Here is a 121,896-nt window from a genome sequence, read left to right as displayed (position 1 = left end):
AAAAAGATGGTTTTGACGAAAGAGGACGAAAATAATTTCAAATCCGCAACAGTTTGCCACTTTTGCAATAAAAATCTCAAAGACGACAAAGTAAGCGATCACTGTCATTTTACTGGAAAATATCGAGGAGCGGCTCACGACGATTGCAATAAAAAATTTCAAGTTCCAAAATTCATCCCGGTCGTTTTTCATAATTTGTCTGGTTACGACACTCATTTGTTTATCAAAAAATTAGGTGGAAAACTCACTTGTATACCCAACAATGAAGAAAAATATATCAGCTTCTCGAAAAAAATCAAAGTGGGAGAGTACATTGGAAAAGATGGAAAACCAAAATACAAAAAAATTGAATTGAGGTTCATCGACAGCTTTAAATTCCTTTCCTCCAGTTTGGATACTTTGTCTAAAAATTTAAAGCCAGAGCAGTTTAAAAGCCTTGCATTACATTTTGAAGGTGAAAAATTTAATTTGCTTTGTAAAAAAGGCGTGTACCCTTACGATTGGGTGGACGGATTCGATAAATTTCAAGAAACGCAATTACCACCAAAAAAAGCGTTTTTCTCAAAACTTAGACACGAGGGAATAAGCGACGAAGAATACTTGCATGCGCAAAAGGTTTGGAGCACGTTTCAATGCAAAACGTTCAGAGATTATCACGATTTGTACAACGTGTCGGATGTGTTGATACTGGCAGATGTCTTTGAAACTTTTAGAGACACTTGCATGAAACATTACGGTCTTGATCCTTCTTGGTATTACACCTCCCCTGGTTTGGCTTGGGATGCAATGTTAAAACTAACTGAAGTTGTAATAGAGCTTCTGATCAATATTGATATGCTCAACATGATTCGAAAAGGAATACGCGGTGGAATCTGCATGATCTCCAATCGACATGGAACTGCTAACAACAAATACATGAGTGATGATTATAAAACTTCAGAACCTTCGAAGTTTCTTCAATATTTAGACGCCAATAATCTTTATGGATATGCTATGAGCAAACCTCTTCCAGTTAGAGGATTTAGATGGATGACTGAGGATGAACTTTTAAATAGGAAATCCATGCCTTGCATTCTCGAAGTCGATTTAGATTATCCTGAAAGTCTTCACGATTTACACAATGATTACCCTTTAGCTCCTGAAAGAATGCTCGTTGGAAAAGTGGAAAAGTTAGTTCCCAATTTAAACAACAAAGAAAAATATGTCATTCACCATTGAAACCTAAAACTCTATGAACGAATGGGGTTGATCACTACTAAAAATCATCGAGGTATCACCTTTGAAGAAGAACCTTTCATGAAAAAGTACATTGATCTCAACACCGATAAGAGAAAAGAAGCTACAAGCGAATCTGATAAAGAATTTTTCAAACTCATGAACAACTCTGTCTTTGGGAAAACCATGGAGAATATTCTAAAACGCGTTGATGTTAGACTCATTACCACGAGAAAAGAAGCTATAAAATTATCTAAAAAAATTAAATATAAACGAAATACCATTTTTGATGAAAACTTAATCGCGGTTCACATGGAAAAGACATTTGTTTTTTACGACAAACCTGTTTTCTTGGGAATGAGCATCCTAGACATCAGCAAAACCCTCATGTATGAACATCACTACGACTACATGAAACCTAAATACGGGGATAAGCTGAAATTACTCATGACTGATACTGACTCGCTCTTTTATGAAATAGAAACGGAAGACTTTTACAAAGACTTTGCCGATGACGTTGAAAGCAAGTTTGACACGAGCGACTTTCCTAAAGATCATCCTGCCATTCAAAACTTTGCATTTGACGTTGGGTTTAAAAATAAAAAGGTTATCGGTAAGTTTAAGGATGAAACAGGTGGTAAGCAAATTAAAGAGTTTGTTGGGCTTCGTCCTAAGCTCTACTCTTATGAGGTCTTTAATGAAAAAAAAGAACACAAAAAATGCAAAGGAATTCAGAAATGTGTAGTTGAAAAGCACATCACTCATCAAGATTATAAAAACTGCTTAATGACTAAAGAAGAACAGCTCAGAAAAATGAACGTCTTCCGATCACTAAGCCACTACCAAAATGTACTTTTTTTCTCAGATCATATTGGCTCACTTTGGGATTTGTTGTACATATTATTCTAAGACAATCCTGAAAATTTAAGACCTATTGGATAAAGAGCAATTTTGGGAAATAGTTTTAAAGTTTTTAAGTATTCTCTTGTTTTCAATGAATTATTCATTTTTATGGCATTTTTAATATTTATTATACTTCAGTACAAACTTTGATACAAATATTCATTCCATTAGAATATTTGAATATTATGGAATGAATATTCACCACATAATCTTAAACACTGAGATAGAAACAGAGGGCTGAGGGGCAAGAGTCCCCCCCCCCTCCTTAAAACTTTATTTTTTTATTTAAATTTTGTTTCTGGCTGCCTTAGCCCCCGCTTATTTCTGAAATTACTGCGTTCAACATGTTTTTTTGCACAGGGGTGATTTCAAAGTTAAGTTTAAGAGAGGTTTGCTATTTTTAAAAAAATTATTCTTGACAGTAGTCAAGTCAAGGATGCCCTCTGACTTTGGTATGTGATCTAAATTAAATTGAAAAAAAAAACATTTTCTCATGAAAAAGGTATAAAGTAATCAGTTTTAGATAAATTACATTTATTTTCTGCTCTGCTTTGGTTTTTAGTTAGAATAAAATTATGTCTCTTTACTTGACCATAAACTATCTTTGATGCCTCTGATACTAGCTTCACGGACCTTTCCACTGACTGTGAATTGTTGGGTAAATCTGTAAGAATAGGTTTTTTAGAAGTCTGCAAAGCGTTCTCTAATTCAAATGATGGAATTAGGATAGAAGTTGGAGGTTCAACCTCAATTAAAGAAACATCAACTAAACTACTCCATGTATAAGCGTTAAAGTTAATAGGCATAATTAATTTTGCTTTGATTTTTGGTTTGACTTCAGGACTTACTTCTCTTAATTGCCTTATGTGCAAAACTTGCTTAATAGCTTGAGCCCTTATATCTTTTTCATCATCTTGCAACATAGAATATAAAAAGTTTTCTTGAAGACAGCAATAAGAGTTTCCTTGAAGATTTTGAAAAACAATTTGCTGTATATTATCTGCCTGATTTTTAACAAGCTCTATTGTCTTATGAAGAAGTCTAGGAGCATCTTTATAAAGTCCAGACCTTTTATGGGCAAACCACATGGGGCAATATACTTGGACTATATACTTTGTAATTGTACACAACTCATCTGTAGGATTCTTCGATCTTGCATAAACCATCATTATTCTTAAAGATAGAGTTAACCATCTGGCATGGTAAACAGGTCCTGGTTTTTTTATTGAATATTTTGGAGATATAAAGCCTTTAGATATTCCAATACAGTACTCGTAAAGTTTACGTTGATCTGTACTAAGATCAGATAAAATATTAGAGTTTACATAGGAATCAATCTCTGAATGAATTGGAACAAAATCAATTATTGGTAAATCATGCAAATCACTTGCAGAAGCTTTTTGACCAATAGGGCCCTTATATTTCTTTGGATCGTTAGTTTTACCATCTACTTCAGCTATGACATGGCGAAGTGGTAACTCATTTTGGTGAAGTACACATCCTATTAAATGGAATCCATTTAATAGGATGTGTACTTCACCAAAATGAGTTACCACTTCGCCATGTCATAGCTGAAGTAGATGGTAAAACTAACGATCCAAAGAAATATAAGGGCCCTATTGGTCAAAAAGCTTCTGCAAGTGATTTGCATGATTTACCAATAATTGATTTTGTTCCAATTCATTCAGAGATTGATTCCTATGTAAACTCTAATATTTTATCTGATCTTAGTACAGATCAACGTAAACTTTACGAGTACTGTATTGAAATATCTAAAGGCTTTATATCTCCAAAATATTCAATAAAAAAACCAGGACCTGTTTACCATGCCAGATGGTTAACTCTAGCTTTAAACTTTATTAAATGGATTCGTCGGTTTAAAAGCTTTTCTAATGTCACAACTAAGCCATTATCTGCACCAGTATTAGCAGAAGTATTATCAAGAACAATGGCTTCCAAACTACTAATGCTGTTGTATTTTTTGAGTATTTTTAGAGTCTCAGTTGCCATTGTAATTCCTGTTCCATTTTTTATTTCAATATGAGTTAAATATTTCTTAGAAAAAGGTCCACTTTCTGCAGTAAAAGTTAAGTGATGTTCATCTTTTACTGTTCTTTTAATAATAGGTTCTGCATATTGATCATATCCTAATATATGTGCTAATGTATTTTTGTCTTTTTTACTATCTACTCCAATGACTTTTAAATGAAAAACTTCTGAACTATGTTTTTCACTAATCATGGTTGAAACACGCTTTTTAGTATCAAATATCTTTTTTTCAGTGATAATTTGTGATCTGTCATTTTGAGTTATAATTTGATAGTCTATCAAGGTAGCAGTTGCTATGGCAGATGTTGCAGCGTCACTAACTTCGAACCTGATAGCAGCTTTGGCAATGTTAGTTAAATCTGTGTAATTTTTTTTACACAGTGTTTTTGCAAAAAACTCATGGTTTTGATTTTTATAATCATCATTATTATCTATTTCTACATCATAAGTTTCACTGATACAATCATTATCTGAATGAAGTGCCATGTCACTTGTTAAATAAATTTTCTCCTTACTTTTTTTTCTTGCGATCTTGGCTGTCTCTTTCTTATCAATTTGGCCTATCTGCCAAGTTCCAAAGGGCCCTCGCTTAACTTTTTGATCCTTTAAATACTCTCGTTCTAGAACTGGAACCTTAAGTTAAAAAAAAAAATTTTATAGCTTAGAGAAAGTATTTAAATAATAAAAAGCATAAAAAATAATTATACAAAAAAAAAAGTCACCTGTTTGCTTTCTTCACAGAGACATACATAGTGCTTGTTAGTGCAACCCTTGCATCGAACATTTCTAAAGGGTAATATGTATAATAAAATATAATGCCATAATTTGAGAAGAAATAAAAAAACTTTACAGCTGTAAAATTTGTTGACAGTTTAGTCACAAATTTGTGTGAACAAACATATTGTTTAATATTGTGGTTTTTTGAAAATGTAACTTCAAACCTGTCATCGCAATTTAAAAGAGGAAGTTCACATCTGCATGTTGATATGTCAAACAACTTTAAAAGGTTATTTTCCAACCAACGAACACTGTTTTTATGTTTTGAAGCTTTAGATCGTTCAGCTGCAATTACTTTTTGAAATGTTCTTTGTAACTTATTTCTTAGAGGTTTTTCCTTCATAAGTGGAAGATTTGGATTCACTTTTTTCCAAATTTTTAAAATTTCTTCACTTACTTTTAAAACTATGGCAGGAGAATCAATTTTTTTAGTTGTAATCATTTCTTTTTCGACCTTATAAGCATATTGAATAGTCTGTTTATATGTTGGAAGGTCACTAACAGGTAGTTCGTTTGGTTGCCCAGCATATCTTTCACTTTCATGTCTAGTTATAATATTATGCGTTCTTTTTCTTGTTGGTTTCCCAGATCCACATTTTGCATTCATTTTTTAATATTTAAATTCAGTCTGAAAAAGATTTTTTATATACTTGTTGTGTAAGATAATATAATATGATAATACCATAAATACAAAAGCAAAATATATGGCTAATATAAATACTTTATCCGTATTAGATTTTAATTATTATTTTATATTATAAAACATCGCAAAAAGTATCCTTTTCCAAACACATTTAAAAATGGCAAACTTGTTGTTATTATACAAATTTAAGACGCGAAAATAACATTTTAAGCGAGGTTCTGTCCTATTTCGCAATACTTAAATGGAACCATGAAAATGTAATTGGTTTTATTTTTCCCAAAATAATGACTAAGTTTTAAAATTTTTTAAATTGCAAATAATTTTATTGAATATAAATAGTACATTTCCCAAAGTGAGCCGAGTGTTGACTTTAACTTGGTAGTGGCTTACCGATCACGTCATCACGATATTTTCACTGAAGAAATCAACAAAGTCGCACTCAGCGCTAACGATGACAAAAGAGTCATTTTGGAAGATGGAATACACACGTTGGCTTATGGTCACTACAAATTAAAAAAGGTAAGTGATAAAGAAGAGTAACAAAAATGAAGGATTTAAAAAATAACAAAATAAAAAAAATGAGAAACAAAAAAATAAATGTGGAGGGAATTGTTTTACCAAACGAGGCTTTATCCACTATTCAGTTGATGGAAGCAGCAAAAAAACTAAAAATAAAAAACTTTCGAGGAGTTTTTGTCAGAGACGCGTTGCCAAAAAAGCCTAGAAAAAAAGAATGTGGAATTGTCAACACGGGGGATTCAAGCACAGATGGGTTTCAATGGGTGTGTTGGTTCAAAGACGGAGACAAAAAATACAGCTTTGACTCTTACGCTCAGCCACCTCTCGTCGAGCTCGTTGACTATTTGAAAAGTCCTGTCTTTTACAACAGTGAAAGGGTTCAATTTGGAAACACGTCTTATTGTGAACACTTGTGTCTTTACGTCTTGAAAAAATGCGAAGAGGGAGACAGCTTTCAAGACGTTGTCAACACCCTTTGGTGAATCGAATTTCACTTGTGAAGTTCCATGAATCCGAAGGATTTAAAAAAAATTTTTCCCCATTAAAAAATGATTGACAAATTCAACAGAAGCGAATTCAGTGTTTATTTTGAAAATCTTGCATCAGACTCAACCAGCAACGTTTATATTAAAACGGACGGATCGAGCACCATCACTGCAGATTTGGATTACAACTCTCATAAAATCATCAACCTGGGTGAACCCACCAACGCACACGATGCCGCTACTAAAAATTACGTAGACAATCACGTGACAGGTGGTACTGGAACTGTAGTGGGAACTGCAGATTTGGATTTGAACTTTCACAAGGCGATCAATTTGAACGAACCGACTAATCTTCATGACGCCGCCACAAAAAATTACGTCGACGTCAGCTCGAGTCTGTGTGTTAAAACGGACGGATCCAGCACGATCACTGGAATCATCGACATGAACTCTCACAAGTTGATCAACGTTTCCGACCCCTCCGCTTTAAAAGACGCAGCGACAAAAGGGTATGTAGACACCAAAGTCGCTTACAACAATATTTCATACACCGACATTAACATGACGTCGCACAAATTAACCAATTTAGCTGAGCCTACATCAGCTTCAGATTCGGCCACTAAAAATTACGTAGACACGCATGCGTCAGGTGGAACGACTGTGGGAAATGCAGATTTGGATTTGAACTCTCACAAAGTGATCAACGTGACTGATCCAACCAACGCGCAAGATGGAGCGACAAAAAATTACGTGGACTTGTTGTTGCAAAAATCGAGTTTGACCAGTGTCATTCCAGGATCCAGTTTTACCAGTTTAGGGTTTAAGTCTCAGACGGTTGCGGCGCTAACCACTTCTCCTGTGTTTGCGTTTTCTGGAAAATCCGGAGTGCTGAGAAGATTGTGGCTGGCTTTATACAGCTCCTCTGGCACAAATATTCCTGGTCAAGTTTTTATTCGAATCTTTACTGACGGAGAAATCAATGTGGGGAATTATGTAGAAACAACGGAAGGAATTGGAGTGGATCAAACAGGACTTGCTACCGATTTGCTTTTTTCACCATTGGGAGGAGCTTTTTACGCCAATTCTTTGCAGGGGTGCAACATGTTTAACACCACTTCCTTGGGAGGTTATTTCACATTGGACATGCCTTTCAGAAACGACGTCTCCATTCAACTCGTCAACAGAAATGCTACTGCCATCACGTATTGGATTCAACCGTTCATTTCCACACTTGCTTCCATTCCTGCAACCATCCCTCTTTTCAAGCTGTACTGCAGAACGTTTCGATATTTGGACACCACTTACGGCAGCGAATACGTTTTGCTGAACACCAACGGAAAAGGAAATGGTGTGTCGTTGAAATACATCAGGATGCACATCATTAGCGCCTCTGGAAACTGGTGGGAGTCTAGAGTTAGAATGTACGATGGAAATCTGCCTCCCGGAAACGGAACCGTTCTCACTCCTTGGACATCTTACAACACCAACAATTACACGTATTTTCCAGGATATGACGGTGACAGCACATGCATCTTCTCCTCTTCAGGACTGGAAGATTTTTACTTATCCTCATGGAACGGATCAAATGTGACTTCCTTCAACAACAAATCGACTGGACTGTTGTATCAATCCACTTCATCCATCGGCTCTACATCCACCATCTCCTTTTACAGAAATTTTGGAGAAGCAGATTCTATGCCCACTGTCGCAGCTGGTAGAAGACTCGTTGTCACGCTCAACTCTGGTGATGCTCAAGTCGGTCAATCTGGAAGATTTTACCTTCTTCTAGGACAAGCCTATTATTATGCCTAATGCACAGATGAAAGAAAATTTTGAAAATGACTTAAATAAAATTCTTGACATAAATAAAAAGATGGAGAGGAAGTATGTGATTGAATTTGATACCATGGGTCGTGCGCATCTGTTTGATGAAGAAAAAGAAATTCATGCGGCTGGATGCGAATTTACTGCACATGACGAGTGGGGAAGAAAGTATACGATTCGATTTGATGAAATGGGCCAAGCACATGTATACAACTCAATAAGCGAAATTTTTGCCAATTATCTTGTTTCATAAGTTTTTAATTCTCCCGCGAAAAGAATTAAAAAACACGACGGCATCTTGCATTCCTTAAGTATGGAAAAGTATCAATGAGCTAGAAACCGATATGGCATTTTTTCTATAGAAAATGGAAATGAGCCAGAACCCGCTTTTTATAGTAGTAATAATAATAATAATAATAATAATAATAATAATAATAATAATAATAATAATATTATTATTATTATTATTATTATTATTATTATTATTATTATTATTATTATTATTATTATTATTATATTATTATTATTATTATTAATATTATTATTATTATTATTAATATTATTATTATTATTATTAATATTATTATTATTATTATTAATATTATTATTATTATTATTATTATTATTATTATTATTATTATTATTATTATTATTATTATTATTATTATTATTATTATTATTATTATTATTATTATTATTATTATTATTATATTATTATTATTATTAATATTATTATTATTATTATTATTATTATTATTATTATTATTATTATTATTATTATTATTATTATTATTATTATTATTATTATTATTATTATTATTATTATTATTATTATTATTATTATTATTATTATTATTATTATTATTATTATTATTATTATTATTATTATTATTATTATTATTACTATAATTATACAAACTAAATAATTTGTTTGGCTTATACAACATTACTTCGGGTTTCACGCAAATGCGATCATCAGATGTTATAAACCGTAAAAAAACCCGAACTTTTCTAAGCCACCAAATATTTTTTAGTTATCACAAAAGTTCAAAAATATCTACACAAGATCTTTTTAATGTATTTCATATACTTTGCCCAATTTAAATATTGCACCATACTCACCACAATTACCTCTCAAGATTTCAATATCACATTAATGATCTTTTTTCACGCCATCATATTTTAAACACCTAAAATGTTTGACGTCATTGAAAAATACGAAAATCTTTTTCTGCAGATTTTTTTATTAAGGTTTTAAAAACTGTTGAAAAACAAAATTTTTAATTCTATTCATTTTTAAACATTTTTATGCTACTTTACTTTTCTACTATTCCATATTATCTATTACTTGACTGACTTTTTAAGGTGATTAAAAGAAAGACCGCAATAAAGATGTTGCAACCGAATTTTTATAAAATCAACCGAAAGAAGTTTACAAATCGATTTCTTGTCGATCCTCCCTAGCAGCAAATGGTCTGTTTCTTTCAGAATAGCTCGTTCTACACGTTTTACGCTTTTATCATGAAATTTGATCCCATTATTTGATTAAGTCCTCATATTTGACGAAGACTTGAACTGATTGACGGCCATTGTTCAATAACATAAAAAAATCCAATACCAATTTAAAATCAAATAACAACAGAGTTAATCTTAATGCAAGAGAGTTTATTTACTTTAAACCTTTGAAAGTGAAAATTCAACAACTAAAACACGCTCACACCGATCGCAGATCTGAGATTGGTTCGTCGCAGATATCGTTTGGTAAATTTTCATTCTACAAAACCAATTCAAATTTTTTACTGATTTGATGCTGGTTTTCGTTCTATTTTTCATGATTTTTATGGTTTGCTGTTGCAGGATTCAGTCTTTTTAATTAAGCGTTGAGGTTAAAGCTTCAATTTTTAAAATACTTAACGTGCTGGATTAAACAAGTTCAAGAAAAACTGTGGAAACAAAAACTGGTTTTGTCCATCAACCAGCTGTTCTAATAAAGATCGAAGAAAAGAATATTTTCAGTAAGGAAAATGGAACGTCGGTACGTCGTCAGTATTTGTTTTACTTGTGTCACTTGTTCTTTAACAATTTCAGTTTCATAGTTATAAAAACTGATAAAAAAAAAAGCAGAATGAAGCGAGAGTTCTTAACCAACAACAAATTTTCTAACTGAATATCAGAACTTAAACATGAGAAATTGAATACCTGAAACTTACTATCAAAAAACTGTTTCAGAGAAAGCTTCATTAGATTTATTTAAGCTTCAATTAAACTTATTAAAGATTATGAAATGTTACTCAACTCATCTGATTGGGTAATAGCATTCTCAAAAATGCTATCAGCAAAGGATTTAAAACCAGAATAAATGATCCTAAGTTGCATATTTAAAATGTTTAGTGTAAATGTTTCAGTAAACAATTGATGAACCATTAAGTTCCATCAACAAACATAAAAAAGCAAGTTATAAAAATTTTCATAAGCGCTAAATTATTTTCGCAATAGCAAAACATTGAACGAAGTTATTTAGCGTATGGCTATAGCTGAAAGGAGGGTGCATTTAAATCTGGCAGCGAAGTTTTTTACTAAAAGCAAATAGGTTTCAAATTAATGACATTAAAGACAACAAGAACTGCCTGCTATAACAAAGACCTAAAAACTGTTTTAAACGTTTGTCAGTTTTATTAAACAACCCATAGAAGAATGAGCCAAGTATTGCTGAATGTAAATCACTTTGTGGAGGCTCTTTCAACAATTGCATTTCAAAACAATTCAATGAAGTCAATTGAAGAACAGGTTAATCAAATGGGGCGTAAGTCCATTTTTTTTGCGAAAATTCAGTTTTTCTTACTTTTGAATTTCATAGTGCAAATGGCAAAAGTATAACTTTGTTAACATGTAAACCCCTGGAAGAAGGTCGCAAAAGATTGAAAATTAGCAAAACAGAAGAGATAAAGCAACAGAGATATTAATCACTGAAAAAAAACCTATTACAGCTTGCAGGTAGAACAACAAAACGTGTAAAGCAAGGCAAGCTTTGCATCCTGGGAACTGTAGGTGAGCTCAGTTGGTATTACACTAGCCCTTTTTTTAATAGATCAGGATCATAACTATTGTTAGCAATTAGTTTCAACCAATCAATAATTTTAACTTGGACTGTTAAACATGGAACAATATTTCTTTAAAAATGAATGTCTGAAAATTGAAACATGTGGATACTTAATTTATTAATAATTTATTCAATAGTAAACTTTACTAGTTAACATGATTTTCACACAGTAGGAGAGGAAAAAGTGCTAAATAATGTAAAATTGCGAAGAAACTTGAAAACTTCATAGAAATCAAGACAATATAAATATTTTCTTAATCACTTTCTTAATAATTAAAAAATTTAAACAATGTTTGATGTTGAATTTGGAAACTTGATAACAGAAAACACAAAAAAAGTTGATTAGAAATATGTTTGATATGAAACTAAAGGTAAAAGTTTATACTGAATATTGTCTGCAAAAAATAAAAGCAAAATTGTTCTACTCTCTTATGAAAGAGAAAAATGAAAATGTCATTAAAGTGTGCTTTCACCTGCAACAAACCCAACCGATTCCTAAATTAAACGTTGGTGAAGTGTTTAATGCTTGACGAATTCGGCACTACAACTTAACATTTTTTTGAAATGATCAAACATTTTTTGATGCTTGTTCATCAAAAAACAAAAACTTTATTGTTTTGTGTTTTTTAAAAAATCTTATGGAAACCAGTGTTGAGCTCAATGCTGTCAAACATTTTTTCCAATCACGTATCACTGTTTATTACCTACCGATCAAGAATTTAGACGTATAACCATTCTTTCTCCTTTGGATTATTGCAGAATTTTTTTGCAGAGCTTTAAGCAGTACAAAAACTAGGAGAAGCTTCGTTTCTTAATGACAACCAAAAAAGTGGCTGAACAGATTCCAAAATAAAAAACCCCTTTCTAATGACAGTTTAGAAAATTACAACTGACTCTCAAGGAAAGATTGAAGTACAAAGTGCACGTTCTGTAGAGCATGACTTTAATAAAGCAGGCATAAAAAGTGAATGGCTTTCTTTGAGGTAGCAGTTAATGCGAAGGACTTCTATGCCAGTGCCCTTGACAGTGTTGAGAGAATAATGCAGAATGATGTTGATGAGTTTAAAGAAAAGGAACCGTTTGTTTAAATTTAACAAAATCTACTCGGCTTTTTTTTTTATTTTCGCTATCAAAGAATGTTCTACATTTCTGTTTTTAAATGATGTTTTTACATTTATGTACTAAAAAAAACATTAACATCAAAACAATTCAAATGAACTTCCGTCTCAAACGTCAAAGGTTCATACATTAATAGCGTCTCTACCGAACTGGAGGTAGGGGGGTATCGGTAAGTTAATTACGATGTTAAGTAGAGTCGCTCGATTCAATTAATTTGTTTATATCATAGACACCGTTAATTGCATAAAAACTCATTAACCAAATCTAATTAATGTAATTTAGCATTTTAGAATAAAAAGAGGTAAAAGAATCTGCAGCTTGGTTTGAACCGGTGACGCTGAAAACCACGATTGAAACTTCTCTTAACATTTTGTAACATTTTGAAAAATATTTGCGTCACCCAGTCTGCATTAAACGCATTTTGACTAGTGATCGACCGGAACAGAGTTTTGGCCGGAACCGGAACCAAACCGGTTATAGATTTTAAATATTCCTAACCGAAACCGGAACCGAAAAAAAATCCAAACCGGAACAGGAGCAGAAACCGCAACCGAAAATAACTAATATATTTTAAAAAAGTTAGTTCTAATTTAATTAAAAATTAATGTAGTAAAAATAACTAAATATTTACATTTTTTTAAAGTTTTTCCGAAACCCAAGGCATAGAGAAGCAATTGGACAATTCAAAAAAATCCTTAAATACTTAAACGACTTTTAGGATTGTCAAATGCACATTAATTATTTTCCCCTGTTCGAAATTGCGCAATAATTTTTACAATGTGCGAAAAAGATTGAATTTTTTTCATTGTCGTCGGACTTTGAGCTGCAGGAGCCAATTTATCTTTAGAAGGTTCAAAATTATCCAAGTTGTGAAAATATTAGGAGTGTTCTAGAAATTTAAGTTATCATTTTTATAAGTCTATCCAAATCCACTTAAGTCGCATCCATTAAATCATCGAAACCCAAATGTTGTCACAAATAAGTTTTTCTACAAAATGTGTCGTTTTTAAAAAACCTCTCACATTTTAAACTGTTGTAAATAAAGTTAAAAAAATGAAAGAAAACATGTGTAATACGACAACCTTTGTCCCATTTTCAAAATACGCCTTTAAATTATGCTCCTAAGTGCGTATTGGACTTCAAAACTGTCCTTTAACTTATTGCTTTGTTAATCATTCTTCAAAGTAATTCCACAAGTCCTAATTTAAGCAGATCTCAATCATGCAGGCAGTGCTGCATTATTCAGAATTGCTTAAGTTTCTTTTAAAAGTTTGGCTTTTGGATAGATAGATTATTAGCATCTTTTTTGTTCTTAAAGTGCAGTGTCCCCGTAATCAAATCACTTTAAGTCAAATTAAAAAATTTATTGGTGGATATGAACAAATGTATTTTATAAAAAGGAAGTTTACTGGGATGGCAGTTTTGTTTCAGTGACTAAGGAGGTGTCGGAAATATCTGATATCAAACGGCTTAATTCACTTTTATAACTCCTCTTTATACTCGTTTATAAGCCGTGAAAATAGTTTGCTGACAAATTTAAGAACGTTTTACTGAAAACTATCCAATGACGGACTTCTTTTTCGTAGGACGGCTTTGAAAGACGAAGTTGTCATGGAGAACGAGTTCGACGATATAATGGGTAATAAAATATTTCTTATATTCACTATTTGAGACAGATTTTCGATTTTCAATTTAAACCTTCTCTCTTAGTTGAAAAATTTCCACAAGATGTATTTACAACGCTTGCTGATTTGCTGACATATGATTGGAAAAACTTTGCTCGATGTCTTTCGGTTGATGACTTAGCTTTAGAAAATGTAAAAGAAGAATTTGAAACGACAAGAGAACAAACTTTGCAAATACTGAACCAATGGCGTAAGGACAATCCATCAAAAAAATGGCGAGATGTGAAAAGAGGATTACTTTTTTGCAAGCGTAAAGATTTGATCAGTGAATGCGAACGAAGTAGGTATTTTGAGCTTCATAGTTTTAGTGCCGCTTTCGCATGCCGAAGTTCTCCGGCTGCCCATGAATATTTATTAGAGGTAAGAAAAACAAAACACAAAATTTACAAAAAAGTTTAAAACACTGCAGACCGTTAAAAATATTTTTTACCTAAAACGAACATTTTTAAAAAGAACAAACTTTTCTTTATTTATTTATATTATTTATGTCACAAATCTTTCAGGCCTTTTCTCAGCAAAAAAATTTAGCAATTTTGCGGATTAAATTCACACTTGAATTAAGTTCAAAAAAAGGTTCATTTATAGCATTATTATATTTAATTATTTAGTTTACAATATTAATAATTTACAAATATGAAATAAAAACTAAATGTGACAGGACTCCAAAGTTCACTGTCTCAATTGTTTTGCAGCCAACCTACATTGCCCGTTTTTAACCTCCCACCCTTCCCCTAAGGGTGCTACTACATAAACTTCTAACGTAAAATTTTTTTTTTTTAAACGTTAGGAGTTTATGCAGTAACACCCTTTAAATGTTTTCAAATACTTTTTTTGGAATACTGATTTCAATTTCGAAAGAATTATAGCTTTTTGCAAGATTCTCAAATTGAATTTCAAAAAATTCCTCTGGGAATACTTTACATGTAAAATGATTTTTCTAGAAAAAACTGTAATTGTTTTAAATAGCGTTTACAACTGGAATGGCTTGAAAATTAAACTTATAGACAAATTGTTTCATCATAATAATAGCAAGCGTATTAAAAATTACATTAAGTAGTTTGTGCTAATATTTTAAAATAGAAATCGCAGGTTTAATCCTCTTTTTAAGTCTTGGATAAAATTTATTATGTTTTAGCAATCAAAAAACTTTCTAAACGTTCCTCAAAAACGTCACCGTGTTGTTAAAAACGGAAAGTTTTTGTATTTTAGAGTTAATATCCCGACATTCCGTTTTCGGTATCCTACCGCCGACAAAAGCCTTCTTTTCACGTGACGATGAACTGAAACAAATTCATGACTGCGTGTGCCAAACAAACAATACGGTTAAATCAATCACGGTTTTAACTGGAATGTCTGGAATAGGAAAAACTCAGCTCGCTAGAAAGTATGCAGCAATTCACAACGACTATTTTGAAAGAGCTGTGTGGGTCGATGCAGCATTTGACAAAATACAAGTTTCAATGACTAATCTCTGTCACCAACTAGGGTTAAGCGTAAAAGATTCTCAAGGCGATCCGTTCGATATTGAAATAGTTTGTAGAAAAATACATCAGTATTTTGAAAGAGAAAAAACGCTTTATATCTTCGACAACGTCGACGATGAGAGTGTGAAGAATTTTGAAAGATACGTATCAAATAAAAAAAATTCATTTACTTTGGTAACATCGCAATGGAAATCATGGTCTACCGATGTTAATCAAGTGCAAATTCATTCTTTCTCGCCTCAAGATGCGTTACTTTTCGCAAAAAGAAACATTAAACAAATATTAACAAACGACGACGAAAAACTAAAAGAAATAACCAAAGTGCTTCAATATCATCCACTCGCCATTAATCAAGCTATTCTCTATGTAAACAATAACAGCGTTTCTTTGCAGGAATATTTAGATCTTTTTCGATCATTTCCGATTGAAATGCTCGAGGAAAGTATCCCAACCGAAGCGCAAACAAAGTCTGTAATAAAGTCAATTAACTTAGTATTAAATAAAATAGAAACATCGAATGAAAGGTCACTAGAACTGTTAAACCATTTATCGTATTGCGATGGTCAATACATTACAAAAAAGTTTATTCACGATATTTCAAAACACCTAAAAATAAACGAAGAGCTTTTGATAAATAGAGCAATAAGATTATTAGTCAGTTTTTCGTTGCTTGATCGTTTCGACGATGACAATGACAAATTCACGATGCACGAAATGACACAGCTAGCGTGTAAATGTTATCAAAAACGCAAAGAAAAAACAAAAATATGCAACGAAAACATCGTCGATTTTCTAAATATACAGTTCAAAGAGGTAAAGGCACACGTTGAGTATGGGAAACACTTCTATAACCATTTCATCCACATGTTTCGTATTAGTAAACAAAAAATGTGTGAAGTGTTCCATCAACAGAGTTGGAAAATCCAAAAATTCTTATCAAACAAAGGTTTGTTTCAAGAAGCAATAAATATCCTCAATGCCATTCAAAACTATAACACGAAATATTACGGAGATGAAAAGAAAATAACTTTAGATACAAAAAGTAATAAAGCAAACTGTTTGAGCCGAATGGGAAAATATAATAGAGCTTTAGAAATTTATTATCATGTTGATAAAATACAAACGGACATTTTAGGTATCAATCATCAATCAACATTGCGTACAAAATATAGTATAGCAAACTGTTTGAGTCGAATGGGAAAATATTATGAAGCTTTAGAAATTTATTATCATGTTGATAAAATACAAACGGACTTTATAGGTATCAATCATCAATCAACATTGCGTACAAAAAATAGTATTGCAAACTGTTTGAGTCGAATGGGAAAATATTATGAAGCTTTAGAAATTTATTATCAAGTTGATAAAATACGAACGGATATTTTAGGTATCAATCATCCATCAACATTGGATACAAAAAATAATATAGCAATCTGTTTAAGTCGAATAGGAAAATATAATGAAGTTTTAGAAATTCATTATCAAGTTTATAAAATACGAACGGATATTTTAGGTATCAATCATCCATCAACATTAAATACAAAAAATAATATAGCAAACTGTTTGTATGGAATGGGAAAATATAATGAAGCTTTAGAAAATTATTATCAAGTTGATAAAATACAAACGGATATTTTAGGTATCAATCATCCATCAACATTGCGTACAAAAAATAATATAGCAAAGTGTTTGAGTGATATGGGAAAATATAATGAAGCTTTAGAAATTTATAATCAAGTTGATAAAAAACGAACGGATATTTTAGGTATCAATCATCCATCAACATTGGCTACAAAGAATAATACAGCAACCTGTTTGAGTCGAATGGGAAAATATAACGAAGCTTTAGAAATTTATTATCAAGTTGATAAAATACGAATGGTTATTTTAGGTATCAATCATCCATCAACATTGGATACAAAAAATAATATAGCAAACTGTTTGAGTGATATGGGAAAATATAATGAAGCTTTAGAAATATATTATCATGTTGATAAAATACGAACGGATATTTTAGGTGTCGATCATCCATTAACATTGGATACAAAAAATAATATAGCAACCTGTTTGAGTCGAATGGGAAAATATAACGAAGCTTTAGAAATTTATTATCAAGTTGATAAAATACGAATGGCTATTTTAGGTATCAATCATCCATCAACATTGGATACAAAAAATAATATAGCAAACTGTTTGAGTGATATGGGAAAATATAATGAAGCTTTAGAAATATATTATCATGTTGATAAAATACGAACGGATATTTTAGGTGTCGATCATCCATCAACATTAAATACAAAAAATAATAAAGCAAACTGTTTGTATGGAATGGGAAAGTTTAATGAAGCTTTAGAAATTTATTATCAAGTTGATAAAATAGGAACGGATATTTCAGGTATCAATCATCCATCAACATTGGCTACAAAAAATAATATAGCAAACTGTTTGCATGGAATGGGAAAGTATAATGAAGCTTTAGAAATTTATTATCAAGTTGATAAAATACGAACGGATATTTTAGGTATCAATTATCCATCAACATTGGATACAAAAAATAATATAGCAACCTGTTTGAGTGGAATGGGAAAATATAATGAAGCTTTAGAAATTTATTATCAAGTTGATAAAATACGAACGGACATTTTAGGTATCAATCATCCATCAACATTGGCTACAAAAAATAATATAGCAATATGTTTGAGTCGAATGGGAAAATATAATGAAGCTGTAGAAATTTATTATCAAGTTGATAAAATACGAACGGATATTTTAGGTATCAATCATCCATCAACATTAAACACAAAAAATAATATAGCTACCTGTTTAAGTCGAATGGGAAAATATAATGAAGCTTTAGAAATATGGTATCATGTTGATAAAATACGAATGGCTGTTTTAGGTATCAATCATCCATCAACATTAAATACAAAAAATAATATTGCAACTTGTTTGAGTCGAATGGGAAAATATAATGAAGCTTTAGAAAATTATTATCAAGTTGATAAAATACGAACGGATATTTTAGGTATCAATCATCCATCAACATTAAATACAAAAAATAATATAGCTACCTGTTTAAGTCGAATGGGAAAATATAATGAAGCTGTAGAAATTTATTATCAAGTTGATAAAATAGGAACGGATATTTCAGGTATCAATCATCCATCAACATTGGCTACAAAAAATAATATAGCAAACTGTTTGTATGGAATGGGAAAGTATAATGAAGCTTTAGAAAATTATTATCAAGTTGATAAAATACGAACGGATGTTTTAGGAATCAATCATCCATCAACATTGGCTACAAAAAATAATATAGCAATATGTTTGAGTCGAATGGGAAAATATAATGAAGCTGTAGAAATTTATTATCAAGTTGATAAAATACGAACGGATATTTTAGGTATCAATCATCCATCAACATTAAACACAAAAAATAATATTGCTACTTGTTTGAGTCGAATGGGAAAATATAATGAAGCTTTAGAAAATTATTATCAAGTTGATAAAATACGAACGGATATTTTAGGTATCAATCATCCATCAACATTAAATACAAAAAATAATATTGCAACTTGTTTGAGTCGAATGGGAAAATATAATGAAGCTGTAGAAATTTATTATCAAGTTGATAAAATACGAACGGATATTTTAGGTATCAATCATCCATCAACATTAAACACAAAAAATAATTTAGCAACCTGCTTGAAACGGAGAGAAGAAATGGAATATTTATGTTTTTAGATGATCGTTTTCCTAAATGCCAATTAATTAAATTTTTTTAGAAATTTGTATGTAAATAGATTTATATGATTTTTGTATCTTTTTTTTTTATCGGAAGTTTTTTATCCAATGTACGATAAAAAAATTTGAAGATGATGGATGCTGTTAATATGAAAAAAAAAGACTTAGTATTAAGTTTATTAATGAAGTTTTTTAGTGAAGTCAAAACGGTGTTAAGTTAATAATAATAAATTTTTGACAGCCTGAGAATAAGAAAATTAAAGTTGAAGCGTGAAGTTTCAGGTGAATACCCTTGGGACAAAATTAATTGGGCAAAACTAATTGCTCTTTTGTTACAGAGAGAAATGCGTTCAAAAAAGTACACGCCACGTAAAAATCAAATCAGATTATTATCATTTTACAAAACATTCAAACATATCCACATTCGTACACACAAAATCATTCGAAACCCAATACCCTTTGCGACAGCCTTTTAACTAGAAAATGAGAAAAAAATATATTCGAAAAAAAAAAGATAGTCACACAAATGTATCAATCGGGTCGCAAGTTTCGCTTTAATAAAGAAAATTTCATATGAATCAGAAAGGTAATACATTACATATTATATAAAGACTTCCTCAAAAAATATTCCACAAAAACACAGGCGCTTATCTTAAATTCAAACTTAAAGGAAAAAATTTAAATTATAAATTAAATGAAAATAAAAAGCAGAGTATAAAATGTAAGTGACTAAAATAAATACAAAATTTTAAGGAAGAAATTTGGAAAAGAAATTTAAAGACAAAATATAAAAAAGATATAAAAAGAAAAAACTTTTTAAAAGTTAAATAATTAACATAAAGAAATATTATAATGTACAGAACAGTAGAAAAGCTTAATAGATCTAACATTGAAAAATACTTCAAAACTTCAAGTTGAAACCTTCAAGAAGTATTAATAAATTTAAATTAGAAATTTAAGTTAAAAATTTATATTAGAAATTAAAATCAGAAACTAAAATTAGAAATTTAAATTAGAAATTTATATTAGAAATTTAAATTAGAAATTAAAAACAGAAACTAAAATTAGAAATTTAAATTAGAAATTTATATTAGAAATTTAAATTAGAAATTTAAATTAGAAATTTAAATTAGAAATTTAAATTAGAAATTTAAATTAGAAATTTAAATTAGAAATTTAAATTAGAAATTTAAATTAGAAATTTAAATTAGAAATTTAAATTAGAAATTTAAATTAGAAATTTAAATTAGAAATTTAAATTAGAAATTTAAATTAAAAATTTAAATTAAAAATTTAAATTAGAAATTTAAATTAGAAATTTAAATTAGAAATTTAAATTAGAAATTTAAATTAGAAATTTAAATTAGAAATTTAAATTAGAAATTTAAATTAGAAATTTAAATTAGAAATTTAAATTAGAAATTTAAATTAGAAATTTAAATTAGAGATTTAAATTAGAAATTTAAATTAGAAATTCGAATAATAATAAAGTTTATACTTAGAAGTAACAGGATGTTTGAATTTGAAACTTAATTTTTTTATTTTAATGAGAAATTTCTGTCTGAAACCAGATGGTTAAAGTTTAAATTTAAACTGTCAATTTAATTTAGACGTGAAGATTTAAAAAACTGAAAGAAAAAGCTTAAATTAGAAAGTTGTATTAGAATTTTAAGTTAGAAACTTTAATTAGAATCTTATTATAGAAATTGAATAAGAAAATCGAACTTAAAACATCAATTAAAACTTTTAATTAGAAATTTTCATAAGAAGATTAAGGTAAAGTTTTGAATTATATGTATTTTTATATAAATAAGTTAGATAACCAGAAACTTATATAAGAAATGATTGTAGAAACTCAATCTAGAAAGTTACACTAGAAATAATAATTAGAAAGCTATAATAGAAAACTAAATTAGAAATAATAATGTGAGATTTGAGAATCAGAAAGTTAAATTTGAATCTTAAGTTCAAAATTTAAATTAGTAAATTTAACTACAAATAAAATTAGAAATTCAATTTAAAAATTTAAACTTGAAATGTCAATTCGGTATTAATATTAGTAACTTAAATACAAATATTTAACTAGAAATTTACATCAAAAAGTTAAAATATGAGTTTAAATTATAAGTTTAAATTAGAACATCAAATTTAACATTTAAGTAATAAATTTAGAATAAAAATGTTAATTCTTAGTTAAATGATTGAATCAGCTCATGCTGAAAGGGGATTAGACAACAATGCATAGTTGTAAGAAAACTAAATAAAACTTTGCATTCTCTTCATTTTTCACCAAAAAGATGGAATTTTTTGTATATGAATTCTTTACTACCCCAGTTACTATAAAACATACTTGATTTACAATGCTTTCATATAAAAAAAACCATTAAAGTTGCTTGACTTATCCCCTTTTAGCATAAATTGAATAAATAGACAGATAAATGTCTTTTAAAAACAATGTTATTTACTAAGAACACCAAGAAATCAATATTTACATATACTCTTATTTATAAATAACTAATTTCATAAATATATACTATTATCAAATAAATCACTTTAGTATGAGATAAGCAATACGAGCAATGACAACTTAGTCATCCTTTTCAACTTCAACTACTTCGGTTGTTGGCCACATAAATTTCAGCATAAAAGTCTTCAAACTCCACTGAAATATAGGGTTGTAGTTTTTTTATGTCTGCCATTTTTTCAATCTTTATTGATACTTTTCCTGCAGGGTAAGCTTCTTTACTTGGAAAACGTAAGTTTGGGAAACCCGTTGCTCTAAAAGAAAAGCTGTGACTCATTATAGAATCAATGAAAGGTCGGCCAATAACCTTAGAAGGAAATTTTAGATCATATGGGCAGTGCATGAGCTTGCTTATTGAAAAGTACTGCTTTTTGTCCTTTTTGACTTGCTTACCTTTGGTTTCATGGAAAACACAACTTTTTTTACAAAACTGCGGCCACCACGTCTTAAAGTCTAAAATTTTTGAAGATTGAACTTTTTGTACCATAAATTTATCATGGAGGATGCTTTAATAAGGTCACATACTTGGTCTACTGTGTACAGTCTATTGTGTCAGTTTAGTTCTTGCTTTATTATGCTAAAATCCCTATCACATGGTAGGAAGGAGTGCCCTCTTATTGGGTAGAATCGCTCAACCTTTTCAAATTTCTTTAAATCAGTCATGGCTAAGAGTAGCCTAGATAATCAATGGTTTTTATTTTGGCCCCAACAATTATCTGAGAACAAGTGGAGTTCATTAAACTGCTGCTCTACTTTCATTAAATAGTTAAATAGTACGGAACACACTACATCTGGACCCTTGCCTGCTGTGCCTTGGTGGTAAACAAAAATCTGTGCTTTGTTACTTTTATTGTTATGAATACAAAAAACATAAACTGAAAGTTGTCTCAGACAGACGGTTTCTTGTACTGGTATTTTTGGGATCTGTATGTTCTGCATAAATTCATAACACAATGATAAAATTTGACTATTGTCCTTGTCATCGACGTCTTTTCGTATTCAATTATAAAACTTTTTTGATTTGCATTTATGTACATCAAGTTCAGATAGAGCACACCTTTTTGCTGTTCAGATAGAGCACACCCTTTTGGGGCCAAGGACTCCTTAACTTTATACTGAGTTCCTCACAAGTGCAGCATATGTCAGCCTTCCAAAGGAAAGATTATAGTTTTCTTTAAAGCAGTTGAAATATTTTGATTTTTTTAAGTTTACTAAGTTTGATTTCTTCAGACAATACTTGTTTTATGACGTCCTCTATTATCCACTGGGCTTTTCGCAATCATTTTCAAAGCTCGCAATCTTTCAACTTGTTTGTTAGTAACTGCTTGTAAACTTAAAAAAGCTTTAAAACAAACTGGCATTCGATCAGAACCCACCATAACGTGATACTTAAAGTTGGCACTTTTTTTTTTAGAACTCTCTTCCTTCCTGGGTTGTCTCTGCTTTACTTTTTGGGAATCAATCAAGGATTGTAGGAACAAATCTTGCTCATCTTTAGTGTTGAAGGTATGGAAATGGTTTAATATATCCATTTGATCCTCTTCATTAATAGTCTCAAGACAGTTGTTTCTCTTGCAGCTAAAAGAACAAAAAAATATTTTATACTGTGTATTATGTTATACATTATGTGTATTATGATATAGAAGTTCTACCTATAAAAATAAAATTTTAAAACTGTAAAGCTATTCAGTAATACTGAATACAAAATAACATACCTGCAGGGGGTGCCAGTACACTTTCGAGGTACAGTATTTCCTTGGTAGTTAACATATTCTTCACCTTTTATTCTGGCAACCTTTATAATGTTTCTCTTCAAAAGACTTTGATCTGATTTCCTTTTCTTTACTGAATTTTTCTCAAAAACCTCATCACTTTCATGTGAATTTATTTCCGTACTTCCTCACTTAATTATGATATAACATAAGACTAAGAAAACAAAACATAGAGTTAATTCATAAAGTTAATTCATATTTAGGGTAAGCTATATATAGTACAATACACACAAGACTAAGAACACAAGACATAAAGTTAAAAATAAACTTAATTCCAATTTAGATTAAGCTATACGGTACAATAACGTAAGACTAAAAACAAAAGACAAAAAGTTAAATATAAAGTAAATTCCTATTTAGTTTAAGCTATACAAAACAGTAAAATAAATAAAAACAACAACTGCTATCTGTTGAGTCAATTGCGTGATTACTTCGGTAGGCGAAAGAAAATATCACTCAGAAGTCGATCAAAGTCCACTTGTAATTATGCGCATATTTGCTTGATGTATAATTAAGCCAGTTTTAAAATTCTAATTGCGCGAATTTCAAAGTGGCCTTTTAAGGAACACACTAATCGAAACGATTTAGAATGGACGTTGCAATGAAAAGGTAGTTTTAAAAAGTTATATAGCGTTTCCATTAGTTAATTTAACAAAACATGAATATTTAAAAAAAAGACTAAATTGTATAATAGAATTGTTTACTAAATGTTTCAATAATAGTATAAAAAAATTAAAATATGTATTAAAAACTTTTTTAATGAAAGTTTTGAAACATAGTACTGTTATTATTATTGCTATTATTATTGTTTTTATTATTATTATTAATACTATGTATTAGAACTTTCATTTTTTAAATGTTTACTATATTTGCAAAATTTAGCCAGATAAATCTGGCTAAATCTGGCCAAGTTTACTATATTTGCAAAGGTATGTTTTAAAAGTTATCTTATTCTAAAAAAGATCTTTTTTTTTTCTCATTGTTATTGTCATTGCATTAACACTTTGAAGAAAAAACCTATAAAATATGCTTGCTATTTATTTTAGGCAAATGGCTCAGTGTTCTACTTGTAAAAAATGGTTTCACCGTGAATGTCAAAGAATACCTCAGAGTGCATTTGAAAAGAAAGACGAGCTTTGGAATTGTCAAGATTGCTCTAGAATATATCACATAAAGTAAGAAACAAACTTTGATTGTATGAAAAAAAGACTGTATGAAAAACAAATGCATTTTTAGGTGCTTTTCTATTAATGAGAGAAAATGGTATTGTAATATTGATATTACTTTTTACATAACATTTCTAGAGGTTAATTTAGTTGTACAACTCTTTTCCAAGCCCTATTGCATTTACATCAAATGAAATTTGCAGGATTCTCACAAATATATAAATTTAATACATTAATAATTATGTTTAAGAGAGAATGTAACCAATTTGAAAATAAAATCTCTTAAAAAAAAAAGAGCTTGATTCACAAAGTATCGGCTATTAACACTTATAACATTTTTTTTTAGAAATGAAACCAAAAATGCTTTGTGAAGATCTATAAAAACAGTTATTTTCATAGCCACATAAATTTTTAAAAACTTTGCATGTCATGAACAATTACTTTTTCACAAAGATGCATGATATGGTACACTGAAGCAGATGCCAGTTTAGTGACTTATTTTTATTCGCTCTTAATTTTGAGTTCTTATAAGTATTTTTATATATCTGCTTTTTACTTGTATATTTTAAATGAGCAGAATTCTAAAGTATTCATATTCAATATATATTTAATAATTTAAAGTTATAAAGTAATAATTTAAAGTTATAATTAAGAATTTTTACGTAAAAATATAAGCAATAAAAATATCGTATGCGAGAAGATAAGCAAAAGAACATTTTACATAAGCATACAAAAGTTTTTACATAAAAAGCTTTCTGTTGGTTTAAATTACCATTTTGTATTAATTTATTTTTTTATGACACATATTATACTAAATGATAAAAATTACTTAAGTCGCTGTCAGCTTGCCTATTTAAAAAATTTTTGTATTCTCATTAATCCTTCTACAAACATTAATCTTAATCTATAGATAAACTTACTAATATAAACTATAAATAAACTTGAACTAATATAAACTATAAATAAACTTACTAATATATACAATAAATAAACTTGAACTTACTAAAAAGGCCTTCAGCTCCTTCTAACTGCTCTAAAAAATAAAACAATACTTGCTTAAAATGTTCTAAAAAGACTAAAGACAAAACTGAAACACTTTACTAAAAAAGAAACATTGTACTAAAAAATAAACTATTTTACCAGTAATTATAACTTCTTCTAAAAAAATAAAACAGGCTATAAAAATTAGAAAAATAAAAACAACGAACAACAAACAAATTTTAGTTTTTAAACAATGAACAACATCAATTCCTCTTGAAACTGAAAATTTATCAGCTCTAATCGGCTTGCAAACCTTGCTCGAAAGACCGCGCGGAGTAAACAAAAGCCTTTTTAAAAGTCTAGAAACAACTTTAAAAATGAAGGTGAAACGACACTACTACTACAACAACAACAACTACTACTACTACTACTACTACTACTACTACTACTACTAAATTAGCGTATTCATATTGTAGATACGTATCCAAGACTTTTAAAAATAAATTAATCAAAGCAATAAAAATTATAAATTTGTCATATATCAAATACTACATATGGAAAGATAAGGATAGGGATAAATAAGATAGTGTCAAATGAAATATGTTTTATTTTACATTAGAATATTTATATATAAAAACCTTTTAAAACTACTTATTATTTAGATATTTTTTATCAAATTTTTTGCTTCTCTTTTATAAATTTAACTTTCTTTTAATCTTTTCTTTTTTTAATTTTAGCCTTCACTCACTCCCCTTCCCCTCCAACTTTCTGAATTTTTGTATCTTCCGAATTTGCATTAACAAAAAATGTGATGCTGATGTTTAGGCCAAAGTCACTGCAATAACAAAGTTGTGAAAATCCAATAATTTTAGGATCGTTAAACAAGACGATGAACTCGCTCTGTTCAATATTGAAGCAAAGGTAATCAAACTATTATTTGTTTCTTATCAAATCTATATAATCTTTATAAATCAGTCGTTTATAATTATAATTGATCTAATTATATAATCAAATATTTATTTTTGTTTATTAATCTTATACTATTTTTTTAATTCTTTTCTTACAACTAAAAAAGGTCGTTATTTCGAGATGCTAGGTAAAGAATAGATTAATTCTTACTTTGTCAATGATTTTACTAATAGTTTTAACAGCCTGGTGATATTCTTAGAAGCTGAAGATGAGCTCATATTAAATATTAGTGAAACGAACTGGTGGGTGCAGTGGTGCCGTCAAAAGCACGTATATTTGTATATTTGGTATATTTACAATTATATACAAAGTTAAGTTAAACTGATTATTTTTTAAAAAAAGTAAAAAAATTTATCGATTTTGTTTTCCATTCCTTTTTTAAAATAAAATGATAATAAATGTAGTTGGAGTGTAGAGTCCTTTTAAAGAGGTTAGGGCCTTCGGCTCATGTATTTCTTCTTATAACTATAAAATAAGTAACGTTTAATTGTAACGTTTTCAATGGGAAGAAACATTCACTATGAGCTTTCTACTTAAAAGAGCATTTCTTAATTAATGAAAAACACATATTGATAGGTTAAATAGTCGTAAATATAGTCTACCGGCAACATTTTCTCTTGGAATTTTTATTATTTGCAGAAACCCTGACGCAAGAATAAATTGATGGATGCGTTAAGCAAGCCCGCTCCTAAACATTGGCGTTATCGATGAGTTAGTTCCTGAACTTGTGATTTTATGTCGCGTTACTATATGATACTTATATGGTTGCCACAGTCCTGGCGAGCGTAAGGTCTGCTTGGGCCAAATTCAGAGAATTATCTCCACTTTTAATAGCAAGAGGTACTTCATTAAAGACTAAAGAAAGTTATACAGCACTCATTTTCAAACTGTTACGATATATGTCAGTGAACCCTGGTATCATATGGAATTCCCATAAATTTAATATGGAAAACAAATTTTGTCTTTGTTTTTTCGCATATGGATTACGCTTGACCTGCGTTCTGTGATAAGACCGAAGGACTTCTTGGGGCACCTAAAATAAAGACCTTAAAATGTGATGTTTGCTGACACTTTCTGATACCCCCTTAACACTGTCACGTATTATTTCAACACTTCCTTTAAGCTAATTTAATAAAGTTTACTTAATTTAAAATTTATAAGTTGTCAAAATCATATATTTACATCTGTCATTATTTTATTTTTTTGAATGAAGTTTTTTTTAAAAAAATATTTATCGGCTATCGTCAATTTCGGCTAATGCAGCATGTTGCACCATTTTCATATTTCAAATTTTTTATAAGTTATAAAATTTTTATTATAAAAAATGACGCCAATAACCTTTGCGTAAATATTTTCCGGAGTCTGCAATTTTCAAATTCTGCGAGACGTCCTTTTGAGACTAACTAAAGATCGCTAACCCTTTAATATTATCTTTAACAAAATATTCTTTTATACATGTTTACATTGAAATAAATTAAACCCTTTGCGTAAATAGAGATAAGTTAGAGAGTAAAAGTAAATAAAAAGCGTTGCTTCTTTGCGAAAAAGAAATGGATGGCAAGATACAACTTTTTAAACATTAATGCTTTCTCTTTCGTTTAAAGTACTTTTTGAATAATTTTTCAAGGAAAAATTAGCGTAGTTTTTCTCTTTTAAGTTTAGCTTACGTAGCTTGACATCACAAAACGCAAAAACCAAAAAGGCATGATAAAATACAAGATAAACGTAAAATAAAGCAAAAGTGAAACAAAAGTTAGGCTGCGTAAAAAAAAAAAAACATGACATAATATACTTCTATGTGTGTTTACATTGAACTAAATAAAATCCTTTGCGTAAATAGTGATAAACTACACAGTAAAAGTTCATAAAAAGCCTCGCTATTTTGCTGAAGAAGAAATGGATGTCTAGATCTTTTAGAATAAGGAACTTTTTGATTTCTTTTTCCGAAAAATGGTTGTAGTAGTTTTCTTTTTTTAAATTTCTCTTTTGCAGTTTAACATCACAGGAAATATTGTTTTGCTTTTTAATAAACTCTTTAAACATCAGAAGTAATTCTAAGTGCAACTCGAAAAAGTTTTAACAGAATAACAAAACGACTCCTTTTTGTAAAGATAAAAATTTTGAACTATCTTTAAATAAGAAATGTGAGAACAGTTTAACAGAACTTCTCGTTTATTATGTATTTAGCGAAACTTAAAAATATTTGCAAAGCCACAGATAAAACGAACTACATAAATGGCCCATCTTTAGCTGAACAAACTTATCTAAACTACATAAATGGTCTCACTATATTGCCAAATTGAACAAATTTTTCTAAACTACCCTCTTTTTGAATTTTTAGCTTCATGTTTTTAATTTTGTCTTTAATATGGCTTTGGTAGGAGTACTTTTGCAAGACATAAATGAGCTTGTCACTGCTATGATTTGCCAAGATGTAAATCTTTGAACGAGCATTTTAAGCTTACATCTGTAAACACGTCTTGCAAGGCTAAAAGTTTAACAATCACGCAGGTGAAAGAACTATTAGAAGCTCATGAAAATATTTTCTTAAAAATCTTTGGAGAGAAAATTGACAAACTTGAAGGGAAAATAGAGCAATTAAAAAACGAAAACATGAAAAAACTAAAAAAATGAAATTGCTAGAATAAACAACGGGATGAACTTCCAAAACGAATGCTAAGAAAAAACCATAAAGGAAACAAACGAACTTAATGAAGAACTAAAAAATCAAATCAAAGAAAATAAAAAAAAAATTTAAGCGAACTATTTATAGACAAAATTGCTGAATTAGAAGATCGCAGCGGGAGAAACAGCTTGAGGTTTGAAGGTTTTGAAGAAAAATAAAACGAATCATGGGAAGAAAGCGAGTCGAAAGTAAAATATTTTATTAAAGAAAAATTAAATATAAAACACGACATTCAAATAGAAAGAGCCCACAGAACTGGGAAAAAAATGAACCTGAACATAAAAAGCGACGAACAAAAAATGTAAAGTTCCTAAACTATAAAGACAAAGAAAAAATATTACAGCATTATAAACGACTCCCATTGGGCAAAACAACGTCCGTGAGACGTCCGCAAGAGGTCCATTTTGGTCCTTGGGACGTCCTCCAGACGTACCAAATAAAACGCTTTTCGTCCGTCCCACGGGGATCTAAAGAGACGTCCGTAGGACGACCTTAAAGGACGTTTATAGCACGTCCTACGGACGTTTTCTACAAGTCCTGGATCCCTAATCAGGCAGTTAAAAATACGTCTTCGGCACGTCCTAAAATCATTTTAAACAGTTGATTCCGAACATTTAATTTACTCTTAAGAGTAAGACTTGCAACTATAACCCTTATAACCCATATAAGTGCTACTTTAATAAAAACATACATTACCCAGTACTAAATACTATAATTATATATAACCTTACAAGACAAAATAATAGTATAATAATGCATTTATGCAAAACATTTATTCTTATAAAGAACTGTTTTGAATTCTGTTGGTTGTGTATACATGTGCTGCAATAAGAAAAATTAAAAAACGGTTTATGATTTAAAAAAATGTATTTACAAAATGAAAAAATAAAAGTAATCATAAATAATATTGCTTGTCTGATGTGAAACCACAAAGAAAGAACCAGTTTTATACGAGAAGATCCATTTATTAATTATGTAACTACAGGATTTCTCATTACTTTATTTCGAATCGCTCGTTTTAAAATATCACCAATGTGATAATCTAATCGATCTTTATGATAGTCTTCCTTGCTGCTGTTAAGTAGTGCACCTACAACACAAAACATTAAAAATAAAGTCACAAGAAAGCCACTAAGTCACAAATTTTAATACTAACATTTATTTATGTTTTACATAAATAAAAATATAATTAGCCTTCAAAATGTGCAAAAAAATGATTTTAAATAGATTTTAAATTGATTAAACACGCCTCCTTTTGATATATCGTTGATATTGCGCGATGATGACTATAACATTTTTTTAAATAGAAGCATAATGGAAAAATTGGCCTTAAATCAAAATGCTTGTAACAGAAGTTATACTCAAAAATAATTTAAACAACTTTCACACAATAAATTTATTACATTCCTATACCTGTCAAACACAAATAGTGAAGTGTCTTTGAAAAAGAGCGCTTGTTCTTTAAACCATACAGACTAAAGCCATTCTGTATTTCCCGTGACATCATTCCATCAAGAGCAAGCCTTACTGCCGCTCTTGCGTCTTTTCCTCCAATTTCTTTTATATGTTTTTTCTGAAGAAATTAAAGACAGAAATTTAAAAAACTTGATTGAAAACATTAATTAAGTGTAAAAATAACCAACAAAGAAATTAAATCAAAAATTTTAAAAAACTTTTTTTTGTTTTTAAGCTGTTCATGCAAAATAAAAAAATTATTTTTTGAAAATAATTAATTTATTTTTAATACTTCGAAACGAAGTTCTTAATTTATTATAATCTTAAACTATTAATTGAACAAATATAAAAATTTATAAATCTGCAAGTGTAACTGTTGGTAAGAATCGAAAACAACCTTCTTTTGAAAATATGCATTGTCTTTGAGTTTACTCTCTTCTGCCTCAATTTCTGTAATGCTTTGGAGCACTTTTAGACTGCCTGAATCATTATTTACTGCCATATCATTATCTCGAAGCAATCCAAGTGTTTCAGAAATGTTTTTTTGATTTTCTTCTAATTTTGCTAGCCGCAGAAGCACAGTGTTTTGAAATTCTATAAGGAAATAGCCTTGCATTACCAAAATAATTTAATACTTAAGTTATAAGCCATGAGACATCATGATAGGGTAGAAAAAATCCAAAGGGCTATTGAATCTATAATGGGTTTGGGGACCAACTGGATGTGGCTGCAAGACATTGAAATATAAAACAATTGAATTTACTTTCTCAGTATTTATTATATTTTTCAATGTCATCTAAACCCCAACCCCAGACAATATCTTATTCTACATCATGTTTAATATCCACCTGAGGGTATATAAATATTACATAGAACAATAGAAAAAAATACTTTAAAGTGCTTACGCTTTGTAGACATCTCCTTAAAAGAGGTTCCACCATCAGTATATGTTTTAAATTTCCCACATGTATTTTTTGTTGATATTATTGGATTTACTGAAAAAGATACTCTTGTTGGTGATGGATATATTGCAAAATATTTTTTAGAATCAGTTCCAAAAAAAAATGTTAAAATATGATTGCATATTGGAACAAGTTAAGGAAATAAAACTTTAAAAAAGGCATGATAAAATACAAGATAAAAAAACAAATTTTTTTTTGACTTTAACCCGAACAAAGAAATCTGGTTAGGTAAGAGAAAAAAAAAATCTAACATAACATGTGCCTCTGTTGGTTACTATTAACAAAAAATTAATTTCTCAAATAGTGGGAGATATCTTTACAAGCAATAAATATAGCAAATAATTTGCTTAAAGTAATTAAGACATACATTAAAATAATTTTTCACCTTTTGAGCTACTTGTTGGTGTATGGAAGTTGGAAGCTTCCAGTTGTGGAAATTGAGATAAGGTATCTTCTTCTGATATTAGGGCCATTGACCGCTTGCATTTTATAACTGGACTTGCTACACATTTATCTATTTTAAAAAATTGAGTGTTTTTTTATAAAACAAAAACAAAAAACTCAAAAAAAGCATTATAAAAGTGAACTAAATAAATTCAATAATTTTTTGCATTATATTTTATCATTATAACAAAATTTAAAACAAAACGCTCTGGAAACAAAATTAATAACACTTGGTCTTATGCAGCGGCCCAGTTCATTGTGGTTTGGGTTTAATTCTTTTACCAAAATATCTTTAAGTCAACTATGGTCAGCTCTGGTTATTATTGAAAACAACCAAGAAGTGAAAACTGTTGCGCCATGTCCTTGGGTGGATTTAGAAAATATGATTCTGTACTGGCCACCAAAACACAAATTGTTAAGTTTCTATATTTCTCAATGGTCTACTCCTGAGAGCAACTGGACAAATTTGGTGATAGTAAAAGTTTTATGGGAATCTGGGTTCAAATCAGTAGCGCAAGATTTGATAAGTTTTTTGTCAACTACAGAGAATGATACAGAAGTTGACTCTGAAAAAAGTGATTCAGAAATGGAAGAAAAAATTGGTTTGTTAATTTATTTTATTATTTAAAAGTTCATAATAATTTTTGTGTTATCCAAATATGCTGATAAATTATGATCCATATTTCATTATAATTTTTCTGAAATGTTGGCAAAAACATAATTACTGCCCTACTCTATCGGGCATGTAGAAACTATTATTATTTGTTTATTTTTATGAAATTTGCAACCTTAAGGCTGAGGAGGCCACTACAGTCAAATAGGTATTTTGTTATACTTTTTATAATTGTGGTAACAACCCTTTCTAAACCTTTTAACTCTTAAACAAAAATATTCATATATTGCTAAGAACATGTTTACCATTGTTTCATATAATACACAAAGAAAAATATTCTATTATTAAACTAAACATACTAATAATAAAAAAGAATAGTCTAATAGGTAATATATTCACATTAAATTTGTTATTATCAAAAACAGAATAACTTCATAGTAACTTTCTTAAAACTATCAAAATGTATTTGATATAAGTTATAAATAATTTAGTGGTATATTTATTTGTCCTAAATTATAATAAATATTAAAAACATTTGCTTAAAACTCTAACTTACAAGGCAGTTCCTGCATGCAATTCATAACTATTATGAGCAAAATAATTAAATTATTGTTTTAAGTTTGAATAAAACCAATAGAAAAATAGTCTTATTAGTACTGATATTAGATGCATAATCATTAAAAAAACAATGATATCAATATTTTTTAAAAAACTTTGTTTATAACATTATTTAATAATGAAATTGTAGACTCTTATATTCTTATACTTATTTCAATTTTTCAGAAAATAACCATAGACTGATCTTGACTAAAATTACAACATATACAGTATATACAACAGTATCTGCAAAAAAAATATTTCATTGAGCTTTTTAAACTAATTTAAAGATCTTCTAGAAAAGGAATTACAATGTAACCACTCTTGTATGGTAAACTCACACAATTTCTAATCAAATCTGATTTCTGTTTTCTGCAATAAATAAAGTGAACATTTTTTTTCAAATTATAAATGTTTAATTCTTTTAAATCAATAAAACAATGGAAAAAAGAAACCAGATGTAAATCATTATAAAACCGGCATCTGTAGCTTCCATCATTTCTTTTTTCAGTAATATATACAACACCATTGTTAACCAAAAAGCAGAAGTCCTTAATTCCTACATTGATCTTTGATGAAAAATCCTCTTTTAAACAAGATACATCTTTAAGCTCACTATGCCTATTTGCAATCTGGGAAACTGGGTTATGCTTACCACATACAAGACGCTTTAACTTTTGTAAATAATTTTCAAACTGAAATGCAGAAACATCATGTAGGTTAGAGCTAAAATGCTCTACATCATCAGTGATGTGTAATAATGAATGTACATTATACACAACAAAAGTATTACCATAATGTTGCTTTGCATTATTTACAAAATAATAAATTAATTCTTTAGCTGAAGACAAATCTTCAAGACACTCTCACTTTCACATAGCATTCTAATGGCCAGAGATAAACTTAAAAAATGCTAATAACATTCTTTGCTGAGAATACCTTTTAAAACAACTATGCCAGTGTAAAGAAGAAAACTTCTTAACTCAGTCGCTTTCCATCTGTCCAATTCTGAAAGAGACCTTGGTTGATGAACAAAGCTGGCAGGCAATATGCCATTCAAATCAACTAAACGATTAGACAAAACTTTTTGGTGTACAGAGGATAGACGCCCTTCAAAAACACCTTTAAATGTTCCTTTATAAAAATATAAAATTCGTCACATGACTCCAAGACAAACAAGGTGCATGTAATCAAGTGAAAAGTCTTTTAAAACATTAAATGGCAGTTCAACCAAATTTAACTGATGACACTTACCATTTTTGTCAAACTCACAATATTTGTTATCCCAAAACAACTCATTGGTACGCAAAACAACATTATCTTCTTGTTCATTAAACACAATTAGGTGATCTTTACTTGAACCTTTTATGGTACATCTCTCACATGAAAAATACCCTGTGTTGTACAATACTTTTTAACATAGATCTAGCAGGTGCATCGCATGTAAAACAAAGTATAGATATCTCATAGTGATTGCCATTTATTTGAACTGGTTTAGCAACTAGTTCTTTTAACTCTTTTATGAAATCAAATAGAAGAATTTTAACATTTGATTTTTTGTTACCACCAAAAATCCCAACAACCAAAGGATTAAAAACCCCAAATTGGCCAAAGTTGATAACCACTTAGCTTACAAAAGCAATACATTAATAGCATGGTTTTTACGTTAAAAAAGTCGTTAAAGTATGTTTTTCCGAAGTGTCTTCGTAGAGTGCAATGCGCTCTAGATAGCCATAAGCTACTCAGAGCGCAATATTGTACACGCATGCGCAAATATTTTATTATAACAACGATTTATATTTCACAATAAAGCTGGTTTGGATAGGCGGTTAGGGATAGGGATAGGGATAGGGATAGGGATAGGGATAGGGATAGGGATAGGGATAGGGATAGGGATAGGGATAGGGATAGGGATAGGGATAGGGATAGGGATAGGGATAGGGATAGGGATAGGGATAGGGATAGGGATAGGGACAGCGATAGGGATAGGGATAGGGACAGCGATAGGGATAGGGATAGGGCAATACAATAATAAATATTCATCAACTTGTCTACATTCTCACATTCTCTGTTCAACCTATATTTGAAATCTTCCATTAATTTCATTTCGTGAGAACACTTTCGTTAAAATACTTTAAAATAATAATGTTAAGGCTAATCGAAACCAGATCTGCTTATTGCGCAATGTAATGGTAATTAATTTTCGTTAAAACTGAAAGCGTTTTGAAAAAGATTTTTAAAAAAGGGCGAATATTAGGGATTTTTTGTGGGATTTTTTACAACTTTGAGATCGAATTAGAGCACTTTCCGTTAATTTTCAGGTCCATGTTTTTATATTTTTCTGAATCATCATGAAATTCTCTATCATAATCTGAAATAAAAAAAAGGGGGGGGGGGTGCGAAAGTGCAGTAGCGCCTTAAAATATAAACTAACTTTATTTAAAAGAAAGAATTAATGAAAGTTACCTCGCTTTTTTCTCTAAATCAATTTTTCTTTGACTTTTTGTCGAAATGATAAATTTACAATGTTACAAAGTTATAAGTTAAGTTAATGAAATTTCATAAAAGAAAAAGGACTGCACATTCAAGTAAAATCCGTTGTTTCGTAAATCCTGGGGACGAATACAATAATTTAAAAAGGGACGTCCTGGGGACGCCTGTTTTTATATTATTTAATTAAGAATTGAAAGGACATCCTAAGGACGTTATATATACATACCGGGGCGGACTAACTTAAGGTGAGTTTTCACTCATCCGTTTTAGCTCCGGGAAAGGGAAAGGGATGGGAAAATTAATCACGCGAGCATGCGCAATTGTTCATTTTCAAATTAAATTACAAACTGCACATGCTCACGTGATTAATTTTCCCATTCCTTTCCCTTTCCCGGAGCTAAAACGGATGAGTGGAAACTCGCCTTAAAATGTAACTTGCGTAGGACGTCCTGCAGACGACGCATGCTCACTGTGTATAAAACAAGGAGTTTTCCCGGATCAATTGAAAATTGCGAAAGTCATACCAATTTACAAACAAGGCGATAAAACTATTATCAACAACTATCGCCCGATTTCGGTTCTTTCAACTTTTTCAAAATTATTGGAAAGAATAATATATAATAGAGTATTTAAATATTTTGACCAAAATAATATACTATATTCCAAACAGTTTGGCTTTAAAAAAAATATTTCCACTGAGCAAGCAATTATTCAATTTGTTTGGGAAATCTCAGAATCTTTCGAAAAAAAACAATATACCCTTGGAATCTTTATTGATCTTTCGAAGGCCTTCGATACCGTTTACCATAAAATATTGCTTAAAAAGCTCGAATACTATGAAATCAAAAACAACATGCTAAAATGGTTTCATAGTTACTTTTCAAATAGAGAGCAATTTCTTACCTATAATGATGGCCTTCAAAGTGACTTTACTGAAATAACCTGCAGTGTTCCACAAGGCTCTATTCTAGATCCTCTTATGTTTTTAATTTATACTAATGATTTAAGCAAAGCAACTAATCTTCGGAGTATTATGTTTGCTGATGATACAAATTTGTTCTTATCAAACAGTAATATTAATGAGCTATTTTCTGATGAACAAAGAACTTAAATGCGTATCTGAGTGGTTTAAATGTAACAAATTGACCTTAAACCTTGATAAAACAAAATACATTCTAATTCACTCTATATCTAAAAAACGTTTTTTTTACCAACAACCATGCCAAAAACTCTTATTGATGAACAAGCAAAGTACAAGCAAAAGTATGTTGCGTACTCTTTACCGTCAGAAACACGCAATACGCTTAGTTTGTTTTGAAAATCGACTTACGCATTCAAAGTTTTTATTCAAAAATATAAAACTACTTAACATTTATGAAGTGAATGTATATAAAATATTATGCTTTATGTTTCAATGTAAAATCAATCCGTCCTTACACGTTTTTAAAGATTTTATTACCTTAAAAACAAAAAATAAGTATACACTACGAAATGATAACTAACTCTTTGAACCCTTCTGTCAAAAACAAAATTCAATCAGTTCTGCATAGCTTATTGTGCACCCAATCTTTGGAACAAAATTGTCTTACCTAATTTTGATTTATCAATTACCTTCCCAGTCTTTAAAAAGAAATTTAAAAAATTCATTCTCTTTAATGACAATATGTTAAAATACTTTTAAAAATAAGAAATTTGTATAAACGCGCTCTTTTGTTTTTTGTATTTTGTCATTTTTATTTGTCTATATTTATTAATGGCTTAAGTTACATTCTATTATAACTTTTTATGGTTCTGGCTACAAGATCATTAGATCTTCTATCAGATACCAAGTTTTTATTTAAATTAGTCTATATATCACGGATTTTATTGCATCACGAAAGCATATATCACGGACTTTATTGCATTACGACAAATTAAATGAAAAACTGAAAGCTGAGAATAGTATGAAAGTCGTCAATAAAACGCGTTAATCATTTTTTTAATGAATTTTTATTTAAATTTAATTATTCTGTCAAATCCTTTTTGTGAAAAATTCAGAAAAATATTACTAAAACATTAACTAAAAATATTAACTAAATTATAAACTAAAAGTCGAAGTTTATTTTTCCCTGAACTTGAGTTACTAGTTGAAGGTAAGGAATCAGATTCTAACTTTTGTTCAAGTGTTGGGTTTATCATTGTCATAAACTGGTAAAATAGTTTTCCATAACGTCAAGGCAGAGTAGGTAAGAAGATGGTTGCTAAGGACTTTGCTAAGTCCGAAATATTTATAAGTCTTCTAAAAAGTTGCTTAAATCACTATTTATGTTATTAATACTAAAAAAAAAATAGTTTTAAAATTGTGTTCCTCATAAAATTTTTCATCAAAAACGATAATAATAATTTTTTTGATTTTTTTTCAAAATTCCAGGTCAGGTACCACCTTAAGGATGATGAAAAACACCTTGACTTCCAATTCAAAGATTAACTTGTTGATCCAATTATGAAATAAACATTAAGCTTGCACAGAAATGTTTAAACAGAATTTAAAGATAGTATTTGTTTTTTTAGAAGTAAAAGGTTTTAGTCTCGTGTTTGATGAAGTTTGTATGACACACTCTTCAAACCACAGGATCATGTCGCTCGCCATACAAGGAACTTAGGAGCAAATTTCTCATTTTGAATACACTTGAATTTGCTGGCGACATATCTACCTTTCGACTAATCAAAATATTGCAATTTTAAAAAGTTTTTTTTGCAATAAGCTTTGTTGTCTTCAGTTATACTTAACTTTTCTCGGCTTAAAAGTTAAAATAGCTTTTTTGAATAACGAACTGCTTTAATTTCTCCATCAAAAAATCGGCTTTACTCATTTTAACCTGATAACTATGACAACCAATGTTTAACACCAACACAATCAGGCAACAACATTTTAGCTTCGTTGTGCAAAAATTAGAAAAATCTTTTAAGTTAATTTCGAGTAATTAACAAATAAATTGTGCTGAGTTTCATCGTGTTCAATCGATCAACAGTTTTCGTTAAAGATTTTAGAAATCCCCTACGAACTTTTAAAGCTCAAAGTTCCAAACAATGTATCACTTAAAGGATTGGCTATGAAGCGAGCTTCATCACAATTTATATTTTTGTTGGAATAATCTGGTGTGAGGGTGAAAAAGAAAGAAATTATAAACATCTTTAATCTTTACTCAAAATATTCGTTCGACGAAAATTGCGAGGCAGCCAAAACACTTGGTGGACATGTTGCATGCACAATTGAATGAAATGTAAAACAGTGGGCAGCGTTAAAGTATAACACTGTTTTAATAACAACCAGAAACTCAGTTCTAACTTCACTGATAAAATGATAATAGATATAGTTCATCGAGTAAAATGAGCAATAATTCTTTTTTTTTTTTTTTTTTTTTAGGTGACACTTTTTAATCCAGAGAAGAGAGCCTTGAACAAATCATTTTGAAAAAATGAAGTTTTCATCTTACTTATTTTCACACGTTTTTACGGACGTTAAGAATATACCTAGATAGCACATAGACGTTGGCCCAACATTGGATCAACGTCGAAAAATTCGTTGGCCGATGGTCGGCAACCGACATCGAGCCAACGTGGATTTGATAGTCGGCGCGACGTCGCAACCAACCGTTGGGTTAACGTTGGCCCAACGTCGGATATCGACGTTGGGCGAGCGTCGCATTCTGACGTTGGTCCAACGTATAATTCAAATAATATTAGTTTTACTTGTTTGCAAAAACTTTGATTTTGATTCAAAAGGTGTGCTTATCTTTTCAATCAAAAACAAAGTTTTTGCAATCAAATTAAAACCATTAATTTGACTAAAGTGTAACTTTTTTCAACTAAAGGGTAAATGTTTTTTTAATTAAAGCGTAACTTCTTCTTTGTAATGTTGAATAAAATGTAATGTCCAAATAAGTTTGAATAAAATTTGACGCTGATGAACAAAAATAAAACATTGATTAATGAACCAACTTAAATTAAACAATTACTAAGAGAAAATCAATATTTGTTGTAATAAACATTTTAATTATGTTAAAATATTTGTACACATGTTCCAACAAAATAACGTTCTTCTCGACTGCTAAGCATCCTTACGAATCTTGCATCTTTACTTCACTTGAGACTACAACAAAGTTCGAATGTTCCTCGTTATACAATTTGATAGAAATCTTTCGTTTTATGAGCTTTAGGCATTGCCATAGCTACTGCTAAAATTATAGGTGTTCATATATTTTTGTGTTTATATATATTATTAGCAAACACTTATCAGTTTCAACTTTTTTACACAAAGTTTCGTCAATAAAGACTTTTCAGAAATCTGGAGGGAGAGGGGAGGACTAATCGCTAATTGGATTTTTGAAAAGTCTTTAAAAGTGATTTCTAATAATTTATTATTGCTTTGTTTTTGTAAGAATAGAGGGAGTGTAACTTCTTCAAATTATCAAAATATCTTTTTTTTTTTTTTTTCGTTTAAATTTTGATTTTCCCCCTTAACTTTTGTTTTAGTCCCCCCCCCCCCACACAACTTTTATGATCTTCCTATGCCACTGCATATATGTATGTATTTATGTATGTATGTATGTATGTATGTATGTATGTATGTATGTATGTATGTATGTATGTATGTATGTATGTATGTATGTATGTATGTATGTATGAATATATATATATATATATATATATATATATATATATATATATATATATATATATATATATATATATACATATACATATACATATACATATATATATACATACACATACACACACACATCAAATACAAAATCTATATTTAAATAATAAAATAGTTAATAACAAACATATGTAAGATATAAGCACTATATACAAATAAAATTTCCGTAAATAAAAACAAAATATTTTTGATGTATTACCTGCATAAACATGGCGACAAAATATTTTTTTAAAAATAATTAGTACATTTGTTGATATTTCACTTTCATTTTTTAATGCCACATCTAAACAAATAATTATTAAAAAATAGTATCAGTATTTTACTGCAAAAACTAGAAGTAAAATGCTTCAAAGTTCTCTTATACAAATAATATATGAATTCCTATCACCATTAAAATGCTGCAAATGCATATAAAATATATTACCATATCCCTCTTTAACAGCTGTTAAAGAGGGATATGGTAACAAATGACAAATTACAAAACAAATGCTTCACTAGACATAACTGAAAAAAAAAATTTTAACAAAAGTTTCATGCAGTAAATAATGAAACAAAGAAATTTTAAATTAACACAACACTCAGCTAAAGATGCGATAATACCTTTTTCATCAGGATTGCTATCCAGATCACTTTAATTTTTTGAGTCTGATGTGAAATAGCGTTCATCCTGATCATCGTCATAGTGATTATTAAGAATTTGAAAAGGAAAATTATCTTCATCATTGTCAATATCAATCTCATATGAATTGTCATCATAACAAACATTTTCACAATCATTAGAAATACTGCAGGTAGAAACATTACTTTTCTGATAACTTTCACCATAAATTTCTTATATATCTTATCAACTTGCTCTCTCACTCTTCTTCTGTTTGTTGTATATGAAGCAGCCATCTAAACTATTAGTATCAGTTAAATTATATTGTATAATATTAGTAGCCTAATATTATAAACCATTATTAACACAAAAAAACAAAATTTAAAAAAAAATTTAACTTGACTACTTTAAAAATAAGAAGAGCAAGAGGTGATTTAATTCAATTTTATTTTATAAAATAAGTAAAAATATGGATAAAGTTAAATGGAATCATCCTCCTAAAATAATTAAATATGCAATAAAAAGAGGTCATACTCAGAAAATGCAAAAGCAGTTCACACATTCTACCACAAGATTTAATGTCTTCACAAACCTAACAGTTAACAATTGTAATAATTAAACAGGAGAGATAACCAACTCTGATAATGTGAATGTCTTCAAAAACAAGTTTGATCGTTTCAAAAACAAACAAAAGAAAATAAAAATATAAAAAAATAAAGAAAAAATGAAAAATAAAATGAACACTTTTCCAAAGCTGTCAAAATTTAACATCTACAGATGTTAGACTCACCACATTGTATGTGTAGAGCAAAAAATTTATTATTATTACTATTATTACATTCTAGCATTTTATATCTTTTACAAATTTTACATCCTATCATAAATATATAAACAGTAAATTACTTAAAGTTTTTTTAGAACATTAAGAAATTTACTATCAATATTGATTAGTCCAAATATTGATTCATCAATTCAATTTTTATTAAGAAACATATATCTTTTGAATAAAATACAAATATAAGAGCATAAAATGTAGTCTTAATGCATGATATGATAGCCTAATAGAAGCTTTATAGCACAATTTTGTAGATTCACCTGCAATCAGTGCTGCTCTGAGGAGAATTTGGTGAAGCAGCACAAACTAGCTTCAGGCCATGATAATAAACAGGGTACTCAAGTTCTTGATACAAAATTAAAAAATTCTACTATCTCTAATGTAATATAGTAAAAGTTTATTTACAAATTATGTAGCTACATAATTAGTAAACTACTAGTTTAAAGTTAAATAAACACAAAAATGGAAATAAAGTACCTGTATCTCTCTAACAAACTGGATTCTAACAAAGGGGATTTCTTTTCACAACCACTTCTTCGTGTGATTCAATCTTTTTTGATTCTTTTAATACCACTTCTTCTCGTGGTTCAACCTTTCTGAGTTCTTTAACGACTACATTTTCTCATGATTCAACCTTTCCGAGTTCTATAACGACCACTTCTTCTCATGATTCAATCTCTTTGTTTTAGAATAATTTCTTTACAACTTCTTTGCATAACCAACAGCTAACTAAAAACGGGATTTTTTTAAGAATGGTTAGGGTTAGGGTTAGGGTTAAAGGGCCCACGAGGGGCGTCCTTCAATTGTAAAATGCCTTTAGACGCACGTGTCTTGAAAATTTCGTGACGTCGTTTTCAAACCTCTAGGCATAAATAATCAATTTTATTTTCAAGTTCGTTAGTCTGTTTCTTTTCAACCGCTTAGATCTCAGAAAATAGTTTCAGCAGGTATCTTTTGATTTGCGTTTGTCTCTGTTTCGACATGTTTGTAAATATTATAAAAGGATTACAGAAATAATGCGTGCATTACTCATTGAACTATTATCATTTATCAGTGTGATAATCTTGCCAATCATGTACAAGTCAACCATACTTTATTGAACTATAAAATGATAGTTACTATAATCCTATGTTAGACTTAATTTCAAGAAGCTGTTTCAACTGTTAAAAATACTACAATTGCAATCCTGAACACTTAGCAACGCTTCTAGCAACAAAGCCCTATATAAGCCTAAGCAAGCCTAAAAAAGCTCATGTAAGGAAAACCTTTTTCGTCATTCTCTTATATATAAAATTGGATAACACTTAAAATTATAAGTAAAAACAAGTCGGTGTAAAAACTGACCGCATCCGAGAAGGAGTTGACTGTTACCTTGAAGAAAATACAACTATTTGCAAAAAAGAAGATATTCGAAATAAATTTTCAAACTTTAAAAGCATGAATGTCGCAGAAGAGCACGAAGAAAAAATACAAAATGACATTGGGGTACATTGTTTTCCGTTTCAATATTGTTTAAATGGGCTGGATTCATCGTGTGATTACTTTAAAATCCGTAAAGCAGATATTCACACCTTAAAAGACAAAAAAAAATTATAATGTACGTTTTTTTAGTATTAACTATTTAAGCATAACATCACATTTTGCTTTTATTTTATTTTGAACCAATCCGAGACTCTAAGCAACTCTTTTATTGCCTTATAAATTAACATTAATTACAAATTATATTAGCAATTAAGTTATATAAATATATCATTATAAACAAATACTATATTACATTTGCTTAGTATTAAAAGAAGGCAGATTACAATTTAATTTCTTATTATCCATATCATATAAATTTTTGAAAAATTTTTACCGATCATTACTTCCTGCATAAAAAACGCATTCTTAATACTCTTATTACACACCCTCACGGAAATAACTTAATCCTAAAAGTAGTTCAAGTAGATTATGGTATACAGAAATAGCTGGAAACAAACAAAGTGGGTTGTTAAAGCTAATTAAACATGATTTAAAAAAATTTGGACTTTAGAATCAAGTGACATTGTTACATCAGATTTCATGAGTCTTTACAGAAAAAAATTTATATTGAAAGCAACAGCAACCATGAAAGCAAAATGTTAAATGATGAGGAATTTCTCTTACAAAATTTAAGGAGAAAGAGCTCAACAGCTTTTCCAAGAAGCCTCAATAAATTCTTCAAAATTCTCAAGTCATATCATGTTTATCATATTAGAACTTTGATAACTGTAAAAATATATTTTACAATTATCACTTACTTAATTTATGGAAGATTAAATTTCTCTACTGTCTTCTTTTATAATTCATTTAAGTTATTAAAATCAATCACTTATGATAAGGTTTGTTTTTTAGTTAATCATGATAAACCGAAAAAACCGTTTTTTTAATGTACTCTACCATAAAAACCATTTCTTATCCTTTTTAAAATAATTTTTAGTAAAAAAAAGTTTTTTCAAAAGTGGTTTTTTTTCTAAACTGCAAAATACGAAAAAACAGAAGACATACAGTTCCGAAATATCCCCTATCTATTAGGTGAAATCATTAAAATGTTAAATTCTCACAAATATTTTTTAGTTTTAAAAAAGATTATAGTAGTTGCAATAAAAATAATAATAATAACAATAATAATAATAATAATAATAATAATAATAATAATAATAATAATAATAATAATAATAATAATAATAATAATAATAATAATAATAATAATAATAATAATAATAATAATAATAATAATAATAATAATAATAATAATAATAATAATAATAATAATAATAATAATAATAATAATAACAATAATAATAATAATAATGATAATAATAATAATAATAATAATAATAATAATAATAATAATAATAATAATAATAATAATAATAATAACAATGAAAATAATAATAATAGTAACAATAGTAATAATGATAATAATAACAATACTAATAAAAATAATAACAGCGATAATAGTAGTAATAATAATAACAATAATAATAATAATAAAAACTTATATCTTTATTTTGTTAATGAGTTTATTAAGGATCGATAAAAAAGTGGGACGAGCATGGATGGAAAGCGGGATTTATCAACCTCTATCGTACCTTGATTTACTGATAAGGTTTTACAAAATGTGTGTCCTGTTGCCCCTTATAATATTAAGGTGAGTTTCCACTCATCCGTTTTTGCTACGGGAAAGGGAAAGGGATGCGAAAATTTATCTCTTGAGCATGCGCAGTGATTAATTATCAAAATTAAATTACTAACTGCGCACGCTCACGTGATTCATTTTCCCTTCCCTTTCCCTTTCCTTTAGCAAAAATGGATGAGTGGAAACTCACCTGTATGCATCGCAAATTGTGTTTTTAGTTTCTAATGTAACTAAATTTTTTTTTAAATGTTAGAAATGAATTGTTTATTATTACAGAAAATCCCAACTTTTCTTTCCTAATCTTGAATTTTGCTTGTTGCCACATCACTTTAAAATAATTTGCTATAAAAAAAACGGAGACTTTGGTTTATATTTCCTTAGAAATATCCAGCCACTGGTAAATTATCAAATGTAGGTCAGATGTAGCTCCAGACACTTAAAGCAGGACAAATCAAATGGTTTACAATTTATATTTTAGTTAATTAGTTACCGGAATTATAGAGTTAAAGGTAACAGGATTTCGTTTTGCATTACAATTTTATTGGCATAAGTTTTGTTGAAAAGGGGTTTAAAAATTCGTTTTATACTTTTATTCATACGCAAAACAAAATAATCAAAGTTCAACGTAATTTTTTAAGAAACCGAATATTAATGAACATGCAAACGTCATTGTGAAGAGGCACGAGAGCGAAATCATCTTTATATATACAGTATTTAACTTAGCTTTTTTAAGTTACTTGATTTAAATTAAATAACTTATTGCAGATAAAATTAAACTCAATTCATTTATTATTGTATGATTAATTTTTATATTAATGCATCACAGTATAATGAATATAAAGGTTGCTTAAATCAGTAAATGGTAGTGTTAAATTAAATACTTTTATTTCAAATTGAATGAAACTCAATTTATTATTTTATAATTATATAGAGTAAAATAGGGTCAAATGTAATAGTTCAAAAGAATGTTATTTCACTCTACCCTCACATTCGGATAGAAAAAAATGCGCAAATCTATGTGTAATTAAATTAACACTTCACTAAAAAAAATAAAACAAAAGCAGTCAATAATGTGAGGAGGGAAAATGATAAAATTGAAAAACATTATCTTTAAGTTTTACCCGACTCAAGCTAATAACATTGGAAGGAAGAAAAGAGTGAGTCAACCAAGAAAAGACGTACATACAGAGACTTATTCATCATGTCGTATAAATAAAACACGAGAAAACTAATGAAGCAAAAATAAAAAATAACCATTAAGAAAAGACGTACATACAGAGACTTATTCATCATGTCGTATAAATAAAACACGAGAAAACTAATGAAGCAAAAATAAAAAAAATAACCATTAAGAAAAGACGTACATACAGAGACCTATTTACCTGTCAAGTAAACTAATGAACTATAAAAGCTCAAAAAAAAAGAAAGAATCTGGCAGAGAGTGTGTGTTTTTTATGGGAAGACAGTTTTTAAAGAGAGCTTTTATTGGGAGAGTTAAGAGAAGAAGAATTAGAGTTTTTAAGTGAAGTCTTTGGGAGAAGAGAAAGAGTTTTTGAAGAAGAGATTTAAAAGAGAATTTTAAGAGAAAGAGTTTTAAGAGATTTAAAAGAGGAATTTATGAGAAAAAGAGTTTTGAAGATTTAATAAGAAATTTATGAAAAGAATTTATGGAAAATTTAACAAGAAACTTATGAGAAGAATTAAAGGAGAATTTAAAAGAGAACTTTATGAGGAAAGTTGGTAAGAAAATATTTGAGTAACTTTCAATATGCGTTATTATGAGAATTAATGTATTGTTATATGTACAAGTTAATATTAAGAGAACATATATATTGATGAGAAATATTTGAGAATATTTATTAAGAAAAACAAGTAAGAGAAGAAGAACCAGTAGTAAGTACTTTTGTTTGCATTAAGATTATTAATATTATTGTTGTTATTACTATATGCGTAAAATATTGTTATTAAAAAGTATGATGCTCTAACCGCACACCTTACTATAGCCGCGCCGTAATATATTACCTGAGGGACCGAACATAGAAAACATTTAATAAAACCCCCCAACCTTGTTTCCAACCTCCATATACCTTCTCACAACCCAAACCTAGCCCTTTCCTAACCAAATACTCCCCAGACCATCAACCTAGCTCCCAACCTCCATATACCTAATCCAACAATAACACTAAACCCAAACTTCCCCTTCCCCTTCCCATTCCCCTTCGCCTTTACTGCAAAAGAAGAAAACATAATATAACAATAAAAATAAATAAATATAATTAAAAAATCCACCGCCCTCACACTGGAGGTCCTACCGAGATTTATGTATTCACTCATTTCTTCATAAATCAGTGAACTTTAATTATTAATCATTTTCGAAAAAGTAAAAGTGAATTAACATTTTTAATAAACATTTAAAAAAAAACAGTTTTATCAACATCAAAAATGGCAAGTCATTCAGGTTCACCTCATAACAACAATAACCCTAACATTATACCACTATTTTACTCAAAAACACCATCTGCACCCAACTGTATCACACCCGACATTGAAGTTTTACCAATAGATAACTTTGATCGAGACTCTCTAGGACACGAGGAAAATGATAGGCGAGATGAGTATATTGATAAAATTATAAGTGAAAAGAAGATAGAAAAGGTTGTCAGAAAACTATTAAATTCCACGGCAAAACAAGAAGCCGAAGTTTCTTTGGTTAGACAAAAAGATGAGAGAAACACTCTTAATTGGTTAGAAAAGATTACAACCTCATTAAGACCAACAATCGATAAATCTAGTTTACCACAATTTAACGGAGGACCGGATGATGATGTTAAAGAATTTTTCCTTCAATTTAAGAGAACTGCCACATTTAACAAATGGGACAATAATGAACAACTTTGCGCCTTTCCACTTTGCTTAAATAAATCTGCTTCGATATTTTATGAATCCCTTCCAAACAAAATAAGACAAGATTTACAGCTAGTTCAACAAGCTTTTCAGAATGAGTATGAACCACCAGAACGTATTTGGATTAAGAAAACCCAGCTGTATGGACTAAAAGAAGGAGAAAAAGGGCTTGAGCATTTTATAGCAAGTTTAGAGAAGCTATCGCAAGAATTAAAAGTTTCGGAAGAAACTAAAAGAGATCTTTTTATTCAAGGAGTTAATCCTAATTTAAAGAGAAAACTTCTCTTAAGCCAACCAGAGACATATACACAAGCAGTCAGAATTGCTAGAGTGAATAATTCGGTTAACATTGATGATGACGCTCGCATAGTTGAAACAGTGATAAAGACCATGACAAAGTTACAAAACCAGTCTACTAAGCATAACACTGTATCTTTTGCCGATAGCGACACACCACCTGTGGCTGCGTGTAGTGCAACACCTGCAAATTTAGCTAATCCAGAAAATGCGACTAGAGAAGTAGCTAGGCTCAAAGAAGAGATCAGAAAGCTAAAAGTTGGACTAAGGAGACAAACGAATAGTAATTTTGGCAAAAGTCAAGATTTTAACCCAGCTACAGTAAATCAACCAACCTGCTTTATATGCAATAAAACGGGACATTTGGCAAGACAATGCAGACAAGAATATCAAGATCCCAGGATTCCACAAAGTAACAATTCGCAGTATCTGTACAGGAAAAACGTTACGCAACAACCGCAATGGAGAAACAATAGAAACTGGACTCCACGAAATTTTGATAACCAGAACAGAAACATGGGCAATAAATACATTCAACCCGATTCGAGTAACCGAAATTGGAGATCCATTACCTCAAATAACCCACAACAAACTTATAAGGATAATTACGTAAAATCAAAGCCACAAAATAACAAGTGGAATAACTTTCAAAATACACGAGCAGGTATCTATGAAAGTCAAAGAAATGATACGTCAATTCGTATACTAGGCGTAGATAGTATTGCTCAATATGAGGAGAATTATTTCGAAAATGATGACGACACAACCATGGAGTATGATGATACAGAAGATTACCATAGAAATGACTATTGTGATTACGGGTATAACCCCTACACAAACAATCAGATGTCAACATTTGATGAAAGTTACCCATATGAAACCAACAACGATTATTACGATAATGCATCAGCAAGAGATTATACGTCTTATAGAATGAATCGTCCACGTTTCAACACCCCAAATCAAAATAAAAATAAACATATGCGACAGGAGTTTCAGAATATACGTGAGGAAAATAAACAGATCACCCATGAGTTAAACTGTCTGCAAGACCAGTTTCAATATTTGTTACAAAACTTTACTGAACAAAATCTACTGCAACAAGAGAGCAAGGAAACGAACAAGAAAGATTTTTATCAACCTAATTTAACAATTTGTGAACCCCAAGATGTGAAAGGTATCAAATGTGAAGATCCGCAATTTACCAAAAATGAAACAAGTTCATTAAGCAATTCCCATGACATTGAAAGTAATGTAGAAATTGATCAAAATAACATTGAAGAAATAGTCACAAATACCTACCCCGAAATACTCGATGATAATTCTAAAGCTGAGTCGGAAGATTACATTACACCTGAATATTTCACTCCAGAACATAACGAAGAAATAAACGATAAAGTTGACCAAAAGATAGAAGAAGAAACAGTTATTCCTGTTAATATAGTAGATTTAAACCAACAGCATGTAATTGACGAAACTCCAATTGAAATACCTAACTTATGTTACGAAAACCAAGGACATATTGATACTTCCTCGAAGCCAAAAGTATTAGACCATCTTAATGAAAATGACATAAGTAGCAGAAAAACAACAACTTCTGAGTTAGATATTAAAATTCAATCAGAAAGCGGTAATTATAATCATGACAACGAAGATCGGCAACGAATTATTGAAACACCTCTTAACAAAGGCATTTTGAATCCATTAACTGACGGAGAGTATTGTACGACAGTAGAAGAACATACAGAAAGTTGTTTCACAAACCAAATCAGTTTAAGTTCCCTAAAAGACTTATGTACAAGTTCAGAAAACCAAGGCACAACTCAGTTAAAAGTTAATGATAATTATGATATCAGAATCCTCAAAGATACACATGTGTTTCATACAAATTGGAGGCTCTACAAAGAGCTAGAGTATACTTCAGAACCAGTGAAAAAGCTTCATCCTCCGATTCTAAAGAAAGTTACTTCAGATCAGCTACCTCATTTTCCACCCAAAAGCATACCATTCAATCGTTCATTCCGTTTTTCTGAACCGTATAAGGAAAGTAGAAGCCTTACTATGACTGCTCTACTTTTGCAACTCGTTTTGTTCATTCCAATATTTCTTCTTTGTTCGAAAATCATCGATCATGAACCGACATATGATTTTAAGACGACTAAACCACTTATCAATGAACACATAACCAAATTAAGAAATCAGTTTAAAGCTTTCTTCGAAGTTCAAGTATCGTACTCCCCAAGCGTTTCAAAGTTCCCAATCTTTCTCAAAATACCAAGTATAAGGAACTATATAATTACTAATTCTTATCAGGAGAATAATATTTTAGAGTCATCATTAATTAAGAAGCCTTCAACTACAAAAACCCAACGTTTCATGAATAATTATAATGCATTAAGTAAAGTACCGAAAAATGAAAGTAATGTTCCGTTGGCTATTATGTTCAAAACGCCAACAGATTTAAATAAGACAATAAGAACACTAATAACTAAAACACAAGAATACGATCAAAAGTTAAACAAAGATTTGATGACAAATAACTTATTCATTTTGTTATTTTGTTCCAGGTTTACCAAAAAGGTAAACGAATTTCAAGGAAAGTAAATAAAAGGTATAACGGGTAACATGCGAGTGAGTAACGCATAGGGAAATTCGCGAACCCTACCCATGTGAGCGATTTAAACTATAATATGTTTAATTGATAATTTGATTTTTATTGATGATGATAATGATATAATGATAATTTTGATAATGATGATGATGATATTGATGATGATGATGATGATGATGATGATGATGTTGATGATGATGATGATGATGATGATGATGATGATGATGATGATGATGATGTCAATAATATAATGATAATGATGATGATGATTGATTATGATGATAAAGATGAAGATGATTTATCATGATTTATCATGATACGACAACGACGACAACGACGACAACAACGATATCGATATCAATGACTTTGACGATCAAACGTATTTTGTGTGAAATGCAATATTGAGGTTTAAACTTAGTGAATTGAGTTTTGCATTTCACCTTTTTAAACTTAACTTTTCTCAAGGCACTTTTTCAGGTTTTAGCCCTTGCTACTCAGTGCCTAAGCCATTTTATTTTTGAGACGATTTGTTTATTTTCTTTTCCATTTTTTTTCACATTACATTTTCAAGATTTTATTTAACTGTTGTATCATTAAGAAATTTTATAAAAAAATTTATTGAAAGTATATATAATTGAAGTATATAAAATTGAAGTCTATAATTGAAGTATATGAAATTGAAAGCATTTGCACGACATTATATTATCGAAATATTTAAGAATGTATTTACACGGTTTAAAACATTTATTGAAAACGCGAATCAAGTTTACTCAAATCTCGAAACCTACTTGAATAGAAGACAATATCAATCTCAAATCTCGAAAAGCCAGACACGATAAACAGTATACCTATACCACTTACATTTGAACTAGCCTTGTATCAAAAATCAAGGGACGATTTTTTTCGAAGAATGGAGCTATGTGAGGAGGGAAAATGATAAAATTGAAAAACATTATCTTTAAGTTTTACCCGACTCAAGCTAATAACATTGGAAGGAAGAAAAGAGTGAGTCAACCAAGAAAAGACGTACATACAGAGACTTATTCATCATGTCGTATAAATAAAACACGAGAAAACTAATGAAGCAAAAATAAAAAAAATAACCATTAAGAAAAGACGTACATACAGAGACCTATTTACCTGTCAAGTAAACTAATGAACTATAAAAACTCAAAAAAAAAGAAAGAATCTGGCAGAGAGTGTGTGTTTTTTATGGGAAGACAGTTTTTAAAGAGAGCTTTTATTGGGAGAGTTAAGAGAAGAAGAATTAGAGTTTTTAAGTGAAGTCTTTGGGAGAAGAGAAAGAGTTTTTGAAGAAGAGATTTAAAAGAGAATTTTAAGAGAAAGAGTTTTAAGAGATTTAAAAGAGGAATTTATGAGAAAAAGAGTTTTGAAGATTTAATAAGAAATTTATGAAAAGAATTTATGGAAAATTTAACAAGAAACTTATGAGAAGAATTAAAGGAGAATTTAAAAGAGAACTTTATGAGGAAAGTTGGTAAGAAAATATTTGAGTAACTTTCAATATGCGTTATTATGAGAATTAATGTATTGTTATATGTACAAGTTAATATTAAGAGAACATATATATTGATGAGAAATATTTGAGAATATTTATTAAGAAAAACAAGTAAGAGAAGAAGAACCAGTAGTAAGTACTTTTGTTTGCATTAAGATTATTAATATTATTGTTGTTATTACTATATGCGTAAAATATTGTTATTAAAAAGTATGATGCTCTAACCGCACACCTTACTATAGCCGCGCCGTAATATATTACCTGAGGGACCGAACATAGAAAACATTTAATAAAACCCCCCAACCTTGTTTCCAACCTCCATATACCTTCTCACAACCCAAACCTAGCCCTTTCCTAACCAAATACTCCCCAGACCATCAACCTAGCTCCCAACCTCCATATACCTAATCCAACAATAACACTAAACCCAAACTTCCCCTTCCCCTTCCCATTCCCCTTCGCCTTTACTGCAAAAGAAGAAAACATAATATAACAATAAAAATAAATAAATATAATTAAAAAATCCACCGCCCTCACAATAATAACAAATAAAAAAAAAAAAAAAAAAAAAAAAAAACCTTTTCATTCTTGTGATGATGTTAAGTCATTGAGAAGTACTAGAGATTGAGTTAAGTTGTCACTTGTGTGGCACTTTTTGGTGCAATAAAACTCAGCGCCTTTAACATATCGCTTAGATATGCATGTTTGAAAAAGTCAAACCTTGTATTTTGAATTTTCACACTGGTATCATTCTATATTTTGACTCATTTAAGCTACGTTTAAAACTTTACGGCTTTTTACACTTGACTTGATTTGCAAATGCAATATTTTTTGTAGTCGCTGTTGTTGCTTGGTTTATTTGCAGCTTGTCATTAAAGCTAAGCTTACGTTGTTTTTTAGCTGCTTTGTTGCTTTTTTGCTCTCAGCATCTTTCAATTTATTGAGTATTTCAGGTTTATTGAAACACTCCCCTTCGAACCTTAGCACGTGTAATGCTTTCGGTTACTGAAATAGTATGGCTGGGGTGGCACAAAAATCTTTGAATGTTGAGTATTTTAATTGGTAAACGTGACAATTAGTACAATTATTCCTTTTTTTTTAAATCTTGTTACAAAGTTGTATTTGAGAACATAGTTGGTTTTTTGTTAAAAGCGCTATTTTATTAAAATTTTTTTTGAGGGTCTTATTCCTTGGCTTTCTATTTAGAAATAACCCATCGGCTGCAACTAGCCTCACCTTTAGCCCGATAGATTCAAATTGCCTCACACCATACTATATAGTGAAACACAGTTTGTTGCTAGGAAACCCGCCAGCAAAAGCAAAATGACCAAATACAAGTTTTAGATTTAAATCCATGTTTTTAGTCCTTAGCAAAGGAGCTTTCTTATCCATAACTTTCGCATGCTTCTTTGTTATTTGTATGTTCCTCCTTCTTTCGTTATGAATTTCTCAAGTTTCATTTTGATTTGCTTGTTTTTTTTACTTTAGAAGTGTGGTTTTTGTTAGTAATTCTGATTCAGAAAAATAACGATCATTCTTTTAACTATTTCTCCTTGATTCTATTACACGTAAGTTGCTAAGGCAAACGTTTCAAGAACCACAACAAGTTTTATCTCTGATAAACTTAAAATTGTCAAGCTTTTACAATTAGAAAACCTTTTTCTGATTAAAAAGTGAAACTGTTACCTTTTGGGATCTTCATGCGTGAAACAGACAAGAATATCAGTAAATATAAGAAACTTTCTTTTGTACCACTTTTTAATCCTGCCTATCGAAATCCCTTACTAAATTTATCTGTGGAGCAAAGCTAATTAAATAGCAGTTGCTATTTAAAGTACAAAGGACACAAATTTCAATCAACCACTGACTGTGAGATCTGGGGAAAGTCTCTTATTTTCTTCCCTAAATCATTTTACATGTCTATTGGAAAAATTTTAATACAGCAAATCAAACAGCCATTTGGAACACATAGCTGGGAGGCTTGTATTACCATTAAGCAACCATTGAACTATGGTAAAATTTCAATCATTGTAATGAATTAATTAAAATCATACATTGCGCAATTAGTAACTTTATTAACCCCTTCCCGCTCCGAGTATAAAAAAAAGTTGAATTTAAGGATAGTATATGTTTTCGGATATTTGGAATTTAAGTATAGTATCTTGTTTTCTGGTTGCGATAGATATTTATCATTTATTTTTATGGCAGGTTGAATGAGTCTCCGTGAGTACGTCTTTTCTCAGTTGTTTTCAACTTTTTCTTTCTTTCCGTTTCATGGTTTATGAGTATTCTTGTTTACGTCTTTTCGCAGTTTTTTTTAACTTTTTTTCTTTTTGCATTATCAATTATTTATATGAAGAGTTGACGAGTCATCGTTTGTACATCTTTTACAAAGTCATGCAAATCCAAATTTCGATGCAAAATTTATTTTTTCACAAATGTAAATTTTGTTTTTGCTCCAAAATGTACATTTTCAAATTTAGCTTTGCTAAAAAAGAAATAAAAATCGTGCAAATGCAAAAATCTGAGAACAGCAAAAAATCATTTTGAATTAGTTTAAACAACCCCATATTGTTTGCTTCTAGCTGACTTTCCAACGACTTTTATCTGCGTTAAATTCTTTTTTGATTACCTTGGATTCTTGGTTGAGCGTAAGGCGAATATTTCGAGGGTGAGTTTCTTTTAAGATCACATCCGGACAAAGGTATTTTCAATATGGACAGCATCGATATGAGATGGGCGATTAAAATGTAGTTTACATTCTTTTAAAAATAAGATTCTCTAATGCATCAATATTTTAACAATAATTTATTTATCTAAACTTTTGAGATTTAATATGGGAGTAAGCCAATTGAGCCGTAGTTTAGGGTTCTGCACTTGAAAAATTAATCTAAGGAAAAAAAACTGCAATTTTTTGTTTTCCTGAAGAACCATTAGGTATTTAATACAAGATTAAGTTGTTCTGATGCGACGCGTGGGTGTTGTAAGACGAGTGGGTTTGGTTTTCAATCATTTTAATCAGGATTATTTAAATAAAGTATCAAAAACGAAAAGCAAGCAAAATGTGAAATAGCATTTTTAAAGTAAATGTTAAAAAAATTATGCCTAAAAAGCTTTTTTTTTAGTCTTGTCAAGTCTGAATCTTTGCGTTCCGGATTTTAAAGCAATCACATGATAAATCCTGCGTAACTAAACAATATTGAAGCGGAAAGAATTGTATCTCGATGTCGTTTTGTATTTTTTCTTCGTGCTCTACAGCAACATTCACAGTTTTAATGTTTGAAGCTTCATTTCGTAGGTCATCGTTTTTATAAATAGCCGTATCGCTATTAAGGCGGCTGTTAACCCCATCTTGGATACGTTCACTCATTTTATCCCAAACTAAAGATGAATACTTTTTATTTTTAATTATAAGTGTTGTTCAAGTTTACGTATTATAATGACAAAGTAAAAACTACCCACGTGCTGCTCTCTTTCATTACTTTTTGTTTCCTTCTTCTTTTTGCGGGATTCTTTATTTGTTTTAAATATTGAATTAAACAAACACAGTTTCAGATGTTTGTTTAAACAATGCAACAAAAAAATCTTTACCGAGATTACTGTTGTCGATAATTTCAAATGCGAAATGCAATCTCTAATTATTAAAACGTCGAGTAAAAAAATAAGCTAATCTCTGACTATGGAAATGTCGATTACAAAAGTTTTTATCAAAAGAATTTTTATTCGTTAAGATTTTATTTTTTTAACTTTAGATAATAATATACAAACAATTGTTCGCGAGTAAAAAGTACGTCTGATTAGATAATTTGTATGCTTACTAAAAACAAAAGAATTTAATGGAAAAAAAAAATCAGTAACTCATATTTAAAGTTACTCTACTTCGTAAAAACAAATTTTTGTTTTTAAAATTTATAAATTAAATATTAGATAAAGTTTCATAGCAATAACAGTGTTGCTGATTTATTATTGATATTTTTTTTTCGGAATATGTGATAGCCTTTTAACTGTGATTCCTGGGGCAAACTGACTCGATTGCCCACCCCTTCTTTCTCTCCTTCCTTCCGATTGCCCTGACAGTATCAAGGTTATGCAATTCCGCTGCAAAGTATGTTTATAATGAAAGGTTTTTAAGAACAAGCTGCAGAAAAAAGCAATCAAAATCGCAGCGTGACATACTCTCCTCAAAAAATAGCATCTCAAATATCAGCTTCGTGTGTTTTATTTAATCTTTTTTTGCTTTTCAAAAGAACTGGTGTTTTGTTGATTTAACAGGAGCTTTTAATAAGGTGATTTAGCAGAAACTTCAACTATGTCTACAATCCCACCCAACATGAGACGACTTTAAGACGTATGTAACTTATCTTTAACTCGTCTAGACGTTTGCAACTAGTTAAAGACGTGTTTATGACGGCTTTTCCACACCTCATTAAGACGTCTTCCGACAACCAGTTTAAGATGTTCGCAAGACATCTTAACAAGACGTCTTACAGAATAACCAGTTTAAGACGTCCGTAAGACATTTGAACAAGACGTCTGTCGGAACAACCATTTTAAGGCGTCTTTAACACATCTTAAGATGTCTGTTGCAACAACAAGCTTATGACGTCTTTTGGAATAACCAGTTTAAGATGTCTTTCAGAATAACCAGCTTAAGACGTCTTTAACTTATCTTAACAAGAAATCTGTCAGAATAACCAGTTGATGACATCTGTAAGACATCTTAACGAGATGGTTGTCGGAACAACCAATTTAAGACGTCTGCCCGAATAACCAGCTTAAGATATCTTTCAGAATAACTAGTTTGAGACGTCTTTAACTTATATTAGCAAGACGTCTATCGGTACAGCCAGTTTAAGACGTTCGTAAGACATCTTAACAAGACGTCTTTCGGAAGAACCAGTTTAAGATGTCTTTAATCATGGACAATTCCCACCCAACAACAAGTCGTCTTAAAGACAAATTTAAGACGACTTGAAATTGGTATTAAAGATGTCTTAAACTGGTCTCAAATGAAACACTGTAAGACGTCTTATTCAAAACGTCTTAAAGTTGTCATATTTAACACCTATTAACGACGGCTTAAAGAGACGTGTGTAATATATATATATATATATATATATATATATATATATATATATATATATATATATATATATATATATATATATATATATATATATATATATATATATATATATATGTTCAACAACAGAAATATATACATTTATGATTAAATAACTTATACATATTGTGAGGGCGGCGGATTTTATTAATTAATTTCATTTTATTTTTTTTATGTTAAGGATGATGATTATTAAATGTGACTGTGGTGGTTCTATGTAAGTGTAATGGTAGCGCAAATATAGAGAGTGATAGAATGTGAGGTAGGACTGTCAGTGTGTAACGCAGATGTGGTAAAAGCGCGATAGGAGCATCAGACTTTTTAATAAAAATTGTTTACTCAAATAAAGCAATACTAAAAATATTTATAATGATAATATTGCCTTACTTAAAATGAAAGCAAAAGTAAAAATACTTACGACTGATTTTTCTTCTCTTACTTATTTTTCTTAATCAATAATCTCAATTATTTCTCTTCAATATATATATATATATTCTCTTAATATTAACTCATACAAATAATAATACATTAGTACTTATAATAACGTAAATTGAAAGTTACTCAAATATTTTCTTACCAACTCTTCTCATAAAGTTCTCTTTTAAGTTCTCCATTAATTCTTCTCATAAGTTTCTCATTAAATTATCTATAAACTCTTTTCATAAGTTTCTCATTAAATTTTCCATAAATTCTTCTCATAAGTTTCTCATTAAACTTTCCATAAATTCTTTTCATAAGTTTCTCATTAAATTCTCAAAAACTCTTTTTCTCTTAAAATCCTCTTTAATATCTCTTAAAATTACTTTCTCATCAGATTCTCTCATAAGGAGAATTTCACCAAATCTCTTTAAACTCTTTTCTCTTAAAATCTTCTTCTGCTCCTTCTCCTTCTCGTCTCCCTCTCCCCCCACCCCACCCCCCCCCTTAATTCTTCTGTCTCGCCACCTTTTTATAGTTTTTGGTTGTTTTTCGTTGCTTTACTCATTCATCATTTATTTATCATGACCGGTTGAATAAGTCTCCATGTGTACGCCTTTTAGTCTTTATTTTTTAACTCTTCTTCTTTTTCGCTTTATCATGACAGGTTGAATAAGTCTCCATGTATACGTCTTTTAGTCGTTATTTTTAACTTTTCTTCTTTTTCACTTAATCATTTATTTATATGAGAGGTTTTACAAGTTTTCTTTTTTTTTTTTTTTTTTTTCTATTATTAATGGCGGGACTCATTCATTTTTCATGTTATTAGACATGTGTGTCCACCTGGTGTTTTTTTTTGGTTGACTTACTCTTTTCCTCGTTCGAATGTAGCGTGTTTGAGTCGGGTAAAACTTAAAGATAATGTTTACAATTTTCTTCATCTTCCCTCCTCACAATATAATAAATACAAGAAAGCAATTATAATTTGTCACAGTTTTAAAGAATTTAACAAAGCAAATTTATGGCAAACCGCAAGAGTAACTAAGAATTTGATATTAACATAATATGATTTACCAGCTATATATAACCTTAATTTTATTTGACAAAAACTAATGGGTTATTATGTGCTTTTTATGATAAATGAAAAAATATATGAAATATGAAAAATGAAAACACGAAATATCTGACGCATTTTGGAAGATAATTATAAAATTAAATCATTTTTGAAGTTTTGCATTATCAAATGAATTATAAAATAGCTTGGTTAATGAAGGACTAAGCTGGCGAATGAAGGACGAAAGAATTGAATGAAATCAGATCTTGATAAAAAAAGTATATTTAAGCTTTTTTATATTTAGCACTTTTTTTAGTAATTATAAATTTATCCTAACAGGTCTATTTTACCATTCACAGACTTTGTTTACACGAAAAAAGTTCCCAAGTTTACAAATGTTCATCTTGAAATAATGATAAAATCTATTCGTGCCGACAACTGATTTTCTTTATCTTGGTGTAATTTGTTAAGTAATTTGTCAACAAGTGAAGTAGTTACTTTATCATGAACAGTCTTGTTAAGTCTTTATATCCTTTTACGGAAGAATGATAAGAATTGTTTGGTTTAAAGTTATCCGGTCTGACAATTAAATCAGTTGAACATACTGTTAAAGTTAGAACTTTTCTCTGTGATGCTCCAGCAAGATTATTTTTAAAATGGACTGTTGTTCATACTGGATATTATTCTTGTGAAAGGGTGCATTATCAAAGATTCTTGGGTAGGGAGAGTTGTAATGATGTGTAAAATAGTTTAATGAAGAACAAAAATTTTGCAAGCGAACAGATAACGTTTTTAGTTGCCAGTCGTAAAAGTAACATCAAAAAATTAAGTCTCCTGTTTTAGCTACTGGTATTATATATGTCTTCGGATTTCTGCGTTGACTATATGCAAAAGTCCAACTGATAATTCAAAAGAATTTTGAACTATTTCCGTAAAGGGCCTATGGCTAGATTATTACAGGCACATATTTTACAGATTTCTGAGAAACTAATCGAATTTAGAAATTACATTGTTCGCTGATGATAAATTTTAACATGGATAGACAGAGAGGCGGATAGAGAAATTCTAAAGAAACCCACCTTTATAAATGTATAATTGGTAAGTGTCTTCTAACGCTGCTTTCCAAAAACACAATGATTTTCTTGACCTATTATTGTTTTATTAATTTTCTGTTTTAAGTGGCTGTCCGAAAGACATATCCATAGCAATCGGAGAAGACAGTCCATAAATTTATTCAGGGTGAGTTAAAAAACGCACCAGCATCACGAAAATATTAATAAAATTTTATAATCATGTACTCTTTTTTTGTGGGTGCTATGAAGTATTTTTCTATAGTAAATCATGTCTCTTTTTTCAGTTATTGCATTTGGATAGTTCATATATTCACACCTTTCTATTTTCTGTCTCCACCTTCCACTCTTCTTCTAATACAATATAAATATATATATTTACGTTGTATTGGCAGGAGACTGAAAGGTAATATATATATATATATATATATATATATATATATATATATATATATATATATATATATATATATATATATATATATATATATATTTATTTATATATTTATATATACACGCCTTTTTAAGCCGTCATTAATACGTGTTAATTAAGACAATTTAAAGACGTCTTAGATAAGACGACTTACTGTGTTTCATTTGAGACCAGTTTAAGACATCTTTAAGACCAATTTCAAGACGTCTTCAATTTGTCTTTAAGACGACTTGTTGTTGGGTGGGTTCTTAATTTGAATATCTGAATATATAATTTGAATATCTACATGGCTTTAGGCTCAGTTCATTTTGATGATTTAACTTATCAGCGACTTTTGTCAAATCTATGAAACCATAATGGTTCAATATGTTTGGTTAGCGGCAATTTTCAACTATTTTATAATATTCTGTTTGCAAAAACCATTAGTTTTATTGTTAATTTTACGCCTATGAAATAAATTCCAAAAAACGCTTCTTTCTCTTTTATCCTCCATTTTGAAGCATTTTAGTTTTTACTAGCACTTCAAAGAGATTTTCTAAATATTGAACGAAAGTTCAAATTTCGAACGGCATTTGATTAACTAATGACATTCGATTCGATTTCGATTATTGAATAAACTTAAAGTTTCGCACTTTCCTAATGGTGATATACAGTTGGCTCTAGAATAGCCGAATTAGAAGTAAAATATTCTAGTCACACAGTTAAATATAACACCATTATGTATAATTAGTTTAAAGGCTTTAGAATAGCTTATTGAGCTACTCTTCTATCTTGATGCAAAGTCTTATAACTAAGGATGGCATTTTAAATGTCTTCCGTCCTTTAGCCCTAACTGCTTTTTTTGTTGCTGTCACAAAAGCACCTGACAACAATCCTCAACAAAGAGGCTTTTTTACTCATATTTTTCATGTGTTTCCTCAATAATAGTGTTTCTTTCTTTCTTCCTTTTCTCTTCTTTTTTTTTTTTTTTTCTTTCTTTATTTCTTTTTTTCTCTAGAAGCGATGTTTTTGTCAGTAATTCTAATTCATATTCTGAACAATATCGCTTTTTACAAAGATATTTTAAAGATTTCTCATAAAGAGTCATAATCTTTTAAATGTGATAATAAGAGATGTATGTAAGATTAATACTGTTGATATGCCGAGAAAAAGGTAAAATGAAGATTGTATACCATTTGTCAAAATAGATTTAAACGATTGACTGTTTATAGAAGTGGTAATCCTAAGTTAAAAGAAAATCATAAATTTATTTTTATGCTTTATTACGCAACACGTAATAAGACTCTTGCCAATTAATTTATTACATTAAAGTACTGCAAATTAATGGACTTATGCATGTTTTGTTATTCTAACTTTAGTTAATAACTTTTTAAATATTTTTAAGTAACCCATTTCTTTTAACATTTTATTTCATTTTTATAAATTATTTTAAATACTACTTACACGTTTACTATTAATGCATACATGTTATTTTCAGTGAAATACTCCTACATAATATTCACTGAAAACCTTTTTTAAAATATCTAAAACAACGCCGAAGTAAAAACATGTCCACTCATTGCATTCGAATATATGTAACTGAGGCAGTGAAATTAAAATCAAGTTAATTGATATTAATGTTGTAGGCTAAAAGTAGGTCTAGTTGTAAAAATAGGTATAGTCGTGAAATCGTGAAATTATCGAAATGTTTTTAAAAAGATATCAGAAATTTCATAAAAATACTATTTTTTTTTTTCCAACCTACGTTATGAACTTTTTTCCATAAAGTCAAGAATATTAAACACAGCAAGAAGCAAAAGATATGTATTATGTTAAAGATGTAACAACTTTGTCATCAAAAACAATTATCTTTAAAGCTACATTTTGATAAGATTAGCGAAAATCCTTTTTTAGACCTAAAGATGACATCATGTAGTTTATCATTTAAAATTCTTGTCTATTTTTTTACTGTTTGTTTTTTTCTATATTTTTACTGATCACTTTGAAGTTATAGTTCAGGGTGCGGCAGAGACTCGCGAACTTTTTAGAACATTTTTCAAAATGACTTTTTTAAGCACTATAAAATTATATTCACGGAGCATTAGTAGAACAAAAGTTGAAGATAAATGATTTTCCCAGCGTAACATTGAAGTAGGTTACTTTTTTTTGATCACTGCCTTAAACCTAGAACGAAAGAACTGGCAGGCGCTATATATATAGTCCCTTGGCATTGAGTTCCAAGTTCGGGTAACTGATGACTTTAGTGACTTGACACTTAAGTGGGTCATTTTGCAACTGTTATTCTCACCAAAACACAGGTGGTGGTTTGTCACCCTTTTGCACAATGAATCTGCCATTTCGCCTTTTAGCACTAAATTAATACTAAAAAGTTTTTCATCTGAGAAAATCTTAACTGTCGACAAAACATAGCTTTTCAGCTGATTCAGAACCTTCTTTGATCGCTCCAATCTTAAAGTTTTTAGTCTTTCTGTAAAAAGTTAACATGAAGGTCGGACGACACTAACCTTTCAAAGTGTTTTTAGAGTTCTTCTGACTGTCCTCTCATTAACATGGAACAGTTTTTCTATCTTTCTGATTGATACAGAAGGATTCTTTTCAACATGCTTTTTATATTTTTCTATGAACTTTTTATCAACTTTTTTGTTCACTGGAGAGGGCATTTGGGCTCTCTCAGCATTATCACGTTTTTTCATTTTGCAAAATGGAGTTTTTTAATTTTTCGGAGTGCTGAAAGCAATGTAATTATTTATAATGGAATGAATTGCAAAGTAATCGCATTCTGTTGCTGTGCTGTTGCTATTCATCTTTGAATATTTGTCCGAAGATTGTATTGGTGAACAAATCAACTAAGTTAAAACAAAACCTTTTGGCAACTTTGCAATCGTTTCAGTTTCAAGGCTAAAATATGAACTTTATTTTAACAATTAAATTGTATTCATCTTGTGAGAGAATTATATGGTTAGAATTTTTTCAAAAGTTCCAATGTGAGTAATAATGATATGACGTGAGAGAACCTTCTTTCTTTATATTAACTTCTAATACTTTGTTAATTCTATTTTTAAATTAAGATATAAATGATGAAAAAACAGTTTTCGGTACATCAAAGAAACTTAATTTGATTACAGGCCTAATATTAACCAATTCAAAAGAAATGCAAGTCTTTATCCCCGTCTTAAAAGAACTTGAGGGCCCCTTAAAGGTTGCTTTAAATTTTGATAAAAAAAGTTTTTCAGCAAACTTTTTCTTTGAATACCCTGAACCACCGTTTAAATGGCGGTGATCAATTTATAATACAAGTATTACAAGTTGATCACCGCCATTTAAACGGTAGCGAGAATCTTCGAATTGATTGAGGATAGTTCTTGGCACTTTCTTGGTAACGCTTCCAAATCATTTTGTCACTAGGGTATTCGTTGAAGGGTCTTTCTTTAAACTAAATAAAGTGCAACTTGATTTTTCTGCTTTTCAAGTAAATGTTAGCTGAGTTATTATTGAGATATTTTAATTTTTCCATTAATTCATTTAAAAAAAACTGTTTAAAAATACCACAAATATCAAACAGAACTCCAAAAACTGACGTTTTCTGCAATATATAAAGGAATATAGCTAAAATTATATTACCTGCCTGGGTTTTTTTAGGTTCTTTTGTTAGGCCTTTGAACAGAAATAGCCAAGAAAATGTCCTCGTCCAAAGAATCATCAATCATTTTTTACCAAAAGCAATTCCGATCAATCTAAATACCTAAATTTTGAAGAAGTTGTAATCAAAGTATATTTAATTTCAAAATAACATATCACTAACAATTAGAAACAGCTTTTCCAAAGCGCAATGCTTAACAGAATTTTTTTCAAATTTGGGTAAACTTTTGCGCTGAAAATAATCTGTAAAATAATGTGTAAACGCTATGAATAATATAAAATAAAAATAAATTATAATAAGAAAATAATGTAAGCCAGTAACATATGTAAAAAAATATAAATAAATAGAATAAAAAAAAAAAAAAAAAGTAAACTCTGGAAATAACGTGTAAAAAATTCAGATTAGATTTATACAAGAATTTGGAGTAAGTTTTTCATAAATCCGTTTTTTCAATTTACAAAAAACGTAAAAAGTCTTCGAATAAAGCATAAATTTATGCTGAAAGTTTGTCAATATTTATGACTCAAGGTTTTTTGTTACTTTTAGAGCGGTCTTTTTTATATAAAAATGTGATGCTTTTTTTATAGTTATGTTAGAGTGTTGTAAAGTGTTCTCTGTTAGCTTGAGGGATGTAATGTGTAAGATGGATTAAAGTGGTTTTTACGAAGTTTAAGGAGGCATGGGTTCTAGTGTTAAATTGAATGGTTGTGAAGCTTTGGGTTGAGGCCTGAGAACTATTTGGTAGAGAAAGGGAAAGAGTTTATTGTTAAAGGGCTAAGATTATGTTTTCGTAACTTTCTTATTACAAGTTCTGTTCATTAAGTTAATTAATTACAAACAATATTTTCTTACTCTTCTAGTAGTGTCTAACACTATTTAATAATAACTCCTCTGTTGCTCTTACAGCTTATCGAATATCTTTTCTTCATTTACTTTATTAGAAACGATCAACATTGCTTCTGACTTCTGTTTAACTCTTCTCTTCTGTTTCATTTTTTTTCTTCTTCGATCACTTATAAAACTTCTTGCTTATCCAAAAACTTTTCAATAAAAAAACTTTCCGTAAAAACTCCAGTTTCCCAAAAAACTGTTTACTTTTTCTTTTTTTTTTCGTTTATTGTGCATAACTATATTTTTGAGCTTTTATAGTTCTCCATTCTTGTTTGTTTTTGTTGCCTACTTATCATTTACTTTCTTTTCAGGTAAATAAGTCTCTGAGTGTACATCATTCACTTACATGATAAGTCTCTTTGTTTACGTCTTTTCCAAATAGCTTTTTAAAACTTTTCTTCATTTCGTTTTATCTTCTTATTAGTTACATACATGGCAAGTTGATAAGTCTTCATGTGTACGTCTCTTTTTAATCGTTGTTTTTATCTTATTTCTCCCCCCTCATTACAAACAGCCCGAAAATAAGGAAATGCGAAGCGCTGATGCTAATCGAGCATTAAAATTTTCACACAATATGATGTCACAACATTGATTTCTTCATATGATTGTCAATTAAATTTGTAAATAGACAGGTATGTGTAAAAATAAAGTTAATTTAATGTCACATGAGCATTCGTAGTTCAGTAATTTACAGCCAATCAATAGTTCAATGATAGGGTACTATGAAAAAACAATGAGTATCGCATTTATAACAAAACTTGTGATAAAAAACTTAAGTGGATTGACAAACAACATTTTTGAGAACTGTAATAAGATGCAAGTGTTGATTTAAGCATTTCTTCTCCATTCAGAGCATTATCAATGGTTTATTTTACAGAGTAGATCCTAATGTAATAAAGCATTCGAAACGATCAGACATCCCTAGATTCTTACATTATTATTGTGTGGAAGTTAATTCTATTCGGAAGATAAATCTAAACAAGATCTCACTTCTAATAATTCAACCATCAAAAATCAACTATTTGCATTTACACACTAACAAACAAAAATTACGAGACGGAAACGCCCAAGAAAATGTGCCCAATATAAAAAGTATAAACATGTAAAAGTAAAAGAGGGGAAGGGTTGTGATCATAAAGCTTAAGTGTCAGATTACTAAGAAGTTACGAGAGAGTTAGAAGTGGAGAAGACAGTTAACAGCTATTGGGGACATTCGAGTGGGTATATAGAGGAAGGGAGATTTATAGTTGTAAAGATGAGATAAAGAAAAACCATAAGAAAAAGAAAAAAGAGTAACTCCCAACTTAAAAACTATTGACATCCCATAACACCATAAAAAACTAATTAAAACGTAAAACTAAAATTATAAAGAAAGGCGTAGCTTTAATTTCAAAATGGAGTATCAAAGACTGATAGTAGAGTATCAAAGTTAGATAACACTAGTTAACAAGAATTCTAACTAATTTTTGTTTCATGAATATAAGTTTTGAATATACAAGGGCTACAAAACAATATTGAATTTACAAGGGCCACCAAACAAAAAAATATCAGTTAAAGAAAATTCACACATCAAGTTTTCTTATGACATCAAAACATAAATTTTTTTAAGAAGAAAAAAAATGAGCAACACTTAGAGAAATTATTGCTTGACCTACAATAAATACTAATGCTATCTATGATATTTGGCTTCTATTAAGTCCCTTTTAAGTCATCAACAATAATTGATAAGAGTGATAATTACGTAATTAAATAAACTTTTGGCTTCTTTTACATTGAAACATAGTTTTCTTTTGACAAGAGCCCGATATCTTTCGATAGGACGTAGTTTGGGACAGTATGGTGGATTTCAGTGTTTTTCAACGAAATCTACCTTTTTGTTCTTGAAGCCAGTTTAAAATAGTACCAGAGTAGTGATATGATGCTAAATCGGGCAAAAATAATGGGTTACCCGAGTGTGTTCTTAAAAACGCCAAAAGACGTTTCTTGAGGCATTCTTTTATGTATATTTTGGTGTTAACTGTTTCCGTAGTTACAAAACAAGAGCTTCTTTCACCAGATTCACAAACTGCTTGCCAAACTAGGGATTGTTTTGCAAATTTTTGCATTCCAATGCATTTATAATTGAAATTCAGTTTTTTGCAATTAGTTGATGAATAATATTGGTGTCCTGGAAGAGATCTGAAATATGCAGCACAAAAAATTTTGTCAATAATCAAACAAGATTTTTTAGCGCATACTTTTTTATAGAGCAGCTTTGAACATCGAATCGCGACATTTTCTTGCTTTTCTTCACGACGAGGAACTTTTTTCTTTTTACAAGATTTATAGCCACAACTTCTCTTTACTCTTTGTATAGTGGAAGCACTAGTCTTAAATTCATTCGCTAAAGTTCGAACAGAAATCTCCGGTTCTCTGTCAGATGCATCTTTCACTTTTATACCAAGATCTCGTCAAAAAAAACATTTTTTTCTTCAACTTTCTGATTTTCTTTTGATTGTACTAGTGTCATTAAATCATTTCACAATGCTCTGCACTGTTCTCTAAGCAATCTGCAACTCATTAAAAATTGTTTTGTTTGATAAAGCAGTATTTTTAACGAGAAAATACAAAATTTTTTCTCGCTTCTTAACTTGATTTGATGACACTTCAGTTAAAACTGTTTGTTTTAATTGAAAATGGAAAGTTGTTTAAAGTTGAGTTGTTTAAAGTTAAAATAACATTAATACATTGAGATTTTAAAACAATTGATGCACGGTTTTCGTGAACACCAAATCAGAACACGCGCAGATTTTTTCTGGTACATGTCTTATTTTTTTTGTTGCTAAGTGTGGGGAACTTCTCTATTAGATATAATTATCCGCTGTCATTTTTAGGCATAGCTTTTAGAAAGTTGTTTATCAGGCCGAGCTTGATAAAAAAAATTGTAAACACTATGCATAAAAATACGGAAATCTTTCAAAGTTTTATAGATAAAATGGCTTGGGGGGTTCGCTGTTTAGTATGATTGATACCTGTCTGATTACAAGATTTTAGATTTTATAACATCAGGTGGAGCTCTTAATATAAACTCCCCCTGAATTCAATTAATCATCTTAAGAAAAGTTTAAAATATCCTCAAATCTACTTTAAATATTTTTTGTATGTTTTTTCTAAAAATTTTTTTTTTTAAATATCATTTCTGCTTAGAAAACCAATTATTAGCTCATTAATGATGATGAATATGCCTTAAAGCTCTTTTCAAAATTAAAGTGGTCTTTAAACAATTGACTTTTAATAACCTTTTTGCTAACAAAATTGTAAATATTCATACAAATTATCATTATTTGTATTGTTTTTATTATTATTCTTATAATTATTATTATTACTGTTATTATTACTTTTTTTTGTTATTATTACTGTTAAGATTATTATTATTATTATTATTATTATTATTATTATTATTATTATTATTATTATTATTATTATTATTATTATTATTATTATTATTATTATTATTATTATTATTATCATTATAATTATTATTATTATTATTATTATCATTATTATTATCATTATAATAATTATTATTATTATCATTATTATTATTATTATTATTATTATTAATATTACTATTATTTTTGTTATTGTAATTACTATTATTACTATTATTATTACTATTATTGTTACTTTTATTATTATCATTATCATTATTATTATTATTATCATTATTACTATTATCATTATTACTTGAATTAATCGTTATTATTACTATTATTGTTATTATCATTATATTTTATGCAAATACAATCAAATAGATTTAAAATCAATGTGTTGTTTTTGCACTTTATGTTATTTAGGACATCTTGCGTCAGTTTATGGATGGGAAGTGCCAGATTTGTTTTTTCTAAATACTTCATTTACATAAATTTACAAAGGTTAGAAATTGTTAAAAACAGTATAAAGCGTGTATATCATAAGTATATTTGAACTATTATAGAGAAAGAACAAAAGAAAATAAAAAAAGTCAAAGAACTTTATACTGATGCAAGGTTTTGAAATTTCAAAAGTCATTTATACACTTCTTAGTAGCTGCCACATTTTTGAAGTGTTTCTCAAACTGATTCATTGAGGCATTAATTCGCTACCGTTAATTGAATTTTCAATACCCAATTTGGGGAATTATAGGAAAAAAGAATATCTTTTTAAGATTTTAACACTCTCCTTTCAACAGAACGGTTTAAATGCATCCTAAAACTATTCTTTTTTTCGTTGCCATTATTAAATATGAAAAAAGAACTAATAGGGTAAGGTTGCTAATATTGTACCCCGTAAGACAAAACTAAAAAATGTAGGTAATCTACTGAGTGAAAACATGGATTTTCAATTGGATTTCATAATTTAGGGATTGTTTGTTAAGTTAAGTCTCGAAGAATCAAATTAAAAAAAAAGTGCTAAGAATAAAATTAAGGAAACTAGATCCTTAATTGTACCATTGTAATCCAATAATGTACCACTTTCTTGATTTCAATTACTTTACAGCTTTGCAAATACTTTATGATTTTAGATTTAAGGAACTTAAAGAACTGATTAAAAGGAATGGTTTTTATAAAATCAGCCATTGGAAATATTCTGATATAACATAACATAACATTAACTCCCCATAATATCATGAAATGAAGTTTTTTATTTAATAAACTTTATGCAACTTGAATTTTTTTCTTCTGGAAAATGCCGAAAACAGGTATCACCACATATGGCACAATTTTTATTTAAATTGTATGTTTGCCAATGGGTTAGCTAAGATTAGAATAGAGGAGGAAGGTAGGTATTAAAGATAGTTATACTAAATAATGTAAAACAATATATACTATATCTGTTTTAAAAACAACCACACTAAATATTGTAAAATAAAATACATAAAAACAATATTTTTGACAAAAGTTTCAGATATATTGTGTCTGTTTTTGATTAACACCTGCACAGCCAACATGACACCAGCCTTGACATATTGGTTAAACTGAACTAGAGAGTGCATCATTTTAAGGACTGCTTGTCAGCAACCTTAACAACGGTGAAGTTATAATCCGCTAAGATGAATCAAAATTAAAAAGAATATAGACACAGATTATATATCAAACAATAAGGCTAGAATTACGCTGCCTATTTAGCTGAGAAGTTTTAATTCCATCAATTCACTTAAAAGTATAAATATTAAATAACGAGTTTTGATACAGGTTGGAAATAAGAGAATTATTTCTATTAAATTAAATTATTATTGTTAAATTAGGAAAATTAAAAGCCGTCATTTATGTCTAATTTGCAGCCCATAAATGTCTTACATGAACCGAATAGTTGTTTAAATTTGATATGTTTTCAACTCTCTAGTTTATTACAGCATTGACAATGACCTTTATTTTCAAGTCTGTTCAGCGTTTTTGTTTTGACCTCTTAATCAGGTCTCGTTAAAACCATTTTTATCGGTTATGTTTTATTTAATAATTTTGAATATTTTGTTATTCCCTTTTCTTCAATAGTTTTCCATATTCATTAAAAGATTTTCTACATTCTTCAAAGATTTTTTACATTCATTTTTTTTTCATTCATTTATTGAGTTTTTTTAATATTTAAATGATATACCACTTTCAATGAATGAAAGTTTGAGAAACAATTTTTTTGAAACAGAGAAATATTTCTTTCCTAAAAAGTAATTTTAAAACTTTGCCAATAAAGTATATACTAAGCTTTATTAAGCTATAGCATTAGATAATTAGAATTGCTCTAACCCTTCATTCAAGGTATTAGTTCAAAAATAATTCAAAAGTCTGACCTCACGAGCCACTATATTGAAGTTATGTTTCAATTAAACTTTAGATTTTTTTTAATTATAATTTTAATTGAATTTGATTAATTGTTTGCTTAATAGTAGTTGTAGCAGTAGAAAAATTCAGTGTGTTCTTTTTGAAATCTCATAAATTAGAAATATCTTTGTTTAAGATGACAGCAATATAATCGATTTGGTTAATTGGCTCATTTTGATCAATAAAAATACGTTACGAAGAATTTCAGGCAAACAGAATCTGGTTAGTTTTTGCTTTGTAACTACAAAATTAAATACTCGCTACTTTTCACCGTGATTATCGTATGTGTGAGCGCGTATGTTTATACATATATATATGAATAAACTTCATTTTAAATAAAAGTATTTCTCTTTAGCTGTAGATTAAATGTATGATTGTGTCCAAGCGGCAGTTATCAGTAGCCTTGAAGATAGAACGGTTAGTTGAAAGTAAAGATCATACAAAAGAAGTTTCGACCTTCAAAAATATTGCTGTAGATCACGAAGAAAAATTGCAAACTGACATCGGGATAAAATTTCTTTCCTTTCAATATTGATTGCGCTTGCAGATTCCATTGAGGGATTACTTTCAAATCCGTTAATAGAGATTCAGACTTTAAAGAAAAAAAACTAAAGAAGCTTTTTTTTAGTGCTATATTTTGTAAAATTTTTTCAATATTACTTTTGTTATGCTAATTTACATTTTGCTTGATTTTCGTTTTTTTCCTAACATCAAAATGCCTCTAAAAAAGATTAAAAACCAAACCAGTCAAGAATAAATAATTATTTTTTGTCTGACCTAACATTAGCTTAAAAAGCATACATTTAAACAAACAATAAGATTCTTGAAAAAAACAAATATTTGTTTAAAAATATTTAATCCTACAGGATTCTAAGTTGTGTCCGGCATTCATTTAAAATTATTTGTTTCAGGCTTGTAACCAAGGATAAACTTAAATGCAGTAGCACCGCAATTTGAAAAAAAATTGTTTTCAGATGTTTAGCGTAGGCTAGCTTTAACATATAGTTATATTGCTTTCTTCTAAAACTAACACGAAAAGATCCTTTTCAACCAACCTAAAAACTCTGAGATAGCTTCACTTTGTTTTGGTTTATAAAAACAAACAAAACCTTTACGAAGTGAAATGTTCCTAAAACATTGTTTTACAAGTTTCACTGACTTGCCTTCTTGTGTATGGTTTCTTCCGTCTTTAAGGAGGAAAGACGAAAGAAATTTTAAACATAATTTTTGAGTTTTACTTGGCTTAAACATAAAACGCATTTGGTTAAAGAAAAGTGCGATACAGCTGGAAAACCAAGTGGACACACATGATCAAAATGAGCTACATGAAAATAAAAGTCTGATTTTATGGGATTACAACAAAATTTATTAGGCTTTTCAACATTTGTTTTGATTGCGCTTTTGCAGATTTATGGGAAAGTTCCATAAATCTGCAAAGGCGCAATCAAACATTTTACGAGTGAAGTAGTTTCATATAGTAACTTAGCAACTGTTCATAATCTTTCTCTATCACTTAGCAACAAAGCCCTATATAACCCTTTGCAAGCTTAAAAAAGCTCATTTAAGAAAAACCTTTTTACAGATAAGAACATGTAAAGGAAAAAAAATAAACCTTATTAGTCGATGAAGCAATAGGGTTTTCCATTTGCATTTTTCAATCGGTTTTAATTCATTTAATCGATTAATTTTGTTGAGCAGAAAGAAATATAAGAGAAAAGTCTGCAAATAGTTTTTGTTTCGTCATTCTCCTATATATAAAAAAAGATAACACTTAAAATTATAAGTAAAAAATAAGTTGGTGTAAAAATGACTGACCGCATCCGAGAAGGAGTTAACTGTTACCTTGAAGAAATTACGACTATTTGCAAAAAAGAAGATACTCGAAATAAATTTTCAAACTTTAAAAGCATGAATGTTGCAGAAGAGCACGAAGAAAAAATACAAAATGACATTGGGGTACATTGTTTTTCATTTCAATATTGTTTAAATGGGCTGGATTCATCGTGTGATTACTTTAAAATCCGTAAAGCAGATATTCACACCTTAAAAGACAAAAAAAGTTATTGTGCAAATACAATTGTATGAAATATGTTAAATTTATTTTATTGCAAAGCAATGATTTTTAGGCACATAGCAAAGGAGCACAGTTTTAATGTGGGAAACTCAGACAACATTGGTTTTTATTTATTATCTTGAACTTTAATTTTTTTTGTTTGAAGAAAAAGTGAGCAACTTTTCTGATAGTTTAACCTCTTAACATTATATTGTATATTGTTTAATCTGGTTTTATTTTTTAATACAAAACTTTTTTTTTAATCTCTAGCGATTGCATCTGAGTTTATTGACCTAATAAAAAGCAAATTGGATAGGTATTTATTTCTACTGCAAATTATTACAAATAATATTAGCAATTAAGTTATATAAATATATAATTACAAACAAATACTGTATTACATTTGCTTAGTATTAAAAGAAGGCAGATTACAATTTAATTCTTTATCATCCATATCATATAAATGTAATCCATATTGAAAAACCTTTTACCGATCATTACTTCCTGTATAACACGCGCACTCTTAATACTCTCATTACACACCCTCACGGAAACAACTTAATCCGAATATTTCAAGTAGATAGTGGTATGCAAAAATTGCTGGAAACAAACAATGTGGGATTTTTGAAACTAATAAAATATGATTTTAAAAAATTTGGACTTTAGAATCAAGTGACATTGTTACATCAGATTTCATGAGTCTTTACAGAAAAAAAAATAATCTTGAAAGAAACAGCAATCACGAAAGCAAAATGTTAAATGATGAGGAATTTCTCTTACAAAATTTAAGGAGAATGAGCTCAACATCTTTCCCAAGAAGCCTCAATAAATTTTTCAAAATTCTCAAGTCATATCATGTTTATCGTATTAAAACTTTGATAACTGTAAAAATATATTTTACAATTATCACTTACTTAATTTATGAAAGATTAAATTTCTCTACTCTCTTCTTTTATAACTCATTTCAGTTGTTAAAATCAGTGAGTTATGATCTGGTATGTTTTTTAATTAATCATGATAAACCGAAAAAACAGTTTAAACGGAGGCTTCATTCGTTTAAGTCACGGGTAACGCAGAATTTATTTTTCAAAACTTAACCAAAAAGTTCATTAATGAATATAAGTTTTTACCGTCTTTGGTGTTGAGGATGATATGCGGTGGAAATTTTCTTCTACAAAGAAAAACTTAGTTATATTTTAGGCTAGTTTCAACTCTATTATGTTACAGTTGAAAGACACAAAATAAACTCAACAGCGTATTTGTGGTAAAAGTCATTCGAGGGGACAAGTCATACGGATAAGGCGCAATCTGACCTAAACTAGTAAGTTTTTAGAGATTTAAAGAAACCTCTCTGACAAAATGATTTTAGGTGTGCAGGAGAAATTACGGAGGTCGCAATTCAATGGCTTAGGTCACTGCCAGCTGATCGATTTGAAATGAAACTAAAAAGTTTTTATTACTTTTGTAAAGAATTTATAAGATGTAATGGAGACTGCATTACATGGAAAAAGCACGCTATATTTTGTTTGTATAAGTCCCAAGATACTTTAAACATGCCAAGTAGTTAATAAATTTTTTAAATTAAATTTAAACTAATTTAATCTAAATTCTCATTAGTTTTGCATGCTTATATATAGCGTATAAACAACATAAAAAATTAACTAAGGATTCAACCTTTTTACTTAATATTATTAGCCTAAAGTCCATGATAAAAATATTAGCCCACCTTATCAATTTTGTTGAATTTGACGGATTATTTTTAATGTGCAATTTAAGATGGATTTCATTATTGTCACCAGTTGATTTATAGTTTTATGTTTGTGATTTAACTCTCTGAAGTTTTTAGAAATATTAAATTATTTTAGGGGAGAAAAAATTTCAGGGGGCATTATCAAGTGGCATCTGATTAACAAAAACCACGTTTTGTCATCCGTACTGTTTTGATGTGTTTTCTTTATATGAAGTGATGTTTTTTGTTAACCATTGTGATTTAAATACATTAAATTTGTATTATAATATACTTTGAACAACTTTTAAAACTTTCTTTCAATATTTTTTAAAGTATTTTACCATAAAAACCAATTTTTATCTTTTTTAAAACAATTTTTAGTAAAAAAGTTTTTTTCAAAAGTAATTTTTTCTAAACTACAAAATACAAAAAAAAGACAGCAGTCCTGAAAAAAAAGCAGTTATTTAATATCTTTTGACCAACAAGCATTATTCAATAAGTGAAATATCAAGAAATTGTGATACTAGGTACAATGAGTTATCCCAAAATTCTGTAAGTTATCTCCATATAAATATATCTTCACTACCATATCATATTGACAAATTTAAAATACTATTAGCATCTTTTAATATGCCTTATATTATTGGGATAACTGAATCTAATCTGCATGATAAAGATGTGTCTATAGCTATTGTTGATTTAGACGGATATGTATCTATTCATATGCCAACTAAACCTAAAAATGGTGGTGCTTTGATGCATATTAAGTCTAGTTTAAACTTTAAAGTTAGAACTGACTTGATCCTGGTTAAAAGTATACAACTCGAATCTATATTTATTGAAGTAATAAATGCTAAATATAGCAACTTAATTGTTGGTTGTTTATATCGTCATTCAACAATGTGTCCATCTGAATTTGTTGATCAATACCTAAATTAGGAAAATAAGCTGAGACAAAAAAAGTTTATGTTGATGGGAGATTTCAGTTTTGACTTGCTGAAATACAATACATCCAATGAAGTTCCACATTTTATCAAAAAAAAATGGTTTCAAATTCTCTTTTTCCTTTCATGATACAACCTACACGCATAATCACTCATTCTAAAACATTAACTGATAACATTTTTTAAAATTTTTATTCTTTTAATATAATCTCAGGCAATCTTACCGCTTCATTATCTGATCATCTTGCTTAGCTTATAACAATGACGCATTCCAAAACGCAAACTTCACCTGAACCTATTTTTAGGAGGTGATTTAAAAACTTTGAAAAAGCTGAATTTATCCAAGATATATCAAATGTTGAATAGGATGACTTTATCAAAGAGGAAAATGATGTTAATTATTCCATCAAAAAGTTAATCGATATTTATGGTTGTATTTAGAACAAACATGTCCCTTTCAAAAAATTGACAAAAGATCAAGTAACTAGTGATAGTAAACCTTGGTTAACGAAAGACATTCTCAAGTCAATAACAATTAAAAATAAACTTCATAAAAAATCTTTAAAATCAAAAAAATGAAAACTTACTTTTTATAAAGTTTAAACAATATTGTAATAGTATACACAATCTTTTTTAGCCACATTATCAATAAAATAAAAAACAGTTGGAAAGGTATAAAAGAGTTGATAAATGTAAAGCCAAATAAAAGTTACTCCCCAACAAGCATAATGATCAACAACAAATGCGAAACTAACCCTAAAGCTCTAATCATTTTAACAATTTCTTTACAATGATTGCTGTTTCCGGTAGTGGTGGTTGGACATTTGCATGCCATTCCTGGTGGTTTGGATCCTCATTTATCAACTTTTGCTTGACTTCTTGGAACGTATTCACATGATCCAGTTTCAGAAATCCACCTACAAATTTAAAAAAACATTTGCTGTTTGGTTATGATTTATAAACGTTTGCTTACATTCGGAAAGGCTCGTTAACTTACTTTTAAAGTAAGGATGAAGCAAGTGAGTAGCAGAATATGCAAAGGTTTTTGATTCCATACTTTAGAAATATTTTGTTCAAGTTCTTAATGAGCTTTTGAAGAAAACTTTTTACAGAACCGGCATCAAGATGAATATTTGCATCTTCATTTTTGGTAATTTTCAAGATGAAATGACAAGATACTGCCTGAATTGTAGGGACTTCAATAGAGGAAAGGAACTAAAATGTGCTTTTCCAGGAGATTAATGTTGGTAGTACGTCATCCAAGGTGTCAAAGTCTTCCTCTGTACTGTTCCATCGTGTTGCAGATTAAATAATATTTCGATAAACAATCACAGATTTGCTATCAGGTTTGTCTTGTCGCTCGTCGTGATTCTTCACCTCACGTTTGATTCTGGCTTCACATAAGGCTAATTGTGTACTTTTTGGGCCAGCCTTTTAATTCAAGCAAAGGCTTTTTTCATTTGTGGAACAACATCAATAGCACCATTGATCACCCGCTGAAAGCTATAGTCAAAATACGTCAATGGGACGCAATCACTCCCGTGTTTTTTGAAGCATTCTTCATGTATTTGGCGTTATCGTGAACCATTACCACCATTTCAAACGGATTAATGTCTTGGACATTGTGAATATGACTAAAAATAAATTAATTAATTTAAGTTCGTTAAACTAACATAAATGTTTTCAAATGTTGTTAAACTTTAAGTCATATTAAATTTAATAACATTAATGAAATATTTGTTAATAAATTATAATATTAGTTTAACAAAATATAAAACTTACGTGTCCAATTTTCCAGAAAATGCTTCTCCAGTGTGAGACCCTTCAAAAGGAGAACAATGAATTACCAACTTCTTCAACTGAAACTCATCGGTTATGTAATACAAAGTCATAACCGTCATTATATCTGCCTACCCAGATGTTAGCCAAAAAACAATACCCTGATCGTTATGGTACATTAGGGTGGTCCATTTTATACTTTTTTTTTGAAATTTTAACCGGGGTTTTTACCAGTGATGACATTTTATCAAAAAACGCTTAATACCAAAAATTTCGAATTTAGAACAATATTTACATCCCCCACAGGACTTTGGAAGTTCAAGTAATGGATTGCGCAAGTGTTGAGCAAATTTTTTACTAAAAAACTGTTGTTTTTTCTTAATGGGGTTCACACAATTTATTTGACAATCACTAAGGAATAATTCTAAAAAAATTTATTAATTTACAACTTATTGTACTTATCCAACAAGAGGTTTGTTTTAAAACACCACAGATATTGCGTAACATACATATCATTTATGCGTGGTAATAATTTTCATTATCTGAGTCTTATATTTACTTTTTACATCTGCCTAAAGATAGTGATTTTTCCTTCTTCCTGTAGTGATTTTACTTCTTCCTGTAGTGATAGTGATTTTTACTCCTTCCCTAAAGATAGTGATTTTTACTTCTTCCCTTGCTTAAAACTTATGACGTAAGATAATGCTCCTTAACAAAGCAAAATAAACATAATTGAAAATAAAAACAAATATGAAGAATTTGACGAAGTTTACACGACCACTTTGAGTCAACCCAATCCTATTTAAAAACATTAAATACTTAAACATACGTGTATTTAAACCAACAGCATCACAATTCCGACACAAGCTGATAATTTAATTCCTAAGCAAACAGCTGACCATCAATCTCAAAGAAACCAATCAGCATAAAAGTTTGATCTTTGGAAAAAAGATCATTTTTTTAATACTAAAGTATATGTATGCTTTGTCAAAATGTTTTTGAAATAAAAATGATTGATTCCAGGACAATATCTTTTTTTAAGTCTAGTAGCCACTAAGTTTTAAGATTCCAACCGTGAAGACATATTAAGGTAAAAGACCCCTTAAAGTTCTTAAAAAAGGCATTTTTTTTATTTTCTCTAATTCTGGCATTAACTTTATTGCCAAACACGAATTTGAAAACTATTTTTAAAAACGTCATTTAGTTCTTGATATATATAACGTTTACATCGTCTAGGTAAATTTAGTCTGCTTAGCAACACGTTAGCAACGAGTTTTCAATAAGAAGTAGGGGAGATGGGGGCGCATTGATCGCCGTAGCAGTGTTTTGAAAATTGCGCAGAACCTGAAAGAGATGTAAAAACTTATTAACTACGAAACACATGTAGAACTATCTGGCTTTTGGAATATATAAATATTTTGATTTAAAAAAATGATAAACATGAATAATTTTAACTTTTAAACAACCCTCTCAAAAGATCAATGTACCCCAAACTATGGGGTACTATGATCTCCGACTTGGGGCACATTGATCTTATATGCGTAATATTATCTAAACGTTTAACACTTCTATAACTAAATCTTGTAAATAATTTAGTCAAAGGGTAATATTGTATAACATATAATACATCTAAATTTTTTAATTATTTTTCAAATATAGCAGTTAAACCCACTAGTCTAATTTTTAATTAAAAAATGTATAAATCACAGCAGCTATAAGCTACCCGCTTTATATACGTTTAAAACTTTACAACAACTTGAAATTTATAAGAACTGAAATATAAAGACTGAAATAAGAATACAACTTTTAAGTTTATAAAACTTGTTAAAAGTACAATATTTTGATTAAGAATATTTCATCATTTGTGAAAGTCAAGTTGTGAAGCAGCTTTTGGTTTACATTGTTTTTTATTCCTAAGCAAGTAATTCTTAGTTTCTTTCTTATCTTTTGTGGAGACTTTTTGTTGATTTTTGGTTTGCTTCAAAATTTTCTTTTCTTTTGACAAACGAATTTCATTTCTGACAGGAGTATCAGTCAAGATCCTTGTTTTTAACTGCCTAGTTTTAACATTTTTTTTTCTGGCAGATGCTTTTGGGTAAGGTTTTAAAACCTCAGGTGAGATTATAGAAGCAACACTTGTTGACACTTTGTTTAAAATACTTGTTTCAATATTTACTATAGTTATTTCAGACTCTATGTGATTAACATGTGCTGGTATCATTTCAGATTCCATGTTGTTGACAGGAGTGATAGTAACTGTATCTGGAGCAGCTCTATCTGTAACTGATGATGGTAAATATTCGTCATCTTTGAAAATTTCAGAATTGAATGGCTCAATGCCAGCTACTCTAAATCCTGTCTGTATATTAGATGGTGAGAAAGCTTTTGTATACGGTTCTCGAACTATTGAAACAATATCATAAATGGTCATTGGTCTTGGGTTTGAAACCATCCAATTATCACATGCAGAATTGTAAAACCTTTTCAATGGTCCAAAAACAGTTCTATCTAATGGCTACAATTTATGGCTGCAATGGGGAGGAAAACTTATCATTGTAATTCCGTGTTGAATTGCAAGCTCCAAGCCTTTAACAGAAATATGACTTTCATGACTGTTGAGAAGTAACAAAACTGGAGATTCCTGAGAACAGTTTGAATATTTAACAAAATGTTTAATCCATTCTATGAAAATTTCTGAGTTCATCCAACCAGAAGGATTTGCAAATCCCACACATCCAGGAGGTCCTTCCTTAATCATGTAATCATGAAACTTTACCCTAGGAAAAATAAATAATGGAGGAATGGAATTTCCAATAGCATTAGAGGCACAACATGCAGTTACCAATGTTCCTCGTTCTGCAGATGTGATTCTTCCAACTTGTTTGCTTCCTCTACCAGCTAAAACCTTTACCGGCTTTTGAACGGTTGTTAAACCAGTTTCATCAACATTATATATACAGTTAGGATTATATTTATATCGATTTCTTACCGTTTTAAGATTTTGAAAAAACTCTCTTACAGTGTGTTTGTTAAAAGCTGTTGATCGAGCGAAGCTCGTTGCTTCAGGTGTTCGTAGAGACAACTGGTTGTCTTTTCATAAAACCTTGCAACCAATCAATGCCTGCAAATTTATTTTTGATCCATGATGATAGGCATATCTTATTGTTTTTTAAAGCAAATTCATATGCCAATAATCGCGTTGACCTAGTTGAAAGGCCATAGTTCATTTTTGATGCAATTAGTAAATAACTTGATAAACTTTTTTCATCTTCTGCTGTAAAAACTTGTCTACTGTTGTAGTTAGGCTTGAAAGCTTCATTTGGATTAAGCCTCTTTTTACGACAATATCTTTTTAAAGTCATTCTATCTATGTTAAACTGACGTGCTACAACATTCAGTTGTGTTCCTTCTAAAACTTTATTAACAGCTACTTTCATTGTTTCACTTGGTATAGCAACTTTATTTGTTTTTTTAATTCTATTTCTAACCATTTTAAGATCTGTAAAAAAATATATCAATAAAAACATATGTTTTTAATAAATGCTAATATTTAACATAATAATATTATGTTAAATATTTTTTAATTATTATGTTAAATATTATTCTTTTGATATTATAAAATAATAGTATTATTATTACTAGCTTATAACATAAGTAGATTTAAAAAATGAAATGCTAAAAGCTATTGTTTGTTTATATATAGTTTTTTTTTTAAGTTATAAATACAATTCCATTCGTTTAACTGTATTGCTTATAAAAAAAACATGGGGCACTTCGTCTTCTATGGGGCACTTCGATCCTCCGATCAATGGGCCCCGCATAGTCAAAGATCAATGTACCCCAATAGGTATAGGTAACATATTGATAGCAATATCTACTGTATAAATTGCAGCCAAATAAAAATTATATATTATATTATACACCTAACACTTACAAATTTAAAATAAAATTGTTGTTAACCCATACAGACATCTAAATAAAAATATACTTGAATTATAGTACGATTTAAAAAAATCACTTTTTATGACGAAACACAATATTTTCTTTATTTTTTTTGACGTTGATAACCTTATGAAAAAATATTAGGAATAATCAATTAGGGAAGCATAATGGTTAATTAAATTGCAACCTCACTTCTAGTAAGGCAAAAATGAACGAGTAAAAGCCAAAAGATCATACTGCCCCGGCGATCAATGCGCCCCCATCTCCCCTACAAGCTTTTCCATCAACGGTTTTTTATCGAATAAACTTTTTAAACAATAAGTCATGCAGAGCAAAACAATGTACTAAAGGAAAAAAATCTAGAAAATTTCATGGAATTAAAAAACTAGCTAAAAGAGACTAGCTAAATGATTCAGCTTTGACGAAATGTTGCAAATAACAGACTCTCTTCTGAAACTTCGTTAAATTTATCTATATCCTCAAAAAAAAAAATAAATAGAAAAAATTGAGACACCACAGCAAAAAAAAACAAATCTTTTGGTTATTTATTGTTGGGATGAAAATTTTATCTTGTGTGATTTATGAATTGTTGTTAAAAATGGCCACAATCTGGTTTATATCTTTGAGAATGTTTTTCTAAGAAAAAAGGATTAAACTCAATGTTATATATTTGGTGCACTCCAACAAAAAAGTTGAAATGTATACTTCAAAGACATGCTATGGAAGAAAAACTTTTGATGCAAATTAGAGAATAATATATTCAATGAGTGAAAAAAAGCCATACTAGGCACTTGTCTTCCACTCTCAGTTTTCAGTTACTTAAACACAGTTTGGAGTTTTTGGTATTATTTTCAATTTTGGTAAAGGAAAAAAAGCAAGTGTTTTTTTATTTGAAAAGATGAATATGATTCCTGGAATATATACTCTTCATGGCTGTTCAATCATGATAAAAAAACAACATCATCAAAAAGGCAACAAATATTTATTTGTGGATGAAAAAAAATAGATGCAGATAATGACCATTAAAGCAACCATTATAACCCTGGTTCATGTTCATGTAAGTAACTGTTTTTAAATTAAGATTTTGACTGAAAAGATATGATATACCTGTTAATGTTATAATTAAACGTGTTTTCTGAATATGTAAATTTTTTGACCTCCCGGCCATCCTATTCCAATAATGGTATGTTCAATTTGCATGAAATTTTCAGCAAATGTTTAGTGCATCTTTTTTTCATCGTTTTACAATTGGAACTAAAAGTTTTACAAGTTTTTAAAATGGCGCATTTAAAAAAATTTCATTTTTTAACGCACCTTTTAAAAAATTTCAGTGTCAAATATTTTTTAAAAAAAGTTTTAGAAGAGTTTATAGGTTAAAATGTTGTTAACCGTTTGCTAAATACTCATACCCTAAATGCTTTCGGTTACTGAAATAGAATGGCTAGGGCGGCACAAAAATCTTTGAATGTTGAGCATTTTAATTGGTAACCATGACAACTAGTAAAATTATTCCTCTTTTTTAAATTGTCAGGTTAGAGTTATTTTGTTCTATCTCCCAATTTAAACGTTGAAAGAAAGTTTTTGAACTTTTCTATAAGTAAAAATTACTTAAAATTTTACTATTAATTTTTTAAGAAATAATAACTTGTTTTTCAAATAATTTATATCTAAAAAAACTATTTAGAAAAAATATTTTAAAGATAAAATGTATTTTAAAAGTAACCATTACTTGGTAAAATCAACAATTCATTTCCTCCCAACGTTTAAAATTGGAGATAGAACAAAATAATTTTAACCTGACGAAATGTTGTTACTTGTTGTTTTTGAGAAAATAGTTGTTTTTTTGTTAAAAGTGTTATTTTTATTAAAATGTTTTGGAGGGTCTTATTCCTTAGCTTTCTATTTAGAAATAACCCATTGGCTGCAACTAACCTCACCTTTAGCCCAACAGACTCAAACTGCCTTACACCATAGTATATAGTGAAACACAGTTTGTTGCTAGGAAACCCGCTAGCAGAAGCAAAATGACCAAATACATGTTTTATATTTAAATCCATGTTTTAGCCCTTTCTTCTCCATAATTTTCGTATGTTTCTTTGTTAATTGTGTGTTCCTCCTTCTTTCGTTATGAGTTTCTCAAGTTTCATTTTGATTTGTTTGTTTTTTTTTCTTTAGAAGTGTGACCTTTATTAGTGATTCTGATAAAGAAAAATATCGATCATTCTTTTTGCTATTTCTCCTTTATTGTATTACACGTAATTTACTAAGGCAAATGTTTCTAGAACCACAACAATTTTCATTTCTGATAACTTTTAAGTTGTCAAGCTTTTACAAATAGAAAATCTTTTTCTGACTAAATAGTGAAACTGTTACCTTTAGAGATCTTCATGCGTGAAACAGCTAAGAATATTAGTAAATATAAGAAACTTTCTATTGTACCACGTTTTAATGTTGCCTACCGAAATCCCTTACTAAATTTATCTGTGGAGAAAAGCATTTTCAATAGCAGTTGCTATTCAAAGTACAAAGGACACAAATTTCAATCAACCACTGATTGTGAGATCTGGGGAAAGTCTCTTATTTTCTTTCACTACTATAAAAAGCGGGTTCTGGCTCATTTCCATTTTTGCGCAGGATTTTTTGCGTATTTCCATTTTTGCGCAGATTTTTTTTTTTGCGCAGGGTTCTAGCTCATTGATACTTTTCCATACTTAAGGAATGCAAGATGGCGTCGTGTTTTTTTAATGTAAAGTGTTGTCTGAATATTTTTTCCCGTTCTAAAATTATTTCTTTGCGCATTTTCATAATGAGATGACATTATGAAAAAAGGTTGTGAATGTCTTAGTTAATTTATTCTTTGTAGTTGTTCTTCAAGTATGGAAAAAGATGTTTATATTTTTCTCTTCGTGTTTCTCTTATTAATTGATTATGTTCTTTTTGTCGTTGTTCTTCAAATCCATGTTGTAGTAAGAGTTTAGTATTGTGATGAATGGGTAAGGTATTTAATTTTTTAATTTTATTAAGATAATTTTCATCAATTTTGTTTTTGTGATTATCATAGTGGAATTGTATAGCAATTCTGTGTAATTCTGGATCAAAAGTGGGTTTAATTATTTCCTGTAGTTCACTGTAACAGAATTCCTCATATTCTTCTTGTTCTGTAATACTCATTTTTTATAACAAGAAAAAATTTATTTAAGTCATTTTAAAAAAGTTTTCACTGTATATTTTACAAAATTAAATTTAAAAAAGGGATGCTTGAGAATGGAGAGTTTGGTCCGAGAAGCAAACCAGCGCCGATAGATTCATATCCTCTTCCGCAGTTAACGTAAACTCCGTCTTTGAATGATCCTCCTTTAGGCCAGGGTGTTAAAAATAATCCGTTTCCTCTGTGCGTTCCCATTTTCATTCCATTTCCATTCTTTTTCAAATAAACGATACCTCTTCCTGCAATTTTATCAACCATAGCAGAACCTGCAGAAGATCCTACACCTGCTAACAATCCGGTGGCAAGAGCTGGAACTACTCTTGTTGCAAGTGTACTACCCAACATACCCAATAAAGGTAGAAGAGCTCCAATAAATCCTCCTTTCACATTTGCGTTATGTTCCAATTGGGTTTTGCTCATTTTAATGGTGACTCCAACTCCTCGATGGAGAGCGTCCAAAAGTTTTCGATGTTGATTTTGTGTTACAAGTAAAACGTCGTTTCCGTTAAAATCATCTTTTGAAATACGGATGCTCACAGGTTTACCTGCTATCATTGATTTTTTTATTTTTTCAATCTGTCCCTGAGACACATTTAATTTAACACTAACATATTTGCTCATTTTTAAATGTGGGAAAAAATATTTATTTCACTTCTCGAATGTGATAACGGATCGTAATGTCCTCTCCACGAAAATCAACCAAATTTCCATTTTGGTCAACAAGGCGAGTGATCATTGTGGAGATTTCTGGGACTTTGACAGGGAGGTAAACCAAATGAGTGGGTCTTTCGATGATTTTAAACCCAGGACCAACGGCTGGATAAAAAGAGTAGATGCAATTGAGTTGGGAGCCGTTGATGTAAGCCGAACCGATGACGTTGTTGAGGATTCTGATCGTGTTGATGCTTGAAATTCTGACGACATCGTCAGACTCATATTCGGAATTAGGATCCAATTGTCTTTTTGTGAATCCTAAAAGTGAGGCGATGCTGTTATCCACATTCAAATCCATCATATAATTCAATCCAAGTGTGATGGTTGATTTTAAAGTGTTTAAATTGGATCCTATTTTTATGTTATCAGGAGAGTAGCTGATTTTATTTGTTGTGACGAAGCTTGCGCTTTGAGATGCATAATTTCTTATTGTGTTTGAGACGGTCTTTTGTAAATAATTGTTAATGTCAATGATGTCATAGCTCCCGTCTGGAATGGCGACATTTTCCCAACTGATTCCGTTGTTCATGCTATACCGGAAAGAATTGTTTTTGCTGGTGATGTTTGGAAAGCTGTTGTACGTCTCAAGCCCTAGAAAAGCCATTTCATAAGTTTTTCCTTTTTCAAAAACGATTTTGTCTAAAAGTTCTGTTATGATTACGTTGGAATTTCCATCCACGTCGATGATTATGCCTGACATTTTATTATGTAACATTTTTTTTAAATCCTTCGGATTCAGGCGTATTTAAATGGCTTCTTTTGGAAAATAAAAAGTGTCAAATCCGCTTCTATATTTTCCATTGTCCTTTTTTGACGACAATTCAATCACCGCAAATCCGTGAGGTTCAGACCAACAATGTCTACAAAACTTTTCAAACTCTTTTTTTTCCATATCGCTAGAAACGTGATCTTGATAAATGTGGTTAATGTTTTTTAAGTCTTGAGGAAAGAGACAGATAAAATTGGTGTTTTCTCTGATCGTTTGTCTTGGGAGCATGATATAATTTTGAGCGAGGTAAAAGCAGTCGACGTTAGAGTGTCTTCCTCGGATGTAATATTTTTCACACTTGTTTTGTTTGGTTAGTTGTAAATCGTCAAAGATCATTAAATTGTTTTTGGATGAATCAAGATCTTCAGGATTAGGCACATCGTCAGCCGTTTCAAAAAATTCACACTCCATACCCTCGGTTTCGGAAAAATATTTTGAAAGGTCGTTGATAACGCATTCAGGGTCTAGTTTCAATTTTTCAATATCGGTTTGTACTTTGAACAAGTCGAGAATTATTTTTTTTGGTAATTTTTTTTCGAACGAACTTTTTAGTATTTTGTACTCGGGTTGGAAAAGAGATTTTCCAAAAACTTGCAAATGGTTATAATCCAACCATCCAGGTCTGAGCAATAAATTGAGAAGCAACGTTGTTTTTCCACATCCAGATTTTCCAACGATGATTCCTCGAATGCTTCTCGGTAAAAGCTTGTTGTTGTTTCTTTTGATTTTTCCAATATTCCATGACAAATCAGACACTTCCATTTTTAGTTTAAAAATATTTTTTTTAAAATAAAATGTACTGTGTTAAATGCAAAAGGAAAACAGAAACGAATCATTTGAGAAACGAAATCACAAAAAACAACAAGCATATAGTCAAAGGGGCTTGCAACGTTTGCGGAACGACCAAATGTAAGTTTGTTTCTTCGCATGCACTCAAAGGATCATCTTCGCATACGGCAAAAGGAGGAGACTTGGTGGAATCGATCAACAATTTTTTAAAAAAAATAAAGCTTCCATGGGCAAAATTTCCAGGAGAAATGCACATTCCAGGAATGAATTTTGCAGGACCTGGCACAAACTTGGACAAAAGACTCACATCCACCGATATGTATCAAGAGTGGAGAAAACTGGTAGACCGAGTGGACAATGCAGCATACCATCACGATTTAGCTTATAAATATTTAAACGACGTTCAAAGCAGAAATTTGGCAGATCAAATGATGCTTGAAGAAATGAACTCCATTCCAAACCCTACTCAGAGAGAAGTAAACGAAAGAAAACTGATCACTCCCATCATCAAAGCCAAAGCTAAATTCGGTCTAGGTCTAAAAAAAAAAGCACCGGAGAACCTGAAATGGACGGATCAACTTGCAAACGAGCTTCATAAACCAGTCATTCATCATTTTAAAAGAAGAAAAGTGTTTGTGAACGACATGGATGAAATATGGGCTGCAGATTTGGTTGACATGCAATAGTTTTCAAAATTCAACAACGGCGTAAAATATTTGCTCATGGTGATCGACGTGTTTTCAAAGTATGGATGGATCGTTCCGTTAAAGAGTAAAACTGGAGTTGATGTAGCTAACGCTCTAAGCAAAATATTTGAGGAGAGAAGGTGTACAAAGATGTGGGTGGATAAAGGTAAAGAGTTTTATAACAAGCATGTACAAGCTCTAGGTGTACAATTATACTCCACTGAAAACGAGGAAAAAAGTTCTGTTGTCGAGCGATGGAACAGAGCGATGAAAGAGAGAATGTTTAAATATTTTTCAGCCAACAACACTCATAAATACATTGACGTATTAGATGAAATGGTGAAAAATTATAACAACGCCAAACACTCTTCTATCAAAATGACTCCAGTGGAAGCTAGCGATAAAAAGAATAAATATAGGGTTTGGATGAACCTGAATGGAAAGACGCAAACAGAAAGAGCAGGACCAAAATTCTTAATGGGTGACAAAGTGAGGATCGTAAAAAAGAAGTCTCATTTTGAAAAGGGGTATACACCGAGATGGACTGAAGAGGTTTTTACCGTGTTAAATGTTCAGCATACGAATCCACCCACGTATAAAATCGCTAATGCTAACGGTGAAGAAATTAAAGGTACATTTTATGAACAAGATATGCAAAAGACTAATCAAGACATATTTAGAATTGAAAAAGTCATTCGAAAGCAAAAGAGCAGATCTTTAGTCAAATGGTTTGGATATCCAGATTCATTCAACTCTTGGGTAGATCATAAAGAATTGATTTCTCTGAAAAAATGAGTTAAATAATTTTCTTATCTATATAAAAGAAATGAATTTTATTACAATTGAAAATTTTGATGAGAGCAAATTATCAGTTGGAGAAATTTACGCAGCAACAAAACCAGTAGTCTATCAAAAAGTGCCAGTAAAATATTCTTATCCAACTGGAGATGGTCCTCTTGTATTACTAACACCTACATTATTTTCGTATGGTGTGTGTGAGAATAAAGATCCGATTACACAAAAATTGACTGGATATTCCATGTCCTTTGTTTGCTTTGATGCTAAAAAGGGTAAAACTGAAGAAGAAGCAAAGTTTATTAGCACAATGGAAAAGATTACTTTGTTTATTAGAGGTGAAGTAGATAAATTGTCATCCAAACTTAAAAAAGGAGGAAGAAGAAAGCAAGTTAACTCTAACGAATTGAGTATTTTAAAATATAAAGCTGACCATGCTGATGCAGCGCCAGTGTTTTATGCTAAAATGTATATAACTAAAAATGAAGACGAAATATTCATTACTTCTACATTTCATAGAAAGAAAACAGCTCTTGATATAAAAAATGGAGTCAAAGGAGAACGTAATAATAAAAATTTGGTCTTATCTTCTGGACATGGTTTTATCAATCAACGATGTTACGCTATTGGAGGACTTAGAATTGATGGGGTGTATATTGGTCCTTCGATTGTGTCTATTCAAGTTAAACTGTCCGAAGCCATCATCGTAAAAAATGCATCTTTACCTCATAACATCATGATGTGTGAAAACTTGGATTTGGGAGAAATGGATTCTGACGAGGAAATGTAAAAAGCACAAAAAACTGAAAATAAAACGACTTAAAACATTTTATTTTCATATTAAAAAAAATGCATGCCCCACACAAGTTGTTTAAAAACAGCGCCTCAGCAGAGATTCACAATTTTAATTTCCATCTGAGTCATTTAGAGGATAGAATCAAAGAGTTGGAACGAAAAAATACAAAAAACATTATTGTAACAAAGAAAAAGTTGGATTATCCTACCTATTTCAACATCAACAGACAGCACGAGATTTTTGCTCAACAAGACATTAAATTTCCTCCTGTATCTCACAAGCAGATATCGTTGTCCGTAGGTTTACAATTAGACAAAGGAATTGCTGTCGTCACTTTGATGAATAAAATAAGCAATCAATTGAATTATTTCAAAAACGATGCTATTTTTTCCGAGTCTGTGGATGACATAGTTATGACCATACACAATTATAACAACCAGGAAGTCACCGTTAAAAAAGGTGAAAAGCTTTGTAAAATAAACTACATCGATTCGAATTAAAAAAAATGTGTCTTTGTTAAAAAGATGGAAATAATAAAAAACACTGAAAAAATTTATCCAGTTCTTCCAACGGCGCCATCAGATGAAGGACATTTATATCGACTTCAAAAAATAAGCGAGATCCAAAAAGAAATAGAGGATGAAAAAGTGAAACGAATGGCTTTGAGTAAAAAATACCATCGAGCGGCAAAAATAATTCGTTTCACCGACGACGGATTGCAAACGGTATGCATTGGTTTAGGGGTTACAGGGATTGCACTTTTATCAACCGTCGTTGCCACTCCAGTTTCGATTGCGTGTGAAGGGGTTGCTGTTGTATTGGGAGCTTTATCCATTTTCGGAAATCATCAGAACACAAAAATGATGCTAAAGGCTGAAAAGCACGAAAAATTGAAAGTTCTTTCCGAGTCAAAATTGAATACGATTAGTGACCACATTTCAAAATCTCTTATGGATGGATTTGTGAGTGATTCCGAGTACGAACTCATTCTCAGCGAGCTTCAAAAATTCAAAGCCATGAGTGAAGAAATCCGAACCAAGACAAAAAGCGCCATTGACGAATTGACTAAAGAGTCGTTGATCCAAAAAGGAAGAGAAGACGCGATAAAAGCATTCAACAACTTGTTCAAGAAATCGTAGATTTCAATGGATTCAAAGAATCTAAGAAAAATTAAAGAATCCAAAAAGAAAAATTAAACGCAATCGAGTTTTTGTTTTAAGTTTTTTTCTCCGTATTCTAAAAATGTCTTTTTTTAGAATACAAGATCCTGAAAAGCGAGATGAGATTTTGAGAGAATATAGAGCTAATAGAGAAAAGCTTTACAATGAGAGTCTCAACACCAACATTTCAGATGCAAATTATCAGACTGATTTGAGCAAGTTTTTTAAGCCTCTGATTGAGAGCAATGAAAATATAAAAAACGAACTAAAAAGCATTGCATACAGAAAGGTTGAAAACACTCCACTGGCTTTGACTTATCCAGAAAGCGAGCCGTCTTTTGAAAGTCCAAAAAGTGATAAAACTTTTGGAAAAATGAATGTTGGAAATATTGCTTTGGAATATTTATCCAAATATGCAGCCAAAAAATTTTATGCAGACAGAGTGTTTGGAATTCACGCAAAAGAACGCGGAAAAATGTTTATTGGAGACAAAGAAATTTTTATCGACAATAACGACGTTATTATTGATGGAGAAAAGTACGAGGGGACGACAGGTCTTTGGGAGTTGATCACAAGATCCAAGCCTGATACAACAAAGGTGTCAGACGAGGACATGAAAAATTATGAAAAAATACTCGTTGAAACGCATGCAATGGAGAAAGAAGGGAGACCAACCGTGCCAAAATCTTCGAGAAGTGAAAAGTGGGGAACGATTGTTTCAAAAATTTGGGAAAAAAATTACACAAAAACGAGTGGAAGAAAAGGTCGAGGAGTGATCATTCTTCCGAGCGATCCGAATGTGCTTACGCAAAGGCTTAACTTGAGCATCGCTGCAGGACATGCTGGAAATATAGCATCGAGAAACGAAGCCGTTGCCATTTGTGACGAGCTTTTGAGACAGGGGGAAATAAACAAAGAAGAATACAGAGCGATTCAAAAATACATCGAGTCGTGAGAACAGATTTAAGAAATCGTAGATTTCAATGGATTCAAAGAATCTAAAAAATTTCACAAGTGAAATTCCATTGATCCGCAAACGGATCTAAAAAAATATTTTCTCATTTTAAAAAAATGCTCATTGTGAACAACAGAAGATATTTTAAAAAGAACGTCGTTGGAGGTGGAGGAATCATGGACGCGATTAAAAATTTTTTGAGGAGAATGGCAGCCACAAATGCTTCACGATCGTCTCTTCATTTATTGAGAAAAGCAGCAGCAAGCGAAATTGGAAGAGAAGCAATCACAGCCGCCAAATCTGCTGGAAAAGAATTAGCCTCTTCAGCTATATCCACTGCTAAAGACGTTGCCATCGACAAAGGAAAAAAAGTGTTTGAAAAAGTTTACGCCAAGACAGGAACAGTGAATCCAAACCAATTACTCACCACGATTGTAAACGAAGCGGCGAAGACTGATCCGTATATTAATCCAATGGAAGAGCTGCATAAAAAAATGTTTGGTTCTTCCATTCAAGTGAAAAAGGAAATGACGAAAAAGAACGCGGCTAGAATCCAAGATCTCGTTAAAATGGGGAGCGGGCTTTTGATTGCTTGATTATTTTAACGAATCAAAAATGACATAAATTTTATTTTCTCATTTTAAAAATGATAAACACCGATAGATTAAGAGTTGATGAAATGCCAGAGTATGACACTGGAATTGAAAAAGTTGATTTTTTCGAGTACCTCCCAACAAACCTCGATTTAAATTCTTCAGGATCGATCGTTTTTGAAATTGATTGTCAATCTGTGCAAACAGTTCCGTCTGATGCTTACATCCTCGTCGAAGGGGTTCTCAAAAAAGCGGATGGAACTGCATACACAGCAACAGACAACATTGCTCTGATAAACAACGCCATCATGTATTTATTCAGCGATGCCACCTATGATTTATCAGGACAACAAGTGGAAAGAGTCATGTATCCAGGTCAAGGAACAACCATGCTTGGATTGTTGAAATACCCTTTTGGTTTTCAGCTTGCAGATGGTTTGAAGCAAATGTGGTATAAAGACACTTCAAACGCCGCAGGAAATTCAGGGTTTGTTGTAAGGCGAGACCACTTGTTTGCAGACACGACATCCGTTGGCGCATTTTCGTTCAAGATACCATTAAAGCACATTTTTGGTTTTTGCGAAACATACGACAAAGTCGTTTATGGCTTCAGACACACCATTACCTTTACAAAAAAAGAATACGACGACGCCATTTACAGAGCCGAGACTGTTGCCGCAGGAATGATCGACATTAAAAAATTCAGACTTTTTATGCCTAGAATAGAGTTGGATGTTTCGAAGAAAGCCGAACTCTTTAAATTAATGGCGAGTAAAATTTCCGTCCCAGTGGCCTATAAGTCAAACAAAGTCGAAAGACAAGCCATTCCTACTGGTCTCACAGAATTCACTTGGACCCTTGGAAGAATCACGGACAAAAGCGTTCCGAGATATATCGTGTTTCGGCTTCAGACAAACAAGCAATCCAGTCAAATTGTAAATCCAGCCATTTTCAACCATTGTGATGTCAGCAATTTTTTCGTAACCGTCAATGGAATAAAATATCCAAATTACAATTACGACTTGAATTTTGGAGAAAAGAAAATTACCATGGCTCACTCTGATGCGTTCTCTTTTGACGATAAATATTATGGTACAAACGAACTTGTTTGTCAATCTGGTTTGTCTCTGCTCGAATATAAAAATTTGTTTCCGTTGTTTTTTGTAGACATTAGCTAGCAAAAAGAAAGAGTTGTTTCTGAAACGACAGAATTGGTGGTCAACCTCAAATTTCGAACAGCAGTACCAGAAAACACCGTTATTTTTGCAGTGATCATTTCAGACAAATTGCTTAATTTCGTTTCCAACGGAACCAGCATGAACGTTGTTTATTAGGTTTGAAAGACCGTCATGAGATTCTTAACAAAAATGATTTAAAAAAATATTTTTCTTTTTAAAAATAAAACATGAGATATACAAAAAATTATCTGAAAAATTTGCTTATGGAAAATGGAATCACATTAACCTCAAACAAATTGTTACCTTTGATGATGATTGCGATTGAGAATAATCTAATAAGTAAAGATTCGCTTTTGAAAGGTGTAAAAGAACACAGGACAGTTGGTCGACCAAAAAAAGAAATAAAAATGAAAAATGAGAAAACGGAAAAAAAACCGATCGATCCAAAATACGAGAGACTTGCTTCAATTCGAAATAAGCCTGTGTCTGTGAAAACAACCAATATGGAAACCGGGGAAGTGACTGAATACAAATCCCTTTACAAAGCAATGAAAAAGACAGGACATGGATGGAGATATTTAGAACGTCGAAATGGAAAAGTGGAAGATGGAATAAAGATTGAAATTTTAAATTCGGAAAAGCTAGAAAGAAAAAGTCCGTGAGAAATGTAAAAAATTTTTCAATTCTTTTTTCAGAGAATTGAAAAGAAATAAAAATATTAGAAAAATGATTTTGGGTTAAATAAACTTCTTGCTATAATAAAAATGGAAAACAAAACGTTGAAAGAATTAAAAGAAATTGCTAAAGAGCAAAAAATAAAAGGGTATTCTAAAATGAGAAAGGGGGAACTTATAATGGCTTTGCAGCCTCCTAGAGTTGTCTCTGCTCCTGCTTCTTTTCGTAGGCGAACGACTGAGGCAAGACCTTTGCCTGTTAATGCTACCGTGGTGAGGTTTGTTAGACCAGCTGTAAAAGTTTCAATAAAGCCGACAAAAGTTTCAATAAAGCCAACAAAAGTAAGGTTTGTTCCTTCTGCAGTGATAAAGCCTCCTATTGCTCCGAAACCAGCAATCATTCCACCAAGACCTGTGGTAAAGCCTCCTATTGCTCCGAAACCAATTCATTTGCAAAAACACATCCTTGATGAACCGGTTTTAGATTTAACACCTGCCATAACACAAAAACCAGTCATTCCACCGAGACCTTCATTTTTTTCAAGTCTGAAGGCAGCTGCAAAAAGTGTGGCGTCGTATGTTAAAACTAAGTTTGATGATGTTAAAGATTGGATAGAACCCTACGTTCCTGAAGTAGTCAAGGAGAAGGTAAACGAATCAGCGGAACAAATCGATAAAAAGATACAGTCTATCAAATCACTTGTATTAAAAACAGTGTATAAACAGCCCGTGCCAAAGCCTTATAAAATAAAATTCAAGTTGACTGAACACGCGTTGGGTAGTACTGTTAGGTTATATTCTTACGAGCCTTCTTCTCAATATCAAGACATTGCATCCTTTTTTAATTTGGTAAGAGAGTCTGCCATTCAAACCATGGAAGGAGAAAGGAATACAAAAGTAAGAATTATTTTAACGTGCGAAATGAAATCTGTAAGCATCATGACTGGTGAAGAAGTGACTCGGGAAGCAAGCTTTTCATCCAGCTCGGAAATTATTCGATCAGCTACAGATGTAAGAGAACTCATGGGTGAGATGGAAGAAAAATTCTTGGAAAGTAGTGTCAAATACAATGCTTTAGGTTCTAATAGCACCATATCTAAGATTTTAAGAATGGATATAAACTTTATCGATTACACACCTCTCAGCGGTGGATCCTACATTGAGCTGATTGACGATCTAAAAGACAAAAAGGCAACCATCAACATGAAAAACAACGACAATCAATGCTTTAAATGGTCAGTTACCAGAGCGTTGAATCTGAAAAATAAAAACAACGAAAGAATTGATGAAGACTTGATTGAAAAGTCAAAAGAGCTGAATTGGGAAGGAATGGAGTTTCCTGTGAATTACCATAATATTGACGAGTTTGAAAAAAATAATCCAGACATTAGCATCAACGTTTTTGAGTATGAAAATGAAAAACCCAACCCTTTGAAAGTATCTGACTTTCTCGATCGAAAGCATAATGTTGATTTGCTGTATATTAAAAACGAAGACACAGAACATTACTGCCTCATTAATAGTTTCAGTCGATTTGCCGGCTCCTCAGCATCAAAAGGTAAAAGAAAACAACATTTTTGCAGAAGGTGTCTTCAATGTTATGATCAAGAAGAAAAGCTTCAAAAACATCGAGAAGATTGTTATAAAAACGCGCCAATGAGAATTGAACTTCCTAAAAAGGGTGCAACTCTTCAGTTTAAAGGCATCGGAAAGTCAATGAGGGTTCCATTTATCGTATATGCTGACTTTGAAAGCTTTATCAAGCCGATAGACACGTGCGCTCCCAACTCAAACCAGTCTTACACAAAAAAGTTTCAAAGACACATTCCATGTTCCTTTTCCTATTACATAAAATGTTTTGATGAAACCGTTTTAGAGCACGATCCAGTCATTTCCGTATCGTTTAGCGAGAACAACGATGTTGCTCAATTTTTTGTTGAAAACTTGGAAAGCGCAATAAAAGAACTTTTTGGAAAAATCGAGAAAAAAAAGATGGTTTTGACAAAAGAGGACGAAAATAATTTCAAATCCGCAACAGTTTGCCACATTTGCCATAAAAATCTCAAAGACGACAAAGTACGCGATCACTGTCATTTTACTGGAAAATATCGAGGAGCGGCTCACGACGATTGCAATAAAAAATATCAAGTTCCAAAATTCATCCCGGTCGTTTTTCATAATTTGTCTGGTTACGACACTCATTTGTTTATCAAAAAATTAGGTGGAAAACTCAATTGTATACCCAACAATGAAGAAAAATATATCAGCTTCTCGAAAAAAATCAAAGTGGGAGAGTACATTGGAAAAGATGGAAAACCAAAATACAAAAAAATTGAATTGAGGTTCATCGACAGCTTTAAATTCCTTTCCTCCAGTTTGGATACTTTGTCTAAAAATTTAAAGCCAGAGCAGTTTAAAAGCCTTGCATTACATTTTGAAGGTGAAAAATTTAATTTGCTTTGTAAAAAAGGTGTATACCCTTACGATTGGGTGGACGGATTCGATAAATTTCAAGAAACGCAATTACCACCAAAAGAAGCGTTTTTCTCAAAACTTAGACACGAGGGAATAAGCGACGAAGAATACGCGCATGCGCAAAAGGTTTGGAACACGTTTCAATGCAAAACGTTCAGAGATTATCACGATTTGTACAACGTGTCGGATGTGTTGATACTGGCAGATGTCTTTGAAACTTTTAGAGACACTTGTATGGAACATTACATTCTTGATCCTGCTTGGTATTACACCTCCCCTGGTTTGGCTTGGGATGCTATGCTAAAGAAAACTGAAGTTGTAATAGAGCTTATAACCGATATTGATATGCTCAACATGTTTCGAAAAGGAATACGCGGTGGAATCTGCATGATCTCCAATCGGCATGGAACTGCTAACAACAAATACATGAGTGATGATTATAAACCTTCAGAACCTTCGAAATTTCTTCAGTATTTAGACGCCAATAATCTTTATGGATATGCTATGAGCAAACCTCTTCCAGTTAGAGGATTTAGATGGATGACTGAGGATGAACTTTTAAATTGGAAATCCATGCCTTGCATTCTCGAAGTTGATTTAGATTATCCTGAAAGTCTTCACGATTTACACAATGATTACCCTTTAGCTCCTGAAAGAATGCTCGTTGGAAAAGTGGAAAAGTTAGTTCCCAATTTAAACAACAAAGAAAAATATGTCATTCACCATGAAAACCTAAAACTCTATGAACGAATGGGGTTGATCACTACTAAAAATCATCGAGGTATCACCTTTGAAGAAGAACCTTTCATGAAAAAGTACATTGATCTCAACACCGATAAGAGAAAAGAAGCTACAAGCGAATCTGATAAAGAATTTTTCAAACTCATGAACAACTCTGTCTTTGGGAAAACCATGGAGAATATTCTAAAACGCGTTGATGTTAGACTCATTACCACGAGAAAAGAAGCTATAAAATTATCTAAAAAAATTAAATATAAACGAAATACCATTTTTGATGAAAACTTAATCGCGGTTCACATGGAAAAGACATTTGTTTTTTACGACAAACCTGTTTTCTTGGGAATGAGCATCCTAGACATCAGCAAAACCCTCATGTATGAACATCACTACGACTACATGAAACCAAAATACGGGGATAGGCTGAAATTACTCATGACTGATACTGACTCGCTCTTTAATGAAATAGAAACGGAAGACTTTTACAAAGACATTGCTGATGACGTTGAAAGCAAGTTTGACACGAGCGACTTTCCTAAAGATCATCCTGCCATTCAAAACTTTGCATTTGACGTTGGGTTTAAAAATAAAAAGGTTATCGGTAAGTTTAAGGATGAAACAGGCGGTAAGCAAATTAAAGAGTTTGTTGGGCTTCGTCCTAAGCTCTACTCTTATGAGGTCTTTAATGAAAAAAAAGAATACAAAAAATGCAAAGGAATTCAGAAATGTGTAGTTGAAAAGCACATCACTCACCAAGATTATAAAGACTGTTTAATGAAAAAGAAAGAAAAACAGCTCAGAAAAATGAACGTCATACGATCTCATCTTCACGATGTTTACACCGAAGAAATTAACAAAGTCGCACTCAGCTCTAACGACGACAAAAGAGTCATTTTGGAAGATGGAATACACACGTTGTCTTATGGTCACTACAAATTAAAAAAGGTAAGTGATAAAGGCGAGTAACAAAAATGAAGGATTTAAAAAATAACAAAATAAAAAAAAAAAGAGAAACAAAAAAATAAATGTGGAGGGAATTGTTTTACCGAACGAGGCTTTATCCACTATTCAGTTGATGGAAGCAGCAAAAAAACTGAAAATAAAAAACTTTCGAGGAGTTTTTGTCAGAGACGCGTTGCCAAAAAAGCCAAGAAAAAAAGAATGTGGAATTGTCAACACAGGGGATTCGAGCACAGATGGGTTTCATTAGGTGTGTTGGTTCAAAGACGGAGACAAAAAATACAGCTTTGACTCTTACGCTCAGCCACCTCTCGTCGAGCTCGTTGACTATTTGAAAAGTCCTGTCTTTTACAACAGTGAAAGGGTTCAATTTGGAAACACGTCTTATTGTGAACACTTGTGTCTTTACGTCTTGAAAAAATGCGAAGAGGGAGACAGCTTTCAAGACGTTGTCAACACCCTTTGGTGAATCGAATTTCACTTGTGAAGTTCCATGAATCCGAAGGATTTAAAAAAAATTTTTCCCCATTAAAAAATGATTGACAAATTCAACAGAAGCGAATTCAGTGTTTATTTTGAAAATCTTGCATCAGACTCAACCAGCAACGTTTATATTAAAACGGACGGATCGAGCACCATCACTGCAGATTTGGATTACAACTCTCATAAAATCATCAACCTGGGTGAACCCACCAACGCACACGATGCCGCTACTAAAAATTACGTAGACAATCACGTGACAGGTGGTACTGGAACTGTAGTGGGAACTGCAGATTTGGATTTGAACTTTCACAAGGCGATCAATTTGAACGAACCGACTAATCTTCATGACGCCGCCACAAAAAATTACGTCGACGTCAGCTCGAGTCTGTGTGTTAAAACGGACGGATCCAGCACGATCGCTGGAATCATCGACATGAACTCTCACAAGTTGATCAACATTTCTGACCCCGCCGCTTTAAAAGACGCAGCGACAAAAGGGTATGTAGACACCAAAGTCGCTTACAACAATATTTCATACACCGACATTAACATGACGTCGCACAAATTAACCAATTTAGCTGAGCCTACATCAGCTTCAGATTCGGCCACTAAAAATTACGTAGACACGCATGCGTCAGGTGGAACGACTGTGGGAAATGCAGATTTGGATTTGAACTCTCACAAAGTGATCAACGTGACTGATCCAACCAACGCGCAAAATGGATCGACAAAAAATTACGTGGACTTGCTGTTGCAAAAATCGAGTTTGACCAGTGTCATTCCAGGATCCAGTTTTACCAGTTTAGGGTTTAAGTCTCAGACGGTTGCGGCGCTAACCACTTCTCCTGTGTTTGCGTTTTCTGGAAAATCCGGAGTGCTGAGAAGATTGTGGCTGGCTTTATACAGCACCTCTGGTACGAATATTCCTGGTCAAGTTTTTATTCGAATCTTCACTGACGGAGAAATCAATGTGGGGAATTATGTAGAAACAACGGAAGGAATTGGAGTGGATCAAACAGGACTTGCTACCGATTTGCTTTTTTCACCATTGGGAGGAGCTTTTTACGCCAATTCTTTGCAGGGATGCAACATGTTTAACACCACTTCCTTGGGAGGATATTACACATTGGACATGCCTTTCAGAAACGACGTCTCCATTCAACTCGTCAACAGAAATGCTACTACCATCACGTATTGGATCCAACCGTTCTTTTCCACACTTGCTTCCATTCCTGCAACCATCCCTCTTTTCAAGCTGTACTGCAGAACGTTTCGATATTTGAATACCACTTACGGCAGCGAATACGTTTTGATGAACACCAACGGAAAAGGAAATGGTGTGTCGTTGAAATACATCAGGATGCACATCATTGGCGCCTCTGGAAACTGGTGGGAATCTAGAGTCCGAATGTACGATGGGAATTTACCTCCAGGTATAGGCACTGTTCTCACTCCTTGGACACCGTACAACACCAACAATTACACGTATTTTCCAGGATATGACGGTGACAGCACATGCTTCTTTTCCTCTTCTGGATTAGAAGATTTTTACTTATCCTCATGGAACGGATCAAATGTGACTTCATTCAACAACAAATCGACTGGACTTCTGTATCAATCCACTTCATCCATCGGCTCTACATCTACCATCTCCTTTTACAGAAATTTCGGAGAAGCAGATTCTATGCCTACTGTCGCAGCGGGTAGAAGACTCGTTATCACGCTCAACTCTAGTGATGCTCAAGTCGGTCAATCCGGAAGCTTTTACCTTCTTCTAGGATAAGTCTATTATTACGCTTAAAAATTCGAAGAATTTCACAATTGAAATTCCATTGATCCAAAGGATCTAATGCACAGATGAAAAAAAATTTTTGAAAATGACTTAAATAAATTTTTTCTTGTTATAAAAATGTCAATGAGTAATAGAGAAGAAGACGACGATGTTGATACATAAAGTAACAATTGGAGTAACATTTATGCTTATTATCAACCAGAAGATGATAGTTCAGAGGAAGAAGAAGACGTTTATGGTTTAGACGAAGCTATTGTATTTAGTTGGTCTAGTTCAGAAGATGATAGTTCAGAAGAATCTGAAGATGTTGATCCTGAAGATGTTGATCCTGAAGATGTTGATCCTGAAGATGTTGATCCTGAAGATGTTGATCCTGAAGATGTTGATCCTGAAGATGTTGATCCTGAAGATGTTGATCCTGAAGATTTACCTTACAATGAATCTGCGATGAATCATCCTGTATATTTAGATTACAATGCGATGAGTATTGAAGAACAAAATGAATATAATGATTTTTTATATAATGAATTGTTAGAAGATCTGCGTGATGAAAGCTATGAAACGAGAGCAAACAGCTACACCATTCACATCGAAGATGATGAAAGCGAGGATGAGGAGGAGAAAAAAAATAAATTAAAGATTAAAGCGTTGATTAAAGGTTTTCAAAAGGATAAATATAGAGTGTGTGCTTCTGTTGCTTAAATAATTAGAGAAACACGAAGAGAAAAATATAAACACTTTTTTCCATACTTGAAGAACAACTACAAAGAATAAATTAACTAAGACATTCACAACCTTTTTTCATAATGTCATCTCATTATGAAAATGCGCAAAGAAATAACTTTAGAACGGGAAAAAATATTCAGACAACACTTTACATTAAAAAAACACGACGCCATCTTGCATTCCTTAAGTATGGAAAAGTATCAATGAGCTAGAACCCTGCGCAAAAAAAAAATCTGCGCAAAAATGGAAATACGCAAAAAATCCTGCGCAAAAATGGAAATGAGCCAGAACCCGCTTTTTATAGTAGTTCTTTCCAAAATCAATTTATGTGTATTGGGAAAATTTTAACACAGCAAATCAAACAGCCCTTTGGAACACATAGCTGGGAGGCTTGTATTACCATTAAGCAACCATTGAACTATGGTAAAATTTCAATCATTGTAAAAAATCAATTAAAATCATATGTTGCGCAATTAGCAACTTTATTAACCCCTTCCCGCTTCGAGTATAAGAAACAAATTGAATTTAAGGATAGTATATGTTTTCTGGTTGCGATACCTATTCATCATTTATTTTTATGGCAGGTTGAATAAGTCTTTTCTCAGTTGTTTTCAACATTTTCTTCTTTCCGTTTTATCGTTTATGAGTATTCTTGTTTACGTCTTTTCGCAGTTGTTTTTAACTTTTCTTCTTTTTGCATTATCGATTATTTATATGAAGAGTTGACGAGTCATTTTCTGTACATCTTTTACAAAGTCATGCAAACCCATATTTCGATGCAAAAATATTTTTTTCACAAACGTAAATTTTGTTTTTGCTCCAAAATGCACATTTTCAAACTTAGCTTCGCTAAAAAAAGTTCCTGCAAATGCAAAAATCAGGGAACAGAAAAAAATCATTTTCAATTTGTTTAAACAACCCCATATTGTTTGCTTCTAGCTGACTTTCCAATGACTATTATCTGCGTAAACAACTTTTTTTGATTCATTGTTCTTGGATCAGCGTAAAGCGAATATTGCACGACTGAGTTTCTTTTAAGATCAAATCCGGACAAAGGTATTAGAGAGCTTATGATATGAAAACTGCAACGGCAACGGAGACGACAAAGGTCTGGATCGAGCGGTTGCGACTAGCAGTTGCGGTATTCAAATAAAATTAGTTACGATTTTTCACTTCAAAAAAAAAAGAAAACATCTTGAAATAAACAAAAAAAAAAAATTGAAAATGGCTCCTTTAAGAAATGTTAGAAATAGTTTATTGCTTGCATTAGAATCAAATATCATAGACGACGAGGAATTTTTACTACTGTACAAATTTAATTTTTCTAAGAATCCAGATTTACCGTTTTGGAGTTATAAGGAATTTTGTTTAGAAACCATGTCTGATGATGAATGCAAAAGTGAATTTAGATTTCTACGTAGTGATATATATTGCTTACTCAATATACTTCAACTACCTCAAGAGTTTGTATGTTATAATGGGTTAAAAGTTACTCCGGTAGAAGCACTGTGTATTTTTTTAAAACGACTTTCCTACCCATGTAGACTACTCGATATGATACTCGATATATATATATATATATATATATATATATATATATATATATATATATATATATATATATATATATATATATATTTATACTTATGTATATATCTTAAATTTGTATCAGAAATTAAATAATTACTTTGTTACACTTTTGAAGCAAGTGCTAATTTGATCCAATTATAAGCCGTTTTCAGAAAACTCGAATTTCAACGTTTAGACGTTGCGTAAAAAGTTTTAAAACGGCATTTCAGGGAATCCCATCCATTGCGCATGCCTAGTGTCAAATATTTGTCATAAATTGTAGAAGTTGCCGTTGCAGTTTTCTTATTGTAAGCTCTCTATTTTCAAAATAGACAGCATCAATATGATGTGGGCGATTAAAATTTAGTTACCTTCTTTTAACAATAAGCTTCTCTTATGCATCAATATTTTAATAATTAAAGTTATTATCAAAACTTTTGAGATTTAATATAGGCGTAAGCCAATTGAGCCGTAGTTTAGGGCTCTGCACTAGAAAAATTAATCTAAGGAAAAAAACCTGCAATTTTTTTGTTTTCCCAAGGAACTATAGTAACTTATTTTAAATTTTCAACGCATTTTAATACAAGATTAAGTTTTTCTGATGCGACGCGTGGGTGTTGTAAGACGCGTAGGTTCGGTTTATAACCATTTTGAAATCTCTGTAAAGTGCTAGAAAAATGCTAGTAAAAATTTATTAAAACGCTTCGAAATGGAAGACAAAAGAAAAAGAAGCGTTTTTTGGAATTTATTTGATAGGCCTAAAATTAACAATAAAATTTTTGGTTTTTGCAAAACAGAATATCATAAAATAGTTGAAAATTGCCGCTAACCGAATATATTGAACCATTATCGTTTTATAGATTTGACAAAAGTCCCTGATAAATTAAATTACGGTCAAAATTACCTGAGCCTAGAGCCATGTAGATATTCAAATTATATATTCAGATATTCAAATTAAGAATGTTGACATAGTTGTAGTTTCTGCTTAATCAAAAACCTTTACAAAATTTTTTGTTAAATCAATAAAAACACCAGTTCTTTTGAGAAGCAAAAAGAAATTAAATAAAACACACAAAGTTGAATATTGAGCTGCTATTTTTTAAGGAGAGTATGGTACGGTTCAATTTTGGTTTCTTTTTGTGCAGCTTTGTTCTTTAAAATCTTTCATCACAAACATACTTTGGAACAGAATTGCATAACCTTCATACTGTCAGAGCAATCGGAATGATTGAGAGAAGGAAGGGGTGGGCAATCGAATCAGTTCGCCCCATGAATCACAGCTAAAAGCCCATCATATATCCCGAAAAAAAAGTAATCATTGATAAATCATTTACATATGGTATTTATTTTGTAAAATTTCAAAACAAGCTTGCGTATTGACGAAACTTTTATTATAATGAGTTACTGAATTTTTTTTTTTTTCATTAAATTCGTTTGCTTTAAGTTAGCAATAAGCAACAAATTACCTATTCAGACGCGCTTTTTTATTTTGTTCGCCTACTTAGAACAATTGTTGGTATATTATTATCTAAAGTTAAAAAAATCAAATCTTAAGGAATAAAAATTCTTTTTAATGAAAACTTTTCATATTTCGACTTTCTTTTTCATTGACAGCAGTTTGAATCTTTTCTGTGCAGGTAGGTGGTTCTATTAACCTTACTTGTTTTTGTTTACACTTTTGAACCATTGTTTCACTTTTGTAATCTACACTTCGATAGTCAGAGATTAGCTTATTTTTTTACTCGATGTTTCGATAATTAGAGTTTGCATTTTGCATTTGAAATTATCGACAACAGTAATCTCAGAAAAATTTTTTTTATTGGTTTGTTTATACAAACATCAGAAACTGTGTTGCTTTAATTCAATATTTGAAACAAACAAAGAATCCCACAAAAAGAAGGAAACAAAAAGAAAAGGAAGAAGTTGTAGAGAGCAGCAGCACGTGGGTAGTTTGTACTTTGTCATTATAATATATAAACTTGAACAACACTTATAGCTAAAAATAAAAAGTATTCATCTTTAGTTTGAGATAAAATGAGTGAACGTATTCAAGACGGAGTTAACAGTCGCCTCAATAGCGATACGGTTATTTACAAAAATGATGATCTACGAAATGAAGTTTCAAAATTTAAAACTGTGAATGTTGCTGTAGAGCACGAAGAAAAAATACAGCACGACATCGGGATACAATTCTTTCCGTTTCAATATTGTTTAGATAGGCAGGATATATCAGGTGATTGCTTTGAAATCCGTAACGCAAAGATTCAGACTTGACAAGACTAAAAAAAGGCTTTTTAGGCATAATTTTTTTAATATTTACTTTAAAAATGTTATTTCACATTTTTGCTAGATTATCGTTTTCGATACTTTATTTAAATAATCTTGATTAAAATGATTAAAAACCAAACCCACGCGTCGCATCAGAACAACTTAATCTTGTATTAAAGTGCGGTAAAGTTTAAAATAAGTTCCTATAGCTTTTGGGGTGAACCTAAAAATTGCAGATTTTTTTCCTTATATTAGTTTTGCTAGTGCAGAACCCTAAACTACGGCTTAATTGGCTTACGCCCATAATAAATCTCAAAAGTTTAGATATAAAAATTATTATTAAAAAAATGATGCATTAGAGAGGGCTTAATGTTAAAAGAATGCAAAATACATTTTAATCGCCCACATCATATCGATGCTGCCCTTATTAAAAATACCTTTGTCCGGATTTGATTTTAAAAGTAACTCACCCGTGCAATTTTCGCTTTACACTCATCCACAGAGCAATGTAATCAAAAAAGCAGTTTACGTAGATAAAAGTCATTGGAAAGTCAGCTAGAAGCAAACAATATGAGGTTGTTTAAACTTATTGAAAATGATTTTTTTCTGTTTCCAAATCTTTGTCCTTGCATTTGCACAAATTTAATTTTATTTAGCAAAACTAAATTTCAAAATGTGCATTTGGAGTAAAAAAAAATTGCTTTTGTGAAAAAAAGAAGAAAGTTTTTATAATCAGAAGAAGTAAAGAATTAAATAGAAGTTAGAAGAAATATTTGTTAAAGAAGAATAACCTGAAGTTTTGACAGTTTTAAATAAAAATGTCAATTGCGCAATATATTGCTTTAATTGATTTTTTACAATGGTTGAAAGTTTACCATAGTTTAATGGTTGCTTAATGGTAGTACGAGCCACTCAGCCATGTGCTAAAAGGAGTTGTTTGATTTGTTGTATTAAAATTTTTCCAATAGACATAAATTGATCTTAGAAAGAAAATGAGAGACTTTCCCCAGATCTCACAATCAGTGGTTATTTGAGTGTAGCATTTCATGAAATCATGATTTTCTCCACAGGTAAATGTAATAAGCGGTTTCGGTAAGCAGCATTAAAATGAGATATATTAGGAAGGTCAATCTAACCAAATTTCTTTTAATAATGGGGAAAAAAATCTCAGAAAAAAGGATTTAAGTAGCACCTCAGTGTTTTCTTTCTCTTACTTACTGTAGAAAAAGTGATGTTTCAAATTGACGTTGACAATTTGTTACGGGATTTAAAACAACTCATGAACCAAAAATGTCACTGCTGCAATGTCTATAACAGTCTATAACACTCAGTAGAAGAATATACTAACATTTAAGTGTGCGAAGCACTCTCAAGAGTTTTGATGCAAATATAAATGAAATGAAAATCTTGGTTGGGATGCAAATCTAAATTGATATCATAAAGTAATAGCTGTAATGTAATTATTGGTCTGCAGCTCTTCAATATGCAGCAACGGCAGATATTTGACTAGAAGATTATCATTCACTTGATGAAAAAATTATATTATCCAAAACAAAATTAATCAAAATATGTCAATTTAACTCAATCGTTTCACTTTTTCATAAAGTAGGAAATAAATGTTAATATTGTAAAATGAAAACTGTACTTACAGCTATATATACCATTCAGACGTTAACGTACATGTTTAGTAAAACAGTAACATTTTTGGTAATTTAAAAGCAAAAAATTAAAAAAGACAAGTTTCCAAAGTCAACTTTTCACAGATGCTAATTGGTTTTTAAGGTAATTTTTCAGTTTTAATAATTTTACTTGTAACAGACTACCATCTTTGGTTAATGTCTGTCCCAAAATGATCCAAATAATTCTCTTCACCGTACCGAAAGCTGGTATTTGTCATCAAAAGACTAAGGGTCTGCGTATCGTTATAATTTTGATACGATAACGATATGAAACGATAACGATATCAAACGATATGAGTTTGTCAATGAAACGATAATATCGGTTTAGTTATTGTTTCAAACGATAACTGACTGGAAATGTATCGGTTGAAACAATAATATAGGCATTTTTTTATCGGTTTATTGGAATACATAAAAATAACGAGAATACGGATATTTATCGGTATAATAACGATATTTTTTACAATAATCCGATTTTTTTTTTTAAAAAAATGCAAAATTTTAGTTAAAATATATTATAAATCCTCAAGTCGAATCAAGATGTCGTTTTGCCTATCTTTACCGATTTTACAAGTTAATCCTTCCCAATTATATATATAAACTAAATGCCTAACTTCACAAAAATTCGGTAAAAAAAAAAAGAAGCAACACTGTTCTCCATATTGACCCCCAGATTGAAACTCTCCCCACTCCTTATTTTATGCGAGTATTTCTGAAAGTACAACAAACTGACGTCATTATCATTTGCCACAAATTTATAATAATCGTAAAAACACTCCTCTTTTACGTAACGTTGCCGACATATTGACTTGATTGTTCAACTCACAAGCTTTTAAAGCTTGAAATCCGTAACGCAAAGATTCAGATTTGAAAAGACTAAAAAAAGGCTTTTTAGGCATAATTTTTTTAATATTTACTTTAATAATGTTATTTCACAACTATGAATTTCGAAATGCATTTGATAAACTAATTCCATTTGATTCGAGTTCGATTAATGAATAAACTTAAAGTTTCGCACTTTCCTAATTCTGAAATACAGTTGATTCTAAAATAGCCGCAATCAGAAGCAAAATATTTTAGTGACACAGTTACATATGACATCATTATGTATAATTAGTTTAAAACATTGAGCTACTCTTCTATCTTGATTTAAAATCTTATAATTGAGGATGGCATTTTATATGTCTTTCGTCCTTTAGCCCTAACTGCTTTTTTTATTGCTGTCACAAAAGCACTTGACGAGAATCCTTAACAAGTCGGCTTTCTTCCTCATATTTTTCATGTGTTTCCTCCTTAATAGTGTATTCTTTCTTTCTTCCTTTTTTCTTTTTTTCTTTTTTTTTTTCTTTCCTTATTTCTTTTCTTCTCTAGAAGGGATGTTTTTGTTAGTAATTCTAATTCATGTTCTGAACAATATCCCTTTTTACATAGATATTTTAAAGATTACTCATGATGCGTCATAATTTTTAAATGTGATAATAAGAGATGTATGCAAGATTAATACAGTTGATATGCCAAGAAAAAGGTAATATGAAAGTTGTATACCATTTGTCAAAATAGATTTAAACGATTGACTGTTTATAGAAGTGGTAATCCTAAGTTAAAAGAAAATCATAAATTTATTTTTATGCTTTATTACGCAACACGTAATAAGACTCCTGCAAATTAATTTACCACATTAAAGTACTGCAAATTTATGCACTTATGCCAGATTTGTTATTCTAACTTTAGTAAATAACTTTGGAAATGCTTTTAATTAACCCGTTTCTTTTAACTTTTTATTTCATTTTTATAAATTATTATAAATACTACTTACACGTTTACTATTAATGCATACATGTTATTTTCAGTGAAGTACTCCTACATAATATTCACTGAAAACCTTTTTTAAAATATCTAAAACAACGCCGCAGTAATAACATGTCCACTCATTGCATTCGATTATATGTAACTGAGGCAGTGAAATTAAAATCAAGTTAATTGATATTAATGTTGTAGGCTAAAAGTAGGTCTAGTTGTAAAAATAGGTCTAGTCGTGAAATCGTTAAATCATCAAAATGTTTTTAAAAAGATATCGGAAATTTCATAAAAAATACTATATATTTTTTTTCAACCAACGTTATGAACTTTTTTCCATAATGTCAAGAATATTAAACACAGCAAGAAGCAAAAGATATATAATATGTTAAATATGTAACAATGCTATTTTGTCATCAAAAACAAGTATCTTTAAAACTACGTTTAGATAAGATTAGCGAAAATCCTTTTTTAGACATAAAGATGACATCATGTAGTTTATCATTTATAATTCTTGTCTATTTTTTTACTGCTTATTCTTTTCTATATTTCTACTGATCACTTTGAAGTTATAGTACAGGGTGCGGCAGAGATTCGCGAACATTTTAGAACATTTTCAAAATGACTTTTTTAAGCACTAAAAAATTATATTCATGGAACATTAGTAGAAGAAAAGTTGAAGATAAATGATTTTCCCAGCTTAACATTCAAATAGGTTTCCTTTTTTTGATCGTTACCTCAAGCCTAGAACGGAAGAACTGGCAGGTGCTATTTATATAGTCCCTTGGCATTGAGTTCCAAGTTCGGGTAATTGATGACTTTAGTGACTTGACACTTAAGTGGGCCTTTTTTCAACCCTTATTCTCACCAACACACAAGTAGTGCTTTGTCACCCTTTTGCACAATGAATCTGCCATTTCGCCTATTTAGCACAAAATCAATACTAAAAAGTTTTTCATCTGAGAAAACTTTAATTGTTGACAAAGCATGGCTTTTCAGCTAAGTAAGAACCTTCTTTGATCGCTCTAACCGTAAAGTTTTTAGTCTTTCTGTAAAAAGTTAACATGAAGGTCGGACAACACTAACTTTTCTAAGTGTTTTTAGAGTTCTTCTGACTGTTCTCTCATCAACATTTAACAGTTTTGCTGTCTTTCTGATTGATACAGAAGGATTCTTTTCAACATGCTTTTTATACTTTTCAATGAACCTTTTATCAACTATTTTGTTCACTGGAGAGGGCATTTGGGTTCTCTCAGCACTATCACGTTTTTTCACTTTGCAAAATGGAGTTTTAGACTTTCCTGAAATACAAATCACTTCACGTGCAGGCAAACACGATTGAACCAAGTTTAAAACTTCGAATGTTTTTGCTTCTATTGTAAAACATTAAACTAAATGTTTTTTATTAACAATTTTATTCAAATTCAAGACAGTTATTGAAGATTAACTAACAGAAACAAGTAACGGAAGTATTTTATTCACATCAAAAAACTGAGTCTAGTGCATGGCAGTCAAAACTAATATAGTTTTTGATTTTTTAAAGGCCATCTTTCAAGTGATAACGGGTGACAACTAAAAAACGAGACTGGATTTAAAGACACATATATCTTTAAAGAAGTAAGATAAAACAAAATGAAAAAGTGTTCTAGAAAGTGTTTTTATTTTAGTTTTTAAATAGATAATTAGTTGTTCTCAAACTTAAACCATTTCTTCTGACTTTATCAACTAGGCCTGGTATAGACTGAGCTAGGCTCCGTATGAGCTCAATATCAATTTTATTAAGACAATACTTGATTTTAGAACGTAATTTTTTAAGATTTTCTGCATGCCAATTATTCTTGTAGACAAGGCCTTTCAAAATACTCCAAAAATTTTCGATAGAACGACACTCTGGCAAGTTTGCAGGGTTTTCCGCTTTCTCAACATAATGCACGTTTATCTTGTTTAGATTCATGATTACTGTTTTTGCATAGTGAGATGATGCTAAATCTGGCCAGAATACAGATGCACCATCTGAATGATACTTATTGATGAATGGAATAAGTCTCTTCTTAATACATTTGTTTAAATAGATTTTTTGATTAACAGCCAGTCCACTTGGTGCAAAATAAGGTTGAGAAACTCCATTTTCAGAAAAAGCAATCCATAGAAGTAATTTCTTTTGAAACTTTTGTTTTGTTTGGTATTTAACTGTAGATGGAGTAGATTTTACATCACTAGTATAAAATATATCATTTCCATTGATACTGGAGTGGTTTAACGTGAAATAAGACTCATCGTCAATGATTGGTTTACGATTTTTGAATTTCTGACACAATCGACTGCACTTAGTTCTAGCTGCTGCTTTTTGCTGGTCAGAGCGTTTTGGAATCGTCATTTTTTTTCTTGATTTAATATTTGTTCTTTTTTTTAATGTTCTACTAATGTGTTGCTGAGTACAGTTGATCTTTTTAGCTACTTTTCCGTCTTTATGGTCAAACATGAGTCTGAGCCTTTCAATGTTTGTCCTGATCATTTTTTTTAGCTTTTACTCCACTTCCTGAAACTCTTTGGTACCCAGATTCACTTTCAGCATGTTTAATTATTTTGTAGATAGTACTTTTAGGTATATTCTCAACTTTAAAGTGGTCATAAGTGAACTTTTTACCAGCATTTTTGTAATTTAAATAAAATTCATACATACGTTATCTAATCTCTTCTTGCTTTGCATTTATTTTTTAATTCATTTTTCTATAAAAAATAAAAATACATATAATATTTAAAAACTAGAACTAAAATACCTTCTAAAACAGTTTTCCTATTTTTAAACTCTTATTCCTGTAAGAAGATATGTGTTTTTAAATCCAGTCTAGTTTTTTAGTTGTCACCCGTTATTTAGGAGTGGTGAAAGGTGTAATTGTTTATAACGGAAAGAATTGCGAAATAATTGCTTTCTGTTGTTATGCTATTGATATTCATCTTCGAATATTTGTCCGTATATTGTTTTGGTGGACAAATCAACTAAGTTAAAACAAAACTTTTTGGCAACTTTGCAATTGTTTCAGTTTCAAGGCTAAAAATATAAACTTTGTTTTAACAATTAATTTGTATTCATCTTGTAACCCTAATGGTAAGAATTTTTTCAAAAGCTCTTGTCTTATGTGAGTAGTAATTGATGATTCTTCGTCCGAAGAATCATCAATCATTTTCTAACAAAAGCAATTTTGATCATTCTTAGTAACTAAATTTTGAAGAAGTTGTCATCAAACTTTATTAACTGCGTAAACACTGTGAATAATATATAATAAATATAAATTATAATAAAAAAATTATGTAAGCCAGTAACATAAATATAAAAAAAAAAAGATTATAAATAGAACAAAAAAAAAAAAAAAGACAAAGTACTTTGAAAATGACGTATAAAAAAATTCAGATTAGATTTCTACAAGAATTCGGAGTAAATTTTTGATAAATCCGTTTTTTCAATTTACAAAAAAACGTAAAAGGTCTTCGATTAAAGCATAAATTTATGCTGAAAGTTTGTTAATATTATTGACTCAAAGTTTTTTTGTTACTTTTGGAGCGATCATTTTTTATATAAAAATGTGTTTATTTTTTATAGTTATGTTAAAGTATTGTAATGTGTTCTCTATTAGCTTGAGGGATGTAATGTATATGATGGGATAAATTGGTTTTTACGAGTTTAAAGGAGGTATGGGTTCTGGTGTTAAATTGAAGGGTTGTGACAATCATATATTAACTAGATGTCTAACTTCACAAGAATTCCGTAAGAAAAAGTGAAGCAAGTTTTTAAAGCTTTTAATACCGGTAGCCATTTTATTTAAACTGAAAATGCTTCATTTTTGTTTTCCTTTTATTATAATTGCATCATTTCAGACTGGCAAAAATTTCAGGCTGGCAAAAAAATTTCCTTCACTGCGGAAGCGCGAGTTAGATATCTAGTAAATATATATCATTGGGTTGTGAAGCTTTGGGTTGAGGTCTAAGAACTATTTGGTAGAGAAAGGGCAAGAGTTTATTGCTAAAGGGTTAAGGATATGTTTTCGTAACTTTCTCAACATACGTTCTGTTCATTACGTTAATAAATAACAATTAATATTTTCTTACTCTTCTAGCAGTGTCTAATACTATTTAATACTAACTTCACTATTGCTCTAACAGCTTAACAAATATCTTTTCTTCTTTTTCTTTATTAGAAACGGTCAAAAACATCCGTTTATTTTTCTTTAATCAACATTGCTTCTGACTTCTGTTTAGCTCTTCTCTTCTTCTGTTTCATTTTTTTCTTCTTCGATCACTTATAAAACTTCTTGCTTATCCAAAAACTTTTCAATAAAAAAACTTTCCGTAAAAACTCCAGTTTCCCAAAAAACTGTTTACTTTTTCTTTTTTTTTTCGTTTATTGTGCATAACTATATTTTTGAGCTTAAATAGTTCTCCATTCTTGTTTGTTTTTGTTGCCTACTTATCATTTACTTTCTTGTCAGGTTAATAAATCTCTGAGTGTACATCTTTTTCAAATCGTTGTTTTTATTTTTTTTCTTCGATACGTTTTATCGTCTTTTCATTCACTTACATGATAAGTCTCTTTGTTTACGTTTTTTTCCTAATCGCTTTTTAAAACTTTTCTTCATTTCGTTTTATCTTCTTATTATTTACTATATGGCAGGTTGATAAGTTTTCATGTGTACGTCTTTTTTTAGTCGTTGTTTTTATCTTATTTCTCTCCCCTCATTACAAACAGCCCGAAAATAAGGAAATGCGAAGCGCTGATGCTAATCGACCATTACAATTTTCACACAATATGACGTCACAGCTTTGATTTCTTCATATGATTGTCAATTAAATTTGTAAATAGACAGGTATTTGTAAAAATAAAATTAATTTGATTTTACGTGAGCATTGGTAGTTCCGTAATTTATAGCCAATCAATAGTAAAATGATAGGGTACTATGAGAAAACAATGATTATCGCATTTATAACAAAATTTGTGATAAAAAAATTAAGTTGATTGACATTCAACATTTTTGAGCACTTTAATATGATGTCAGTGCGATGTTTAAGCATTTCTTCCACATTTAGAGCATTATTAATGGTCTTCAATCAAAGTAGTTGCTAATGTAATAAAGCATTCGAAACGATCAGACATCGCAAGATTCTTACATTATTATTGTATGGAAGTTAATTCTATTCGGAAGATAAATCTAAACAAGATCTCACTTGTAATAATTTAACCATCAAAAATCAACTATTTGCATTTACACATTAACAAACAAAAATTACGAGACGGAAACGCCCAAGAAAATGTGCCCAATATAAAAAGAATAAACATGTAAAAGTAAAAGAGGGGAAGGGTTGTCATCTTAAAGCTTAAGTGTCAGATTACTAAGAAGTTACGAGTGAGTTAGAAGTGGAGAAGACGGTTTACAGCTATTGGGGACATACGAGTGGGTATATAGAGGAAGGGAGATTTATAGTTGCAAAGATGAGATAAAAAAAAACCATAAGAAAAAGAAAAAAAGAGTAACTCCCAGCCTACAAACTACCGACATCCCATTACCCTAAAAAAAACTAATTAAAACATAGAACTAAAATTATAAAGAACGGCGTAGTTTAATTTCAAAATGGAGCATCAAAGACTGATAGAAGAGTATCAAAGTTAGATAACACTGGTTAATCTATTGCTTGATCTATAATAACTACTAATGCTTTCTATGATATTTGGCTTCTATTAAGTCCCTTTTAAGTCTTCAACAATAAATCATAAGGGTGAGAATTACGCAATTAAATAAACACGAATAATTTAAATGTGTTAATGTGGAAAGCTTTATTAAAACGTGCACATAAAATGAATTTGAGACATTTGAGAAATAAGAGTTCGCTTTGATTTTAAATTTGTATAAAACGAGTTTTGTTAATTGATTGCAAAATAAATTTATGTATAGTCAAAGATATGAACATTTGCATGTAAAGGGAAAACGTATATATGATCTGATGATAATCTTGGACTCTATTTTCCTTAATAGATTTTCTCCATTAAGGAAATGTCCTAATGAAACTTCTCACATTGTTCGTCACTCACAACGTCCAAACTTACTGGATACAAATCCAGATGCGATTCCAGCATATGTATTTTTAATGGCATATTAAACCACAAAGCTTTATATGAGATTGTTCAATTACTCAGCCTTTGTAACTTTCCGCTTTATGGTTTCCAGGAAAATTGTGCACAACATTCACAAAGTACATATTCTGATCAATAGTTTTTTTCAAAGTTTCTATCCGTTAACAGCTTCCGCATTTGCGGAGCCAAAAACGTTCTAAAACATTAACAAGAAAAAGTCTGCGCGGACATTATAATGGATATTTATTTAACTATTGCATTTTGATATTAAATGTTATATATATTTTGAAAGTACATAAATTAATAATATTAAATAAATTAATTTGTGTAACAATAATTAATGTTATTAAATAAATTAATAAAAATATTATTAAATTAAATTTCACTAAAGAAGGTTTGCGAAGTTTTGTACGTGAGAACGCACGCACTTTGTGTTTTACACTCGACATCAGCTTTTGCACAGACTTCGGCTGGACTTTCTTGGTAGTTCTAATCCATTAATTTTTGTAATCTTTAATGTTTTTGGCTTCTTTTACATTGAACCTTAGTTTTCTTTTGACAAGAGCCCAATATCTTTCGCTAGGATGTAGTTCGGGACAATTTGTTGGATTGCAGTGTTTTTCAACGAAATCTACTTTATGCTCTTAAAGCCAGTTTAAAGTTGTCCCAGAGTAGTGACATGATGGTAAGTCGGGCAAAAATAACGGGTTACCCGTGTGTGTCCTTAAAAACGCCAAAAGACGTTTCTTGAGGCATTCATTTATGTATATTTTTTTTGATTTACTGTTCCCGTAGTCATAAAACAAGAGCTTCTTTCACCAGATTCACAAATTGCTTGCCAAACTAAAGATTGTTTTGCAAGTTTTTGCATTCCCATGCATTTATAATTGAAATTCAGTTTTTTGCGATTAGTTGATGAATAATATTGGTGTCCTGGAAGAGATCAGAAATATGCAGCACAATAAGTTTCGTCAATAATCAAGCAAGATTTTTTAGCATTAATTTTTATAGAGCAGCTTTGAACATCGAATCGCGACATTTTCTTGCTTTTCTTCACGACGACGAACTTTTTTCTTTCTATAAGATTTATAGCCATAATTTCTCTTTAATCTTTGTATAGCTTATATATGATTTCTTTATATATGATTTTTTCTGGTACATTTCTGTTTTTTTTTATTTGCTAAGTGTAAACTTCTCTTTTATATATAAAAATCCACTGCTATTTTTAGGCATGGCACTTAGTAAGTTGTTTATCAGACCGAGCATGATTAAAAACTTTTTAGACACTATGCTTAAAAATACGGAAATTTTTCAAAATTGTAACTAACTTTTCTCATATATGTTACATGAGAGATAAAATGGCTTGGAGGGTTCCCTGTGTAATATGATTGATACCTGTCTGTATTTACGGGAATAAAATTTAAATTAGTTTTCCGTAAAGCTTTATACTCAAAAAAGAATGAAAAAAATCTGCGAAAGGCGAAGGAAAGATTTTTTAATTTAATTTTCATAAATCAAAACTTCCAAAACAAGAAGCTGTTCAAACAGCTAATTACTCGTTTGCTCACTATCAACGGCAGGACTTTTAAGTCTTAGTAAATATTTGTGTAAGCATTTACAACAAGTTTTTTTTATCGTTTTCTTTTTTTAATGTTGTCTGTGTAGTCATCTTCGGAAATCAAAATCACATGTAATGTATGTAAGGTGTTAATAAATGACACAATTGCAAAACTAAATAAAAAAGAGTGGAGATTTTAAAATAGCAGATTCGATGTCAGACGGGAAATATAATATCAAATTCATGAAAATCAGTGACTAATTGGTGTCTCAGTGATGGTTAAAACTCCCTCTGGCTTCAATTAATCATCTTACGTAAAGTATAAAGTAACCTCAAAAGTAATTTGTTTGCCGGTGCGTAATTACATTCTTTACTAAGAGGCGTAGTCATTTTAGAAACGTTGAGTTTCGGCAAATATTTTGACCTAAAAACAACAAACATAAAATCCAACAACCTTCACATATTCAGTTCTTCAAAAAACATTTTTCAGACCTCTTCAAAACCAAACAGAAGTCTGAAAAACTTCAATGTAATGTTCACTTAAAAGTAAAACACAAGCTTGTTTAACTGATAAAATAGTTACATACAATGGTGCAGTGAAGTTATGATCCGCTTAGATATGTCAAAATTAAAAAAAACATTCAAACAGATTATATATCAAACAATAAGGCTAGAATTACGCTGCCTATTTAGCTGAAAAGTTTTAATTCCATTATTCCACTTCAAAGTAGCAATATTTAATAACGAGTTTTGATCCAGGTTGGAAATAAGAGAATTATTTTTATAAAATTAAGTTATTATTATATCAACTTCACAGCCCATAAATGTCTTACTTGAATCAAATTGCTATTTAAATTGGATATGTTTTCATTTTTCAAGTTTATTATAGCATTATCAATGAACTTTATTTTCATGTTTGTTTAGCATTTTTATTTTGACCTCTTAATCAGGTCTCGTTAAAACCATTTTTATCGGTTATGTTTTAATTAATAATTTTGAATATTTTGTTATTCCCTTTTCTTCAATAGTTTTCCATATTCATTAAAAAAATTTCCACATTCTTCAAAGATTTACGCATCATCGTACGATATTTTCGCGTAATTTCACAATAAATCGTATTTACAGTGTAAACTAGTAGTATTGTGATATTTCCGATGTATTTATCTATAATTACGAGGTTTTCAAAAAACTACAGCAAAATTTTTCAAACCACCACAAACCATCGTAAAATATCGGAAAGTAAAATGATTAAATCCTTTTTTTTTACATTTTATTTACATTTCGCAAACCATCACAAACCATTGTAAACACATCGGAATATTTTCTTTTTTCATTTAATTTATATATTACAAAATTACAAAAATTTATCAAATAATTAATTCAGATGATGATTCATAAGATTTGTTTTCACCACTGTGGCTGTCATATATTTCATCTGGTACATCTATTAGTTTACTTAACGCATCATATACATGAAATGATAGATTTCTTCTTAATTGAGGGTTTAAAACATTTAACTTTTTTCTGGCTGGTGGACATGAAGTAGTCTGAGTGTGAGGCCTTTTTTTGGCCTGTGTGAAAGTGGTTTTTTTAACCCAGAACCTCCAGCTTGAGGTTCTTGTGATGATGCTCTTGGGGTTGATGGTAACTGTGTTTCAGCCTGAGTCTCAGTGGGTTCAGATATTTTAACTGGTGTAGGTGGAGCACCAGGCTCATCATTACAATTTTTGACCCAGTACTTAAAATTTGCTTTGACCTGTGAATAGTTCTCTTCAATAAAAACTAACATTTTTAGTGTTACTGGTTTAATACACTCCCGTTTGGCTCTTATAATATTGCCACCTGTAGAAAACATCCTTTCTGATGAAGCTGATGTTACAGGTATACACTTATGGTCTCTTGCAACAGCTGACAGAATGGAAATTTCTTTTCATGCTCCTTCCACCATTGTAAGTAATTCGCATTATAACTTTGTGCTGGCAAGTCCATGTATTTAATTATTTCAGTTTCCAGTGGGGGACATTTCAGCTTTGATTGTTAAGTTTTCAACAATTCTTGCTCCTGAATGATGTCAAATAATTCATCAATTTCAGCTTTATTCAAAGTTTCACTATTTTTCACTGTCATCTCGGCTTCACGCGCAGCATAGAATTCAAGTGTTGTTCGATGATTTTCCACCAAAAAACTTGTCATTTCTAACAATTTGTCTGTGTCTTTAGTGATAAGTTTGACACCAACACCTCTTTTAGATGGGTTGAAAAAGTTTCCATAGTTGCAATATTTATAGTTTATGCCTTTTTCTTGTAGGCGAGTTTCTAACTCTGATTGGAAGTTTTTCAAAAGAGGAACAAGAACTGATGAACCCAATGTCCTTTTTTCACTTCATTGGCACAATACTGATGCAAACACAGAATATCATGTTAAATTTTATCAATTGTTGTTTGTGTGTCGGATGCACACATTTCACTGTTATGTTTGCACTTGGCAAAAAAAGGTTCAATTGCCTCAATTAATTCAAATTCGTCTGGTGATGGGATGAGTTCTGTGAGGATTGCATTGAGACTGTTTTCCTGAACATGTCTCAAACCAAGCCTAAGGGTTAAAATTGATTTCATCGTCATTTGGTTTAAGTTCCATCTTGCAGCGGCAGGTTGGATTAATTTGTTTGCAACTATTCCTTCTTCAGAACATGCAAGTTTGATTTCCTGCCATTCAATTGTACTCTGATGTGTTCTTTGAACCAGTTTCTTGCATTTGCTAATTACTTCATCAACCATTTGTTTGTTTTTAACAGCAGACTGGAAAAAAATTAAAATTTTTTAAAAAATTTTATTGTAAATATGATGGTTTTATTGTAATTCCGATATTTATTGGTAATTATAAATCCGATATTTAGCTGTAAACCCAAAGTTTTTACTGTAAAAGCGATTAAAAAAGAAAAGAAATCTGATATTTTGCTGTAAAACAGATATTTAACTGTAACCTCGCTATTTTAATTGAAAATATTTACCTGTAAACAGAGGTTCATGATGTGGTCCGCACAAAGCATGTGTTGATCAACAAGTCTAGATTGTGTAGCAGCACTCTTCATGTTACTAGCACCATCTGTCACACATGCTCTTTTAAGATTGTCCCCAGCAAGGATGAGGAATTTGTTAATCATAATGTCCAATCCTTGTGCTAGTTTGATACCAGTTTTTCTGCCAATAAAGGTCTGGCAATCCAAAGTAAGCTTTTTCAACTCAAAATCCTTGTAACAAAATGGCAATCCAACCCTCACTTGTAAAAGCAATTGAATTAGGAATGTCTTCATCAAGTTGCTCCCGCATATGCTTTTCTATGTTTTTGTAAAGCATTGGAAGCTACTAAAATTCTCTTTTACAAATTTTCTCCTTCATTTATACTTTTCTTAAAATATCCTTCAAAAACCGCCATAAATAACTGCAAACACATGCTTACAATTCTTTGGTTTTCACTGGTAAAAACTATTAAAACTATTAAATCCACAACGTCATTAAATGTTCTAGAACTTTCCGCAACGGAGTTACATCCATGCTGATTGATTGATTGATCAATCTAGATATTTCTTCCCTGCCCACCTTAAAAACATCAATAATCGACTGTGGAACATGCTCATATTGGCAATTAAAACCATTCCTAGCGCAGGAACAATATTTTATTTACTATAAAAGCCATTCTTAGAGCCAACCTGTTTTAAAAAAAATTCAACTCCTGGCCTAGCATGGGAACATTCTACTCTTTTTAGGCTGGAAGAATTATCTCTTCGAAAATGTCCAAAACGTATGGAATTCATATACACTGATACGCTTTAATATAATATCATTTTGTTATTGTATCAGCCTTTTTCCTGCTACCGTTTTTACTGTTTAATTTTTAAAAATTTATTTTATTGTTTTTGTTATTTTTGCTTTATCGCTATATTGATTATATTTACGTAAGATTACTTTCAAAAATAATTTACTTTTACATATAAAAAGTAAATTACATTTCGATGTAAAGTATTTGTATAGGTAAAATCTAAATCACTTTTTAAAGTAAATTACTTTCACATGACTTACTTTTAAATTGATTTACATAGACAAAGAAAAAGCAAATAACATTTTTTATGTTAATTTCTTTTACTAGTAGTAATAAATTTCTTTAACAAGTAAAAGCTAAACATTTTTAAAATTAACTTTATATAAGTATTTTTTACATGTAATATATTATTTTACTATGCTACTTTTTAAAAAATGAATTACTTTTAAATGTAAATATATTTGATAATTTAATCTAATTTATGTAAAGTAATATTTGTTTAAAAGTAACTTTTTAACATCAAAGTAAGTGAATGTGCTATCCCTAGTAGGTTTGAAGGAACTAAATATAAAAACTTTAATCAAATAACAGCTTTTACAGCTTTACTAGTTTTTTGTCATTTGGAAATTAATTTCCAATTAATTTCCGATGGAGTGTTTAACTGCGGTGGGAATTTGCGAAAATCTAAATCGGATTTTACAGTTAATTCACTCTTTTTATAGATTACCATCGCAGTTTAATCAAATACCTCGCATTATTAGAAATACTTCGCATTTACAGTGAAATCTCGTGATAAATCAACGAATTACATAGTACCTCGAGAAACCTCGTAAGAATTTCGATGTTTTCATTTTTCCAAATTTTCTATAAAGGTTTTTCCGATAAATTACCGCACTTTATTTTGATCATCGGTCGCGTATTTTTACGATGGAAAATAATACAATTACGCACTTTTGCGTAAAAACCGATGCATCGCTATCGTAATTCTCGTAAATCTCGTACGAGATTCCCGCCGGGTCCGATGGCGGGATGCTCTAATTGTTCTAATGAAATTTTGTTACTTAAATGTGCATAGCTTCTTGTAGAATTATTCGTTTTTTATAACATTTTCACCATTATAATACTTATTTAAAGCTCTTTCCAATCATATATAATAATCAAGTATATAAATATTTAAAATATCTTACGCGCATACCTACTTAATGGTGCTTATGACATTATGCATCGCAAATTATTTTTTTAGTTTCCAATATAACCAAATTTTTTTTAAATGTTAGAAATGAACTGTTTACTATTATAGGAAGTCCCAACTTTGCTTTTAATCTTGGTTTTTGCTCGTCACCACATCGCTTTAAAATGATTTGCTATAAACCAAAACGGAGACTTTGGTATTTACAGGTCCATGGTATTTACATTTCCTCGTAAATACCATGGACCTATATGAGATGGACTTGCAACATATGTTTTTTTTGCGAACCATGCTCGTTACGTCTTGTTACAAATCTTTTGTTTAAAACAAAAGAAATTAATTTATGTTAAAGTCTGTCGGATTCATCGAAAAGTTTTGGTCTCGTCTAACCAGTCAAATCAACTTCCTTTTTGTTATTCAAGATAACAGCAGTAAAATCAGGTTTAAAGCTTAATTTTTTATAGCTAGATATTCTTAATATTTTAAGAAATAACGCTGATGATGATATAGAAATTGAAATCATTTACTTAACTACTCTAGTACATGTATAACTAGAGATATAATAAATAATACAAAATATTAACTAGTTTTGTAGCAACCTAAAGCACAATGGTTTTATGTCCAGGGAACTACTCCATCTATTATATTGCTGT

The 121,896-nt window shown here is 30.4% G+C and overlaps 5 protein-coding genes, 3 long non-coding RNA genes and 3 pseudogenes across 22 annotated transcripts; 5 read left to right on the top strand and 6 right to left on the bottom strand.

Moving 5' to 3' along the window:
- Window positions 1-2,440: 2,440 nt before the first annotated feature.
- LOC145189752 (uncharacterized) lies at window positions 2,441-5,679 on the bottom strand. Its single transcript, XM_090072135.1, has 4 exons — window positions 5,109-5,679; window positions 4,890-4,953; window positions 3,992-4,800; window positions 2,441-3,636 (listed from the first exon to the last, which is right to left on the bottom strand). The coding sequence occupies exons 1-4, from the start codon at window positions 5,549-5,551 to the stop codon at window positions 2,610-2,612; spliced, it is 2,343 nt and encodes a 780-aa protein (XP_089928261.1). The 5' UTR covers window positions 5,552-5,679; the 3' UTR covers window positions 2,441-2,609.
- Window positions 5,680-10,049: 4,370 nt separating this feature from the next.
- Window positions 10,050-19,726, top strand: LOC145181828 (uncharacterized). 2 transcript variants are annotated; one of them, XM_090071478.1, is made up of 4 exons: window positions 10,050-10,450; window positions 14,221-14,273; window positions 14,345-14,599; window positions 15,529-19,726. In XM_090071478.1, exons 1-4 carry the CDS (start codon window positions 10,440-10,442, stop codon window positions 19,545-19,547), a joined length of 4,338 nt encoding a protein of 1,445 aa, XP_089927604.1. In that variant the 5' UTR covers window positions 10,050-10,439; the 3' UTR covers window positions 19,548-19,726. The 2 variants fall into 2 exon arrangements, with proteins under 2 accessions (XP_089927604.1, XP_089927605.1); XM_090071479.1 differs by having other exon boundaries at window positions 10,068-11,463.
- A 2,408-nt stretch (window positions 19,727-22,134) lies between these two features.
- Window positions 22,135-24,294, bottom strand: LOC149878647 (uncharacterized; annotated as a pseudogene). Its single transcript, XR_016446967.1, has 4 exons — window positions 23,787-24,294; window positions 22,597-23,649; window positions 22,465-22,524; window positions 22,135-22,209 (listed from the first exon to the last, which is right to left on the bottom strand). The product of XR_016446967.1 is annotated as an uncharacterized LOC149878647 (transcript).
- Window positions 24,295-24,306: 12 nt separating this feature from the next.
- On the top strand, window positions 24,307-28,227 carry LOC149878646 (uncharacterized). Of its 11 annotated transcripts, XR_016447010.1 has the most exons (6): window positions 24,309-24,452; window positions 24,890-25,018; window positions 25,356-25,494; window positions 26,728-26,911; window positions 27,133-27,201; window positions 27,599-28,227. It is a non-coding gene; the product is annotated as an uncharacterized LOC149878646 (long non-coding RNA). The 11 variants fall into 11 exon arrangements; XR_016447005.1 differs by lacking the exon at window positions 25,356-25,494 and having other exon boundaries at window positions 24,307-24,452; window positions 26,863-26,911; window positions 27,159-27,201; XR_016447004.1 differs by lacking the exon at window positions 25,356-25,494 and having other exon boundaries at window positions 24,307-24,452; window positions 26,863-26,911; window positions 27,159-27,246.
- Window positions 28,228-30,393: 2,166 nt separating this feature from the next.
- Window positions 30,394-35,117, bottom strand: LOC145196370 (uncharacterized). The gene is made up of 7 exons (XM_090072193.1): window positions 34,971-35,117; window positions 34,656-34,850; window positions 32,448-32,576; window positions 32,006-32,095; window positions 31,498-31,694; window positions 31,059-31,218; window positions 30,394-30,735 (listed from the first exon to the last, which is right to left on the bottom strand). The coding sequence occupies exons 3-7, from the start codon at window positions 32,533-32,535 to the stop codon at window positions 30,617-30,619; spliced, it is 654 nt and encodes a 217-aa protein (XP_089928319.1). The 5' UTR covers window positions 32,536-32,576; window positions 34,656-34,850; window positions 34,971-35,117; the 3' UTR covers window positions 30,394-30,616.
- On the bottom strand, window positions 33,200-34,976 carry LOC149878645 (uncharacterized; annotated as a pseudogene).
- A 5,106-nt stretch (window positions 35,118-40,223) lies between the features above and the next one.
- Window positions 40,224-43,564, bottom strand: LOC149878644 (uncharacterized; annotated as a pseudogene). The gene is made up of 5 exons (XR_016447086.1): window positions 42,825-43,564; window positions 42,047-42,104; window positions 41,515-41,808; window positions 41,114-41,197; window positions 40,224-40,426 (listed from the first exon to the last, which is right to left on the bottom strand). The product of XR_016447086.1 is annotated as an uncharacterized LOC149878644 (transcript).
- A 3,019-nt stretch (window positions 43,565-46,583) lies between these two features.
- LOC149878643 (uncharacterized) lies at window positions 46,584-52,920 on the top strand. Of its 2 annotated transcripts, none has more exons than XM_090071587.1 (2): window positions 46,584-47,247; window positions 47,372-52,920. In XM_090071587.1, the coding sequence occupies exon 2, from the start codon at window positions 47,950-47,952 to the stop codon at window positions 51,310-51,312; it is 3,363 nt and encodes a 1,120-aa protein (XP_089927713.1). In that variant the 5' UTR covers window positions 46,584-47,247; window positions 47,372-47,949; the 3' UTR covers window positions 51,313-52,920. The 2 variants fall into 2 exon arrangements, with proteins under 2 accessions (XP_089927713.1, XP_089927712.1); XM_090071586.1 differs by having other exon boundaries at window positions 47,359-52,920.
- Window positions 52,921-55,092: 2,172 nt separating this feature from the next.
- On the bottom strand, window positions 55,093-56,657 carry LOC149878642 (uncharacterized). The gene is made up of 2 exons (XR_016446878.1): window positions 56,301-56,657; window positions 55,093-56,219 (listed from the first exon to the last, which is right to left on the bottom strand). It is a non-coding gene; the product is annotated as an uncharacterized LOC149878642 (long non-coding RNA).
- Window positions 56,658-69,311: 12,654 nt separating this feature from the next.
- LOC149878641 (uncharacterized) lies at window positions 69,312-71,914 on the top strand. Its single transcript, XR_016446737.1, has 3 exons — window positions 69,312-69,379; window positions 71,439-71,524; window positions 71,658-71,914. It is a non-coding gene; the product is annotated as an uncharacterized LOC149878641 (long non-coding RNA).
- An 18,248-nt stretch (window positions 71,915-90,162) lies between these two features.
- Window positions 90,163-91,621, top strand: LOC149878640 (uncharacterized). The gene is made up of 2 exons (XM_090072027.1): window positions 90,163-90,402; window positions 90,896-91,621. Exons 1-2 carry the CDS (start codon window positions 90,163-90,165, stop codon window positions 91,619-91,621), a joined length of 966 nt encoding a protein of 321 aa, XP_089928153.1.
- The last annotated feature ends 30,275 nt before the right edge of the window (window positions 91,622-121,896 follow it).

The sequence above is a fragment of the Hydra viridissima genome, unplaced genomic scaffold (assembly GCF_058129835.1).
Source record: "Hydra viridissima isolate aposymbiotic clone 2 unplaced genomic scaffold, HvirCarnegie_v1 scaffold_14, whole genome shotgun sequence".
Taxonomy (NCBI): Eukaryota; Metazoa; Cnidaria; class Hydrozoa; order Anthoathecata; family Hydridae; genus Hydra; species Hydra viridissima.
Note: the sequence above shows the minus strand (reverse complement) of the source record. Positions and strands in the feature narration are given on the sequence as shown.

Excerpts from the sequence above, each read along its gene's own strand:
- LOC149878643 (XM_090071587.1), top strand. The coding sequence starts at position 47,950 with ATGGCAAGTCATTCAGGTTCACCTCATAACAACAATAACCCTAACATT.
- LOC145196370 (XM_090072193.1), bottom strand. The coding sequence starts at position 32,535 with ATGGCCCTAATATCAGAAGAAGATACCTTATCTCAATTTCCACAACTG. Across the intron at positions 31,695-32,005 it reads TAAGGAGATGTCTACAAAGC|AATTTCAAAACACTGTGCTT; the intron begins GTAAGCACTTTA and ends ATTTCCTTATAG. Across the intron at positions 31,219-31,497 it reads ATGCATATTTTCAAAAGAAG|AAAAAACATATAAAAGAAAT; the intron begins GTTGTTTTCGAT and ends TAATTTCTTCAG.
- LOC145189752 (XM_090072135.1), bottom strand. The coding sequence starts at position 5,551 with ATGAATGCAAAATGTGGATCTGGGAAACCAACAAGAAAAAGAACGCAT. Across the intron at positions 4,954-5,108 it reads CTTTTAAATTGCGATGACAG|AAATGTTCGATGCAAGGGTT; the intron begins GTTTGAAGTTAC and ends ATTACCCTTTAG. Across the intron at positions 4,801-4,889 it reads TCTGTGAAGAAAGCAAACAG|GTTCCAGTTCTAGAACGAGA; the intron begins GTGACTTTTTTT and ends TTTTAACTTAAG.
- LOC145181828 (XM_090071478.1), top strand. Across the intron at positions 14,274-14,344 it reads CGAGTTCGACGATATAATGG|TTGAAAAATTTCCACAAGAT; the intron begins GTAATAAAATAT and ends CTTCTCTCTTAG. Across the intron at positions 14,600-15,528 it reads GATCAGTGAATGCGAACGAA|AGTTAATATCCCGACATTCC; the intron begins GTAGGTATTTTG and ends TTTGTATTTTAG.
- LOC149878640 (XM_090072027.1), top strand. The coding sequence starts at position 90,163 with ATGGCTTTGAGTAAAAAATACCATCGAGCGGCAAAAATAATTCGTTTC. Across the intron at positions 90,403-90,895 it reads AAAAGCACGAAAAATTGAAA|CCTCTGATTGAGAGCAATGA; the intron begins GTTCTTTCCGAG and ends AAGTTTTTTAAG.